Source organism: Coregonus clupeaformis, unplaced genomic scaffold (genome assembly GCF_020615455.1).
Source record: "Coregonus clupeaformis isolate EN_2021a unplaced genomic scaffold, ASM2061545v1 scaf1132, whole genome shotgun sequence".
Taxonomy (NCBI): Eukaryota; Metazoa; Chordata; class Actinopteri; order Salmoniformes; family Salmonidae; genus Coregonus; species Coregonus clupeaformis.
In genome coordinates this window covers 9,412-153,590 of record NW_025534586.1, presented here as the reverse complement: position 1 = coordinate 153,590, position 144,179 = coordinate 9,412, and the positions used below count along the sequence as shown (strand labels likewise).

The following is a 144,179-nucleotide window of genomic DNA, read 5'->3' as shown; positions in this document are numbered from 1 at the left end:
ACCATCCTGATAGCACTAGATGCCACTGTGCCGCTAATTAGCAATGTTGGCCAATACTGGCCCTGCAGAGATAAAATAACTCTCTAGGGCAGTGGTGCAGGGCAGGTCGAACTCTGCAGCTGAGGCAAATGGACACACAAACGGAGCACAAGTTAGTAGAAATAATTATCTTATTACCGTTTTATTCTCAATATTTATTTTCAATATACAGTATTTAAATCCATAGCTTGATTTGTTATGCTATACCATTTCACACAATTCCCAAATATTTGGCACACATTCTACATACACAATCTTTCAATATATCATCTTACAGTTATGCTTTGTCCTGTTCCACTTGGGTTCTTTGGAAATTGAATTATAACCCTGTTACGACACATATTTCAGTGAAGCAAATATGTTGACATTCAATACACATAAATATAGTAAGCTACACGATTCAATTCAAAATTGCTACAATATGCATGCAGTAACAAATCCAGCTGCTGAAGCATTTACTATACATACTATTCTAAGGATATTCATACCTCTAATAAATACATACTGTACAATCAATGAACACAGAATAATGAAACCTTTCTAACAATAACAAGTCTGTCAAATACAAAAATACTTGCTTTTACTGGTTTATCCACTCTATGAAATAGCCAATGTCCTGATAATACATTATCCACACATACAAATTCCCTGAAACAAGAAAAAACAAAGCACAACACTGTTTTGGTTGACAGATTTCATGAGAAGCTGTATGACTGTGGACCATGGAGCTAAGCAGACAGCAACATAGCATTAGACACATCCTGCTCCCTAACACCCACAAAGAGAGACAGGAGAGAGAGACAGAAACAGAGAGACAGAGCGAGAGAAAGAGATATAAAGAGATGAAGCGAGTGATACATCAGGCTCCAGTGACCTCATCAAAGAGGGAGAGAAAGATGGAGGGGGAAAAGAAGAGAGGGATGGAGAGAAAGTGACAAAAGAGGGGTATGTGTGGAGGAGGAGTAATAAAAGATCATTGAAGAGTGTCTCCATCTCATCGCTCTTTAAAGTAGGACCTGATCACATCCTCTTGAAATTCCGCTCTGGATTTGACACACCGATGCACAAACACTCACACAAATGCAAGTATTTCTGTGCACGCTTGTGCGCACACACACACACACACACACACTGTATACATAGCGATACAAAGGAGAGACAAACTAGAGTGCATTCTGGAATCGTCAAGTAAGATAAACCCTTTGGGCTACACTCAATATCCCATCAACATCGACTTGCTTAAAGTGTGCAACAACCTCTTCAACAGTAACGATTATGTACAAAATATGGCATAATGTCTGATATCTTGAAAAGAACACAAACTACTATTTTCTCTTTTTTTATTTCATCCTACTAACGGATGATATTAAGGGGGCACATGTCCCTCAGTTTCAGTGGGTATGATGCCTCTGGAGGGCACTGTTATGTGAATATACTGTGTTGACAGATTCGGATTAGGTGGGAGAGCAATGCAGAAGTATTGAGTTGAGGTTTTGACATGGTCAACCACCTCAGCTGCATTCTATAACCGTGATTCAAGATTTTCTTGACAACTAACACTAGAATCCAGCATTGTTGCTGTGATACAAGGAGAGAGAACCAACTCAGGGGGAGGTATGCTGTCAAAACAAGGGTGGTCATAGCAACCTTGTGATGACAGTTACCCGTCACCCGCGTGTCACTTCCCCTGTGTCCCCCTGCTCGGAGGAAAGCGGTGTGAGGTGCATAGCTAGAGCGTGGGGGTCACCGGATTATGCTCGCTGCTTGTTTGATTGACACAGCCTACTTTTCTGGCAGCTCACCAAGGACACTCGCGACAACAACAACAGGAACTTTGTCTGAGCTCTCGCCTCTCTCTACTACTGATGACTCATACCAGCTTATCCTTCCTCTCCTCCCTCTCTCTTGGTCTGGCTGACACCAGCTTTCGAAGTCCTCCAGACACCAGCTTTCGAAGTCCTCGAAGTGGGTCACAGCTCTTCGATGTGTAGTCATGTGGGTCGTATCAACCAGACTACCCCTCTCCTTGCCTCCCCTCGCTAACACAAAATGACCATACTGTTCTATATGGGAATAAGGGATGAGCATGGAAAATGGTGCATGATGAAATTGTGTTCTATAATTGAGGTGGGGTGACGGTATCAATGCTCAATAGCTTGTCATAGGGGCTGCCTGGAGAAGAAAAGGTTAAGACCCTTGATTTCAGAGGAGACTTCAGAGGAACCTTGATTTCAGAGAAGAAGAAAGAAAACAGCGTGTGTGGAATGCAGCGCTTTTTATCATTGTATCCCATCGGACTGCCTACGCCGTGGTTGCTATGGTGACGGCTCGCCGCGATGAAGAGTCCTTGATCCCTGTGTGTGGAGTGTACACTCACGACTCCAATTCTGGGTGCTTGGCTAACTCGTCCTGGACCCTTGTCATCACCATCACACACTGGAGTGCCCTACTAAGTGCCCTATTAAGTACCAACTGTGTTATACAGGCAAGACACAAGAGGAGTCTCTGGCTGAAAAGTTAACATCTCCATTTCCACTGAGTAGCCATGGAGAGGCTTGACACGGAACTGTGGTTCTGTGTTGACACGGACTGCCTAGTAATTACTGACAATTACTGACACTGGATTTGGCCAGCTTACAGTAGGCCTATACAGTTTAACATGTTGTCAGTAATAACATGCTGTCAGTAATAACATGATGTCAGTAATAACATGGTGTCAGCAATAACATGTTGTCAGTAATAACATGCTGTCAGTAATAACATGCTGTCAGTAATAACATGGTGTCAGCAATAACATGCTGTCAGTAATAACATGCTGTCTATGATAACATGCTGTCAGTAATAACATGCTGTCAGTGATAACATGATGTCAGTGATAACATAATGTCAGTGATAACATAATGTCAGTTATAACATGCTGTCAGTAATAACATGTTGTCAGTAATAACATGCTGTCAGTAATAACATGCTGTCAGTAATAACATGCTGTCAGTAATAACATGTTGTCAGTAATAACATGCTGTCAGTAATAACATGCTGTCAGTGATAACATGATGTCAGTAATAACATGTTGTCAGTAATAACATGCTGTCAGTTATAACATGCTGTCAGTAATAACATGCTGTCAGTAATAACATGTTGTCAGTAATAACATGCTGTCAGTAATAACATGTTGTCAGTAATAACATGCTGTCAGTAATAACATGCTGTCAGTGATAACATGATGTCAGTAATAACATGTTGTCAGTAATAACATGTTATAGTGTAACAATGTTAGCTGCAGTGAGCTGCAGTTCCACTTAAAAGTTGTTAAGGTGGAAACCTTTTCTGCTGATTGGTATACTGTACACTAACCTTTAGTGTGTAAAGTCAGCAATGTGGAAGGGTGAGTCATTTTGTAGATTCCATAACATATATACTTTGAGCGTATGTATTGAACAACATCAACATCGATAACAACAACAACAACAACAAGAAAGGAAGTGAGTGATGACTCATCTGTTGAGCTCTGTTGGTTGGTATGTTGAGTCACTCCTAAAGGCCTCTTAATTGGACAGGGTTGGCAAATCAGTGACTAATGACTTATTTTTAGTGAGTTGCTTAAAGTCTGACGTTAGTGTCATGTTATCATAAAACCATAATCTTATCACGAAACATTAATTAGACCAGCAGTTGCATGTCTGGCTAACATTGACCTGGCAGCATGATTAGGCTGCCATCAATTAGCGCTGACTATGAATTATTGAGCCAGTGGGAAGTCTGTTCAAAGGCATCTACAGTAATTTGAAATGTAAAAGAGTTAGGGAGGCTGAACAGGGCTTAAAGAGATGTATGTATGATGTTCCAATTGGCAAATACTGTACAGTACATCTTCACTGTTGGGTTTAGTCTCATGCATCATAAATAATAATCTACACTGGGGCAGCAATATTTAACATCTGTCACTGGTAGACAAGCATCGCTTTGTATGTCATTTGATAGCAATATCTGACTCATGCAAATTACGTTTACATCCAATCTCAATGAAGGGACAGGTTCTAGGTACAGAGGTACCAAAGCCAGTGAGATAGACCAGAATGAACTGCTCTGAGAGCATTAGTGACACCATTGAGAGGCGGGGAGAGGCAGGGGGAGGGACTCTGACTATGATCAATGAGAATAGTCTGATACTGTCACGACTTCCTCCGAAGTTGCCTCCTCTCCTTGTTCGGGCAGGCTTCGCCGTTCGTCATCACCGGCCTTCCAGCCACTGCCGCTCCTCATCTCATCATTCCATTTGTTTTGTCTTATTTATTACACACATCTGGTTCATATCCCCTCATCAGTACCTGTATAAGTGTTCCCTCTGCCCCCTTGTCTTTGTGTGTGATTGTTTATTGTGGAGGTTAGTTTAGCTCGGTGGAGCTCCTGGTATTTTGTATCGCCGGGATATTTCCCTGTGTGCCTAGTTGTTTCCCAGTGCGCCTGATTTACACACTGGCGTGATTGACACATTGCTGCGTACCACTGTGTTTTCGGAATAAACCCTTTTATTCTGTAATTTACCCTCCTGCGCCTGACTCCTTCAAATCACTCACCACAGAATCACACACCAAGACATGGAGTCAGCAGGAGAAGAGCACATGCCTGGAGTCGTGGCACAGGTCCGGGAGCATTCTACGATGTTAGCCAGCATGGGAGAAGCGATGGATCGGGTTCTCCAGGTCGTCCAACGCCTGGAGAGAAGAGGACCCGACCCGTCGAGACCAGCTGAGCGACCGGATCCAGCCACCCACACCCCAGCACCCAGACGGATTAATCTATCCCGACCGAGGGATTATGACAGGACAGCTGCCCGCTGCCAGGGATTCCTCCTGCAGCTGGACCTCTACTTCTTTACCATCAGCCCGGCTCCATCGGAGCCTCTCGGGGAAAGCCCTGGAGTGGGCCAACGCGGTCTGGAGTGAAGGAGGAGCCGTGTTGGACAACTACGGGGAGTTCGCTCACCTCTTCCGGGCAGTCTTCGATAACCCGCCCGAAGGAAGAGAGGCGGGCGAGCGGCTGGTCCAACTGAGGCAGGGGACGAGGACCGCGCAGGCCTTTGCCCTGGAGTTTCGTACTCTAGCGGCTGGGACCGGGTGGAACGAGCGGGCCCTCATACAGTGAGGGAAAAAAGTATTTGATCCCCTGCTGATTTTGTACGTTTGCCCACTGACAAAGAAATTATCAGTCTATAATTTTAATGGTAGGTTTATTTGAACAGTGAGAGACAGAATAACAACCAAAAAATCCAGAAAAACGCATGTCAAAAATGTTATAAATTGATTAGAATTTTAATGAGGGAAATAAGTATTTGACCCCCTCTCAATCAGAAAGATTTCTGGCTCCCAGGTGTCTTTTATACAGGTAACAAGCTGAGATTAGGAGCACACTCTTGAAGGGAGTGCTCCTAATCTCAGCTTGTTACCTGTATAACAGACACCTGTCCACAGAAGCAATCAATCAATCAGATTCCAAACTCTCCACCATGACCAAGACCAAAGAGCTCTCCAAGGATGTCAGGGACAAGATTGTAGACCTACACAAGGCTGGAATGGGCTACAAGACCATCGCCAAGCAGCTTGGTGAGAAGGTGACAGCAGTTGGTGCGATTATTCGCAAATGGAAGAAACACAAAATAACTGTCAATCTGCCTCGGCCTGGGGCTCCATGCAAGATCTCATCTCGTGGAGTTGTAATGATCATGAGAACGGTGAGGAATCAGCCCAGAACTACACGGGAGGATCTTGTCAATGATCTCAAGGCAGCTGGGACCATAGTCACCAAGATAACAATTGGTAACACACTACGCCGTGAAGGACTGAAATCCTGCAGCGCCCGCAAGGTCCCCCTGCTCAAGAAAGCACATATACAGGCCCGTCTGAAGTTCACCAATGAACATCTGAATGATTCAGAGGAGAACTGGGTGAAAGTGTTGTGTTCAGATGAGACCAAAATGGAGCTCTTTGGCATCAACTCAACTCGCCGTGTTTGGAGGAGGAGGAATGCTGCCTATGACCCCAATAACACCATCCCCACCGTCAAACATGGAGGTGGAAACATTATGCTTTGGGGGTGTTTTTCTGCTAAGGGGACAGGACAACTTCACCGCATCAAAGGGACGATGGACGGGGCCATGTACCGTCAAATCTTGGGTGAGAACCTCCTTCCCTCAGCCAGGGCATTGAAAATGGGTCGTGGATGGGTATTCCAGCATGACAATGACCTAAAACACACGGCCAAGGCAACAAAGGAGTGGCTCAAGAAGAAGCACATTAAGGTCCTGGAGTGGCCTAGCCAGTCTCCAGACCTTGATCCCATAGAAAATCTGTGGAGGGAGCTGAAGGTTTGAGTTGCCAAACGTCAGCCTCGAAACCTTAATGACTTGGAGAAGATCTGCAAAGAGAAGTGGGACAAAATCCCTCCTGAGATGTGTGCAAACCTGGTGGCCAACTACAAGAAACGTCTGACCTCTGTGATTGCCAACAAGGGTTTTGCCACCAAGTACTAAGTCATGTTTTGCAGATGGGTAAAATACTTATTTCCCTCATTAAAATGCAAATAAATTTATAACATTTTTGACATGCGTTCTTCTGGATGTTTTTGTTGTTATTCTGTCTCTCACTGTTCAAATAAACCTACCATTAAAATTATAGACTGATCATGTCTTTGTCAGTGGGCAAACGTACAAAATCAGCAGGGGATCAAATAAATTTTTCCCTCACTGTAGACAGCTTCCGGTGCAGCCTGCGAGAGGACGTCCGAAGGGAGCTAGCCTGCCGGGATACCATGTTGACTTTCGACCAGCTGGTGGACATGGCCATCCGGTTGGACAACCTGCTAGCTGCAAGAGGACATCCTGGAAGTGGCCTGCCCGTTTCACCCCCCCGCAACCCGGATTCAGTTCCGATGGAGCTGGGTGGTGCAGCGATCTGGGAGAATACAGGACGACAGCTCCAGTGTCACTCTTGTGGCAGGAGAGGACATTCGGCTGCATGCTGTCGTCGGGGTTCTTCCGGGTCTGGAGGCGGCAGGCAGGGCACTCTCGCATCACCCCAGGTAGCGCAAACCCACACTCGTTCAGAGCCCTCTGCTGCACACCGCACCATACACGTCACCTTCCCTGATTACACAGTCGTTTCCCAGTGTAAGGCGCTGGTCGATTTTAGGCGCAGCTGGGAACTTTATGGACAGGTCGTTAGCTCATAGTCTAGGTATTACGTTGGTTCCCCTATCCATTCCACTGCCCATCAAAGCACTTGACAGTCGACCATTAGGGTCAGGGTTCGTTAGGGAAGTTACAGCACCAGTCACGATGGTTACGCACGAGACCCATAGAGAGCAAGTCACCTTTTTTATTATTGAGTCTCCTGATTTCCCTGTTGTGTTGGGTCTTACCTGGTTAGCACTACACAACCCCACCTTTTCATGGCCGGAGAGGGTTCTCACAGGGTAGTCACGAGAGTGTCAGGGTAGGTGTCTAGCTGTTTTCATTGGTGCAACCACAGCGGAAAGTCCAGACACTACCTCCACCGTGCGCATTCCCCCCGAATACCTCGTTTTGGCGCCCGCGTTTTCCAAAACGCAGGCGACCAAATTACCACCTCATCGGACGGGGGATTGCGCGATAAACCTCCGGGTAGACGCTGTACCTCCCAGGAGTCATGTGTATCCCCTGTCGCAGGCTGAAACAGAGGCGATGGAGACATATGTCTCAGAGTCCCTGAGCCAGGGGTTCATACGTCCCTCCACTTCACCCGCCTCCTCAAGTTTATTTTTTGTGAAGAAGAAAGACGGAAGTCTGCGCCCTTGCATTGATTACCGAGCACTGAACAAGGGGACAATACGTTATAGTTATCCTCTAGCCCTCATTCCATCTGTAATCGAGTCAATGCACGGGGAGCGCTTCTTCACACAATTAGATCTCCGGAGTGCGTACACAAACCTGGTGTGTGTCCGAGAGGGGGACGAGTGAAAGACAGCATTCAGCACAACCATGGGGCATTACGAATACCTGGTGATGCCGTACGGTTTGATGAATGCTCCATCCGTCTTCCAGTCCTTCCAGTTGAGCTCCTTGTATTTTGTATCGCCGGGATATTTCCCCGTGTGCCTAGTTGTTTCCCAGTGCACCTGATTTACGCATTGGAGTGTGTGACGCATTGCTGCGTACCGCTGTGTTTTCAGAATAAACCCTTTTATTCTATGATTTACCCTCCTGCGCCTGACTCCTTCAAATCACTCACCACAGATACAGACGATGGAAGATCATTGCATGGGGGATGAGCTTGATGGGGAGAGGGGACACTGGGTATAGAACCCAACTAGAAGTGCAGACAGGACTGGATCCCTAATGATGGAGAGAGAAGACAGAGCGGAATAGAAAAATTGAGGGAGGGGGTAGGGGGAGGGGGAGCGAGACACAAAGCGGGAGAGAGAGAGGGAGCGAGAGAGAGAACCAAAGGAGTGAAAGAGAAACAAACATAGACTGGGAGATAAAACACACAACAACACCATCAATCTCATCCTGGCGACATCCCCAACCTATCCTTGAACATTGTCCACTCGCTCGTTGTCTGTCCGTGCTTCAAGTGTTTCTCGGGTTGAAAAGCTGAAACTGTGATGCAAACTGTGATGCAACAGGGCTTTATTTTGGCTCCATGGTAGGGCCCCTGAGGGCCCGGCCTACATGATGGAGCAGGTGAAGCCACAGCACTCCTTCAGCAGGGACAGGCCGGTTTTAGTGAAGGGGGACGAGGTCTGCTGGGCCCTGGATGTTAGCCGTCTGGCTGGAACCTGACCTGGGGAAGAGGAGGTGGAGTCAGTCAGAGGATATGGGGATATACCAGGTGGAGCACTGGTGATGCTGTAGTAGATCAGAAATAATGACATAATGACACACACATTCAGACTCACACACATGCATGCACACACACGCCTTCAGATGATATGATATGAGCAGAATACAAGCTGATGAAAATACATTTTGCTCAGTGGGGAGCCAGTGCAAAATTGCATGCATTTTTGGGGGTGAAATCCATAATTTCAAATATAAATGCTTCAGTAGGGAAGAAAGAATTTAACAAGAAAGAGGCGCCAAACTATCCAAAAAATCGTCATCAAATCAAGGTCACTGACTATTATCAAAGCGAATACTTAAACGTTGAGACATACGATTGAGCATTTGAATGGAAAATAATAACACTCACTATGACGCACTATGACTACACGCACCTTTCTTCTTCAAGTTTTTGGGGAACTTGGACTGGAGGAAATCAGCCATTTCTTTGTCTTCCTCCCTTTCCCTGTAGAGGAGGAGAGAAAGTGGGATGAGTGGAACTTTAAACGTTACATTTCTGTCTGTTCCAGCAAGCGATGACTCAGACTCCATATCCTCAGGCCCTGTCTTCTCCCTGGGTGTCTTCACATGCCTCAAAAACAATCAATTATTCCCTCGTCACTTCCTGCTTCTCAACACCCAGAATGGCTTTAGGCACTTGTATGGCGTTGGCACCCCAAGGTAATGCCTAGACTTTAGCTCAGAGGGCTAACAGTGTTCTGGTGGGCATGAGACCTGGTTTCGAACCTCAGTCGATCACACTTGCCTTAGCCTCTCAAACTCCACGTCGTCAACAAGGAAATCTCTGGTCTCTACCAGCTTGTGGATCTGCTGGAGAAGTTCTTCCTCTTTCTGTCTGTCCTCGTTGGACTTGTCATTGTCTGTAACAGAAAATATGTTATGACGATCAGGGGTTAAAGTGAGATTTTGTCAGTGGTGGATTTCAAACTGCTGCCACATTCAGGGTCTTTTTCATGATGATTTGACCAATAAAATCGGGCATTTATTAGATCTCTAGACCCCTAACGTTAACCCCTAACCCATCTTATGGTGATAGGAGTTTGTTCTCCCACCAATTTAACCAACCACTGTTGACAATGGATATATACATATATACACAGATATATATAGAGTTGAAGTCGGAAGTTAACATAAACTTAGGTTGGAGTCATTAAAACTTGTTTTTCAAACACTCCACAAATGTCTTGTTAACAAATGATAGTTTTGGCAAGTCGGTTAGGACATCTACTTTGTGCATGACACAAGTAATTTCTCCAACAACTGTTTACAGACAGATTATTTCACTTATAATTCACTGTATCACAATTCCAGTTGGTCGGAAGTTTACATACACTAAGTTGACTGTGCCTTTAAACAGCTTGGAAAATTCCAGAAAATGATGTCATGGCTTTAGAAGCTTCTGATAGGCTAATTGACATGATTTGAGTCAATTGGAGGTGTACCTGTGGATGTATTTCAAGGCCTACCTTCAAACTCAGTGCCTCTTTGCTTGACATCATGCGAAAATCAAAAGAAATCAGCCAAGACCTCAGAAAAAAAATTGTAGACCTCCACAAGTCTGGTTCATTGTTGGGAGCAATTTCCAAACGCCTGAAGGTACCACGTTCATCTGTACAAACAATAGTACGCAAGTATAAACACCATGGGACCATGCAGCCGGCATACCGCTCAGGAAGGAGACGCATTCTGTCTCCTAGAGATGAATGTACTTTGGTGCGAAAAGTGCAAATCAATCCCAGAACAACAACAAAGGAACTTGTGAAGATGCTGGAGGAAACAGGTACAAAAGTATCTATATCCACAGTAAAACGAGTCCTATATTGGCATAACCTGAAAGGCCGCTCAGCAAGGAAGAAGCTACTGCTCCAAAACTGCCATAAAAAAGCCAGACTACGGTTTGCAACTGTACATGGGGACAAAGATCGTACTTTTTGGAGAAATGTCCTCTGGTCTGATGAAACAAAAATAGAACTGTTTGGCCATAATGACCATCGTTATGTTTGGAGGAAAAAGGGTAGGCTTGCAAGCCAAAGAACACCATCCAAACCGTGAAGCACGGGTGTGGCAGCATCATGCTTTAGGGGTGCTTTGCTGCAGGAGGGACTGGTGCACTTCACAAAATAGATGGCATCATGAGGAAGGATAATTATGTGGATATATTGATGTAACATCTCAAGACATAAGTCAGGAAGTTAAAGCTTGGTCGCAAATGGGTCTTCCAAATAAACAATGACCCCAAGCATACTTCCAAAGTTGTGGCAAAATGGCTTAAGGACAACAAAGTCAAGGTATTGGAGTGGCCATCACAAAGCCCTGACCTCAATCCTATAGAAAATGTGTGGGCAGAACTGAAAAAACATGTGCGAGCAAGGAGGCCTACAAACCTGACTCAGTTACACCAGCTCTGTCAGGAGGGATGGGCCAAAATTCACCCAACTTATTGTGGGAAGCTTGTGGAAGGCTACCCTGAAACGTTTGACCCAAGTTCAACAATTTAAAGGCAATGCTACCAAATACTAATTGAGTGTATGTAAACATCTGACCCACTGGGAATGTGATGAAATAAATAAAAGCTGAAATAAATCATTCTCTCTACTATTATTCTGACATGTCACATTCTTAAAATAAAGTGGTGATCCTAACTGACCTAAGACAGGGACTTTTTACTAGGATTAAATGTCAGGAATTGTGAAAACTGAGTTTAAATGTATTTGGCTAAGGTGTATGTAAACTTCCGACTTCAACTGTATATATAAAGTGTAGGAAAAAGGTATTTGATCCCCTGCTGATTTTGTACGTTTGCCCACTGACAAAGAAATTATCAGTCTATAATTTTAATGGTAGGTTTATTTGAACAGTGAGAGACAGAATAACAACAAAAAAATCCAGAAAAACTAATGTCAAAAATGTTATAAATTGATTTGCATTTTAATGAGGGAAATAAGTATTTGACCCCTCTGCAAAACATGACTTAGTACTTGGTGGCAAAACCCTTGTTGACAATCACAGAGGTCAGACATTTCTTGTAGTTGGCCACCAGGTTTGCACACATATCAGGAGGGATTTTGTTCCACTCCTCTTTGCAGATCTTCTCCAAGTCATTAAGGTTTCGAGGCTGACGTTTGGCAACTCGAACCTTCAGCTCCCTCCACAGATTTTCTATGGGATTAAGGTCTGGAGACTGGCTTTTTTTTTTTACCCAGGAAATATCACATTTACATTAGTATTCAGATCCTTTACTCAGTACTTTGTTGAAGCACCTTTGGCAGCAATTACAGTCTCAAGTCTTCTTGTGTATGACACTACAAGCTTGGCACACCTGTATTTGGGGAGACTCTCCCATTCTTCTCTGCAGATCCTCTCAAGCTCTGTCAGGTTGGATGGGGAACGTCTCTGCACAGTAATTTTCAGGTCTCTCTAGAGATGTTCGGTTAGGTTCAAGTCTGGGCTCTGGCTGGGCCACTCAAGGACATTCAGAGACTTGTCCCGAAGCCACTCCTGCATTGTCTTGGCTGTGTGCTTAGGATTGTTGTCCTGTTGGAAGGTAAATCTTCACCCCAGTCTGAGGGCCTGAGAGCTCTTGAGCAGGTTTTCAGCAAGGATCTCTCTGTACTTTGCTCCGTTCATCTTTCCCTCAATCCTGACTAGTCTTCCAGTCCCTGCCGCTGAAAAACATCCCCACAGCATGATGCTGCCACCACCATGCTTCACCGTAGGGATGGTGCCAGGTTTCCTCCAGACGTGACAGTTGGCATTCAGGCCAAAGAGTTCAATCTTGGTTTCATAAGACCAGAGAATCTTGTTTCTCATGGTCTGAGAGTCCTTTAGGTGCCTTTTGGCAAACTCCAAGCCAGCTGTCATGTTCCTTTTACTGAAGAGTTGCTTCCATCTGGCCACTCTACCATAAAAGCCTGATTGGTGAAGTGCTGCAGAGATGTTTGTCCTTCTGGAAGGTTCTCCCATCTCCACAGAGGAACTCAGCAGCTCTGTCAGAGTGACCATCGGGTTCTTGGTCACCTCCCTGACCAAGGTCCTTCTCCCCCGATTGCTCAGTTTGGCCGTGCGGCCAGCTCTAGGAAGAGTCTTGGGCGGTTCCAAACTTCTTCCATTTAAGAATGATGGAGGCCACTGTATTCTTGGGGACCTTCAATGCTGCAGAAATGTTTTGGTACCCTTCCCCAGATCTGTGCCTCAACACAATCCTGTCTTGGAGCTCTACGGACAATTCCTTCGACCTCATGGCTTGATTTTTGCTCTGACATGCACTGTCAACTGTGGGACCTTATATAGACAGATGTTTGCCTTATCAAATCATGTCCAATCAATTGAATTTACCACAGGTGGACTCCAATCAAGTTGTAGAAACATCTCAAGGTTGATCAATGGAAACAGGATGTACCTGAGCTCAATTTTGAGTCTCATAGCAAAGGGTCTGAATACTTATGTAAATAAGGTATTTCTAAAAACCTGTTTTTCGCTTTGTCATTATGGGGTATTGTGTGTAGATTGATGAGGGAAAAATTTAGTTTAATCCATTTTAGAATAAGGCTGTAACGTAACAAAATGTGGAAAAGGGGAAGGGGTCTGAATACCTTCTGAATGTACTGTATATAGCTGATGTCTGTGTTACTGTAGCCTGCACATCTTCCTTTTTTTTTTTTTACATCTGTCCCAAATCCTGTTGTGCCTGTGTGGCTCAGCTGGTAGAGCATGGTGCTTGCAATGGCAGGGTTGTGGGTTCGATTCCCATGGGGGACCAGGGCCCAGATTCACAAAACACTTCTTACTCCAAAACTTAAGAAGCCTCTTAAGAAAAAAAATAAGAAGCTCATCCAATAGTTTGTAAGTGCAATTCTTCAACAATATCTTAAGATTGAATGATTTTCTTAAGAACTTCTCCAATTTCTTCTTACTAATTTCATAACTATCTTGTTAAGATGTTTGTTGCTAGTCAACCGATTTAGCTAGCTATCTAGCTAACAATGGTAATCATGTTAGCATATTTCATCTGAGATTACTGTTCTAAAACATATTCTTGGTTTTAAAATAATCAATTCTGAAACTTTCAGATTAAGTTTGTGAGTGAATTAAACATGTTCAATTGCTTTCATGAGCGTATTCTCTCACTGCCCTGAGTTTAAGACAAGGGTTTAGCTACCTTGGTATTAAGAACATTTCCAAGAACAAATCCAATAACTTTATTTTCAATAATCACATTTCTTCTTAACCTTTTGCTTAAGGAGAAACATAAGAAATAATGCAATAACATTTCCAATAACCTTTTTCAGGAATAGCAACTTTGCTTAACTCTCTTCATAAGTCTATAGATAAGGAAGAAATTGCAGTTAAGAAGACATTTCTTCTTATGAAAGTTTTGTGAATCTGGGCCCAGTACGGAGAACAAAATGTATGAAATGAATGCACTCCCTACTGTAAGAGCGCCTGTTAAATTACATAAATGTAGAAATGTAACCCAGAAACATTCATTTTGCTGTAAAATTCTATTTGCTTCCATTTAGTTTCAACATGTTTGTGTTTTCTTGGCAAGTTATTTACATGATGTGTCATTTTTTTATTTAAAAAAATCCTAAGTACATCTGTGCTCCCATTTGCCCATGTTTCTTGGAGATCCTTTGAATGGTAACGTTTTGTGATACTCTCAACTCAGTATGTGGTATAAGCACATTCATAACTTTTACTAAGGTGTCTGTGCACACTCTATTCAGGCATATGGTTATGACAACCATCATTCTATTCAATGTAATAATGTGACACAGAGATTAGTAAATTACATTACACCCTGTTATAACATCTGGTATGTATACTCTTATGTAGCATGTAATAACATATGACATAAGTTGTCATGCAGACTGTATAATAATAGTTGTTTTTAACCGTTGACAGAGCATATGACAACAGGATGAACAGTCATTTTTAAAACCAATTATAACCAGTTTTATAACATCTCATGCTGTGACTCATAACTAATTACAATTACTTTTGACAGCTTATGACAAATGTTATAAAGGCTTTGTGAATGCATGTGTAAGGACACCTACAGTAAAGTGTTACCAAATAATTATTAAGCGAGGTCAGTAGTCCCTTCACCATGCACAAAATGTAATAGCTGTATAATTTGTACACAATTATACATATTATGCTTCAGAAGAGCAGAGTCCTGTGAAGCGATACTGTATACATTATCATAACAGAAGAGATCAAACCACCCTTTAAACAATTGTTCCCTATTAAAATGGAATACTCTACTGAAATATATCCACTGTCAACAGGGCTTAAATCGGTGGTAGAACAAACTCAATATATGACAACAGGATGATCAGTCATTTTTAAAACCAATTAATGCTGATAATGGGCCTCTGTACGCCTATGTAGATATTCCATAGAAAATAAGCCGTTTCCAGCTACAATAGCCATTTACAACATTAACAATGTCTACACTGTATTTCTGATCAATTTGATGTGATTTTAATGGACGAAAAAATTGCTTTTCTTTCGAAAACAAGGATATTTCTAAGTGACCCCAAACTTTTGAACGGTAGTGAACACCTGTTCTGAAAGGCCCGAGAGTCTGCAACACCATTAAGCAAGGGGCACCACCAAGCAAGCGGCACCATGAAGACCAAGGAGCTCTCCAAACAGGTCAGGGACAAAGTTGTGGAGAAGTACAGATCAGGGTTGGGTTATTTAAAAAAATCAGAAACTTTGAACATCCCACGGAGCACCATTAAATCCATTATAATGGAAATGGAAAGAATATGGCACAACAACAAACCTGCCAAGAGAGGGCCGCCCACCAAATCTCACGGCCCAGGCAAGGAGGGCACTAATCAGAGAGGCAACAAAGAGACAAAATATAAACCTGAAGGAGCTGCAAAGCTCCACAGCGGAGATTGGAGTATTTGTCCATAGGACCCTACAAAGTATTGACTTTGGGGGGGTGAATAGCTATGCTCGCTCAAGTTCTGTATTTTTTGTCTTATTTCTTGTTTGTTTCACAAGAAAAAATATTTTGCATCTTCAAAGTGGTAGGCATGTTGTGTAAATCAAATGATACAAACCCCCCAAAAATCTATTTTAATTCCAGGTTGTAAGGCAACAAAATAGTAAAAATGCCAAGGGGGGTGAATACTTTCGCAAGCCACTGTATACCACACCCCCTCTGGCCTTAATACAGCTGTTATAAGGCTTTATGAATGCATGGATAAGGACACCTACAGTAAAATGTTACTAATTATTTTACAGCATTTACAACCCATGAAAAATCTGAAATCAGAAAATCCACAACAATTTACACATATCACAGGATACAAAGACAATGTCTGTTTCATTAAGCACAAATTAATTTACCCTGCGTGAGAAAGGCCCCACATGGCCCCAGCAGCAGAGTATGAAAGATAGGTATCGTTTCTCGAGAAGTGTTTATGCTTATGACATAATGCCACTTCCTGGTTCTGTGTGTACTCTGAACCTGTAGAGGGTGTGGTGTTGGACAGAGGTCAGGAAGAGATTTTCTGTCCAATCAGAGGCAATGTTTATTGCCATTGATGGCAAGTTTTACAGTATGTCTGGAATGTAACCCTCTACAATCCATTGTACCTTAGTCTGCAGTTCAAGACCTCTCAGTAGTGGACCTCTCCATCCAAAACACTATTCTCATACTCATTAACCTAACTAAAGCGAAGAAAACAATATAAAAAAATAAAAATAAAAATAATATATAAATAATAGTTGGGCACACAACGTAAACATGGATTATACCTGGTATGGACACCAGTTTCTGGAGCTCCTTCTTGAGTCGAGTGATTTCCTTACACAGCTGAATGTCATCCATCCTAAAGACATAAACATTTAATTATTTTAAAACCCTGCATTATTCAGAATGATTCAGCAAATGGTCCAATCTAAGTTTACATGTCATTTTTAAAAAATGTTTAGTCATTTAGCAGACACTCTAATCCAGAGCGATTTACAGTAGTGAGTGTATACATTTTTGATACCGGTAACCCAGTATCACAGCATCACAGTTGGGTAGCTGAGCCTACAGACATCCATCACTGTCAGCTAACTGAGAGCCTCACCTCTCTACCTGTCATTGTACTCTACCAATACCATTACTGCCTCAGAGCAGCCAGCCTCACATCTCTCACACACCCTATCTGATGTTATTTAATGTTAATGGTAGAAAGTCCCTAGTCATTAGCTACAGATGTAGAATAACATGATGATGTTTTAGAAAGGCTCTCTGTGTCCAACCCGGTCTCATGTCCCCCTCCCCATCTGACCAACATGCACATGGTTTTTTTTTTTTCTCTCTCTCTCTCTCTCTCTCTCTCTCTCTCTCTCTCTCTCTCTCTCTCTCTCTCTCTCTCTCTCTCTCTCTCTCTCTCTCTCTCTCTCTCTCTCTCTCTCTCTCTCTCTCTCTCTCTCTCTCTCTCTCTCTCTCTCTCTCTCTCTCTCTCTCTCTCTCTCTCTCTCTCTCTCTCCCCACCCCTTAGTGAGTGCATACATTTTCATACTGGCCTCCCTTCTATTCTATTGACCAGATTGCATAGCGGAGAAGGTACGGTGGGATTCGAAATGGTCGGTGATCTGTTTGTTAACTTGGCTTTCAAATACTTTCGAAAGGCAGGGCAGGATGGATATAGGTCTGTAACAGTTTGGATCTAGAGTGTCACCCCCTTTGAAGAGGGGGATGACCGCGGCAGATTTCCAATCTCTGGGTATCTCAGACGATACGAAAGAGAATACAACAATATAACATCTATAGAACAGACAGGAATGCTTATGGGGAGGTGTTGTTATATATATATACAGTTGAAGTCGGAAGTTTACATACACTTAGGTTGGAGTCATTCAAACTCGTTTTTCAACCACTCCACAAATTTCTTGTTAACAAACTATAGTTTTGGCAAGTTGGTTAGGACATCTACTTTGTTTATGACACAAGTAATTTTTCCAACAATTGTTTACAGACAGATTATTTCACTTACAATTCACTGTATCACAATTCCAGTGGGTCAGAAGTTTACATACACTAACTTGACTGTGCCTTTAAACAGCTTGGAAAATTCCAGAAAATGATGTCATGGCTTTAGAAGCTTCTGATAGGCTAATTGACATCATTTGAGTCAGTTGGAGGTGTACCTGTGGATGTATTTCAAGGGAAAATCAAAAGAAATCAGCCAAGACCTCAGAAAAGAAATTGTAGACCTCCACAAGTCTGGTTCATCCTTGGGAGCAATTTCCAAACACCTGAAGGTACCACGTTCATCGGTACAAACAATAATACGCAAGTATAAACACCATGGGACCACGCAGCCATCATACCGCTCAGGAAGGAGACGCATTCTGTCTCCTAGAGATGAACGTTCTTTGGTGCGAAAAGTGCAAATCAATCCCAGAACAAAAGCAAAGGACCTTGTGAAGATGCTGGAGGAAACAGGTACAAAAGTATCTATATCCACAGTAAAACAAGTCCTATATCGACATAACATGAAAGGCCGCTCAGCAAGGAAGAAGCCACTGCTCCAAAACCGCTATAAAAAAGCCAGACTACGGTTTGCAACTGCACATTGGGACTTTTTGGAGAAATGTCCTCTGGTCTGATGAAACAAAAATAGAACTGTTTGGCCATAATGACCATCGTTATGTTTGGAAGAAACAGGGCAAGGCTTGCAAGCCGAAGAACACCATCCCAACCGTGAAGCACGGGGGTGGCAGCATCATGCTGTGAGGGTGCTTTGCTGCAGGAGGGACTGGTGCACTTCACAAAATACAGTGGGGGAAAAAAGTATTTAGTCAGCCACCAATTGTGCAAGTTCTCCCACTTAAATGTTTTTTCATCATAGGTACACGTCAACTATGACAGACAAAATGAGAAAAAAAAATCCAGAAAATCACATTGTAGGATTTTTAATGAATTTATTTGCAAATTATGGTGGAAAATAAGTATTTGGTCAATAACAAAAGTTTCTCAATACTTTGTTGTATACCCTTTGTTGGCAATGACACAGGTCAAACGTTTTCTGTAAGTCTTCACAAGGTTTTCACACACTGTTGCTGGTATTTTGGCCCATTCCTCCATGCAGATCTCCTCTAGATCAGTGATGTTTTGGGGCTGTCGCTGGGCAACACGGACTTTCAACTCCCTCCAAAGATGTTCTATGGGGTTGAGATTTGGAGACTGGCTAGGCCACTCCAGGACCTTGAAATGCTTCTTACGAAGCCACTCCTTCGTTGCCCGGGCGGTGTGTTTGGGATCATTGTCATGCTGAAAGACCCAGCCACGTTTCATCTTCAATGCCCCCACTAAAAATCTCACGATACATGGCCCCATTCATTCTTTCCTTTACACGGATCAGTCGTCCTGGTCCCTTTGCAGAAAAACAGCCCCAAAGCATGATGTTTCCACCCCCATGCTTCACAGTAGGTATGGTGTTCTTTGGATGCAACTCAGCATTCTTTGTCCTCCAAACACGACGAGTTGAGTTTTTACCAAAAAGTTATATTTTGGTTTCATCTGACCATATGACATTCTCCCAATCCTCTTCTGGATCATCCACATGCACTCTAGCAAACTTCAGACGGGCCTGGACATGTACTGGCTTAAGCAGGGATGTGAGTCCCTGGCGGCGTAGTGTGTTACTGATGGTAGGCTTTGTTACTTTGGTCCCAGCTCTCTGCAGGTCATTCACTAGGTCCCCCCTTGTGGTTCTTGGATTTTTGCTCACTGTTCTTGTGATCATTTTGAACCCACGGGGTGAGATCTTGCGTGGAGCCCCAGATCGAGGGAGATTATCAGTGGTCTTGTATGTCTTCCATTTCCTAATAATTGCTCCCACAGTTGATTTCTTCAAACCAAGCTGCTTACCTATTGCAGATTCAGTCTTCCCAGCCTGGTGCAGGTCTACAATTTTGTTTCTGGTGTCCTTTGACAGCTCTTTGGTCTTGGCCATAGTGGAGTTTGGAGTGTGACTGTTTGAAGTTGTGGACAGGTGTCTTTTATACTGATAACAAGTTCAAACAGGTGCCATTAATACAGGTAACGAGTGGAGGACAGAGGAGCCTCTTAAAGAAGAAGTTACAGGTCTGTGAGAGCCAGAAATCTTGCTTGTTTGTAGGTGACCAAATACTTATTTTCCACCATAATTTGCAAATAAATTCATTAAAAATCCTACAATGTGATTTTCTGGAATTTTATTTCTCAGTTTGTCTGTCATAGTTGACGTGTACCTATGATGAAAATTACAGGCCTCTCTCATCTTTTTAAGTGGGAGAACTTGCACAATTGGTGGCTGACTAAATACTTTTTTTCCCCACTGTAGATGGCATCATGAGGAAGGAAAAGTATGTGGATATATTGAAAAAACATCTCAAGACATCAGGCAGGAAGTTAAAGCTTGGTCGCAAATGGGTCTCCCAAATGGACAATGACCCCAAGTATACTTCCAAAGTTGTGGCAAAATGGCTTAAGAACAACAAAGTCTAGGTATTGGAGTGGCCATCACAAAGCCCTGACCTCAATCCTATAGAACATTTGTGGGCAGAACTGAAAAAGCGTGTGCAAGCAAGGAGGCCTACAAACCTGACTCAGTTACACCAGCTCTGTCAGGAGGAATGGGCCAAAATTCACCCAACTTATTGTGGGAAGCTTGTGGAAGGCTACCCGAAACATTTGCCCCAAGTTAAACAATTTAAAGGCAATGCTACCAAATACTAATTGAGTGTATGTAAACTTCTGACCCATTGGGAATGTGATGAAATAAATAAAAGCTGAAATAAATCATTCTCTCTACTTTTATTCTGACATTTCACATTCTTAAAATAAAGTGGTGATCCTAACTGACCTAAGACAGGGAATTTTTACTAGGATTAAATGTCAGGAATTGTGAAAAACTGAGTTTAAATGTATTTGGCTAAGGTGTATGTAAACTTCCGATTTCAACTGTATATACACACACACTATCAGTCAAAAGTTTGGACACACCTACTCATTCAAGGGTTTTTCTTTATTTTCACTATTTTACATTGTAGAATAATAGTGAAGTCATCAAAACTATGAAATAACACATATGGAATCATGTAGTAGCCAAAAAAGTTTTAAACAAATCAAAATATATTTTATATTTGAGATTCTTCAAATAGCCACCCTTTGCCTTGATGACAGCTTTGCACACTCTCAACTAGCTTCAGAAGAAGAGACCTGCTTGGGCCAAGAAACACGAGCAATGGACATTAGACTGGCGGAAATGTGTCCTTTGGTCTGGAGTCCAAATGTGAGATTTTTGGTTCCAACCATCGTGGCTTTGTGAGACGCGGTGTGGGTGAACGGATGATCTCCGCATGTGTATTTCCCACCGTAAAGCATGGAGGAGGAGGTGTTATGGTGTGGGGGTGCTTTGCTGGTGACACTGTCTGTGATTTATTTAGAATTCAAGGCACACTTAACCAGCATGGCTACTACAGCATTCTGCAGCGATACGCCATCCCATCTGGATTGGGTTTAGTGGGATTATCATTTGTTTTTCAACAGGACAATGAACCAACACACCTCCAGGCTGTGTAAGGGCTATTTTACCAAGAAGGAGAGTGATGGATTGCTGCATCAGATGACCTGGCCTCCATAATCCCCCGACCTCAACCCAATTGAGATGGTTTGGGATGAGTCGGATGGCAGAGTGAAGGAAAAGCAGCCAACAAGTGCTAAGCATATGTGGGAACTCCTTCAAGAATGTTGGAAAAACATCCCAGGTGAAGCTGGTTGAGAGAATGCCAAGAGTGTGCAAAGCAGTCATCAAGGCAAAGGGTGTCTATTTGAAGAATAGAAAATAGAAAAAATATTTTGATTTGTTTAACACTTTTTGGGTTACTACATGATTCCATATGTGTTATTTCATAGTTTTGATGTCTTCACTATTATTCTACAATGTAGAAAATAGTGGAAATAATTAAAAACCCTTGAATGAGTAGGTGTGTCCAAACTTTTGACTGGTACTGTATATATATATACATACAGTATGCAGTGCATTCAGAAAGTATTCAGACCCCTTGACTTTTTCCTAATTTTGTTACGTTACAGCCTTATTCTAAAATGTATTACATCTTTTTTTCCCCTCATCAGTCTAGACACAATACCCCATAATGACAAAGCAAAAAATGGGTTTCAGTATTGTTTGCAAATGTATAAAAAAATAATAAACTGAAATATCACATTTACATTAGTTTTCTGACCCTTTACTCAATACTTTGTTAAAGCACATTTGGCAGCGATTACAGCCTTGAGTCTTCTTGGTTATGATGCTACAAGCTTGGCACACCTGTATTTGGGGAGTTTCTCCATTCTTCTCTGCAGATCCTCTCAAGCTCTGTCAGGTTGGATGGGGAGCGTCGCTGCACAGCTATTTTCAGGTCTCTCCAGAGATGTTTGATCGGGTTCAAGTCCGGGCTCTGGCTGGGCCACTCAAGGACATTCAGAGACTTGTCCCGCTGTGTGCTTAGGGTCGCTGTCCTGTTGGAAGGTGAAACTTCGGTCCAGTGCGCTCTGGAGCAGGTTTTCATCAAGGATCTCTCTGTACTTTGCTCTGTTCATCTTTCCTTCATCCCTGCTGCTGAAAAAACATCCCCACAGCATGATGCTGCCACCACCATGTTTCACCGTAGGGATGGTGCCAGGTTTCCTCCAGACGTGACGCTTGGCATTCAGGCCAAAGAGTTCAATCTTGGTTTCATCAGACCAGAGAATCTTGTTTCTCATGGTCTGAGAGTCTTTATGTGCCTTTTGGCAAACTCCAAGCGGGCTGTCATGTGCCTTTTACTGAAGAACTCTGGAGGTCTTTCAGAGTGACCATCGGGTTCTTGGTCACCTCCCTGACCAAGGCCCCTCTCTCGCGATTTCTCAGTTTGGCCGGGTGGCCAGCTCTAGTAAGAGTCTTGGTGGTTCCAAACTTCTTCCATTTAAGAATGATGGAGGCCACTGTGTTCTTAGAGAACGTCAATGCTGCAGAAATTTTTTGGTACTTTTCCTCAAATCTGTGCCTCGACACAATCTTATCTCGGAGCTCTACGAACAATTCCTTTGACCTCATGGCTTGGTTTTTGCTCTGACATGCACTGTCAACTGTGGGACCTTAAATAGACAGGTGTGTGCCTTTCCAAATCATGTCCAATTACCACAGGTGGACTCCAATCAAGTTGTAGAAACAGCTCAAGGATGATCAATGGAAACAGGATGCACCTGAGCTTAATTTTGAGTCTCATAGCAAAGGGTCTGAATACTTATGTAAATAAGGTATTTCTGTTTTTTATTTGTAATACATTTGCAAAAATTTCAGAAACCTGTTTTCGCTTTGTCATTATGGGGTATTGTGTGTAGATTGATGAGGATGTTTTATTTATTTAATCCATTTTAGAATAAGGCTGTAACATAACAAAATGTGGAAAAATTCAAGGGTCTGAATACTTTACGAATGCATTGTATATTCAAAACCATATCCCTGTAATGCTTAGAGAAGATCTCATGTCAAGTGTCATTGAAGTGCTGTGATTGCAGGTTAACCTGCGTCATCTAAAGCCTATTATTTTGGGGTGTTGCTATAGGCCACCAAATGCTAAAACTCAGTTTCTAAATAATGTGTGTGAAATGCTTGATAGTGTATGTGATGTAAACAGAGAGTATTGACTGGTTTTAATCAAGCTGTCCGCTCAAGAGGAAGCATCTCACTGTAACCAGTGCCTGTAATCTGGTTCAGGTTATTAATCAACCTACCAGGGTGTTTACAAACAATACAGGAACAAGATCATCCAACTTTGTTCTAAAGCTGTATCCGTACCCATTGGACGCAGTGATCACAATATAGTTGCTATATCCAGGAAAGCCAAAGTTCCAAAAGCTGGGTCTAAAATAGTGTATAATAGATCATACAAAAGATGAGGATGATGTGATGTGGATGACGTTAAAAATATTTGTTAGTCTGATGTGATTAATAAGAAGCATCCAGACGCTGCACTTAAAGAATTTAGGCGATTGCTTCTTCCAATTATTGATAAACATGCACCTGTTTAGAAACTGACTGTTAGAACTGTTAAGACTCCATGGATTGATGAGGAAATTAACAACTGTATGGTTGAAACAGATGGAGTAAAAGGATTGGCTAATAAGTCTGGCTTCACATCTGACTGGCTGACTTACTGCACATTGAGAAAATATATAACTAAACTCAACAAAAAACTGTATTAAGATCAATGATATAAAGAATGATGGAAAGAAAACTTTGGAGTACTTTAAATGAAATGATGGGCAGAAAGACAAATTAAACTTTCATCGAATCAGATGGCTTATTCATCACAAAACCATTTGATGTTGGCAATTATTTTAATGATTACTTCATTGGCAAAGTGGGCAAACTTAGGCAGGAAATGCCAACAACGAACAGTGAGCCATCGAATTCATGCATTAAAAAACAAATAATGAAAGAAAAGCATTGTTAGAATTTTGTAAAGTTAGTGTGGGAGAGGTGCAAAAATGATTGTTATTGATCAATAATGACAAACCTCCTGGCATTGACAATTTAGATGGTAAGCTACTGAGGATGGTAGCTGACTCTATAGCCACTCCTATCTGTCATATCTGTGGTCCTCTGTAGCTCAGCTGGTAGAGCACGGCGCTTGTAACGCCAGGGTAGTGGGTTCGATCCCCGGGACCACCCATACACAAAAAAAAAATGTATGCACGCATGACTGTAAGTCGCTTTGGATAAAAGCGTCTGCTAAGTGGCATATTAAAATTAAATTAAAATATCTTTAATCTGTCTAGAGGAAGGTGTTTGTCCTCAGGCCTGGAGGGAAGCCAAAGTCATTCCGCTACCCAAAAGTGGTAAAGTGGCCTTTACTGGTTCTAACAGTAGACCTATCAGCTTATTGCCAGCTCTTAGAAAACAGTTGGAAAAAATTGTGTTTGACCAGCCTTTGATATTATTGACCATAACCTGTTGTTGAGAAAACATATGTTTTATGGCTTTTCAACCTCTGCCATATTGTGGATTCAGAGCTATCTATCTAATAGAACTCAGAGGGTTTCCTTTAATGGAAGCCTCTCTAATATCAAACATATAGGGTGTGGTGTACCACAGGGCAGCTCTCTAGGCCCTCTACTCTGTTCTATTTATACCAATGATCTGCCACTGACATTAAACAAAGCCTGTGTGTCCATGTATGCTGATGATTCAACCATATACTGTACGTGTCAGCAACCACAGCTAATGAAGTCGCTGAAACCATTAACAAGGAGTTGCAGTCCGTTTTGGAATGGGTGGCCAGTAATAAACTGGTCCTGAACATCTCTAAAACTAAGAGCATTGTATTTGGTACAAATCATTCCCTAAGCTCTAGACCTCAGCTGAATCTGGTAATGAATGGCGTGGCTGTTGAACAAGTTGACTAAATTACTTGGTGTTACCTTAGATTGTAAACTGTCATGGTCAAAACATATAGATTCAATGGTTGTAAAGATGGGAAGAGGTCTGTCCATAATAAATAGATTCTCTGCTTTTTTGACACCACACTCCAAAAAGCAAGTCCTGCAGGCTCTAGTTTTGTCTTCTCTTGATTATTGTCCAGTCGTGTGGTGTAGTGCCTCAAGGAAAGACCTAGTTAAGCTGCAGCTGGTCCAGAACAGAGCGGCACATCTTGCTCTTCATTGTAATCAGAGGGCTAATATAAATACTATGCATGCCAGTCTCTCTTGGCTAAGAGTTGAGGAGAGACTGACTGCATCACTTATTTTTATAAGAAACATTAATGTGTTGAAAATTCCAAATTGTTTGCATAGTAAACTTACACACAGCTCTGACACACACACTTACCCCCACCAGACATGCCACCAGAGGTCTTTTCACAGTCCCCAAATCCAGAACAAACTCATGAAAGCGTACAGTATTATATAGAGCCATTATTGCATGGAACTCCCTTCCATCTCATATTGCTCAAATGAACAGCAAACCTGGTTTCAGAAAACAGATAAAGCAACACCTCACGGCACACCTCTCCCCTATCTGACCTAGATATTTGTTTGTATGTATTGATATGTAGGCTATGTGTGCCATTTTCATTTTATGTAGTTCTGTCCTTGAGCTGTTCTTGTCTATTAATGTATTATGTTGTTTCATGTTTCGTGTGGACCCCAGGAAGAGTAGCTGCTGCTTTCGCAACAGCTAATGGGTATCCTAATAAATTCAAAAAAATTGCACACACATGCACAAGCACACCACCCTGCTATTCAGAATAATAAATGACAATACAGTAGAGATATCCAGATTAGAGATATCCAGATTAGAGATATCAGACATACAAGACACTCACATGTATCTGAGTTCTGACTCTCTTCTGACCAGCACATCTCGAATTCTGTCGATCTTGAATAGCTCTCCCTCAATGTCATCTATGGTGATGGTGGAGTCTGCCATGGAGACGATGTCCTCTTCTGCTTAGAGAGATGGACAGACATTAATTTCGTTCGACTTCTTTCCAGTTCTGCATTTTGGAATTATATGGATATGGTAGAATAGGAAGGCAAACGTGTCCTCACGAGCAAACATGCACACACACACAATTGCACATGCACACACGCACGCACGCACACACTAAGTAACACTGTGACAAGATAAAGCCGGCATCAGTATAAACATGGCTGTATGACACAGTATGTCCTACTGTAGCATCATGGATTAGGTAGCTTGGGACCAGATCATTTTCTTTGTATACTGCCAAGCAAAGCATTGCTTTTGTCTGGTTCAACGCAGGCTAAGGAATTAAATTAGGGTTTGTTCCAGGCTTAATCAAATAGAGACACAGCGAAAACTGAAAAACAGAGAGATATGCTTCTTTAAAAAATTAATCGCTTTTGCGCTGATGAAAATAATTAATTAAAAGTCACAAAATGGGGGCTTCTTCCTCAGTCATTGTTATGAGAAACATTAGAGGTAAACACTTTTGAGCCTTTGAGTAGAAAGAGTTTTTACCACTTCCCCAGCGTGTGAGAAGTAGAGGTGGAAGAACTATGTTCCTTGTAATTACTGTTGATTGTCTGAACCCACGGAGACTCTGGGGAACCATTTGAGAAAATAGTTGACTATCTGAGTGCTCTGGTGCAGACCTGCTCACATAGTGAGTGAGTTAGTGAGTAAATGAGAGAGTGTGAGTGAGTGAGTGAGTGAGTGAGTGAGTGAGTGAGTGAGTGAGTGAGTGAGTGAGTGAGTGAGAGAGAGAGAGAGAGAGAGAGAGAGAGAGAGAGAGAGAGAGAGAGAAAGTGTGTCTGCCTCTGTGTGTCCTACCTCCCTCACCACCAGTGGACTTTGAGCGGAAGATAAATCACAAAGAAAAATACATTTAAGTATGAACAGCTACTTATGGGGTTTTACAGCGGTGGCCAGACATCGGCACAAGGAAATACCTAGCAGAATTACATTATAATAAATACTAACGTGTATGTCAATGTGCATTTCTTGAATTTATGCAGGACACATCTTGCCAGGCCATTTCTTTAAGTTGCTTTATAACATTTACTTGGCTTTTTACTCCTTTGGTAACCAGAATGTAATTACATAGCAACTGTAGACTACTGTAGTTAGGTATAACAACAATTAACTTGTTCTGAAGGGAAACCACTACAAGTGAGAAATAAATTATTATCTACAGTTATTATACAGTTGCCGTGGTCTTACAAATTGTGACAAAGTTGTTACAACATTTCAGTAACGTAAAAGTGTGTCCATACAATGTTAAAACAATTACTACTGGTAGTATACCATCCTTTACCACTATTCCATGATTCCATCTAACCTGCTGTTACACAATGTGATCATAGATAATGCATTATAAGCTTCGCCATATCTCAGCCGCTATATCTAACCCTTTTGTCTGTCTGCCCCAAGCTGTTAACATCAAGCTTTGTTTTCCCTCAGAGTCCCAATAACTAGTGTGGGACGGAGCAAGTTCAAAGCATTTCAGCTTCAGACCCACCGCAGAATTTCAATCGAGCCAAACACTCTACCATGAAATCAAACATTCAACTGCATCCACCTCCCCAACTCCCGATTGCTTTCACAGATTTACACCTACCAGTTGCACAAAAGAGGATTATACATTTATTTACCATCTGATCCTAGATCAGTATTGATTGATCAAACGTTCAACTGCATCCACCTCCCCAACTACCTATTTCTTTCACAGATTTACACCTACAAGTCACAGAAAAAACAGATTACCAGTGCCTTGCAAAAGTATTCATCCCCTTGGCGTTTTTCCTATTTTGTTGCATTACAACCTGTAATTTAAATTGATTTTTATTTGGATTTCATGTAATGGACATACACAAAATAGTCCAAATTGATGAAGTGAAATGAAAAAAATAACATTTTTCAAAAAATTCTAAAAACGGAAAAGTTTTTCGAATCTGCCAAGAGAGGGCTGCCCACTAAATCTCATGGCCCAGGCAAGGAGGGCATTAATCAGAGAGGCAACTATGAGACAAAAGATAACCCTGAAGGAGCTGCAAAGCTCCACAGCGGAGATTGGAGTATCTGTCCATAGGACCACTTTAAGCCGTACACTCCACAGAGCTGGGCTTTACGGAAGAGTGGCCAGAAAAAAGCCATTGCTTAAAGAAAAAAATAAGCAAACATGTTTGGTGTTCACCAAAATACATGTGGGAGACTCCCCAAACATATGGAAGAAGGTACTCTGGTCAGATGAGACTAAAACCACCACTGACTGAACAGAGAATCTGATAGTCTCCCCTTTGCCTCCTGAGGGATAAGACTGTCTGCTTTGATACCTTTTACAATGGCAAATACATACAAGATGTGTGTTTTGTCTGGAAGTCAATTGAAAATAAAGCAGAGAGAGAAGGGTGAGGGAGAGAGAGAGAGAGAGAGAGCGAGAGCACTAAAGAAAGAGAAAGAGATATATCCTTTTCTCCTCCTCACACATAGGCTAGCCCCAGGGATGGCAGACTGGACTGGGCTTGATGTGCAGAATCAGATATAACATCCTTTGGAGGGAGCTGAAAGGAAGAGAAGAGGTGTATTCTAACCAATGCCATCCTCCTCTCTTTGATGTTGACGAAACAGTCTATCACTCTGTCATACAGTACACGCTTTTATTTTTTGTTGTGCTAAGCTACCTGGCTAAAAGGCTTGCTCACTAACCTCTTCCATTCATCGGCAACGTTAGCTAGTTAACATTAACCTTCTACATCTAGCTACATATTGAACTTCCATCCTCTCAGGTCAGGGGCACAATAATGTATGAATTAAGGGTTGGATCAGAATTGCCATTATAATCATTGGCCAGTACGGAGAATTAAGTAAAACCACAAGTCCAAATCCCTATCTCCATCCATGGCTAATTTAGGAAAGGGACAATTTTAGCTAGCTGACTAGCTAGCCAAAGGAGGATAACAACACAGCGAGATGCAGCAATTCAAGTTTTTCTGTCAATGACGTATGCTCTCAATGGGATTTGACAGGAGTGACGACAAATCCAAACTGGCTTCCCTTGACACTTTTTTTTGGTGCGCCAGGACCATTCACAGTTGAGCTCGCTCAGTTTAGCTCAACGCTGATTGGCAAATGTTTTATACTTTTTTTGTCAAGGGAGGCCAGATGCTTGCTGGCTTCCCTTGAATTCAATGCTACGGGTGGCAACAATATCATACTCGTTTGGACCAGACAGCATCAGATAGATGGCCTACACGTAGAGAGACAGAGGGTGTTTCGCTCGCTCGGATGCTTTCTCCTGTGAGATACATTCAGCCTCTTGCGAATTCAAGTTAAATTATGAAACACAGAGAGACGAAAGATAAATTATTGTATGTTTTTTTATTGGTCAATTTTTTTGGGAAGCCTGGCTTCCCTTGGCATCCATGACTACACAGCACTGCTGACTAGGCTCTGTGACCTTAGGCTTGTACTGAGAGAGTTAAAGAGCTGAAGAAAAGAGACTTAATGACTATCAGCAGTGTATATTCACTCATATCCCTTTTGCATCTGTCAGCATTGTATTGTGTACAAGCATGAGACTCCCAAAGAGCCAAAGCACTCAGCTTTCTCAGCCAGGCACAAAGGATGCATACTTATCTATATGAATCTTCACAGAGCCGCTCAGCTGTGTTACTATGACAAACTTCCTGATGTGACCTGCTACGACAGCGCTTACGTCAAGACAACCATGGCACTTTTACTCCGGAGGGAGGGCTAGTTTCATCATTAAGACTGATTAGTGGACTCTGGATCTTAAAAACTTGCCAATGTTTAAAGTAAACCTGACAACACTCCCAACAAACCTCTCTCTCTATAACTCTACTGTCTTTAGAGTCCATTCCCATCCCTCCTCTCTCCTACACTTCCCCCCTGTTAAGAACATCACCCGTGGCACGTTGGGATTTCCAAATGCCACAACAGGTTTCCCAAAAGCCATCAGTGAGAGGTTCACTGTGTACCCAGCCTCCGGCACCCATTACCTTGACAGCCATCATCACGTCTGGGGTTGAGAGGTTGGTCGGGTCTGGCAGTACTGGGCGGCATGTTCACACGCCTGCACTAAGGGAAAGAGATCGGAGTAGGGCTGGAGGGGGGTCATTCCCGGAGCTAGAGCCAGGGTCAATGTGAGAGTGCACAGCGGAAGTATGTGTATAATAGCGTGTGTGTGTGTGTGTGTGTGTGTGTGTGTGTGTGTGAGTAGAGAGGGAGAAATGGATCATAGAGATATTGGAAGAACAGTCATCCAATTCCTCTGGAGAGCTTCTCATGTTGTGACAATTTTTGTGTTTCAAACTCAATTCAAAAGTACACTCCTACCTGTCTTTCAACCTCACTCTGCGGAATTAACTTTAAAAGTTTGACTGTGGCTCGCTCTAAGTCCATGTCTCTCACCCTCCCTAAGAGAATGTCTAGCACACTGTCACTGCCAATTGGAGGACACTGCTGGATCTGTTAGCCGACCGCTGCATGTTAGCATTCAGAATGCACATAGCATATGTATCATAGCATAGCACCATGTACGTGACTCCTCCTGAAGTCTAATTATTTTACGCCTCGAATAGAGCTGCCACTCACGACACACCAAGGCCTCAATTTGCTGTCTTTTTTCTCCTCCCTCTATCCCTTCTTTTTTTCCCTCCATCAGCCTGGGTGGTTTTCTTCTTAATGAGGTAAATATCACGCAGAGTGACTGACTAACGGACAGGTCAGACTAAATGCAGGGAGGGAGGAAGGGAGGATGGGAGGGAGAGAAGAGGGTGGGAAGGAAGGAGGAAGGGAGAGAGGGAGGAGGAAGAGAGGAGGGAGTGAGGATGGGAAGACCGGAGGGAGAGAGAAAGATAGAAATAGAGAGAGAGAGGTAAAGGGAAAAAGAGAGAGCGAGAGAGAGAGAGAGAGAGAGAGAGAGAGAGAGAGAGAGAGAGAGAGAGAGAGAGAGAGAGAGAGAGAGAGAGAGAGAGAGAGAGAGAGAGAGAGAGAGAGAGAGAGAGAGAGATTCCTAATGTTGAGGAAGTGCAGTAATAGCCTTCAGGTGCTTTGATTGAAGAGAAAGAAGATAATGACTAAAACAAAATATATACATCATTCTCAACAAACAAACACTAAATTATCTTCAACAAACAAACTTTCCTATTCCTCTTGTTGTTGAAACATGAAAGCAAAAGGAGAATGACCGAGATAATTGTTGATGTAATGATATAAAAAGTGTGGGAACAATGTTCTTTTCCATTCTCAATGTCCTGTTAAGTCTCATCAGCGGGCCGTCATCTATAATTCGGGGTGCAATTTACTGACTATAATGGCGTACACCCTGTGACTGTACACATTATTCTAAAATGGACACACACACACGTTATTGAAAAAGCTCACTTGTTATGGCTTTACATCACCTACCATCACATGGTTGGAGAGTTTCTTATCCAATAGAACCCAGAGAGTGTTCTTCAATGGAAGCTTCTAAAACATCAGATATGTACAGTGCGGTGTCCCTCAGGGCAGTTCCCTTGGGCCGTTACTCTTCTCTATTTTTACAAATGATTTGCCACTTGTCTTACAAGAAGCTAAAATGACTATATATGCTGATGATTGCACACTCTACACATCAGCACCTACAGCCAGTGAGCTCACTGAGACTCTTAGCAAGGAGTTACAGTCAGTGTCAGAATGGGTCATTAACAATAAACTGGTCTTAAATACATCTAAAACCAAAAGCATTATATTTGGTTCAAAGCATTCTCCTAGACCTAAACCTTAAATGTAGTCGTGCATAAAGGGTGTGACCATTGAACAAGTGGAAGAAGCTGAACTCCTAGGAGTAACATTGGATGGTCAGTTATCATGGTCAAGCCATATTGACAAAGTTGTTGTAAAGATGGGGAGAGGTATGTCTGTTATAAAAAGATGTTCTGCGTTTTTTACACAAAGATCAACTGCACTAGTTGTTCAGGCGCAGATCTTGATTACTGCCCGGTAATATGGTCAGGTGCAGCAAAGAAAGACCTAGCAAAGCTGCAGCTGGCTCAAAACAAAGCAGCACGCCTTGCCCTCAACGGCACACAAATAACTAACATCAACAACATGCATGATAGCAGTGGCGGCTCCTGAAAAAATTCTCAGGGGGGGCAATTTTTCTGATGATTTAGGTGACCTACACACATTTTAAAAAAGATATGTCCAGCAACAACATGAAGACAGGGGCAGCATATAAGTCAATACCAGAAGCATTTATTGACTGATCTCAAAAGTGTTGGCTTACCAGGGTTGGTGGAGCCCTCAGTTTCATCTTTGCCTCGCAAAGCTAACTCAAACACTCCGCAAAACTTGTCCACCAGTATCTGTCTTTTTATCTCACGTTGTACATCTCTTAAAGCCTGTCTATCACCCCCAGCATAAACTGCCTTCTTCCTATCAAGTAGTGATTTTAGATGTTTTGATACCCAAGGCTTGTTGTTAGGGAAGATTTTACAGGTCTTAGTAGGCACAACTGACTCAACACAGAAGTTTACATAGTCTGAAATAACCTCTGTGAGTTCATCCAGATCAGAGCTGCTGTCCTCAAATACCTCCCACATTGTACAGTCAAAACACCCCAAGTGATACTGTTGTCATTCCAGATCTGGACAGTTTTAACTGTGGGTTTCTCCCTCTCCAGGAGGCGACAGTAAATTGGCCTGAGGTAGACCACATTGTGGTCTGATGTCCCCAGAGGAGGTCTGGTGGTGGCAGAGAACGCCTTTGGTATTGTCCCATAGCACAAATCAAGAGTCCTATTTTTCCTAGTGTGACATTTCACATACTGATGGTATGTGCGCAAGACTTTGTGCAAGGTACAGTTGTTAAAATCCCCTAAAATAAATTTGGGTGCGTCGGGGAGATGGATTCCAGTTTCTGTGACAGATTATAAATAATCTCTGATGCCTTTGTTATATTAGCTTTTGGTTGAATGTACACAACGGTAACAAACAATTGGGGGAACTCACGGGGCAGATAGTAAGGTCGCAGTGACACAGAAAGCAGTTCAATGTCGGGGGTACAGAGTCGCTCTCTTACCAGGATCGATTTACACCACTGGTCCCTGACAGACGCCCCCGCCGTGAAGTTTCCCTGTGACTGTCAGATCGCGGTCCGCTCTGACCAGGCTCTGACCAGCCGGCCGGCTCCACTTCTCTGTCCGGGACTCTGTCATCCAGCCAAGTCTCAGTAAATGCCAGCAAACAGGCCTCCCGATATTCGTGTTGGAAGCGCAGATTCGCTGACAACTCATCCGCTTTCCCCCTCAGTGACTGGGCATTAATCAGCAAGGTGGTGGGTAAGGGAAGTTTGTTCTTAATTTTTTTTAAGTCGTTGTCTGATTCCCCCGCGTTTTCCACGTTTGCATTTGGGTTTGTAATCCACTCGCAGACAATCAGGTATTAGATGGGCCATTGGGATATCCATCGCGTTCGTATTTGAGTTGCATTGTAGTAAAAACTCCCTGCTGTATTGGATTCCGCTGCCAGCAGCGTTTTCATTATTTAGTCCGTTCGTAGCGGGTATGTACACGATCAACAAGATCAGTCCAACACCGTGACCCCACCACTGGAAATCCATGGTTGGCAGAATGTTTGTAAACTAAGTGTACAAATTAAAAACATAAAATAACGCCACTAAGTGTACAAATTAAAAACATAAGATTAAAAACATAAGATAACGTCACACACACTGCAGGTCGCAACAGAGACGCTGCTACCCGCTATTTTCTTAGTTACGTTCATGGTTACGTTACGTATGACGAAAGCGCGTAAGTGCAAGCCCTCAGACACCCATAGAGATTGTATTGAAAGCTCTGAAATTTAAAAAAAATAGATTTTACATGGGAGTCTATGACAGACTTCTGGGCGATTTTCAACCTGACTGAAATCGCCCCAAAAGGGGGGGTGGCCATTTGAAGCACGACTTTAGCCTGATTCGACATTTAGTGGCAGTGTGGCACTGTGGCAGATCAGACGTCTAGATTACAACACTGATAACTACTGTTGCCGTGATATAATTGATTAGAAAAAAAATCCCTTCCTTTTCCCGTTTGGCAGTGCGTCGCCCATATCGCCCTATTGAACAGGCCGCCCCTGCATGATAGTATTTAATGGTAGAGGGTGGAGGAGAAATGTACTACTTCTCTTGTAGTCTTTTTAAGAAACATTTGTGTGTTGAAAATGCCTAACCATATGAATAATATATTTGCATAAACTTCAAACAGCCATACAATATACCTAACCCACCAGACACACCACTATGTGTTTGTTTCTTCACTGTACCCAAACCAAAAACAGATTTAATGCGTCACTCAGTTATGTATAGAGCCATGTCATCATGTAATGCTCTGCCACCAGAGGTTAGTCAGGCAAAAAGCAAGTTTAGCTTTAAAAAAACAGATTAAAAAAACATATTGTATCACAGCATCTCTCCTCTTTCTAAAGATCGAATTTAACTGTACTGTATATAACAATATGAATATGTATATGAATAGTGTGTACATAAAACAAAAAAAATGTGTTTCTTGGTGTCATTCCAATATAGAACTCTTATATTATTTTTTTCTTTTGAATTTCATGTCCTTGTCTATAGCTGTTCTGTACTTTGTCATGTATTTGTACGTTTTATGTGGACCCCAGGAAGAGTTAGCTGCTGCATGTGCAGTAGTTGATGGGGATCCTAATGAACTAAACTAAACAGTAAGCTCTCTAGTTACAGCTGCTGACTGCCACCTGTAGACGTGCATTATGAAACAAACAACATCTGCATGCAACTGCAAGCATTTTACCTGTAATACTGTTGTCTTCACTTTCCCAGGTCAATTATGCACACACAAACAGTTCGACTTATTTACCTGTTTTGGAAGTGTCTGGATTCCATTTAGTGCATTCCAGAGAGCCGTACTGATGTGATGATCCATGTTTATTTTCCTTTTCCATCTCTCCACCGTGAGTTCGATTCCAAACCGGTCAAGGATGCGTTGTCGAACAAATACAATGCTGTCTTGTAAACCGAAGGAAAACTAACAAGAAAAGGCAACTGGAGCAGTCTTTGCGCACAGTCTTTCATGAAGTAACAAGCTGCATGGCACTTGGGTTTAAAAGGCAGATGATTTGGTAAAAACGCATCCACAACGTGCTGGTGTTGTAACGCTCTGACCGTTGTTTGAGTTTGCGGTGTTCGAGCAAAGGCTGATGATGTTTTCAATACCTACACTGGAATATATAATTTTATATTACACCATGGCGCCACCTAACGTTAATAATCGGTGGTACTACATACATTTCCCCCACAGTATCCCTCTCATTCAACAGCACTGTCCTTAAAGGGATAGTTCACCCAAATTACAAAATGATACATTGGTTTCCTTACCCTGTAATGCTGCGTTCAAGGCAACTCAGAACTAGGAAACTCTGAAATGTCCAACATGGAAACTCGTTGTAGAAAGATGAGGTCCGAGTTTCCCAATTGGAAATTATCAGAATCAACCAATTGGAAGCTCTACACAAAAAACATATGCACATTTTAACTCTGAGGTTTCCGAGTTTCCAAGTTGTCTTGAATGCAGCATAAGCGGTCTATGGACAAGGTATGACAGCAATCCATGCTTTGGTTTAATTCCCCTGGCACCTTTTTAGCATTGTGGCACAAATCCCATTCATGTCGTGGTACCGATATTAGCATTTTTCACGCATCAAGTCCAAATCATCTGAAAGTATCTCAAATGTATTTGACTCAACAAAGTCACTTCTAGATGATTTGAACATGATGTGTGAAAAACGCTAATATCAGTATATATACAGTACCAGTTAAACGTTTGGACACACCTACTCATTCAAGGGTTTTTCTTTATTTGTACTATTTTCTACATTGTAGAATAATAGTGAAGACATCAAAACTATGAAATAACACATATGGAATCATGTAGTAACCAAAAAAGTGTTGAACAAATAAAAATATATTTTATATTTGAGATTCTTCAAAGTAGCTAACCTTTGCCTTGATGACAGCTTTGCACACGCTTGGCATTTTCTCAACCAGCTTCATGAGGTAGTCACCTGGAATGCATTTCAATTAACAGGTGTGCCTTGTTAAAAGTTGTGGAATTTCTTTCCTTCTTAATGCGTTTGAGCCAAACAGTTGTGTTGTGACAAGGTAGGGGTGGTATACAGAAGATGGCCCTATTTGGTAAAAGACCAAGTCCATATTATGGCAAGAACAGCTCAAATAAGCAAAGAGAAATGACAGTCCATCATTATTTTAAGACATGAAGGTCAGTCAATCAGGAACATTTCAAGAACTTTGAAAGTGCAATCGCAAAAACCATCAAGCGCTATGATGAAATTGGCTCTCATGAGGACCGCCACAGGAAAGGAAGACCCATTCATTAGAGTTACCAGCCTCAGAAATTGGCAATTAACTGCACCTCAGATTGCAGCCCAAATAAATGCTTCACAGAGTGCAAGTAACAGACACATCTCAACATCAACTGTTCAGAGGAGACTACGTGAATCAGGCCTTCATGGTCGAATTGCTGCAAATAAACCACTACTAAAGGACACTGATAAGAAGAAGAGACTTGCTTGGGCCAAGAAATACGAGCAATAGACATTAGACCGGTGGAAATCTGTCCTTTGGTCTGATGAGTCCAAATGTCCGATTTTTGGTTCCAACTGCCGTATCTTTGTGAGACGCAGAGTAGGTGAACGGATGATCTCCGCATGTGTGGTTCCCACCATGAAGCATGGAGGAGGAGGTGTGATGGTGTGGGGGTGCTTTGCTGGTGACACTGTCTGTGATTTATTTAGAATTAAGGCACACTTAACCAGCATGGCTACCACAGCATTCTGCAGCGATACGCCATCCCATCTGGTTTGCGCTTAGTGGGACTATCATTTGTTTTTCAACAGGACAATGACCCAAAACACACCTTCAGGCTGTGTAAGGGCTATTTGACCAAGGAGAGGGATGGAGTGTTACATCAGATGACCTGGCCTCCACAATCACCCGACCTCAAACCAATTGAGATGGTTTGGGATGAGTTGGACCGTAGAGTGAAGGAAAAGCAGCAAACAAGTGCTCAGCATATGTGGGAACTCCTTCAAGACTGTTGGAAAGGCATGAAGCTGGTTGAGAGAATGCCAAGAGTGTGCAAAGCTGTCATCAAGGCCAAAAGGTGGCTACTTTGAAGAATCTCAAATATAAAATATATTTTGATTTGTTCAACACTTCTTTGGTTTGTACATGATTCCATATGTGTTATTTCATAGTTTTGATGTCTTCACTATTATTCTACAATGTAGAAAATAGTAAAAATAAAGAAAAACCCTTGAATGAGTAGGTGTGTCCAAACTTTTGACTGGTATTGTATATTTTTGTGCCTTAAATGCTAAAACGTCCATAGACTGCTTGCTTACAGTGTAAGGACACCAACATGTCATTTTGTAATTTGGGTGAACTATCCCTTTAAGAATAGAATAATCAGCTCATTCATATCTAATTTAAGAAAAAGTAAACATATTCAAATTCTTTCTTTTTATATAAAATATACAGTAATTATATCAAATACATGTATTTACACCACTATTAAACAAGTAATTGCAATGATACCATACTCCAATGATTTGTCTTACATACATTACATTTAAAAATAGACTAGTGTGCAAAAAGGTCTATTGATGATTGATGATGCATTACAAACATACTGGCTGGTGATCAGACCCCATAATCAAATGAATTAAGTTACCAAATTCTCTTTAAGACCCTCGTTTTTTTCAATGGTATTCTCTTGACATAAGAGAATGGTAATGATGACAGTGGCTTTTATAGATGTGGCCTCAGTCAATCAGTCAGTCAGTGTCTCTCTCTCTTTCTCATCTACATACTTTTTCTGGGTGCATTTATGATAACTAGTCCCCATCACCTCATGATTTATTGTAAACCAGCCAATGTCTTTCAGCGGTGACTGTGTTCTATCACCTTCAAGTTAGGCTCGATAAATTCAGACCTTGAAACAAGCGAAGGGCTCCGAGTTCTACTTTCATTTTAGCATAGACCTCCTAGCATGGTAATATCAACCACGTTGGATATCGCATCACAGGTTATTATAGCATACAAAGTCATAAGCAGAAAGCCACCAGACATTGAAACCCCCCCAGTCAGTTTCCTGTCATGCAACATGTTCTATAGGGATCTTAAAATAGGTGCCTGTTCTTTTGTGTCATGTTTTTACTGAAGGCTTGTGCACAGTGCATTCAAACCTTTATGGCTAACTTATAAGAACTTAGATGAGCTCAGAGAGCAGACTTGGCCTGTAGTAGGCTATATGCACCTTTAAATGGAACCTGTTTTTTAAAGAACTGGTTAATCCAACAAGTGACTGCTTCAAGAGCTTCTGTTGTTAGCGCACCAAGACATCAAACTATCTTTAAGTCGTTCTTCTGCCAAGCTTAGTAATGAAAATGTCCCTCCCAGGGTGATTCAGTGTTGGAACACAAAGAGCAGCAGGTAGTGTGTTTACATGGCAAGCAAGGTTGGATCAATTCCATTTCAATTCAGTCAATTCCTATGGGAATTTCAGTTTACTCCATAACTTTACTGCATTGAAATGGAATTCACCCCAACCCTGACGTCAAGGGATGGATGATTGGGAGGGTGGGCTACTCTTCAGACGGACCAGAATTTGAACCCAGGTTGTCAAGTTTATGTTAGCCCTCTGAGCTAAAGCCTATCTAGGAGCTAATACCACCTCAGCTTCACTCTCATGCCTCATACACTCTCATAAACTTGTCAATTGTAGAGGCAATATTGTTCTTTGACAATGCTGTCAGTCAGAGATATGCCCATGGGTACAGTATATGATAAAACTCTGTCACAAGCAGAAACGAGATCCAATACCCATGGCATATTCATTTGTTTGTTGACACATCTAACACTTGTCAGACTCAATTGGTTTTCTTGTCAAGGTTACACCAGGTAAATAACCCTGGCTTACCCTTAGCTGCCACCCGGGTTCTCTTTCCACATCCCCTCAAGGTACACTGAGGCTCTGTTTTGAGTACTGAGCGCATCCGTGATCGTCATACAATGTGGATGGTCTCAACCCTTCAGTCTCTGTATAGGAGAGTCCATCCAGATGGTTGTGGGATCAGTCAGTTGATGATACCAGCGAAGGTGTTGATTGGAAGAGGAAGTCCTTTGTTCATGTACTTGCTGAGGCCAGCGTCCCTCTCCTCTTCCCCCAAACTGAACTTGGACCGCATGGTCCTCTGGACACAGTACCCAGGATCAAGACAGGGGGTGATCTCTATGCTGGAAATGAATTCATTGATAGAGGACATGTCAAATTATGAGCGTTAGATAAGTATGTTTGCCCGTTTTTTTTGGGCTTTAGTGACATTGAACATTGACTGAGGATTATAATATGACACTTTTTAAAAGCATATATGTGCATTTAGTTATTTACATATAACATATATACTGTAACATGACACAATATATATAATATATACTGTAACATGACACAATATATATAATTTATACTGTAACATGACAAAATATATATAATTTATACTGTAACATGACACAATATATATAATTTATACTGCAACATGACACAATATATATAATATGTGCATATGTAGCTAAAACATATACAGTATGACTAGGGCAAATCAAATGAGGTTAGACCAACATGGTTCAGAAGAAACCTTCTGGTAACAAGATCATCTGTCTATCCACCAAACCACTGTCTGACCTGTTTTCATCTATTTAAAGTTGACATGGTAGGCCTACCGTTGGCAAGAGCTACACCAACAGCTCTCACCTCTGTACGTCTTTGAAGGTCCTCCTAGAGTCTTTGTCCAGGGTCACAGTAAAGGTTTTCATCTCCAGGGTTCTGATCTTAATGTTACAGGTACGGATCTTGGCCTCCTGTGGAATGAAGTTGATGTGTTAGGTTTGGTTTTAGGTTTATGAGTTCATAAGCGATGTGGCCACAAGGCTTAGTAAAGCGAACCAGGCCTTTGGGATCTTAAGAACAATATGGAGACCCAAGAACATCAAGAGGATTAAGTAAATATGTTTATGAATTTTATGACAACCTTCACTAACAGAAGTCTTTGTGTTAAAATTGTGTAAACTTACCATGGTGTTCTTGGGTTTAGTTTCGTTGAAAGCTACTGTAAGACAGTTCAGATCTGAGGACAACAAAGGAACAAGAACATAAGCCAGGCTTCAACAAATATACAGAATAATATGGGAAAAGTAGTAGACATTTCAGAACTTCTTTTTACATTCACACAATTGTATCAATTGCAACAGCATGAACATGCACTACTTTTTTACACTGTGACTTTGCCCACTGGCCACACACTGGTTGAATCAACATTGTTTCCACGTCATTTCAATGAAATGCCGTGGAACCAACTTGGAATAGACGTTGAATTGACGTCTGTGCCCAATGGGTGACAACTCAGCTACCACTGATCATAATACAGTTGAATCTATCAATTAATTATATTAATAGCGGTATTGTGTGTGATATTTAGTGTTGTATACCTTCAGTTTCATTGGAGGGAATGGCACTAATCTGAGCACCTGAGGTCCTCACTGACAAACCCTTATCTACGTCTCTACCACTCAACGACACCTGGAGAGGAGGACAGAGACACAGGTCAGAGGTCATAGAGAGAAACTAACACCTAAACGTCAAATACAGGTTATATGATCTTTCTTCAGGTCAGTTCACTCTCATGATGCAGTTCAAAACTCTAAACGGAGACAAACAGACATTGCATGAACAGTATCAATCACAAACACTATCAAAATAGAGCTAAACGTCAAATACAGGTTATATGATCTCTCTTCAGGTCAGTTAAGTTCACACTCATGAAGCAGTTCAAAACTCTAAACAGAGACAAACAGACGTTGCATCAACAGTATCAATCATTAGCGTTTACATTGATGTACATTGATGAGGTAATGTTAAAAACACGGTTGAACTTCGCTGACCTTTGTGTAGTTTACAGAGACGACAGCACCACATACATCTCCAGTGTTCTTCTTCTGCTTGATGGTCATGGCTGAGAGAGGGAGGACAGACGTAATCAGACCGGACGAGCGACATACACACGTGCACACACCAATGCATGCACACACGTACACACACACTTTAAATCAGTTTAAAAAACATCAGATGCAGAGAATGTTGAGTGCAGCGATCAGCGTACACAGGCTAAATGTTACCTTTCAAAGTAGCTGGGGACTGTTTGAACTCGGGGAAGTCCAGCTCTAAGTGAGAGAGAAACACGTCCTCCACTGGGTCCTTGGTCAGGTTGGAGAAGGAGATCTAGAACATAGTCAAGAGGATGACAAACAAACACCAGTGGATTTTTAATCGGACAATCGTGGCTCAGTTGGTAGAGCATGGCACTTGCAACACCAATGGTTGTGGGTTTGTTTCCCGCTGGGGCCACCCGTATGTAAAAATGTATGCATACATGACTGTAAGTCTCTTTGGATAAAAGCGTTTTCTAAATGGCATATATTTATAATATATTACAATTCAGATAATGTGCACTCTTGCATTTGGTGTTTTTGGTCTATGAGTGAGGACTGATAATCATGAACATGCTAGAGGACTAAACGTAAACTATGCTCAGTCCATTGCTGCAGACTTAACTGTCATTATATCACACAATGAACAACAGACAGTGGTAGAGAGATTCTATAGTATATAGGCGATGACCAGAGCTGTTTGTAAAGCATATGGCTATGTTTGTGTTCCAAATGGCACCCTATTCCCTTTATTGTGTACTGCTTTGGACCAGGACCCACAGGGATCTGAATAGGGTGCCATTTCAGATGCATCCTATGTCTCCTCACCTTGACAGAATAGATGGTGAAGTAAACAGGCTGCAGTCCGGTCCGCACATAGTAGGAAATGACATCAGACAGAAAGGGGTTTGGCTCTGCCTGCTTGCTGCTGTTGGACTGCTGGAGAGAGATAGGCTCATGTTAGTATGGAGCCTGGGGTTGACCAAGACAGATAGGGGTACAAATAAAAGTAGCTTTTTAATACACTGAATGATCATGTTTTGGAAGGAACTATATTTCACTGATGTAGAGACACAGGAGAGGAGCGTTTGTTTTGTTTATTCTGCTCTTTGATCATGGGATGATACTATAGAAGAAATAAGGGGTTAATGCTGGATAGTAAACAATGCCGGAAAAGCCTTGGCGCAAAGAAACTTCCAGAAGTAATCAAGGCACTCTCATGTAGTGGAAAAATTCAAAAGCCTTTATTGTTTTACAGCTTATGCATGACAATAATAAAAAACCCACCGACACGTTGCAATAAAGGCTTTTTCATTTTTCCACTACATGAGTGCCTTGATTACTTCTGGAAGTTTGTTTGCGCCAAGGCTTTTTTACTTTGCAGCGTCAACTTATTTTTGTTCTATTTCCCTCATATTGTAATTCATTATAGGTCATTATTGATTGGAAACTACAGCATCTTTTCCCCCGCAATACTTCCCTGTCTTTCCCGATACTGTGTCATTCAGTTTCTCTTCCCTCTATCCAGCTAAATGCTGATGACCAATAACAGCAAAACTATTTGCATACAGTACTCATAGCTTGTTAGTTTCGATAAGAGCCCACAGATGTGTTTTTCACTTCCTGTAAGCAAGCAACTACTGTAAAGTACTGTGCAATTTCCTTTTGTTTTGCTAATCATTCAAGATGCCTAGCAACATGCAAACAGTAATTTGTGGACATTTATTTTATGGTCCCGACTCCCAGTTGCAGAGCATAAACCACATTCAACATAACCACACATAACTTTATCTACTGTAGATCAGACCTACTTTAGATTAGACTAGTATTTTGTTTACTCATAAAATCCTGAAAGCTACACTTGATTGGTCCAATGAAACCAATGGAATAGTCCTGAAAGTGCAAACCCTATCCATCTAGAATTCCAGGCAGGCGCAATCAAAGTATCAAAAGAGAACAGAAACACTATTTGATGCTGTCATTTCAACATAACGTAGAAACAGTAGGTTACTGTACCATTTTGGCCAGCTTGGGGATCATGGAGCCCAGACTGTTGATGTTGCAGTCGTACCATGGATCCACCATTCCCAAGTAGGAACCCAGGGCACAGGGGTTGTCCCGGGATGGGGAGAGGTTTTCCTGATAGAGAAGTACAACATGGTCTATTATAGATACACTACTGTATTAAACTGTTAGGGTTACTCAACTACAGCCAAGTTAAGTGTAAAACCAGAGAACAACCTTAACCCTTTACACTTGTGGGAATTGGCCTATATGGATAGGGCTAAATTGAAATGCTTCTCACAGAAGAAATATAAACAAAAATATGCATGACCATGGTAGCAATTGAAAGGGAACAGTTTGTAGATTATGGGAAAATTATAATACCAAAGTTGAGGACACAGTTCACCTGACTCAAGATTGAATCCAAACATTACACTGTTGATTTTATGCGCATTTTAAATTTACTGTACTTTTCGCCACATTTATTGATAACAGAATCTCTAAAAAATACTCTGAATACATTCAATAACATGATAAGAATATTACTGGAAAATGTGGGGTAGGTGCAACATAAGACAAAAAAAATTGTCTCCAAGGGGCCACACACCTCTCCAAAGTGTGCTCAGTTTCTAATTAATTTCAATGCATTTTTATGACTCAAAGAAGAGTCTTCAACTATAAGGTGCTTTTTTGAGCTCTCCTAGCTGTGCCGTTGAGGAACTACAGCAAGCAGACTTGTAGTTGTTTTGTTTGGAACACAATACTGCATCACCACCATCACATAATTACTGTTGTTGTTTACGCAATCCAAAGACGGACCATTATAAATCGCAATCTGGGTCAGGTGGGCATCATTTGAAAGCTTGTTCTATTGCCAACATGACTAGCTAAGTTATAAAATACGATCTTACAGTGTTAGGCTTTCACAGGGCAATTCAGAGAACATATCGTAATTTTGGTGCGCATCGAAAGGAGTCATGCGTGCATTCAGGTGCATTCAGCTGCGTGTTCCGTGACGGATTTTCTTCATAATAGACAAACATCCCATTGGGCACAGACGTCATTTCAACGTCTAGTTTTGATTTACATTTGATTGAGTTGTCAACTAATTTGAATTCAACGTGAAATCAACAAAAAATGTCACTACGTCATTAGATTTAGGTTAAAAGGTGGGTGAAAAAAATAAATTTCCTTATGTTGATTACTTTTTTCAAATCCAATCAGTTTTCCACGTTGATTCAACATCATCACATATATTTGTTGTTGTTGAAATGACGTGGAAACAACATTGAACCAGTTTTTGCCAAGTGAGATTCTGTTCAGAACAACCCAGGGTATGACACCATGCTTCTACATCTGCATTGCTTGCTGTTTGGGGTTTTAGGCTGGGTTTCTGTATAGCACTTTGTGACATCTGCTGATGTAAAAAGGGCTTTATAAATACATTTGATTGATTGATGTCATCTTGTAACTGTACATCAAACATAGTGATCATACATTTTGACAGTATATGACATGAGTTTTATGATATGGAAATGTGAAGTGCACATTTTGACATTTTGGTGTTTTGCTTGTATGACATCAAAGTAGTATTTATTATAATTCTCAACATCTTATCTTTCAAAATACATCGAGTCCTCTTAATTGACAGAATTTCCCTCACTCAGACAACAAAACATTTCAAAAGTTGTCCAACTAGCAGGAGGGATGGGGGTAACTTCTTGCTGCGCGTGGTGCTCAAGTTCAGAACGTCTGTTAGTCAAAACCCATACAGCACTGTGAAGCACAGAGCCTGAGCTCTGACGTCATTTACAGCATATTACTGTACAGCCACTATGTTCCAATATAGGCCCTTATTAGTGCCCAAATCTGCCATTTTCAACCTACATTCTTTTGATGTGATCATTTCACATACTGTGTGTGGGTGTGTGTGATCACATACTGAAACACTGAAAATAGTCATATATTTGTCTCTTGACAGGTTGTAAACTGATAGGAGTGAGGTGTTAGTTTGTGGTCTTACTTTGACAGGACAGGTGGGACTGGTATCTTCACAGACTGGGATGTAGTAAAACTGGAAGTTGACTTTCATCGTCAGAAAGAGACGACGCGCTTCCCTTTTCCTGCAGAGTGAAACCAATGATTAATAAACCCTAAAACCATGCTACACAGGAAACCAAAATGGCTGTAATAACCAGTCTTGAGTTAGTCGGAATAATCCCATTGTATATTTCTGACGCATTAACTATTAATGTGTCTTGGTTTCAATTCAACTTTCTTCTTCCTGACTAGACCATGGAAATGCAAATATGGACTGTTAGTTTCCGATTCCATTTTTGGACATTAGGAAATAAAACATTTTCAACAGCATAGTATAAGGCTAACCAAACTGAGAGGTTGTAGGTGGAACTGTCTCCAAAAACTGTACTATGATCATTTCTAACAGAAATCTATCATATCCAGTATCCATTCTAATATATCTAATATCCACTACAAACTACATGCAGTCTCCCAGACTACATTACCCATGATCCTTGTCCCTCACCTGAGAAAGTAGAAGGCCTTAGCCAGCTTCCCCAGCACCCTGTCGTCCCCCATCACCACGATCCTGGCCGTGAAGTGCCTCTGCTGCTTGGAGAATGAGGGGGTCCCGCTGCACCCCGCCTTCCTCTGAAGTTTCCCCCCTCCAATGGCTCCCCCTCCCCCGGCCACGCTCCCACTCTCCTCCAGAGCGTCCTGCATCAGGGCCATATGGTCCGTGACTGACGGCCTCATCTTGATGCCTCCTCGTCGGGTTAACCTGGCCTCCCCCTCCTCCAAACCACCAGAGGGTTCTACCACTGATGGCTCAACCCCAGGGGGAAGATCCCTCTCGATGCCGCTGTCGTTGGACATCACGGAGTGGCGGGGCATGGCGGAGGAGGAAGTGAGGTCGGCGGGGAGGTCGGCGAGGTCAAAGTCGGTCTCCTGGTCGAGGCAGAAGTGTTCCGACGACATGGAGCTGGAGCGCACACACTTGGCCAGCTCGCGCCCTGTTGGAAGACGTGACATCAGAGAAATAGGAATTAGATTACTGTATCGCTGTAAAATGTATGTCAATGCAGGTCAATGAGAACATGAAGCAGTGAGACAAAAAAGAGCTATAGTATTGGAAGTTCGCATTGGGTGAACCCTTTTAACATACAGTGGGGTCCGAAATGATTGACACCCTTGATAAAGATGAGCAATAATGACTGTATAAAATAAATAATTAAAATAATGACAATAATAATCATCATCATCTTTGACCCTCTGTAGCTTTCTCACTCATCATTATTCACGATTCATTTAGGATTATCCATAATCATGGTAGCATCCACATTAATGTAGAAGTGTTCAGAAACATATTATATTCTTATTTACAATAAAAGTGACTCCAAAATAACACAATACATTATTTACCATTCATTTCTATTGGGCACAAAATAATCTGAAACACAACCAAAAACGAACTGCAAATGCATCCAATCGTTTGTAGAGTCGCAAGCTTGATGTAGTCATTGCGTACTAGGAATATGGGATCAAATACTAAACTTTTGACTACTGTATTTCTAAGAATCTTTAGGGGTGTCAATAATTTTGACCCCTACCCTTTTTGAGAAAAACATAACAGAGTTGATGTAACAGAGTTCTCCCATTGGTGTGTACATGAGTTCCCATGGTTGTGTATAAACAACAGATCTCGCCACTCACAGATCTCCTCATCCTCCTGCCACAGGTGGAAGCTCATCTCCGGGTTGGGAAGTGGCGTGTCACACAGGGATCCCCCGCCACCGGACGACAATATGTCTAAACCAGGAAGAGCCCAAACTGTCACAATGACACCAAAAACAACACAACACCCGCTTACTTCCTGGTCCCCCTGCCCTACACTAAGTATATGGCTTCACAGCTGGTCTGTGAGAGAGGTCCATTTGAAGGATAGTTGTTATGATGAGAATAATAAATATGGATGAAAAGGGAAATACACTGTACATCCGCCTTAAAGGGTGGGGGGAGGGGGGGGAGGGGGTCCCTGACTCGACAGATTTAGACATGGAGGAATACAGTGTGAAATATCAGCTGACCTATACAGCAATCTATTAATAACATTCCCAACATCAGTGACTGCTATAGAGCGATCTATTAATAACGTTCCCGAAGTCAGTGACTGCTGCACTGAACGGTATGTGTCAGCTTGAAGACACACCAACACAATTGACAGCATTGGCAGTATTTATCTGAATAAGCCCTATGTGAAAAATGTACAACTACTTATACAGTGGGGTAAAAAAGTATTTAGTCAGCCACCAATTGTGCAAGTTCTCCCATTTAAAAAGATGAGAGAGGCCTGTAATTTTCATCATAGGTACACATCAACTATGACAGACAAAATGAGAAAAAATAATCCAGAAAATCACATTGTAGGATTTTTAATGAATTTATTTGCAAATTATGGTGGAAAATAAGTATTTGGTCAATAACTAAAGTTTCTCAATACTTTGTTATATGCCCTTTGTTGGCAATGACACAGGTCAAACGTTTTCTGTAAGTCTTCACAAGGTTTTCACACACTGTTGCTGGTATTTTGGCCCATTCCTCCATGCAGATCTCCTCTAGAGCAGTGATGTTTTGGGGCTGTTGCTGGGCAACACAGACTTTCAACTCCCTCCAAAGATTTTCTATGGGGTTGAGATCTGGAGACTGGCTAGGCCACTCCAGGACCTTGAAATGGCTAGGACACTCCTTCGTTGCCCGGGCGGTGTGTTTGGGATCATTGTCATGCTGAAAGACCCAGCCACGTTTCATCTTCAATGCCCTTGCTGATGGAAGGAGGTTTTCACTCAAAATCTCACGATACATGGCCCCATTCATTCTTTCCTTTACACGGATCAGTCGTCCTGGTCCCTTTGCAGAAAAACAGCCCCAAAGCATGATGTTTCCACCCCCATGCTTCACAGTAGGTATGGTGTTCTTTGGATGCAACTCAGCATTCTTTGTCATCCAAACACGACGAGTTGAGTTTTTACCAAAAAGTTCTATTTTGGTTTCATCTGACCATATGACATTCTCCCAATCCTCTTCTGGATCATCCAAATGCACTCTAGCAAACTTCAGACGGGCCTAGACAGGGCTTAAGCAGGGGGACACGTCTGGCACTGCAGGATTTGAGTCCCTGGCGGTGTAGTGTGTTACTGCTGGTAGGCATTGTTACTTTGGTCCCAGCTCTCTGCAGGTCATTCACTAGGTCCCCCCGTGTGGTTCTGGGATTTTTGCTCACCGTTCTTGTGATCATTTTGACCCCACGGGGTGAGATCTTGCGTGGAGCCCCAGATCGAGGGAGATTATCAGTGGTCTTGTATGTCTTCCATTTCCTAATAATTGCTCCCACAGTTGATTTCTTCAAACCAAGATGCTTACCTATTGCAGATTCAGTCTTCCCAGCCTGGTGCAGGTCTACAATTTTGTTTCTGGTGTCCTTTGACAGCTCTTTGGTCTTGTAGTTTGGAGTGTGACTGTTTGAGGTTGTGGACAGGTGTCTTTTATACTGATAACAAGTTCAAACAGGTGCCATTAATACAGGTAACGAGTGGAGGACAGAGGAGCCTCTTAAAGAAGAAGTTACAGATCTGTGAGAGCCAGAAATCTTGCTTGTTTGTAGGTGACCAAATACTTATTTTCCACCATAATTTGCAAATAAATTCATTAAAAATCCTACAATGTGATTTTCTGGAGAAAAAAAATCTCAATTTGTCTGTCATAGTTGACGTGTACCTACAGTGAGGGAAAAAAGTATTTGATCCCCTGCGGATTTTGTACGTTTGCCCACTGACAAAGAAATGATCAGTCTATAATTTTAATGGTAGGTTTATTTGAACAGTGAGAGACAGAATAACAACAAAAAAATCCATAAAAACGCATGTAAGTAATGTTATAAATTGATTTCCATTTTAATGAGGGAAATAAGTATTTGACCCCCTCTCAATCAGAAAGATTTCTGGCTCCCAGGTGTCTTTTATACAGGTAACGAGCTGAGATTAGGAGCACACTCTTAAAGGGAGTGCTCCTAATCTCAGTTTGTTACCTGTATAAAAGACACCTGTCCACAGAAGCAATCGATCAATCAGATTCCAAACTCTCCACCATGGCCAAGACCAAAGAGCTCTCCAAGGATGTCAGGGACAGGATTGTAGACCTACACAAGGCTGGAATAGGCTACAAGACCATCGCCAAGCAGCTTGGTGAGAAGGTGACAACAGTTGGTGCGATTATTCGCAAATGGAAGAAACACAAAAGCACTGTCAATCTCCCTCGGCCTGGGGCTCCATGCAAGATCTCACCTTGTGGAGTTGCAATGATCATGAGAACGGTGAGGATTCAGCCCAGAACTACACGGGAGGATCTTGTCAATGATCTCAAGGCAGCTGGGACCATAGTCACCAAGAAAACAATTGGTAACACACTACGCCGTGAAGGACTGAAATCCTGCAGCACCCGCAAGGTCCCCCTGCTCAAGAAAGCACATATACAGGGCCGTCTGAAGTTTGCCAATGAACATCTGAATGATTCAGAGGAGAACTGGGTGAAAGTGTTGTGGTCAGATGAGACCAAAATCGAGCTCTTTGGCATCAACTCAACTCGCCATGTTGGGAGGAGGAGGAATGCTGCCTATGACCACAAGAACACCATCCCCACTGTCAAACATGGAGGTGGAAACATTATGCTTTGGGGGTGTTTTTCTGCTAAGGGGACAGGACAACTTCACCCCATCAAAGAGACGATGGACGGGGCCATGTACCGTCAAATCTTGGGTGAGAACCTCCTTCCCTTAGCCAGGGCATTGAAAATGGGTCGTGGATGGGTATTCCAGCATGACAATGACCCAAAACACATGGCCAAGGCAACAAAGGAGTGGCTCAATTAGAAGCACATTAAGGTCCTGGAGTAGCCAGTCTCCAGACCTTAATCCCATAGAAAATCTGTGGAGGGAGCTGAAGGTTCGAGTTGCCAAATGTCAGCCTCGAAACCTTAATGACTTGGAGAAGATCTGCAAAGAGGAGTGGAACAAAATCCCTCCTGAGATGTGTGCAAACCTGGTGGCCAACTACAAGAAACGTCTGACCTCTGTGATTGTCAACAAGGGTTTTGCCACCAAGTACTAAGTCATGTTTTGCAGAGGGGTCAAATACTTATTTCCCTCATTAAAATGCAAATGAATTTATAACATTTTTGACATGCGTTTTTATGGATTTTTTTGTTGTTATTCTGTCTCTCACTGTTCAAATAAACCTACAATTAAAATTATAGACTGATCATGTCTTTGTCAGTGGGCAAACGTACAAAATCAGCAGGGGATCAAATACTTTTTTCCCTCACTGTATGATGAAAATTACAGGCCTCTCTCATCTTTTTAAGTGGGAGAACTTGCACAATTGGTGGCTGACTAAATACATTTTTTCCCCACTGTATACATGTACCAGCTGTAATCTATAGTACCCCTCCATGTTCACTTGTCAAAAGATGACCCCTCTATGATAAGGATACTGTACCTGATGTGTCAGTATGGGTGAGGATCTCTCTGTAGAGTTGTCCCAGTCTCCCCCTCAGCATCACCCCCTCCCCCTTGCTGCCCTCCTCCACACTCTGCTCCAGACTGGCCACCACTTCCTGGAAGTACGGCTCCACGTCCTGGCCCATTTCCTGCCACACACACACACGCACAAACAGACACACACGTGGAGACACATGGATGCGGACGGACAGACACACACACACACACACACACACACACACACACACACACACACACACACACGTCTATCAATAGAATACAGGTGAAAGGCCACCAGTGTCCAGACAAACACATCTGGAAGTCTGAGTTTGAGACATCCTGTTGAGATGAGTGTTATATTAGGACCAGTGTGTGTAAGTATGTGTGTGTGTGTTTTATTAAGAATGGTGCCAATCTCTGTTAGATCATGGAACAACACAACTAAACAACACATTGTTGAGTCATTATAGATAATCTCTGGTTAAGTGTGTTGCTGAATATGACTGAGATGGCATGTATGAGGCACCAGTAGAGACCTTTTAGCTTACTGAGCTTTGCTACAAAGGGGATTGCGCAATACACTGAAATATAAACTAGTATCAAACACAAAGTGATATTGATTTAGATAACTTTGAACAAACTTTGAACACAGGAACATTTGTGAAATGACACGACAAAACCAAAGTCAAACCGAAGTAAACATCAAAGTGACTATCAAGACCATAAAACAGGTTTCTTTACTCTAGAACAGAAGTCAAACCCAAAAGGTTTTTCTACGGTGTAAAAAGTGCTGTATATGTAAAATGTGTGTACAATGTACATGTAAAAAAAAAAAAAAGATATAAAAACGAAGTTCCTTTTGTTCTCCGAAGAGGGGTGGATGGACAAATAAAGAAATAAAACAAAGTAAAAGAAGGGTTTTAACAATAACTTTTACCCTGAAACCCATCATCACATTCGCATAGCGAAAGAACAAAGACTTGAACAGAAGAAGAAACATCATAGTGAAACTCAATGTTGGGCTGTGTGACATGAATCACATACAAACATAAACCCAACCGCAGCGCAACCGCAAGCACACTGACCTTCAGTACCTGTGCCAGTTTATGACTGTGGCACAGCTCCCCACCTAGAGCAGCCTGGATGGAGTGTTGGACCACGCTCCGCATGTAGTCAAGGGGGTTCAGATACCCCCCTGACCCTGAGGCCTCGATGTCCCACCTCAGCGCCCCACCGAGGGGGCCGGAGAAGACCGCCGGATCGGCGAACACAAACACCCTAGGAGACCATAGGAGAGATTGAGTTATTGCCTTTGGTTATCCTTGATTAACCAGTTCCCTGATTGTTTGGTTGGCAGTTCACATGCAAGCTGCTGTTATTACAAGCTACTTTATCTACAAACAGCATATCATTCTATACCATAAGGAAAAATGGCTTCTCTCTGTGTCACCGTGTGTATACAACATCAAGTTAGGTTGCTCTCTCACCTCTCCTGAAACGGATGGTAGACATTCTTCAAGCTCTGCTCTGCTACAACCATCCTCTGATACAGCACTCCTGTGGGTCAAAAATATTTACTATCCAGATAAAACACAAGACATTCTCGTACTACAGCCATTGAATACATTGAAACAAACATCCCTCTTCATTATAAAGTGTATTACAGTAAAACGATGATCACCTATGAAGACAGTAAATTCTACCAATAAAGTCTTATCTAATACATAATAAAAAATACATCATTCGACATGCTAGACCAAGGATGTATGTTGGTTTCAGTACCTGGTGTGTAGCGTTCTGTCTTCATGCGTCTGGTGTAGCTGAGGCCGACAGTACAGTAGGGCTGGGGGAGGGTAAGTAGCCTCTTACAGAAGTCATACACCCGCTTGTACAGGTCGTCAGGAAGATATGCTGACTGGAACATACACAGATATACGCACAGTTAGCACTGTCAGTCAGTCACAGCTGTCCTAAGACTGAACTAAACCACCAAACACAATTGGTATGGTACACACAACCCTCAAATACAGTATGGTACTATTTCCCTCCATAAATACTTGCACAAACTTCCCAAAACAAGCAATCGTTAATGGTTTGTAATATTCTATTATTTTCTATCCCATTCTATTCTATCCTATTATATTATTTATATCCCATTCTATTATATTCTATTCCATTCTATTATATTATATCCCATTCTATTATATTCTACTGTAATGAACCGATGGCACCGGTAACAACAAGAACTGTCTCTTTAAGACACTAACAGATAAAGAAGAGATAAAGGTCTACTACAGGACAGAGTCCTGACCTAGCCTGACCAGGAAGTATAAGAGACGATTAACAGGAAGTAAGACTTCATCAAATCTGAGATCATCAAAACAGTGATAGGAAATGATCCAATCCCCCAAATTAAAGCTCCTCCCCAGCCAACCCTGAGACAGGTCGGTCTGTAAAGATGGTGTTATCATGTCTGACAGGTGTTTCTTTGTGTAATGTAAGCCCCAGAACCTACCTGTATGACAGCATAGATGAGTGTGTGGAGCAGGGGGATGATGTGTATCCGACAATCTACCCTCTCAGCCTGCAGACAACAAGAGACAAACACACAAACTGTGTCAGTCAGTTACTCACTAATACAAAGTTTGTCTGTAGAAGATAGCGTGTCTGTTACCACCAGGGGCGGACTGGGACCAGAAATCGGCCCTAGCATTTCTAACACATTGGACAATTATTTTCCTTGAGGCCTCCACACAGGCCCATTATTAGCAAGTTAATGATAATTTTGCGTTAAAAAAAAACAAGTTTGACAGACCCACTGGGCTAAAAATAAACCATTCCATCTGGCATTTGCCTGAAATGCCTGATGGCCAATCCGCCCCTGGTTCCACTAGACATAACATTCATGTTTCACATCGTTGCACAATGTCCTTGACAATCTTTGTGTTCTTTTCATCTGTGGCAAACAAGTTTATTTGGGTAGCAATCGTTGATTGTCTTATCATGTTTCTTGACACTACAGTGAAATCTAACGTACCATATGCACTGGATACACTCCAAATGGAATGACTAATAATAAATGCCCCAGAGCCATATATTTCTCCATATAAGGCCACGGAATGGTCTAATGGCACACATTGATGACATACCTTTTCCAGCTCCTTGACGACGACTCTCACCAGAATGAGACTGTTGGCAGGATTGTTCCGAACCTTCTTGTGCAGCGTCCATCTTAGCATCCCTTCAAATGGAAACACACACACTCAGCACAAACATTTCCACAGACATGGCGCTAAACAGCACTCACACTCTCCGTTGTTTCCATAGCTCTACACAAATAGCTGGTGTGACTCAGTGTCAATGCTTTGTTCCATTGCACAACTAATCCAAACTGTGGCTAAAACAAATAGCTGACTAAGTGCAATTTTCCGATTATTGGCAGGCAGCGTTACGTGTCATCCTCATGTGGTTTGGGCAGATTGATAAGGCCTGGTTGGCACATTAAAGAGGATCAACTCCTTCTGCACAGTGGAGCAGAGAGGCAAGTCAGGGACCTTTAGACCATTTTAGACCTAGATGCTTTGTATGTAAGGCACAGGCGGCTGGTGGCACATTAATTGGGGAGGACAGGCTGGAATGTAATGAATGGAACGGGTCTCCCGAGAGGCGCAGCGGTCTAAGGCACTGCATCGCAGTGCTAGAGGCGTCACTACAGACCCGGGTTCGATCCCGGGCTGTATCACAACCGGCCGTGATCGGGAGTCCCATCGGGCGGCGCACAATTGGCCCAGCGTTGTCCGGGTTAGGGCAGGGTTTGGCCGGGGGGGGGCTTTACTTGGCTCATCGCGCTCTAGCGACTCCTTGTGGTGGGCCAGGCGCCTGCAGGCTGACATCGGTCGTCAGTTGAACGGTGTTTCCTCCGACACATTGGTGCAGCTGGCTTCCAGGTTAAGAGGGCGGGTGTTAAGAAGCGCATTTTGGCGGACGCATGACTCGACCTTCGCCTCCCGAGCCCTTGCAGAGACAAGATCAAAATTGGGGAGAAAAAGGGGGTAAAATACAAAAAAATAATAAGAAAAATGAATAAATGGAACGGTAACAAACACATAGTTTCCATACCATTCCATTCACTTCATTCCAGCCATTATTATGAGCCGTCCTCCCCTCACCAGCCTCTTGTGATGTAAGGGTACCCATATGTATCTTTATTGAGCTTAGGGTCAGTAATGTGGGGGTTACTTGATGAAGCTTGCTATGCATCTAGCTAGCACTACCAGTTGAAGCTAGCCCGCTAGCGACACCCCTGACCAAACCAGACTGGAAATAAGCAATGTGCAACAAAAGCAGGCTGACTTTATACGGAGCCATGCTCACACAACAGTGTGTAAACCCTATAAAGAGTCTAGTGGAAACTACTGGTGGGCTTACCTTTATTGAGCACAGAGGAGGGGTGTTGGCTCTCCAGCTCCCTGAGCACGGCCTGGACGCTGCGGTAGATGTCCGACTCTGAGGCCGAGGGGGCACAGCTTCCTGGAGGGTCAGAAGTTAGGAGTTAATGTTAATAAAAGTCCTACATCAAATGTTCCATTTTGGATCAAATGTACATGCATGCCACTGTTGAAATCGTGGCGCGTCAAATGACACCCTATTCCCTATATAGTACCTATAGGCTCCATGTTGTTCGTGGGGCTGCTCAAGCTATCCCAGGCTGCCTTGTTGGTCATGTCTCACATGCATGGTGGGGCCACGGCCTGGTGTCTATAGGGACGGGGAAGGAAGAAAGTAAAAGCTGTTAGCGGCACCCACCGGAGGGATGACATGGGCTTTTAACCAGGAAAAAGGCTATAGACCTAAATGATATACTGAACATTCTTGTGGTACAGAGGTGTTAGGACTTGTGAGTCTCCAAGAGTAGAACCAGTGACCTGACCACGAAAAACACACACACACACACGTACACACAAACACACACAACCCTGAGCTATAACACTAACCATAATGAGTTTCAGCAGCAGGTGCTGCGGTCACAGTCACAGTACTGTTCAAATAGAGCATGGCTGATCGTTCTCATTGCCTCATAAACAACCTCTCTCTCTGCTTCTCTTTCTCACAGTCTAGTTTATCATCGCACAAATAGAATTATACCCCGTCCCACATGTTCGTTTTTTGGCGTTCGGTAGAGATAAGTCATCTACCCACCTGTTTCTCACAATCCCCCATAACAAAGGCTAAAATGACAGGGGGTGTATTGAGGTCTATGGGACAGCTTCACTCATCACATGTAAAATGGCCAATCATGTCAAATGAAAGTTCCCAACAGTGAAAGACGATGACTTCTTGATACTCAGATCTGTGATGAGTACACTGACAGTATACACGCAGGATGCATCATCACAACACAAGACAGATCTAGTGAACTAGTGAAACTGCTGTGGAGTTATAAACATGAGCATAAAAAAGTGTATTACTGTAACTTGCCTTAGAGATAGATACCGGAGTGAAAGAAAATAAAAGTAATTTTCAATTTGAATTAAATTGCCAAATAGAATATGCTGCATTGTTTCTGCAACAACTATACCACCAACTTGACTTTCACCACATGCCTCAGCTAACAGCATACTAAGACATTTACAAAAGTGAAACATACTCAGTATAATTAACTGTATCACTTCCTCAGTTTTGAATAGCCTGACCCAGAATGACACTGCTGAAATGAATGAATGTCACCATACTGATATAAAAACAGTTGGTCTATAAAGTTGCACCAAATGTTCTGTTGAAACATTTCCGATCCAGTCAAAACTTGGAAAGAAAGGACTATCTGACAAACTCTGTAACAGTTCCCTAAGCCAGAGGCAGAGAGCATGCCAAAATGTCTCTCTTGCTCTCTCTCTCTCTCAAAACTCTCTCTCTCAATGTTAGTTCTCATACTGAAAGTTCACAATTAGTTTGCAGCTTCCAGTTCTATCCCAGACACATCCACCATCCAGTACCTACCCACCAAAGCACACAAAACAGGTGAACCGCCAAAAAAACAAATCCCCCTACCTTTTCCCTCCCAGAAAGGTTCCTCTTTTCAGTGATACACAAAAGGTTCCCTGAGGTGTTTAATATCTGACACACTGGCTCAGTGTTCAACGTGCTGCTGCAGGGTCTGACAGAGAGAATAGTGAAGTGAATTTACTGAGTGAACTTCCTCTAACTGGGAGGTAGTGACGAGGTGGTGGTGGTGGTGGTGACAGAGAGAGGAGCAGTGTTCTGAGAGAGGGGGAGAGAGAGAAAGAGGTAGCAGTGTTCTGAGAGAGGGGGGGGAGAGAGAGAGGTAGAGGGGGAGGAGGAAAGTGAGCTGGAGGTTTGGAGGAGGATGTTTGGGGGTGAGGTAACAGCAGCAACCTGTTTGAACTGTGTTTAATGTTGCATTCTCTCTCTCTCTCTTTTTGTCTTTCCGTTTTCTTGTATCTCTCTTTGTGCTGATCTTTTTCTCATCTTTTTCTCCCTCTCTTTCTCCCACTCCCTCAGGCTGTCCTGGGGGTTGTTCCTGAGGCTACAGTAGCAAAATGGAGGTTTAGTTTGAGGGGATTTAGCCTGGATCCCTGCAAGAAAAGCACAACACGGGGAAGAACAGCAACAGGGACAACAGCGCTGCCTCAGCAACTGCCTGGGTGACCACACGTTTCCTGTCGCTGATGCACCCCTCACTCTCTCTCTTTCGCTCTCTTTCTGACTCTTGGTCTGTCTCTCTCTCACTCTTTCTCTCTTTCTACACTCTGTCCTTCACTCCCTCTGCCTTTCTCTCTCTCCATCCTCCCTCACTCTCTCTCCCCCTCATTCTCTCTCTTCAACACTCTCCATCTCTCACACACACACACTAACATATTGTTTTTTTTAACACCTATTTGTGCGGAGGGAGGACAGGACCTGCAACATTTCCTGTCTGTGTGAATGCGTAGGCCTACACCACGCTCAACAGGCTATATTTAGGTTGGAGCCCCAGAGGTGTGTGTGTGTGTGTGTGTGTGTGTATATGTGTGTGTGTGCCCCAGAGGTTTCATTCATGTGTTGCCAAATGAAGAGCCTAAAAATAGTCAGAAATGTCCGTTTCAGCACTAAGTGAGCATGTCCTTGCAAACTGAGGGAGGAAAGTGTACGTGTCGCAACAATGAGTGATCTTTTTAATCTTCAACATAGGAATGCTACCAAAAAGAACTTAATGAAACTGGTTACAATTGACGGAGTCACCCATAATTCACCAAATGATATTTTGAAGGAAGAAACAAAGTACTTTAAGCATATGTTGTTTTCTTTTCAGTCGCCTCCATCTCCTCTAACTGAAGCTAATTGTAGAGATTTTTTTTCTATTGATAATGTCAAATTAACAGCCACACAGAAAGACTCATGTGAAGGTGAAATTACAGAGGAGGAACTTCTGGATGCAATTAAAGACTTTAAGTCTGGGAAAACTCCAGGGTTGGATGTCATACCAGTCGAGGTATACCAAACCTTTTTTGATATAGTAAGAGGACCGTTATTAGCATGTTTTAATCACTCCTATGTAAATGGTAGATTATCTGACACTCAAGAAGAAGGTCTGATCTCATTATTACTGAAACAGAATACAAGTGGAAAATATAAAGATCCAGTCCATTTACAAAATTGGAGGCCCCTTACACTTCAGTGTTGTGATGCAAAAATCAGAGCAAAATGTATAGCGCATAGAATTAAAAAGGTATTGTCGGATATTATTCATTCTAATCAGACAGGTTTTTTACATGGAAGATACATTGGAGATAATATAAGGCACGTATTGGAAACAATAGAACACTATGGAAAATATGGGAAACCAGGCCTGCTATTCATAGCAGACTTCGAAAAGGCATTTGATAAAGTTCGACTGGGGTTTATATATAAATGCCTGGAGCATTTCAATTTTGGAGAATCTCTTATAAAATGGGTCAAAATCATGTATACTAACCCTAGGTGTAAAATAGTAAATAATGGCTATTTCTCAGAAAGTTTTAAACTGTCAAGAGGAGTGAAACAAGGTTGTCCACTATCGGCATATCTATTTATTGTGGCCATCGAGATGTTAGCTATTAAAATCAGATCCAATAATAATATCAGAGGATTAGAAATACAGGGCTTAAAAACAAAGGTGTCATTGTACGCTGATGATTCATGTTTTCTTTTAAATCCACAACTAGAATCCCTCCACAGCCTCATAGAGGATCTAGATACATTTTCTAACCTCTCTGGATTACAACCAAACTATGACAAATGTACTATATTACGTATTGGATCACTAAAAATACAATTTTTACATTACCATGTAGTTTACCAATAAAATGGTCTGATGGTGATGTGGATATACTCGAATACATATCCCAAAGGAAATAAATGATCTCACTTCAATAAATTTTAATAGAAAGTTAGCAAAAATAGATAAGATCTTACTACCATGGAAAGGAAAATACCTGTCAATTTGTGGAAAAATCACCCTGATTAACTCTTTAGTATTATCCCAGTTTACCTATTTGCTTATGGTCTTGCCTACGCCTAGCGAACAGTTTTTTAAATTATATGAGAAACAAATATTCAATTTTATTTGGAACGGCAAGCCAGACAAAATTAAAAGAGCATATTTATATAATGAATATGAATTCAGAGGACATAAATTATTAAATATTAAAGCATTAGACCTATCACTAAAAGCTTCAGTCATACAAAAGTTATACTTAAATCCGAACTGGTTCTCAAGCAAATTAGTAAGATTGTCTCACCCAATGTTCAAGAAAGGCCTTTTTCCCTTTATTCAGATTACAACCTCTCACTTTCAGTTATTTGAAAAGGAAATCATCTCCCAAATGTCACCATTTCTAAAACAAGCCATAGAAAGTTGTTTGCAATTTCAATTTAATCCTCCAGAAACGACAGAACAAATAATGCAACAAATATTGTGGTTAAATTCAAATATACTAATTGACAAAAAACCTTTATTTTTTGACAGAATGTTTAAAAAAGGTATAATCTTCGTAAATGATATCATCGGTAGGACTGGTGGAGTTATGTCGCACATGCAGCTGACAAAAACATATGGAAATGTCTGCTCTACCCAAAATTACAACCAAATAATTGCAGCCTTACCGCAAAAGTGGAAGAGGAAAGTGGAAGGGGGAGAAAGTAAGGAACTTGTCTGTCGGCCTTGCATTAAAGAACATAATTGGTTAAGGAAAACTGTGATAAATAAAAAAGTATATCAGTTTCACTTAAGGACCAAAGGATTGACAGCCGTCCCATATAGATTGCAAAATAGTTGGGAAGAGATCTTTGACGTACCGATCCCATGGCATAGTGTTTATGAACTGACACGCAAAACGACACCGGATTCAAAAATTTGAATCTTTCAATTTAAATTATTATATAAAATTCTTGCTACCAATATAATGTTATTTATATGGGGAATACAATCTTCCCAGCTCTGCAGATTTTGCTGTGAAGAGACAGAATCATTAGATCATTTGTTTTGGTTCTGTCCATTTGTAGCTTGTTTTTGGACACAGGTCCAGGAATGGCTAAAGGATTGCAATATTTACCTGGAACTAACCTTGCAGATAGCATTACTGGGTGATCTGAAAAGTCATAGTCAATCAATCAATAATATAATAATACTTTTAGCAAAAATGTTTATTTTTAATTCACAATCTGTAGAAGCAATGAGAATAGAAAGGTTCAGAACTTTTGTAAAACATCACAGTACGGTTGAAATAGAAATGCAAATAGAAATCCTATATGGATGGTGTTAAGAGATAGATGGGAGGTATTGAATAGTTGAAGGATGGGACTAATAACAAATAACAACAAATAATAACAAAGATAGCTAATAATGTAAGCATACTGTGTCCATAATAAGTATATAGGTTGTATGTTGGGAGCTTTTGGGAAAGAGCACAGTTAGAAAGATATGGCATATAGAAGCAAACCGGATGGACATCATGAAAATGATCGGAGAGGTTGAGAGTAGAAGAAGTTCAGGAGCAATAAAAATTTAAAAAAATATATATATATATAATAGAATTATTGTAAAATTAACTCTGTCCATAAGGTGTAGATAGTAAGTATAGACCGGAAGTAGAGGCCTGGGCATTGTTGTTCACTAATTTACTCCAAGTAGGGAAAGGATGGTGGGGTTGAAAAGTAATAAAGGGGAGTATATATATAAAAAAAAAAACACATGGGGGATTGGAAGTGATGCAGACAATTACATTGATAGAAGATACAATCTATCTGCAATATTAAGCTGATCCATTCCCCCCTAAAAAACAACAAAAACAACAACAAAAAAACAATGAGTGATCTGCAAGACAAGTTCTCTCACGTCACCCCCCTCCTCCGCACACTCCACTGGCTTCCAGTTGAAGCTCGCATCCGTTACAAGACCATGGTGCTTGCCTTTGGAGCAGCGAGGGGAACGGCACCTCTGTACCTTCGGGCTCTGATCAGTCCCTACACCCAAACGAGGGCATTGCGTTCATCCACCTCTGGCCTGCTGGCTCCCCTTCCTCTGCGGAAGCATAGTTCCCGCTCAGCCCAGTCAAAACTGTTCGCTGCTCTGGCACCCCAATGTTGGAACAAGCTCCCTCACGACGCCAGGACAGCGGAGTCACTCACCACCTTCCGGAGACATTTGAAACCCCACCTCTTTAAGGAATACCTGGGATAGGATAAAGTAATCCTTCTACCCCCCCCCAAAAATTGTAAAGTGGTTATCCCACTGGCTATAGGGTGAATGCATCAATTTGTGAGTCGCTCTGGACAAGAGCGTCTGCTAAATGACGTAAATGTGCCCTTGAGCAAGGCACTTAACCCTAATTGCTCCTGTAAGTCGCTCTGGATAAGAGCGTCTGCTAAATGACTAAAATGTAAAATGTAAAATATCGTTTAGATGTGATATGGGTGTGGCAAGTGGCACACAACTAGAGCTCTGCCTGTGGATGACATTTGGAGCTTTTGTAAATTGTGCATGAGATATGGAGCTTTGATAAGAGTAGCCAAAACCAATGGTAAAAGCATGTACTTTAGCAACTTGTACTTCAAGAAAGAAGTACAAGACTGAAGTCCAAGTTTGCAGTGAGTGCTCTACCACCGGGACCACAAAACCCCAAGCCTCAGGTGGACATGAACACTCACAAACAATGTGCTACAATACTTTAGGTGGAGTCAATCAAACATACCCTTATCAGACTGTATAATTGTACATGGTACATGGCTAAAAACAGACTGTGTTTTCCCAGCTAGCCACACCCCTTTCACATGATCACATACCTGTAAACACCCTACAGTACGTGCAGGGCTACTCAAGTGTATGACTAAGGTTTCATACACACGCATGCATGAACGCACGCACACGCACCCTATAAAGACTACTGTGCATGACTATAGAGGTGTAGAGTCCATGGCTGAGATTTCATTTATGACCAGGGCATCTTAAGTCTAGTAGGCCTAGTCATAGTAATCAGTTTATGTGTGAAAGCGTTATCCAAACATGCAGATTGTTGAAGTGTCTTTTCCTGCTCCTTTATTCAAATCAAATCAATCAAATCAAAGGTTCTGTAGCCAATGTAGCCAAGTCTCCCTCTTTTCAGCTTGAGAGATTACCATTCAAATGATACTGTATGACCCATAATATCGGTGCTACGTTTTGTTGGCTGGTATGTTAATGCCGATGACAACAAGGACAGACATACTACAGCCTGGCAGTGTAAAGTAAACTAACTTCTTCCAGCCCTGCCTATTATTTACAGGACAGAGCTGGCTCAGTTCCTGCTCTCAGTTACAAACGCAGGTTGGAGGATTCCAGTTCATATAGAGGCGAAAGAAACGCACACCTATTTAGGCGAGGTGCTGGCTAACGGAGTAGAACACTTGAAAAAGAAAAGGAGAGCTGCACACTCTAAGAGCTCAGATGCAATCATTTAATAACCTAATAACCAATGTTTCGACAGTCTTCATCAGGGTATAATGACAAACACTGCGGGTCACTAGTTTATATAGTGTCAAAGGAGACACACAGGTGTCTGTAATCATGGCCGGGTGTGGCCTGATATCATTGGTTAATTCACAGATAAACAGAACATACAGAAAACATGAATAGATAGCATATGATCATAGATACAACGGCTACATAGGCCCACAAACATTTACAATGAATAGCAAAATCACAATAATCACAAGAATGGCTTCAAATCAAAGTCTACGTTGAGACCGAAGGGAGCAAGGGTCTTTAAATTAAAGATCCAGGCAGCCTCTCGTTTTAACAATAAGTTGTCGAGGTCACCCCCTCTCCTAGGGAGGGTGACATTTTTGATGGCGATATAACGTAGGGACGAAATCGAGTGGTTCGCTTCCAAAAAGTGGGCAGAGACTGGGTATGTCGAGTTTTTGCACCTAATGGTGCTACGATGCTCCGAGATTTGTACTTTTAATTCGCACTTTGTTTTACCCACATCATTTTTACCAGTTAACATCCACCTGTCGAGCCTCAGTCTGTACAACTGGGTCATATTAATGTGTGCCCACCATAGCAAAGCGTTTTGCAATGGTAAAATGAACATGTGCTTTTCTTATTGGACAAGATCAGGTAGTCCCTCCCTGTTTTCGTCCTCATTTCTTCCGTTTGGTGCCTAGTGAAAACAACCTTTCGGTCAGTGAAAAACAGGGGGATTCAATTCCGTTCAGGCCTGCCGCAGATGCCTCTGAAAACAGGAAGAGCCAGCCAGCGAGAGAGAATATAGGAATTGGAGGGAGTGGGGGATGAGGGAGGGTGAGGTGCGCATGCGTGCGTGCGTGCATGTGAGTGTGTAAGTGTGTGAGGCTGGAAATCCCCACGTTAGGACAGTGAGCAGCAAAATAATATATACACTGTAGGCTCACATGTACAGTGCCTTCGGAAAGTATTCAGACCCCTTGACTTTTTCCACATTTTATTACGTTACAGCCTTATTCTAAAATTGATTCAATATTTGTTTTTCCTCAGCAATCTACACACAATACCCCATAATGACAAAGTGAAAACAGAAATACCTTATTTACATAAGTATTCAGACCGTTCGCTATGAGACTCGAAATTGAGCTCAGGTGCATCCTGTTTCCATTGATCATCCTTGAGATGTTTCTACAACTTGACTGGAGTCCACCTGTGGTAAATTCTATTGATTGGACATGATTTGGAAAGGCACACACCTGTCTATATAAGGTCCCACAGTGCATGTCAGAGCAAAAACCAAGCCATGAGGTCGAAGGAATTGTCTGTAGATTGTGTCGAGAGGCACAGATCTGGGGAAGGGTACCAAAACATTTCTGTAGCATTGAAGGTCCCCAAGAAATCAGTGGCCTCCATCATTCTTAAATGGAAGAACTTTGCAACCACCAAGACTTCCTAAAGCTGGCGACCCGATGGTCACTCTGACAGAGCTCTAGAGTTCCTCTGTGGAGATGGGAGAACCTTTTAGAAGGACAACCATCTCTGCAGCACTCCACCAATCAGGCCTTTATGGTATAGTGGCCTGATGGAAGCCAGTCCTCAGTAAAAGGCACATGACAGCCCGCTAAAGACTCTCAGACCATGAGTAACAAGATTCTCTGGTCTGATGAAACCAAGACTGAACTCTTTGGCCTGAATGCCAAGCGTCACGTCTGGAGGAAAACTGGCACCATCCCTACGGTGAAGCATGGTGGTGGCAGTATCATGCTGTGGGGATGTTTTTCAGCGGCAGGGACTGGGAGACTAGTCAGGATCGAGGCAAAGATGAAAGGCGCAAAGTACAGAGAGATCCTTGATGAAAACCTGCTCCAGAGCACTCAGGACCTCAGACTGGGGCGAAGGTTCACCTTCCAACAGGACAACAACCCTAAGCACACAGCCAAGACAGCGCAGGAGTGTCTTTGGGACAAGTCTCTGAATGTCCTTGAGTGGCCCAGCCAGAGCCCGGACTTGAACCCGGTCTAACATTTCTGAAGAGACCTGAAAATAGCTGTGCAGCGACCCTCCCCATCCAAACTGACAGAGCTTGAGAGAATCTGCAGAGAGGAATGGGAGAAACTCCCCAAATACAGGTGTGCCAACTTTGTAGCGTCATACCCAAGAAGACTCGAGACTGTAATCGCTGCCAAAGGTGCTTCAACAAAGTACTGAGTAAAGGGTGTGAATACTAATGTAAATGTGATATTTCCTGGGTAAAAAAAAAAACATTGGCAAAATTTTCAAAAAAACTGTTTTTGCTTTGTCATTATGGTGTATTGTGTGTAGATTGATGAGGGGGGGAAACTATTTTATCTATTTTAGAATAAGGCTGTAATGTAACAAAATGTAGAGTGCTTATTATGTCACAGTTGAAAAACAAGGCAACTACAGTAGAACATTCCTTTCATGACATAGGCAAAGAAATGTCCCAGCTAAAGTAACTCTTAGATTGTGTTGCTACAGTATGTTGTTGAGCAATGCCTCACGTCACAAGCAAGTTGATGTTTATTGTCATGAGTCTTGTCCTGGAGGCAGAACTGAGCGATATCCCCTTAGACAGGCCAGCTGCAAAGTCAAACTTCGCTATATGGTAAAAATTTATGAAAACAAAAATTAGCTTTTTGGTCTTAATTTAAGGTTAGGGTTAGGGTTAGGCATTAGGGTTAGCAGTGCGGTTAAGGTTAAGTTTAAAATCAGATGTTATGACTTTGTGGCTGTGCTAGCTAGTGACCACTCCACATAGCTGCCTCCAGAACAAGATTCATGACGAAAAACGCTAACCCACACGTCGCAAACTAACACTACCAAGTTTTTTTTTGTTAGAAACCAGTCCAGTATCAAGTGGTGCAAATGTTGTTCTTGGATAATTTCCGTAGAAACAAGGCACCCAGTACAGAAAAAAATCTAAAAAGGACACCATTGAAAACCAACAGTATTTCCCTCCACCATCAAACTAAGCAAAAATCTACATACAACGTCTATAACCCATAACACCTAATGTAACCATAACACATACAAGATAAAGCGGTCAATGATTCTCCTCCACCAGTGGCAGAAGTACCTGTAAGAACATAAACATAGGCTATGTCCTAAAGGTAGTGCACTATAGATATACAGGGAATAGGGTGGCATTTCAGATGCAGCATCTATGCTGCTGGTGTGAGGAGGGATATCAATCAAGGATATTTCCTGCATTCACAGCAGGAACAATGTGAGGAAGTGTTTCAAGACCACTGGACTCTCACAACCCTCTGGCTCTCTACCTGGCTAAGCTTCCCTAAGTTCCCCTATCACATTGCGTCAGACCCACGCATGAGCATGCACACACACACACACACACATTCAGGAGGCAGGCACGCACGCTGGCACGCACCCACAATTCTGACAGGACACAATGGGGCTAAGGGGAAGATTTATACCCCATGTGCTAAAACCATCAGGCTGGATGGAGGAAGAGAGAAGGAAGAGGGGTGGGTAAAGAGGGGGTCCCCACGGGGGGCTGTTGGTGTGAATTGGGTCAGCCCCTGTACAGAGGGTCACCTGAGGATGTCGCTCCTGGGCTGGTTCTTGTTTGGGCCCCAGCACTCAGGGGCCAACTGTACTGTGCAGTACTGTACACACACATGCATGCATGCACAAATGTGCACCTGCACGCATGGATGCACGCATGTTTACACAAGCACGCACAAAAACTACTTTAAACCTAACCAAAATAAATATGACATTTACTTTATAGCCATGGCATGAACTATTGGCATGAACTATTGGCATGAACTATCGGCATGAACTATCGGCATGAACAATTGAACTTCCACAAAGACCTACTGTACAGAACTTACTTCTGATCCTGGTTTATCATGACTATGTTTTTACAACCATCAGATACTGTTCAAGGTTTTAAAATGATACAATTTGCACGATGTCAAAAGTGTATGGCCTCCCTCTTATCGATGTGATAAGAACGTTGCACTTAACGGTTTCTCATTCATTCCTTAACGGGAAATATAATGCTTAATCTGTTCTTATCAAGCAAAAATCCAGGCTTGAACACAATATTGTTACCATAGCTACAACTAGGGCCCTGTGACAACTCAGTAACAAGAGTGCTTGTGGATTTCAGGCTAGTAGTGTGGTACATTGGCTAAGCATACAATAAATGGCATTTTTCCATTGAATGTCTAAGGAATGGTTTTGTAGATTCTAGTAGGGCTGGTTTTGACATACACTGCTGCTGTACGTGGTCATTATAAGCCATGTTAACATTAGAGTAAACATATCGAGGGAGGTTGTTTGGTGTAATGCAATCTATCCGCCACTGGGACAGGATGTACCCAGGGCGTCAGACTAGACGTGGTCGCAACACACACACACGCACACGTGCACACACACTTGGCAGGGAGCATGTCCAGCCATTGTGGAGACAACCTCCCAGGAGCCTTTACACACGACGATGCCAAAAGTGTGGCCATTTGTTTATATATTCTTCTTTAGGAAAGTGAGCTGAAGTGCGTCTGCGGTTTGCCTGCCACCTCAATGTGCTCATAGCGTCAGGCTTAGACTGTGAGTAAGGTATCATTTCAATTGACATTTCTTCAGTTAAACAAGGAAGCTTCATGGCTCACGCAAAATCTTCATTTCTAATGCCAGACTCTTAGCTTGGGTGCCAGTCTGTTTCTGCTCTCCATAAGGAGGCAAGAAACCAGGCACAGCGGAACAGGCTGGCACCCAGGCTACCATATTCCCACAAGGGAATATGTTTACATCAACATAGGCATGCCATAAACCTAGAGTGTTTGGACCCAGTGACCCCTGGCTTGCTACTTTATAACCCCATTGAGACAGAGAGCTTTCCCTATAATGACACTGCCTAAGCTCTCCTCTCCTCAGCTGTGTACACTACCAGTATCCCATACAGAAGACCCAAGCCAATGGGTCATATCGTTGAGGGTCCATATTCAGGGGTGGCCAGGGGTTATGGACACTCCCATAACAAATCAGAGCACCGCTATAAAGCATTTAAAATATACAATTTGGGAACCCACATAAGTGTTCATAATAAGAACATTGATCCAGCAATTACTACTTTACCCATACATTAAAGCTGCAATATGTAACTTTTTGAGCGACCTGACAAAATGCACATAGAAATGTGAGTTATAGATCTGTCATTCTCATTGAAAGTAAGTCTAAGAAGCGGTAGATATGTTCTATGTGTGCTATTTCTATGCTTCCTCTTCTTAAGTTTCATTTTTGTGTCTTTTACTTTTGGTTTTGTATCCCAGCTTCAAACAGCTGAAAATCCAATATTTTTGGTTATGGAAAATATATTTCACAGTGGTTTAGATGGTATAATGATTCTCTACACTATACTTGCTTGTTTTGTCACATAAACTGAAATTAGGCGAACTATTAGAATTTTAGCAACCAGGAAATGGCGGAGCGGTTTTTTAAGTTGTTCTTATACCGGTGTAGTAACACTGTAATTAAATTAGCTGGAAATGGGCACCAACCCTTTCCAACACTCAATGAGTTATTCAAACCCTGCCCAAACATCACCAACAACCAACCACGCATCTAGCCTGGTTCCAGATCTGTTTGTTATGTCTTGTTGACTGTTGACCATATGAGTTGGCAAGACAGCGTAAACAGATCTGGGACCAGGCCACAATGCATCCCAGAACTACCAGGAAACCTGAATCTAAAACAAGGAAACTTGAGGACAGCTGTGCTTTAGACTCACCAAGACAAAACACACATCGCCCACAGAGCCAGAGCTTCAATCAAGCATTGTGTTATCATACTGTTGTTATTATCTCAGGAGAGAAAAAAAAACGGTTGTTGTCCTTTGTGTCTTCCAGTTAAGGCGTAGTGTGTTTGAACAGGCATGATGGCAAGGGAAAAAAATGTATAAAGGAAAAACTAAACTAAAAATAGAACAACTTCTTCTCATGTCTACTCTGTTTATCCCCTCTATGTATCCATATTCCTTTCATTCAGTGGGATATCTGTATGAGTCACTTTCGGCCTGGTAAGGTTACAGTGTGGCAGATTCTGAACTCTCAGTTCTCTAGATGAAGTGTAGTACCACACTGATAAAGAATGCACCTGATTCTCATTCAATGGAAAACATCAACAGCAACAGTAAAAGAGTGGAACCAAACAAAATACTCAGTAATCTTGTCATGAGTTTTTGTAACTCTCAACCCCAAAATACAAAGGCACACTGAGAATAATCCACTGCTGGTATTAGAAAATGGCTCTGTCATGCATTGATGACTACTGTTTTGAAATATGCATCAAAGCTCTGTTGGCACCATATCAGAAAAAGAGTTAAACTTCATCTCAGTAGTGAGTTTAACAGTGCAACATTATTGCAGTATTTAGGTTACAAAACTGTGCAACTTGAACATAAAACATGAATCATGCAATGGTCCAAGAGCAATTATCTTACTGTAAAACCATTCAAAATGAACAAACTCACAAAACAAAAAGGCCACACATTTAAGAGAGCTTATTTCTGTTAACAACATCACTATTTACCTGCGGTTCCGTTCAGCAAAGAAATCCATTAGCTTTCTATGAAGGTGATCGAACTCTGCTCGGCAAAAGCAACTTCACAAGTTGCTTCAGTGCAGCTGTGACAACAGCACGCGTGGTAGTACAGTATGACAACGCCCACCGAGGATTTATTTAACCAATAGGATGTCTCAAATGTTTCCCTGGCGATCTAGGTAGGAGGAGTTAGCTAATCAAATAGGCCTACAATATATACCTGTATTTTGTGCTGGTTGTGGTTTCTCATCTTTGAATAGATTTCAAACACAGTTGATATGCTGTTTGAAATTCAGCCTACTGTATGTTTTAGAGATACCCAGAGAAACAAGTTTTAAAAATGTAGCCTACCATTTTATCTTGTTTCATCATCATTATTTATTTCTTATAGGATTTCTCAGATTATACAAACACACAATTATAGGACATTGATAAAACACAAAATGAAGACTAACATCAAAATTGGTACCATATGGAGAGAACAGAAGTGCAAGACAACACAATTTTGTTATATCTTGTAACATGTACAGTACCTTTCATTTCTGTTTATTTTACACCTGTCTATTGAAGTTAACTATATAGCAATATACATTGAGTGTACAAAACATTAGGAACACCTGCTCTTCCCATGACATAGACTGACCTGGTGAAAGCTATGATCCCTTATTGATGTCACTTGTTAAATCCACTTCAATCAGTGTAGATGAAGGGGAGGAGACAGGTTAAAGAATGATTTTTAAGCCTTGATACATGGATTGTGTGTGTGCCGTTCAGGTGATGGGCAAGACAAAATATTTAAGTGTCGTTGAACAGGGTAGGATAGAAGGTGCCAGGCGCACAGGTTTGCATGTGTCAAGAACTGCAATGCTGATGGGTTTTTCACACTCAACAGTTTCCCGTGTGTATCAAGAATGGTCCACCACCCAAAACACATCCAGCCAACTTGACACAACTGTGGGAAGCATTGGAGTCAACATAGGCCAGCATCCCTGTGGAACGCTTTTGACACCTTTTAGAGTACATGCCCTGACGAACTGAGGCTGTTCTGAGGGCAAAAGAGGGTGCAACTCAATATTAGCAAGGTGTTCTTAATGTTTTTATTTTTATTTTTATTTATTTTTTATACTGGCCCCCCGTGGGAATCGAACCCACAACCCTGGCGTTGCAAACGCCATGCTCTATCAACTGAGCTACATCCCTGTAATGTATTAACCTGTGGTGTTTTCCTGACATCATAGGAAAACTGGTTAGGTCACAGTCAGGATAAACCCAGAGCCCTACCCATGTTCAACACTAAGATTTCTAACATACCAACCTCACCCTTTTTTAAGCAATTTTACTGGCTATTTTACTGTGCATTCTATTCTGCTTTATGATTGATTACTGTGACCATATTCATTTTTCTGCAGTGCAAAGCTGTAGACAGCAATAAATTAGATCAGTGATTAACAAAAGGACAAGGTCTGGATGAGTCTATTCTGTAGCACCATAGACTGGTCTATGACACCAGGTCAATATACCCTGGAATATCTATATCCTTTCTGCGTCCCTGCGGTCATCAGTATCAGCTAAATAAAAACATATATCTTATATTATGTCAAATACAGTGTCAAATAAAGATTACAGTGTGCTACTTAGTATGATACACCTTATATTATGTACAATGGAATGTCAAAATGGGATTATTTAATACAATGTGAAATATATACATTCAAATGTAAAAACACAACATTTAACGTAATTGCTATAGGATCAGTCTGTGGAGTCCTGAGAAAGGCTGCTTTTCCTACCACAATAACCTGCCATACATTACTCTAGTGTGGGAAAGTGAACACAATAGCCTCCCCTGCTGGTCTAAAGAAGTTACTGTGATATTTCAGAAATGTCCCATTTCAGGAAACCGTTGCTCATTGCAGTGCTTGCACCAATGCCGGTGTAGCTACAGTGTAATGTTGAAGTTATTTTCAGGGAAGAAATATATAGTATACAAATGTACATCATTTACATAATCCATAGTGTCCATTTTAGAAACTGGGTATCGAACCGGGTCTCCTGAATGTCACAAGACTGTGTGAGCCCAACATTAGTCATCACAGGAGGGTGGTTCGCTGAACCATCAAGCAGCCATAATGTCCCTTGGCTCCAAAAAGAGTCTCATCCATTCATTTTAGTCTGGTCCACAGACTCAAGGCTTCTCACCTCCACTTGCCAGTCTCCCCCTATGTTGTGGTCCTCTGTAGCTCAGCTGGTAGAGCACGGCGCTTGTAACGCCAAGGTAGTGGGTTCGATCCCCGGGACCACCCATACACAAAACAATGTATGCACGCATGACTGTAAGTCGCTTTGGATAAAAGCGTCTGCTAAATGGCATATTATTATTATGTTACCAGCTGTCTAAAAAAAAGTATCAGAAATACATTAAAGTATATATATTTTTAAGGCTGGTCTCCCCCTTCAGGGGAGAGGCCCACTGCTCTCAGGGCTGTGCTCCACTGAAGGTGGCTATGGGCAGGCAGAGGAGGGAGCAGAAGGTGGGGTGGAGAGGCTGGATCTGGGCGGACAGGCCCTGGCCTAACCTCCAGTCTGTAGAGCTGTCAGGCTTGTAGCATACAGATACCTCACACCTGGGAGAGAAGGACGGAGGGAAGGAGACGCTGCGGTCAGTGTGTGTGTGTGTCCGTGTGTGTGTGGTTGTGTTTAACTATATTGTGGGGACTAGAAGTCCCCATAAGAATAGTAAACAAACAAAAATTGGACCAACTGGGACATTTCATTGGTCCCCAAAAGGCCAAATGTTATTCCTAGGGGGTTTGGGTTAAGGTTAGAATTAGTGTTAGGGTTAGAATTAGGTTTAGGGTTAGGAGCTATGGTTAGTTTTAGGGTTAGGTTTAAGGTTAGGTTTTGGGTTACGGTAAGTGTTAGGTTTAGGGGTTAGGGAAAATAGGATTTTGAATGGGACTGAATTGTGTGTCTCCACAAGGTTAGTTGTATAAGACTGTGTGTGTGTGTGTGTGTGTGTGTGTGTGTGTGTGTGTGTGTGTGTGTGTATGCCTGTACCTGGTGACACCCTGGAAGATCTTCTTCTCATCCTGGTCCAGACACACAGCGAAGGTAGTGTTACCAGCCCCACTAACCTGCACCTTGTCCACCTTCACCTCAGTAATGCTCAGTTGCTGTCAAGTAGAAACGGACCATTAGAAGGAATACAAGTATATTTTAGGACTCTAAGGGTCGTTTTCCCAGAAACAGATTAAACATAGTCCTGGATTTAAAAAGCATGACCAAAGGAGAATCTCCAGTGAAAGTGTTAAGGACTAGGCTTAATCTGTGTCTGGGAAACCAGCCCTAAGGACATATAGAAAAGCCTTATTAGTGGCATTAATGCTATATTTGTCGGAGCTACAGGATGCAGTGTCTCACATTAATGTAAGATCAAGTGAACAGGAAAAGGGTTGGACAATTAAAAAAAAACTCAAGTGAAAGTCGTGCTCTGTTAAGGTAGAAACTGAGATGTGTTTGTGAAAGTGTGCATTGGGTTTCTTATCAGGTCGATCTAGAAATAAGTTCATTCTCAGGGTATGAGAGATGAGAGATGTTGCTACAGACCTCTTTATGGAGTCCTTATAGAGCACAGTGGTTTATGTAAAGTTGTTGATGAACATTGTCTAACCGCAAGTCACACAAACTCGATCTGACAACATCCTGCTCACCTGATTGTAGCCCTTCTTAGATTTGTTTGAGTTTTGCCTTTTCAGTACTTCTGTCATTGTCAACTGCAAGCACTCCATCTTCGCATCTAAACCGTGGGGGGAGGAAAGGATCAAAACACTATTTCTGCATTTTTGAAACAAACGTTCAAACCTAACTGATGTCGCTGCTCTCTAACATGTGTGAGCCAAGAAATGTCCAATTCATTAATGAACCGCAGAACATTGTATTACTGTAGTTTATTTTATTGCTGTAGTTATATTACCTAGTTCCTCTGGATTCTTGCAGGCTTTGGTCAGGTTGATGGAGGTGCAAACTTTGTCTTTTGTCGTCCATTGACTTCTCCCACTGATAACCACCTGAAAGAGAAAAGGAAGAAGGAGAGAGAGAAATACATCAGAAATGCATCAGGCAAAGATGTTGATGATTAATTATGCAGTTGACAAGTCAGTATGTTTGTAGAAGGATGAAGAGCTACTGAACACCACCTTACCCTGTTATAAACCACCTCTAACATCAGAGGGACTGCCTCCCGGTCGCCATCAATCCCAAACCTCTTGCTTGCGGCACCTACAAAGGATAAACACAGAGCTTCATATTAGGGTACAGCCATAGAGCTGAACATGATGATGATGAAGAATAATCAATCATTGATGATGATGATGATGATGAATACGAAGAATTATGATTTATACAATTAGTATTATTTTGTTTTTTTAATAAGCAAAAAGCGGTGGAAGAGATTCAGTCATGTATCATAAAATAAATGACATGGAGGAACAAATTAAACAAATGTAGTCTCTGAATCATAGATTGAAACAGCAGATTTTCCCATAACCATAATCCATCCAGACCTTGGACTCCCGGCTGAAGTCAAGATGCATATTTTTTATTTGGAAAATCTTAACTGCCTGTTGTTTATTATGGGCTGGTTGCTAGGAGACTGGGCTGAGGAAGATGTAAGTACCCATGGCCTTGATGGCTCGTGTTCCCGCGGTGTGGCCCAGCTCTAGGGAGTGGATGAACACCTCTGTCCTCCTCTCGCCTCCAGCTAACGTCATCTACAACACCAAGGACATCAAACACTCAATACACACATTTATAACATGGAGGATGAGTATAGGAGATGTGCAGTGTGTGTGTGAGTGAGAGAGAGAGAGAGAGAGACAGACAGACTCCAGGCCTCACCTCAGCTTGGTAGAGCTGCATCAGTGCAGGCCGGGTGGCATGGCGACAGTAGTATAACACCAGGTCAGCCAGGATGGGCAGACGATCCTCATAGGAACTATCATACAGCTCAGACTCTATCTTAGAGGTTTGCTGCAAGACACAGTAAATACCATTGACTATGTGCGAGACAAAAAAAAATTCAGCATTTGAAATGTCACACACACACACACACACACACACAAAATGCGGTCTTACCTGACACACCACGTTGGCTGGTAGACTGAGCAGGCTCAAGGTGTTGCGTTCGTACCAGGGGTCCAGCATACCAATGAAACGGGCTATGTCGTTAGTGCTGTCTTCTGTGCCCAGATTGTTGAGCTCCTAAAAGAACAATACAACACAATACGTCAGTCTCTCTTCATTTTAGCTGCAGTAGTAATAGTATTGTATGGCCACAGAAACATTGCCTGACGACTCATCCTGAATTGAATTCCGTTGCTCTATCAATCTCTCCATACATTCATTGTGGAGAAGAAACGCTAGTGGGCGTGGCGTTTGGCCGGTGCGATGTGGATGGGTCGCCAGGCAAACAGAAACAGTCACGTATCCTAAAAAGCACTCAACCCATAATCTAGAATTATAAGCTTTAGAGCTGATGTCTCTTATGGTGCACCATAAACTGTACCAGGGTTTGGGTCAACCTCATCAATTCAGGAAGGGAATTGAAGTTAAAAGTATGAATTGAAAAAACTTAAATAGTAGCACTTTTCAATATTACAAATAAAATTTCAATTATCTCCCCAATTGACTGAATTGAAATATAATTGACCCCAACCCTGATAGGGCCACTATACTATAAGAGTTGGACTCACTGTACAGGATGTACTTCCTCTCCGTGGGCTTGCCGACTGGCCTCCAGGGCTAGGGCACCTGGGACTGGGGCACCTCACAACACCGTCCCTCTTCACGGGCACAAAGTAGAATTGCAGCCGGAAGGCTCTGCTGAGGCGCGGGCAAACGTTCTCTCTCTGTCGTAGGTTACTATAGGCCCTCGCCACCTTGCCCGCAACGTGGTCGGCCCCAAACACTACCACCCTCAGGGTGGTGGCATTACTGTTGCCCTCCTCGTCACTGCTCAGGATGGGCCTCCGGCGGAAGCACACGTGCTTGAGGGCCTGGGGGGTACAGGGGGTCTGGAACAGGGAGTCTGGGCTGCGTAGATGCACCTGCTGCGGGAGGGAGTTGGAGCGCTTGGAACGAACCACGACCAAGTCCTTAGCATCTGGGCTGCCGAGGCTCTTGGCTCTGGTCAGGGACTGAGTCTTTGTCTTGAAGAGACGGGAGAGGTGCTGGCTCAGACGGGCCGAAGCTTTGGCTGACTTGCCGGACGATGGGCTCCGTTCCGAAGGGGAGGGGCTGGAGGTGGAGGTGGCGGTGGCGTCCTCGGGGTCTTCGTAGAAGTCGCTGTCGATGCCGGAAGTGACTGAGAGGACGGAGGGGGCGTGGGATCCGGAGGCCAAGGACAAGGTGGAGTACATGGAGTCTTTAGAGGCAGTGGAGAGGGAGGAGACGGTGGAGAAGGTAGAGGCTCGGTGGTCCACTCTGTAGCAGTTGTACATAGACATGGCGGAGACAAGCTCCTCCTCTCCCTCTTCCGTCTCTCCCTCTTCCTCCTCCAGGTCGAACTCTGCCCCTTCCTCCTCCTCCTCCTCATCTTCGCCGTCACCCTGACCACTGGAGGTCTGGAAGCCGGTTAGGTCATGCTCGTTCTCCAGGATGGTGTTGAGGATGTCTGAAAATCACAAGGACACAGTCTATCAGTTACATGTACTGTAAAGCACCGTCTACAAATTCATTCGTCACAATCCAAGTCGAAATCCCCAAAGAGAAAGGAAAGTCAACCTAGGTAGGGAGAAACCTTGAGAGGAACCAGACTCAAGGGGGGCGGGGGGGGGGATCCCATGACAAGCCATTTCATGAGAGAGTGAAGACAAAAGTCCTTTACCAAAGTTGTCCTTGTCCCAGTGAAACATGTAGCACTTGGCTGTGGGCAGTGGTAGAGTTTGCAGCATTCCTAAAAACAGAATAAATACAACAAAACAACATTTACACATATTGTATGGACATTTTTCTCATAAGCCTCTATCATTTTGACAAACCAATGCACCGATTAGGCTCCGCCCTCTCACCGTCAGACTTCCTGCCATTGGATGCTGGGACGCCAATCCTCTCCCTCAGCCCCTCCAGGCCCTGGGTCACATGATCACGGCCTTTCACCGGGTCGCCCATGGCAGCGGCCGTCTCCAGGACGTCGGTTACCATGGAGAAGATCTCCGCCAGCTCCTCTAGACTCTTGACCTGTGGAGAGATAGTTATGTTTTGTTACTGTACAGAAGATAGGTGGTCCATTTCAGAGGCACTAACAAACTATCAAACTACTAAACATTCATTTTGACCATGATGAAAAACTAACAGATTACACAGCCATCGAGACTAACAAAATCTTTGCTAAAATCACTTTATTTCTATCGGTATCTCTATAGCTCTCTAGTGGTATATTGTGTTGCCCAGTACCTGCAGGGCTTTGTGGATGTTGGCCAGGAGGTACTTGGTGCCCAGAGTAGCCTGGTAGGCATGTTTGACCAGTGTGATGTATGTCTCTCTCTGGGACCGTTGGATACTACTCAGCTGCTCTGCTACAGACAAGAACTCAGGAGGCACCTCACCAGGGTTCATCAACAGAACCGTCCTATAGGGATGAGATGGCATAGGGTTGACGTGGTGGAAACACAGGGGTGATAGAGGTCTGCACTCTAAAAGCGAGTCAATATTATTATTCCTTGTTACACTAATTGTATAACAGCAAGATACAAATGCCTTTGTTACACACATAAATACACACCCAGTAACACAGAAACAGAACAAGGGGAACGCTAACAGAAGAAAAACCCACGAGAGTGAAAAGGAAGTAGTGATATATTGGGCTGGGAGTGGGTGGGGAGAACCAATAACTGAAGGGGATTTCCAGACCTGTGCAAGACAAAAATGCACAATACTTTCTAATAAACTGTAGTAAAATATAGCAGTTGAGCTGTTGACAACCTACATTGTTTTTGAGTGATGTTTTGAGGTGGCCAGGCCTTGCTCTTCTCTCACCAGTCTGTGATAGGAAATCCCTGTGAAATGAACACACACGCTGAATAAGTTGATTGTTCCTTGCACACTAAAGTATTGTATTGCACACAATTACATAATAATTTGATCTCACAACATCACAAAATAGTGAGGCCCATTCACAACACTGCAAGTTAATTCATTCATTGGCCTGTACCTGATGTGACTTTCTCAGATTTCAGTGGTATTCTTTATTTGATCTGTCACTATCCTCTTCCAGGTAGTTGAGAGGTTGTCATAGTTCTGCTTTTCTTTCTTTTGTGAATTGAAATATCGCACATCCGCTTTCAAAGAACAGGCTACCACAGAGCCCTAAATCACTTCTCCATTATCAATGGCACATGTTTGAGCAGACACATTTACCTAACTTGACTCGACTCTTAACTTACCTAACTTGATCACTTTGAGGTGATCAAGTTCATCCGATTAGGTTATATCTACAGTGCCTTCAGAAAGTATTCATACCCCTTGACTTATTCCACATATAGTTGTGTTACAGCCGAATTCAAAATGGATTACATTTTTTTAAAATTCTCTCCCATCTACACACAATCCCTCATAATGAAAGTTAAAACATGTTTTTAGATTTTTTTGCAAATGTATTGAAAATTAAATACAGAATTATCTCATTTACATAAGTATTCACACCCCTGAGTCAATACTTTGTAGAAGCACCTTTGGCAGCAATTACAGCTGTGTGTCTTTCTGGGTAAGTCTCTAAGAGCTTTCCACACCTTGATTGTGCAACATTTGCCCATTATTCTTTTCAAAATTCTTCAAGCTCTGTCAAATTGGTTGTTCATCATTGCTGGACAAGAATTTTCAGGTCTTGCCATAGATTTTCAAGTAGATTTAAGTCAGAACTGTAAAACTCGGCCACTCAGGTACATTCACTGTCTTCTTGGTAAGCAACTCCAGTGTAGATTGGGCCTTGTGTTTTAGGTTATTGTCCTGCTGAAAGGTGAATTAATCTCCTAGTGTCTGGTGGAAAGCAGACTGAATCAGGTTTTCCTCTAGGATTTTGCCTGTTCTTAGCTCCATTCCATTTCTTTTTTATCCTGAAAAACTCCCCAGTCCTTAACGATGACAAGCATGTGGTCCTCTGTAGCTCAGCTGGTAGAGCACGGCGCTTGTAACGCCATGGTAGTGGGTTCGATCCCCGGGACCACCCATACACAAAAAAATAAATAAATAATGTATGCACGCATGACTGTAAGTCGCTTTGGATAAAAGCGTCAGCTAAATGGCATATTATTATTATTATTATTATTATACCCATAACATGATGCAGCCACCACTATGCTTGAAAATATGGAGACTGGTACTCAGTAATGTGTTGTATTGGATTTGCCCCAAACATTTCACTTTGTATTCAGGACAAAAAGTTAATTGCTTTGCCACATTTTTGCAGTATTACTTTAGTGCCTTGTTGAAAACAGGATGCATGATTTGGAATATTTTTATTCTGTACAGGCTTCCTTCTTTTCACTCTGTCAATTAGGTTAGTATTGTGGAGTAACTACAATGTTGTTGATCCATCCTCGGTTTTCCTCCTATCACAGCCATTAAACTCTAACTGTTTTAAAGTCACCATTGGCATGGTGAAATCCCTGAGCGGCTTCCTTGCTCTCCGGCAACTGAGTTAGGAAGGATGCCTGTATCTTTGTAGTGACTGTGTGTATTGATACACCATCCAAAGTGTAATTAATAACTTCACCATGCTCAAAGAGATATGAGTGTCTGCTTTTTTTTACCAATAGGTGCCCTTCTTTGTGAGGCATTGGAAAACCTCCCTGGTCTTTGTGGTTGCATCTGTGTTTGAAATGCACTGCTCAACTGAGGGTCCTTACAGATAATTGTATGTGTGGGGTACAGCGATGAGGTAGTCATCTAAAAATCCTGTTAAACACTTATTGCACACAGAGTGAGTCCATGCAACTTATTATGTGACTTGTTAAGCACATTTTTACTCCTGAACTTATTTAGGTTTGCCATAACAAACGGGTTGAATACTTATTGACTAAAGACATTTCAGCTTTTCAATTTTTATTAATTTCTAAAATTTCTAAAAACATAATTACACTTTGACATTATGGGGTATTGTGTGTAGGCCAGTGATAAAAAAAATCTCAATTTAATCAATTTTAAATTCAGGCTGTAACACAACTAAATGTGGAAAAAGTCAAAGGGTGTGAATACTTTCTGAAGGCACTGTATTTGTGCGTTTCATCTTCCTGTGTTATCTGTTTGAGTCACTAGGTGGCAGTCACTCATCATGGTTGACAGAGACACAGTACATGACATGGGGTGTATTCATACGGAAACCATTTACCGTTGAAGAATCAAATGAATCAAACAGAGCAAACTGAACGAAACGGGGAGGGACCTACCTGAATTTGTTCAATAGAAACTCTTGTTTGCGTTTTCAGTGTTTGGAGTAAACAGTTTATTGCAAAACGTTTCGGCGTAATGATTACACTCCTGAGTAACTATGGCTCGGACCATTGAGATAGAAGTCAACCTAGGCACTTGGTGTTTCACAAAAAAGAAAGGCCGTCTTACACATCTTTCATATGTCTGTTTTTGACCTCATATTGATCCAAAGTCCACGTTGCTCATCAATGAAGTAAATGAATAGTTCAAAAACCCCACAGAAACATAGATAGATGTATAAAACCTAGAGTAGTTCACATGTCTTTCAATGTTTACCTGGGGCCTTGATTTCCTGGTGTAAAGTGGAGAGCAGTCCTTTACACACACTGCAGTAAGGCTCTGGCCACGTCAGGAAACAGCCAAACACCTCACAGGCCTCCTCCAGCAGCTCCATGTCAGGGGGACAGAAGGGGGTCTGCAACCAGAAAAACACATAGTTAGAGGTGACTAAGGTTGGGGTTCTCGTGTTTGATTTCTTCAATTGATTGATTGATTGATTTATTGATTACCATTACCTGTAGCAGAGTGGAGGAGAACATGATAGCGAGGGGAGCCACCAGCTCATACTGACACTGCTCCTGAACCTGCACACACATACAGAGACCCAAAAGTTCATTCACATAAACACTTTACAGTTTCAGTTCTCAATTCCCACCACAAGGTGGCTAATCACATACTGTCGATCAGACTGTGTGTCTAAAATCCCACCTACATTCTGTAGAGACTTGGGGTCATCATGACATGTGACCATAAGAATCTAGGTCATAGCAGCATCCTGAGTAGAGGAGTTATGATGGCCTCTGACCTTTCAGTAATGACCTGTGACCCCTCACCTCTCGGGTCTTCCTGAGGATCTGCTGCAGGAGGATGAGGAAGTTCTCTGGGTCTCTCTTCACCAGTTCCTCCAGACTCCAGCGGTTCATAGACTGGCCCACCGAGCACATCAGGACTGAAACAAACACGTCACATCAGATGGAGCATGCCACATTGTGTAACATGTTTATGAAACTAGAACATGCAGCTTCCCTGAAGGGTGCACAGCGTACTTGGAACAAATTAATAACTTCCTTTCAACACCCTATGTGGCAACAAGGTACCATCTGAAAACGTGACATATAAAACCACAGTGTGTAGGTGTATCATATCTGACACAGTTGGTGCTGCTACACTCTACTACACTAACCGATCCTACCCTCTCACACTACCTCATCATACTTCAGGCACACTGCGGTGGTCTGTGCCACCACGGTCTCTCTCTGTGTGTGTGTGCACCACTTCCTCCACAGCCATAGTGTCGACGTTGATACTTCCTCTAGCACATAATAACACTTCTCTGACAGTTTAACAACAACAGACTCACTAGGCCTACTGGGCTTCAAATATCCCTGTCAAAATGAACAGTTCTGGTGTTCAAAAGTTGAGAAAAAACGATTTACTGTCAGTGTGGTCTGACTGACAGGTAATGAAGATGACCTTGTGGAGGGGTTACATGTTGCTGGACACTTGAAATGTGAAACATCTCATGCTATTTGATACCATGTAGACTTTCAGTAACACCACACTTAGAAAATGTTCCTACAGTTTGGATCAATACTCTAACATGAACTACATGCAACAGTGACACGTGAACAGGCCTGCTTTCCATATCATGTGAACAACCATATTATGCCTTTCTTACGAAATAATTTCCCTTAGAATGAAAACTAAGTCACCAATGAAGAGATGAAATACACCCCCCCATGTCCGACCCTGCTCAGCCCAGATGAGGCTTACCGTTCCAGGGTTGTGGTGTCGTGGGGCTGGGTCTGAGCCCATCCAGACATCGGTCCAGAGCATGCTGGATCCGGTCCTCAGTACACGACGTGTGCTGCATGTCTTCTCACAACCTGGAGTAGAAGAGAGGGATTGTGAGATAAACATTCATTACACACACACACACTTCTCTCCATTCATCCTTCTCTTTCCGTGAAAACATATTAGACTTATCAGATCAAGGAAGTAAACACAGGTCCAGTTTTGCATGTTGGTATACATCACAATGCCCTCATGAGTTTCGTGGAAAAGCCACAGGACAGGAGGGATTAATTGTGGGTTAGTGGGTAATTGTGGGTTAGTATCGAGGCACGAGGCTAGCTAGCTAGCGGGTAGCTACAGGTAACGATTAGCAACGCTGGAGAGCTGGTTCCAATGGTAATGTAGTCCTAGCCAACGTTTAACTTTTGCTTAACCATGTATTAGATCGTAGGTAGGTAGTTAGCTGTAGTTAGGTATTATATTTATTGTAGGTTGGTGCTGTTGTTATTGTAGGTTTCCGTGGGTAGCTGTAGGTTAGTATCGAGGCACGAGGCTAGCTAGCTAGCGGGTAGCTACTGGTAACGATTAGCAACGCTGGAGAGCTGGTTCCAACGTTTAATTTTATTTTTATTTTTTATTTTTATTTTTTTTCTTGCTGAGTTGTGAAGGGAACTCGACACGGACTTGAATTGTCTGTTTGGTGTGCTGACACACTCTTGGCAGTTTGTTGTGGCCAGGTGTTGATGCTATGTTGTGTGCTAATGGATGCTAGCTTGCAGGTTGGCTACGGCGTCATAGCTAGGCTTCGTGGGTTGTTGTGGGTAGTTACTGTGTCTTGGCAGTGTCCTCGGCCGTGCCGGCTGTAGCACGAAGCTAGCTAGCTAGCCGTTCTTCAAACAGAGTCAACACAGTGGCCATTGCTAGCTACCCAACATGACCAGCTGGCTGTACTGTAGTAGCTAACCACAATATACTTGTCCTAGCTAGCCAACGTCTAATCATTGCTGCGTCATGAAAGGAACTTGACACAGACACGAATGATCTGTTTAGTGTGTTATCACATTATTGGTGGTTTGTTGTGACCAAGTGTTGGTGCTAAACGGTGTGTTATTGTTATTAGATGCTAGTCTGCTAGTTGGCTATGGTGTCATAGTTGGCTAGCTGAACAAAGTGGGTTGAGTCTATTCCTTTAAACATTGAACCGCTGTGGTTCACAACAATTCTGATTTCCAAAGGCGGAAGTTGGGAGAGTTTTTTGTTCGGGTGGTTCAGTGAAACAATTTTAGTTTCTGAGGTAGAGGTTTTTGGTGAGGGAGGCCCTGCTCTCTCCGCTTCCAGATGCTTAGTCCATTTCATTCCGATCTCCTCTGCATTTTTGTAGCCATTTGCTACAGCCTGTCAACTATGCCTCTGCCTATCCCTGTTCTCTCCTCTCTGCACAGGCTACACAAACGCACCACACCGCGTGGCTGCTGCCTCTCCAACCTGGTGGTCCCTGCACGCACCACCCACGTGGAGTTCCAGGTCGCAGGCAGCCTCTGGAACTGCCGTTCTGCTGCCAACAAAGCTGACTTCATCCCAGCCTATGCCAACCTCCAGTCCCTCGACTTCCTGGCGCTGACGGAAACATGGATCACCACTGAAAACACCGCTACTCCTACTGCTCTCTCCTCGTCTGACCATGTGTTCTCGCATACCCCGAGAGCATCTGGTCAGAGGGGTGGTGGTACAGGAATCCTCATCTCTCCCAAGTGGACATTCTCAATTTTTCCCCTAACCCATCTGTCTATCTCCTCATTTGAATTCCATGCTGTCACAGTCACTAGCCCATTTAAGCTTAATATCCTTGTCATCTATCGCCCTCCAGGTTCCCTTGGAGAGTTCATCAATGAGCTCGACGCCTTGATAAGTTCCTTCCCTGAGGATGGCTCACCCCTCACAGTTTTGGGGGATTTCAACCTCCCTATGTCCACATTTGACTCATTTCTCTCTGCCTCCTTCTTTCCACTCCTCTCCTCTTTTGACCTCACCCTCTCACCGTCCCCCCTACTCACAAGGCAGGCAATACGCTTGACCTCATCTTCACTAGATGCTGCTCCTCTACTAATCTCACTGCAACTCCCCTCCATTTCTCCGACCACTACTTTGTTTCCTTTTCTCTCTCGCTCTCCTCCCACACTACTCACTCTGCCCCTACACAGATGGTAATGCGCCGCCGCAACCTTCGCTCTCTCTCTCCCACTACTCTCTCCTCTTCCATCCTATCATCTCTCCCCTCTGCTCAATCCTTCTCCCTCCAATCTCCTGATTCTGCCTCCTCAACCCTCCTCTCCTCCCTTTCTGCATCCTTTGACTCTCTGTGTCCCCTATCCTCCCGGCCGGCTCGGTCCTCCCCTCCAGCTCCGTGGCTTGATGACTCATTGCGAGCTCACAGAACAGAGCTCCGGGCAGCGGAGCGGAAATGGAAGAAAACTAAACTCCCTGCCGACCTGGCATCTTTTCACTCCCTCCTCTCTACATTTTCTTCATCTGTTTCTGCTGCTAAGGCCACCTTCTACCACTCTAAATTCCAAGCATCTGCCTCTAACCCTAGGAAGCTCTTTGCCACATTTTCCTCCCTCCTGAATCCTCCTCCCCCCCTCCTCTCTCTCTGTGGATGACTTCGTCAACCACTTTGAAAAGAAGGTTGACGACATCCGATCCTCGTTTGTTAAGTCTAATAACACTGCTGGTCCTGCTCACACTGCCCTACCCTATGCTTTGACTTCTTTCTCCCCTCTCTCTCCAGATAAAATCCTGCGACTTGTGACTGCAGGCCGCCCAACAACCTGCCCGCTTGACCCCATCCCCTCCTCCCTTCTCCAGACCATCTCCGGTGACCTTCTCCCCTACCTCACCTCGCTGATCAACTCATCCTTGACCGCTGGCCATGTCCCTTCCGTCTTCAAGAGAGCGAGAGTTGCTCCCCTTCTCAAAAAACCAACACTCGACCCCACTGATGTCAACAACTACAGACCAGTATCCCTTCTTTCTTTTCTTTCCAAAACTATTGAGCGTGCCGTCTTTAGCCAACTCTCTTGCTATCTCTCTCAGAATGACCTTCTTGATCCAAACCAATCAGGTTTCAGGACTGGTCATTCAACTGAGACTGCTCTTCTCTGTGTCACGGAGACTCTCCGCACTGCTAAAGCTAACTCTCTCTCCTCTGCTCTTGTCCTTCTAGACCTGTCTGCTGCCTTTGATACTGTGAACCATCAGATCCTCCTCTCCACCCTCTCCGAGATGGGCATCTCCGGCGCGGCTCACTCCTGGATTGCGTCCTACCTGACCGGTCGCTCCTACCAAGTGGCGTGGCGGGAAGCTGTCTCCGCACCACGTGCTCTCACCACTGGTGTCCCCCAGGGATCGGTTCTGGGCCCTCTCCTTTTCTCCCTATACACCAAGTCACTTGGCTCTGTCATATCCTCACATGGTCTCTCCTATCATTGCTACGCTGACGATACACAACTAATCTTCTCCTTTCCCCCCTTCTGATAACCAGGTGGCGAATCGCATCTCTGCATGTCTGGCAGACATATCAGTATGGATGACGGATCACCACCTCAAGCTGAACCCCTGGCAAGACGGAGCTGCTCTTCCTCCCGGGGAAGGACTGCCCGTTCCATGATCTCGCCATCACGGTTGACAACTCCGCTGTGTCCTCCTCCCAGAGTGCGAAGAGCCTAGGCGTGACCCTGGACAACACCCTGTCGTTCTCCGCCAACATCAAGGCGGTGACCCGCTCCTGCAGGTTCATGCTCTACAACATTCGGAGAGTGCGACCCTGCCTTACACAGGAAGCGGCGCAGGTCCTGGTCCAGGCACTTGTCATCTCCCGTCTGGACTACTGCAACTCGCTGTTGGCTGGGCTCCCTGCCTGTGCCATTAAACCCCTACAACTCATCCAGAATGCCGCAGCCCGTCTGGTGTTCAACCTTCCCAAGTTCTCTCACGTCACCCCCCTCCTCCGCACACTCCACTGGCTTCCAGTTGAAGCTCGCATCCGCTACAAGACCATGGTGCTTGCCTATGGAGCAGTGAGGGGAACGGCACCTCTGTACCTTCAGGCTCTGATCAGTCCCTACACCCAAACGAGGACATTGCGTTCATCCACCTCTGGCCTGCTGGCTCCCTTCCTCTGCGGAAGCATAGCTCCCGCTCAGCCCAGTCAAAACTGTTCGCTGCTCTGGCACCCCAATGGTGGAACAAGCTCCCCTCACGACGCCAGGACAGCGGAGTCACTCACCACCTTCCGGAGACATTTGAAACCCCACCTCTTTAAGGAATACCTGGGATAGGATAAAGTATTCCTTCTAACCCCCCCCAAATTGTAAAGTGGTTATCCCACTGGCTATAGGGTGAACGCACCAATTTGTGAGTCGCTCTGGCTAAGAGCGTCTGCTAAATGACGTTAATGTGCCCCTGAGCAAGGCACTTAACCCTAATTGCTCCTGTAAGTCGCTCTGGTTAAGAGCGTCTGCTAAATGACTAAAATGTAAATGTAAAATGGATTTTCAGGGGGATGGAGAAAGAGAATATCAGTTTGTTTATCTTCCTTCCTGCCCTTCTTAGAGTTTATTATATTTATATGGCCCTTCATAGGCATCACCCTCATCTGTGTTCCTGGGAATCATATAGAGACCATAGCATATGGGATTTCCTGGCATTAGGACGCACAACAGGCATGTTCAGTAGAAACCAAACGATTTGAACATGGTTTGAAACAGAGAACATTAACTGGTATATTATCAAAAATCATTTTTCAGCTTCAAAATGTTCCTGTTTCACGCCTGTTTCGACCCAGGTGTTAGGCTCTATGGTTGGACTTTGTTTCAGTCGTGTTATAAGTGTGTTGAATCTCCTCTGTTATGCATGATGGTGTTGTATCATAACAGGCAATCTCACTCTCAATCACAGGAGTTTCATGTTTCTATAATCCAGTCTCGGCAACAACATAATAAGATGCAATAACAGTCACATGAATAAATGTACATTATATCCTCAAAACTACTGGAGGCTGATGAATTTGCTGTCTATTACTGTAATAACTGGTAATAATTTGTTAATAATTGTGTTATTTAACAAAAATGTCTAATAGTTTTTCACAACAATCTTCAAGTAGTCGGTGACACTACAGTAATTCATGTGACTAGCTCACCAATTGATAATGTACAGTGACAAGTACAGTAGCCTACTGTATGAATGTGTTGACTGCAGATTGATCAACAGCCGGACGTTCTTTGGTTATAACTTCATGATACAATCTGCAGATGTCTCAAGAAAGGCCTGTGAAAATGCTTGTCAAAGTCATTGATGTGTTTTTGACCAGCTACAGTAATGTAGGATACTGTACATTCACAGAGAAACATCTTTGTATTAGCCTGAGTGCCAGTCTATTTGTGCTATCATGCCAACTCTGTATCACTCATTGCCATGCCTTTGTCCTGACAATGAGAGCAGTAGGAGTTGGCAAGAGCACAAACAGATCTGGGACCAGGCTACTAGTGTTTGAATCGACTCTACACATTCTAAGATTCCAATATAGGGACATAACCAATGGTACTGTCTAAGGCTGCTACTGTACTATTGTCCTTTCTTGCCCCACTGGGGAACTTTACCATGGGTTAAAGCCCAGGTTTGGAGTTTCCAAAGTGGACAGTGCAGCTTCCTTTGTTGAGTGAAAACAAATGTTTTTCATGAGACAATACACTTAAATCCCTCCCACCAACTACAAGTGTTAGTATCCAATAACAGGCTCAAAAACTCCCCATCGAGACAGAGAAATCCCCTATATCCCACATGTGAGTGATGATGTGTGCCAGATAGCACCGTGCTGCATATGAATCTGTGCCTATAAATGACTCACACAAATGCACAAAAGGTCAGAGGAGTGATTGCCATGCTGATTAGTGGTAATATCTCACCATTAAAAATCCACCAGACACCTGCTCTGAGTGGACTTATGCTGATTCTGACCAACCAATCCTTATCTATGAGTGTTCCTCACTGGCCTTATGTTGATACAGAGATAGGGTCTGTGTTTATGTTTTAGCTCCAGGTCAAAACAAGTACTAGTTCATTTGAAGCATTTTAACACCAGGAGCAGGCTTCATTTGGGTCCTGGAAACCGCCTCTTAAGTAATGTTACAGGGGCCAGGGGTTAGACAAAGCCAAGCTTTCTCAACTGGGTCATTCAACTGCTGTTGAGAAAGGCAATATTAGAAATTCTCATGATGAGAAGTCTCCCTATTTCTAGGACTTGTGTTGGACTTTTCACAGTGTTGACCACATGACAGGAAACTGTCATTGTGTACAGATGGGTCTGGGGGGCCAGACACACACACACACAAAGAAGCACACAAACACCACAGGAGGTTGGTGGGACCTTAATTGGGGAGGACAGGCTCGTGGTAATGGCTGGAGCGGAATCAGTGGCATGTTATCAAATACATCAAACACGTGGTTTCCATGGTTTCCATGTGTTTGATGCCATTCCATTCGCTCCGTTCTGGCCATTAATATGAGCCGTCCTTCCCTCAGCAGCCTCCTGTGACACACACAAACACAACAGGGCCAGAGAGCGGATAGTCAGACGGATGGGGAAATAGAGGGTTAGCCCCGGCTTCAGAAGCTAACCGGCGGGGCGCCCCCGCCATTAAGGCCCCTAAGGAACCATGAGAGGAAGAGCATGTGACCAAAGGCCAGGGGGTCAGAGTAATTAACCATTATTTCCCAGCACTACTACTGTTAATAACAACAATATGGTAAACCCCGACAATAATAATAGAAGTTACATAAACAACACGTCCATACAGCCTAATTCTCAGCCCCCTTCGCTAAAGGTGTATTGTGTTCCGTGTAGCTCAGTTGGTAGAGCATGGCGCTTGCAACGCCAGGGTTGTGGGTTCGATTCCCACGGGGGGCAAGTATGAAAAATGTATGCACTCACTAACTGTAAGTCGCTCTGGATAAGAGCGTCTGCTAAATGACTAAAATGTAAAAATGTAAATGTGTCCCCAAAAGTGTTATATCCTGGTCTGAGATCTGTTTGGGCTGTCTTGCCAAATCTGTCATTGTTTGGGTTGACAATGGCCATAGGAGTTTGCAGGACAACACAAACAGGTCTGGGACCAGGCAAGATGTGTGGCACGGTCAGTAGGTGTAGGAAAGTTACTGTTTGATACTAACCGGTAATGACCCACTGGTCATTGTTGGACACAGGTCAGGTGGAATGGGAAGGAACTAATAAGTCATAGAAGTTCTGATGGCTGTATCCAGCCTAGGGTCAGATGTTAACTCTGGGTATAATAAAGCAACTCTTATGATCTCATATACAGTAGGATATTCAGAGTGAGTCATCCACTGCCATATAATGGCTGACTGTAGGTTATTAACTTATTTAAATTATTATGTAGTGGTATGAATGCATTTAGTATGTGTCACGATCGTCGTATACAGAGGAGGACCAAGGCGCAGCGTGGAAGGTGAACATGCTTTTTATTATGTAACACCACAGCGAACAAAACAACAAACGATACGTGACGTCCAAAGGTGCAAACCACAAACCTACATAGGAACAAGATCCCACACCATACTGTGGGAAACAGGCTGACTAAGTATGGTTCCCAATCAGAGACAACAAGCAACAGCTGATTCACGTTGCCTCTGATTGAGAACCACACTGGCCAACATAGAAACACAATACTAGAACGAACACAAATGAAAACTCACACCCTGGCTCAACATACTAGAGTCCCCAGAGCCAGGGCATGACAGTATGGATTATGAATATGTAATGAAGTCCTTCAAACAAAGTGTTACCAACATTTTCTAAACATCAGTGACTGTTGGATATATTTCACATAGTCAATGTAACAATAGCATAGAGTAACAGGCTGTTCTGGAAAATTCTATTCAGTAATTGAATCATTCTGTTTGCATGGCAACTATTGAAAATATATGAAACTGTGGGCTTTCATAAGAGGATGTATGAATGTCCTCTCAAACGTCAACAAGGTCACTTCCACATTTTCAGCTGTTGCGAAAGCTGACTAAAATGTCACGTCTGTCTCTAGGTGCCATGTCTCCGGTCTCTCCTTTGTCCTTCACATCACATATCATTTTGGAGTATCCTACACTCTTAGAAAAAAAGGTGCTATCTAGAACCTAAAAATGGATCTTCGGCTGTCCCCATGGGAGAGCCCTTTGAAGAACCCTTTTTGGTTCCTGGTAGAACCCTTTTGGGTTCCATCTAGAACCCTTTCCACAGATGGTTCTACATGGAACCAAAAAGGTTTCTACTTGGATTTTTTGTTAAAGGGTTCTCCTATGGGGACAGCCGGAGAACCCTTTGGGAACCCTTTTTTCCTAAGAGTGTAGCATCTGCAGGTTTTCCACTAATCCCTGATTTTAACCCAAGGTACTAGCATGACACATCCGATCTCATCCAATTAATCAATTAGGATCAGATACATCAACGGATCAATACAAACAACTGACTGCCACGATCAAGCCAACAACTGAGTCATATTGAGCCTGACCGAACATAACCTGACTATTTAGTCTTATTGTCAGCAGATTTATAGGTCAAGCCTGAATGTGACTCAATCCTGATGGAGCACTCTTGCACACAGCTGTGGCATGATGAAGGCCCTCAAGTAATGTCAAGTCAACAGTAACAAGATCTTCAGTTTGCCGCTAGCCGGGTTGCCAGATCTGTGTATACTTTAGCCAACTCTCCAATCAAATTAACAACAGAAGAGTTAGCACAAGCAGATCTGGCAACCAGGTTAGCTTCCCACTCAGCCTGTACCCTCCACAGAGATCCTATTAAATGGCTATATGTAATTCTATGGTACCCTACCCTCAAAAAACAGTGTTATAGCCATGACAACGAGCAACAGATCTGGCAACCAGCTTAGCTCTACACTTTCTTCTTTGCCTCTACAATGCTCTTCCCTCAGACACAGTGTGAGACTCTTCCTTCTTCCCAAGTCTTTTCTTTCCTCTTTCTCTTCCTCTTGCCTAGCCTGATCACAACAGCTTCCAAACAGGAAGATAGCTCCCCAGCTCTGGAAGGGAAACAGGTGCCTCTCCATTGTTGTGGTGTGATCAGCCTCTCAGATAGACTCCCACAGACCAGGGAGGAGGTGGTGGAGGGGGGTCGTCTCATTGTACTTTAATTGATAGAGTCCCATATCCCCATCCAATCTTCCACTGTTGGGTTTAAAACACTGAAGGCCCCCTCCCCCTATCACCTTCCTCTCCTCTCTTTCCCTCCACTGGACTACTGCATGAGAACCAGCCTCTTATGGTTTTAGGAAATAACAAAAGTTAAACAATAATACAATAATGCTCTGCTGTTAATTGCTTCCTCTTTTGTTCAATGCAACTACCGGCGAGGGGGTGTCTTTCACACGTACAGGCCCAACCAGGTACAGTGGGATGCAGCGGCAGGGTATCGATGATGGTAAAGTTCATTACACTCTATGGTGGAAGTAAAGAAGTGGCCACATCTGCAGTTACTATTATGTACTGAACACTTTTATCTGATGAAAATAGTTTTTTACGGATGACTGTCTGCGGTGTGGTCCTTACTGTACACCCTACACATATGTTATGATCAGATTCAGGACACATTAAGACAAGTGACAATAGATCCACAAGGTGGATGGGAGTTAGAACAACAGTGTCATTATACAGACTTTGATCCTCACGTCCCCAGTAAAGATATTATAAGAGGGAGTGGCCAATTATGCAAATATGGTCTGAATTGCATGATGTTGGTCTTGCACTGGATGTTATGGACTACGAGCCAGGTTTGATATAAGACAGACATGACTACCAAACCTCCACACTGTGTTATATATATATATATATATATATATATATATATATATAAATATATATAGCTAGACTGTCAGTTAGAATATCATGAGCACATGATATGTAAATAAGGAAAATCAGTCAGGTGTATAATGTTTGACTGCTCTAATCCTAGCATTAGTGCATAACGTGCAATGTAGATATAGTGTACGCAATGTGAAAGACCTGGGGCGTGTTCAGGTTACCTTCAGATAGAAATATGTTTAACAAAATACTTAGAACAAACATGCCTCTCTGACATGTAGAATAAGGAACCATGTCAGCTCTATTTATTACATTTCTATCTGCAACGTTCCACATTTGCCTACTGAACGTTCCCCTGGGTGAGTGAGGTGTAATGTGGGAGAGTTATGAGTGTGTGTAGAAAAGTGAAATTGTAGATTTTGTAGATAGATAAGACTTGTAAAGAGGTAAACAGGAAGAGAGGTAGTGTGAATCATACTGCAGGGCGTTTTGATGTGCATGCTAACCAAACGATCTTGTCTACTAAAAATGGGTGTTGCTGCTTTCACTAGTGCTTGGAGATAGAAATAGGGAGGTGGGTGACATCCAATCTTATGCTGTAGAGCAGCAGGTAGCCTAGCAGTTAAGAGTATTGAGCCAGTAACTGAAAGGTTTCTGGTTCGAATCCCCGAGCTGACTAGGTGAAAAATCTGTTGATGTGCCCTATTGCTCCTGTAAGTCGCTCTAGATAATAGTGTCTGCTAAATTTTGGTTAACACCTTACTAGTGTTATAAATATTTTCAGTGCTCACAATAGACTGATACCTAAAACGGAAACATACTTGCACATCAATAGCAGGTTGCTAGAAGGAGCATTTGGAGATATGAAAAAGTATTCCGTTTCATTCTGCCTTCGCCAAATAATTGTGTTGACAAAATATCACATTCTGATAAAAGTGACATACATTTTCAATTAAAAGCTAGATTAAAAAGCCGAAACAGTAAATCCACACTCATGATTGGGATATGGATTAAGTAGTTCCTTATGTAACATTACTGTAATTCTTAGAAAAACTGCAACACCCAACTGCAGAGGCCATTTCCCAATCTTTGACCAATCTTTGAGCAAAACACCGAGTAGAAAAATACATGACTGTGAAGGACTTCCAGGTACCTATAGCTTCAGATTACTGTAAGTGGTGCATCAGTCAACACATAGGCCTACTGTAAGTGTTGCATCAGTCAACACATAGGCCTACACTAAGGGGTTCATCAGTCAACAAATAGGTCTACTGTAAGTCGTGCATCAGTCAACAAATAGGCTTATTGTAAGTGACAGCTGAGGTATTAGAGTATTATAACTGTGGTCCTCCGTGGCTTGGTTGGTAGATCACGGCGCTTGCAACGCCAGGATCAAAGGTTTGGTTCCTGGGAACACCCATATGAAGAATGTATGCATGCTTGACTAATTCGCTTTAGATAAAAGCATCTGCTAAATGGCATATATAATCATTGTTTGCATGCATACTGTGTCCATGCAACCAACACATGCTTATTCATCTACTTCCTCATTGTGTATTAGAAGCATGACAGTACAATCACAGGGTGTCTAAAAATAAGTTCCAAAAATGCTGCTTGGTGGGGGTCTGCAAGTTTAATTCCTTGTGTGTCAGTGACATCATTTTGACAGCTCCTTTCCTACCACTGTAACAGAATCTACCATGAACCGTGTAATAAGCCCAGTTGGGTTTATAGGTGTGGTTTCTGATAGTCACCACAGTTTTATTGATGGAGTGCAAGTCCATTTGTGGAATTTGCAAGTAAAATAATTTGATATCAGTTTAATGGATGACGACCTCATCTAACCAGAATAGCCCATCACCAGTACTCTAACTATCCTTATTATAATAATATAATAATAATAATATAACTATAATACTGTCTCAGTACCCTTTTCTTACACCCCTGGACCAACAGCCAGCCACAAATTCAGAAACACAAGCATTGAGGCAATGATATGACAATTGGGCATTGGTTAGGTTTATTCAATTGGCTGGTCTAGTCCAAGGATTAGTACAAAATAAAATGTTCCCTTCTCAGATGTATGGCACCAGTATTTTCTCTGTTTGCAGTTGTGTGCACAATGGCCAGTAGAAATGTTCAGTGATAAGGCATCATCCACAGATGAAGACAACTGACAATTCTAAGGCCATAGTAACTCATATCCAAGGTCAAATGTCTAAATTTGAAGAAAATATAATTGTGAATATCTGAGTCTGGAGTCATAGACACTTGCTGAGTACTTTACAGATTGTCCAGATGTTATATTTTCTAAACTTTTCTATTGCCTATTATTCTGGATCTTTAGGCTCCAGTAATTTAGTTGGCATGAGTCACTGGACCCGGGTTCGAGTCCCAGTCGGGGCTACTCCCCTCCACCAAATTCGCCCTTAACCCTCAACCTTCTGGCCCGAAGCCCAGTGCACCATCGACTGTGCCACAAAAGCATGCTCATACATTGTGAAAAGACAATATCCTTGTAGGGTTACAACCACAGATAAAGCACCAGATCCCCTTCAGGAGATAGTCCACTAGACCTCCACACTGCTTACCTGCTGTTATCGTCCAGTAACATCCATAGCCTTTTGGCGTCAGTTTGTGCGAAAGCCCCTCAGGTCCAATGACTCCAATCCCACTGCCATTCATTCACAAGAGAGAAGAGGGGGAGAGCAGATGAGCCACATCCTTTACTAGTGCTGTGTATGGCCCCAGAGAAACAACAGCTATAGACCACCACCAGTCACAGTAGCCGCAGTAGTAGTAGTGGAGATATAGTCCCTCCACACGCAGAAGGCTTGTGTCAAACAGGAAGTGAATGAGAGAGGTGCATGTAAGCACAATGAGGAAGGCAGAGTGTGGGTGTCTGTGTCTGTTGGCCTCCCTAAAGGAAGTAATTTCTCTCATTTGTTTGTTTCCCTGCTATTTTCATGGATAAACACGTGTTTCATTGTTTTGAATGTTGGGCTTTGACTATATTTATTACTAATCCAAATAGTATTTTGCCTCGTCTTTGCAAAGGTAGTTTTCACATATCACTACCCGATTCACTTGAGAGAAAATACACTTGAGAGTTTTTCCAAGTTCAAGTTAGTTCACATGACAGAGGACAATTGAACTCTGAATTGTGATGAATAATAAAAGGAAACTAATAGAAAAAACTAATACTTTTAGTTTTAAACTGACTTCCTAAAGTTCACTATCTAAATAACAACGAACCTCTTTTGAAAAATGAAAAATGCATCTGGGCTCATTGGGACAGCCATTGTTCCAGGTCCAATTCAGCAGTTCTGTCATTTTCTCTACCCACTCAGCTGTTTTCTTCTCACTCAGAGCAGCACTTAGTCTCCCTACTTCCCCTGAAGCCACTTTGACTGTGATTTGCATTTCATGTGTTACGGTAAATCCACCCTCTCTCTCCCCCTCTCTCTGAGAGGGAACAGGACCCAGTAAATAAACAGTAAATTCATGAGGTTCACGATGAAGGGGAACGTGAGCATGAGTATTTCATTAGTATTTCATTAGTATTTCCAGTATTGCTCTGGGCTTGGGATGGATTACTTTATTCTTATCATATTTTTTTATATAGGCCATACTCTGGAAGTCTGAAGTCTATGATTACTATAATAGCTCTAGAAAGGTCAAAGGTGAAAATGATATCATTTAAACTGGCTTTAAATGTACATTTGAGATATTGGGAGAAGAGGCCCAGTCTAATAATAAAGATGGCTCTCCACTTGCGGTTCAACCAATGAAGGCCACTATTGCACAGATGCCATCATGCCAATGAGATTGAATAGACCCCACTAAGTACAGTAGCCAGTCAGAGTAGCCAACCTACAACAACAGTGGTGAAACACTGCCACCTCCTGTTCTGAAGTCATTAGACTACAGCAGTGGTGAGGACATTGATGTGGGTTATCATGAAACTTCCTTCGATTTTTGACTTCTCCACAGAATATCAAAAGGTGCCAGATTAATATTGGTCAATGTTGGATAAACAGTACTACATTGTCTCAACGTTTTAAGTCAGACTGGTTTTACAGGTCATGGTGGGTGCATTTTTGTTGTTGACGATGATTTGGAACAAACTTACCAAGTTCCATCCTGTTCCCACAAGATGACGCTCTTTCCACAGCCTCAGGATATCAACGTGCTACAGGTGCTTGACAAACAATGCAGAACATCAACTTCCCACTCCACAGCCATCTGAAGAGATAAATGCTGCTGATGTTATTGTACTGGCAACTTAGTTAAACATTCCTGACAGCCACTCTAGCATAGGTGTTTGCAAATGTCCATCAACGCATGCCAAACAAAGCACTTTCCAGATGTAATCTTTGCTAACATGCTAAGTCTTTTGCCCATTTATTAGCAGCAAAGATAAATACACTGAAAGCATTACATACAGGCCTATTAGCGTAGGCGAAATCACAGTTCCAAGGTGTAAACGGTGAAATGTATGCTCTCCATACCTGTGCATTCCCACTTCCTGGTCACCTGTGTGCCTACACACATGACCCATGACCCAAGATATAGAGCCCAACAGTGAAGGTGTCATAATACCCATAAAACCTAGCGGTCAAACAGGGAAATGGTTCCAATCATTTTTCCACCATTCATTTTTCCCATAGGGAATTTTAGAAGCACTTCAAATAAGGGCTGTGTTTTGTATAGGCTTACCCTGGCATGACGTTTTGATAACCATGTAAATGTCTCTCGGACAAGGTAACTTTTATCAATATATTCGGCTCTATTTACTCTCAGATTTGAAAATGTTTTTTTAGCATCAAAGTAGACATCATGCAAGACTACAAATCCCTGCAAGCTCCTGCACATCATTTTTAGCTGCAAACTGGTCTCAGAGCATTTGTTTTATTCTGTATGTAAATCCGAGACACTCCATTTAGTATGATTTGTTACATTTCGTATGGTATGTATTAATTTGTGGATGTCCATCACCCATTTCGTATGATATGTTACAAATTACAATTTGTATTATATGTCAGGAATTTGCAAAACGTACAATATGTTACGAATTTGCTAAACGTTTGATATATTATGAATTTGCAAACGTACAATATGTTACGCAGTTGCAAAACGTACAGTATGTTACAAATTTGCTAAATGTATGATACAGTATGTTACAAATTCTAGCTAGGTGGCTAGGTGGCTAACGTAAGCTAGCTTGCTAACGTTAGCTAGGATAGGATTTATGGTTAGGTGTTAGGGTTAAATTTAGGAGTTAGGTTAAAGGGTTAAGGTTAGGGTTAGGGGAAGGGTTAGCTAAAAGGTTTAAGGTTAGGGTTGGGGGAAGGGTTAGCTAACATGCTAAGTAGTTGCAAAGTAGCTAAAAAGTAGTAAGTATTTGAAAAGTTTCTAATTAGCTAAAATGCTAAAGTTGTCAATGATGAGGCAACTTTGGGTTGCTAGACGTTTGCGTTATACACCCAACCATCTAGAACTTTGTCGATTTTAACACACTATTCTGGCAATAGAGCAGGCCTACACTGCAGGGCCTATTTCTAGTTCTCGAGCACCCCGTGGGTAATGCGCGTGCGAAAGCCAGGTAAGTGACACATCGAAGAAGGTCAAGCTGCAATGGAATGTGAAGGATGGTTTGTATTGCATGTTCAGAGTGCCAGTCAATCATACACTACATGACTAAAAGTATGAGAACATCTCATTCCAAAATCATGGACAGTAACATGGAGTTGGTCCCCCATTTGCTGCTATTACAGCCTCCACTCTCCTGGGAAGGCTTTCCACTAGATGTTGGAACATTGCTGTGTGGACTTGCTTCCATTCAGCCACAAGTGCATTAGTGAGGTCGGGCACTGATGTTGGGCGATTAGGCCTGGCTCACAGTCAGCGTTCCAATTCATCCCAAAGGTGTTCGATGTGGTTGAGGTCAAGGCTTTGTGCAGGCCAGTCAAGTTCTTCCACACCAATCTAGAACAAACCATTTCTGTATGGACCTCACTTTGTGCACTGGGCATTGTCATGCTGAAACAGGAAAGGGCCTTCCCCAAACTGTTGCCACAAAGTTGGAAGCACAGAATCGTCTAGAATGTAATTGTATGCTGTAGCCTTAAGATTTCCCTTCATTGTAACTAAGGGGCCTAGCCCAAACCATGGAAAAAAAGCCCCAGACCATTATTCCTCCACCAAATTTTACAGTTGGCACTATGCATTCGAGCAGGTAGCATTCTCCTGGCATCTGCCAAACCCAGTTTCATCCATCAGACTTCCAGATGGTGAAGCTGGATTCATCACTCCAGAGAACGCGTTTCCACTGCTCCAGAGTCCAATGACGGCAAGCTTTACACCACTCCAGCCGACACTTGGCATTGCGCATGGTGATCTTTGGCTTGTGTGCAGCTGCTTGGCCATGGAAACCCATTTCATGAAGCAGCCAATGAACAGTTATTGTGCTGATGTTGCTTCCAGAGGCAGTTTGGAACTCGGTAGTGAGTGTTGCAACCCAGGACAGACTATTTTTACGTGCTACGTGCTTCAGCACTCGGCGGTCCCGAACTGTGAGCTTGTGCAGCCTACCACTTTGTGGCTGAGCCGTTGTTGCACCTAGAGGTTTCCACTTCACAATAACAGCACTTACAGTTGACCAGGGCAGCTCTAACAGGGCAGAAATGTGAGGAACTGACTTGTTGGAAAGGTTGCATCCTATGACGGTGCCACGTTGAAAGTCACTGAGCTCTTCTGTAAGGCCATTCTACTGCCAATGTTTGTAAATGGAGATTGCATGGCTGTGTGCTCGATTGTATACACCTGTCAGCAACGGGTATGGCTGAAATAGCCGAATCCACTCATTAGGATTTGAAAAAAATAAAAGATGTATGCTCTCACTAACTGTAAGTCGCTCTGGATAAGAGCGTCTGCTAAATGACTAAAATGTCAAATGTAAAAATGTGAAGGGGTATCCACATACTTTTGTATATATAGTGTATTATAGCCATTTTGCGCTCCATGTAATCCCCAATGAATAGGCTGTGGAAGCATTACACCAGATAGAATATGTATGGTCTCCACTGCATTTTCTCTTCAAAAATGGTCAAGTCAGAAATATCGAAATAGGCATATTTTATAGTGGTCTTGAGCAGTTCATAAAATATGCACAGAAGCCTTGTAATATTATAGAATAGGACAGACTTGTTTGTACTTTGCACTTCGTTTCTATGAAGGTTTGATAATTTAAACTTTTTGGAAAACTGATAGGCCTACTGAATGGGGAAAAAACCCATCAAGGATGCGTAAAATGTGCTTAATAACTCTTAATTAACAAGTGAATCTGGGTCACAGTCTAAATTATGAAGTACAAATGCACCATAATTCCCCAGAAAGAATAATAGCAGTAGTAATAATAATAAATAGATTAAAAAACATATAAATTAATTTAATAAAAGGCTAATGTGACAAAGTCAATATTCATGATGAAAATAAAAGCTGCCATTTCGATAAGAAATATGAAAACAGCTTCAATATGGAAGCCTTGGTTTATATAATCTACGTGATAATCAGATAACGTTGATCACTTTGTTGTTCTTGTTATCGATAAACTACCAGTGGATGTCGTTGTTCACTCCTTTTATGCGCGAGTGTCACTCCTCAAGATGACCTCAAGCTCTGCAGACGCTCCAATCGTCCTTCACTTTCTATACAGTCAGTGCGGCAGACAGAGATAGAAGGTTAGAGGGAGGGAGTGAGAGAGTGAGTGAGTGAATGAGAAAGACCGGCACACAGGGAGTGAAACAGACACAGGGAGAGTAGCGGTTCTTACATCTAGACGCGTGTAGATATTTTGCTCCCGGAGATTCCAAATAAAACAAACAAGAACAGCTCGCGCTTGTGACAGGACAGGCACCCGACAGAGAGAGCGAGCCTGCTGATATTTGAATGACTTTTCTGTCTAGTTGAATTATTATTCCGAGGAATAGTGTCATATGTGGAGATTTCTTAACCTCGTAAGCCGATTTATTTCACTTAATAGTGCATTATGATAGGCTAATGTTATAAATCGATACATTTCTCCTGACAGTGTGTTCATATTAATAACGGTTCAAATTATGTTTTATGTAGGCTATTCATGTGATGGTAATCTATATGAAAATGATATTCGATCTATGTGCATGGTAAATTCAAATATCTATTGAGGTGTTGCTTTTCTATTCTAATTCATAGCTTTACATCTGCAGTGCTCTTTTGGACATCATGCAAAAGTGTCATTTCTTATCTGTCTTTTCAGGGAACGGCTGGCGTTTTTCAGCGCACGAGACACTGAAGAACAAGGAATACAATGCTAAGGATTTTGGATACCGTGGTCACTGTCTTGACGGTTTCCTTTGTGGTCGAGGGTGTGCTCGGTGGCTACGGGATGAGCATGTTCGCCGCGCAAACATCTCCCCCGGACCCTTGCTACGACGAGAACGGTAACCCAAGGAGATGCATCCCCGATTTTGTGAACTCCGCTTTCGGGAAGGAAGTCCGCACTTCCAGCACCTGTGGTAAGACCCCGGGTAGGTACTGCTTGGTAACTGAGAAGGGCGACGAGAGAAATAGGAACTGCCATACTTGCGATGCCTCGGACCCTAAAAAGTATCACCCACCGGCATATCTAACGGATCTCAACAACCCCCATAACCTCACATGTTGGCAATCGGAAAACTACATCCAATACCCCCAAAACGTCACCATAACACTGTCACTGGGCAAGAAATTCGAAGTCACCTACGTAAGCCTGCAGTTCTGCACACCTCGACCCGAATCTATGGCTATCTTCAAGTCTATGGACTACGGCAAATCTTGGGTACCTTTCCAATTCTATTCCGCCCAGTGCAGGAAGATGTACTCCAAACCGAGCAAGGCCACCATTACCAAACAGAACGAACAAGAGGCGATATGCACGGACTCCCACACGGACATGCACCCTCTATCCGGCGGTCTCATTGCCTTCAGCACTCTGGACGGCAGACCGTCGGCGCACGACTTCGACAACTCGCCGGTGCTCCAGGACTGGGTCACCGCCACGGATATCAAGGTGACGTTCAGCCGATTGCACACTTTCGGTGATGAGAACGAGGATGACTCGGAGCTATCCCGGGACTCTTACTTCTATGCGGTGTCCGATCTGCAAGTTGGCGGTCGATGCAAATGCAATGGCCACGCTTCGCGGTGCGTAAAAGACAGGGATGGAAACCTTGTTTGTGAGTGCAAACATAATACGGCGGGACCGGAGTGCGACAGGTGCAAGCCTTTCCATTATGATCGGCCGTGGCAACGCGCAACAGCTAGAGAAGCCAACGAATGTGTCGGTAAGTCAAAACATTATATTTGTCTCCAAAAATCATCCAAATTATCTTTAAGCACTGCAGCAGTTTCCTCTCCACACAATGTCTGTATCACAAGCAAAAATACCTTTGGCATAAATTGAATTATTTGGTGACTCTTGTTTGGACAGTCATGAGTGATTTGGCTGTTTTTAAATTTGGTAATCTTTGTCAATTCTGGTGAAAAACAAAGATTCAGATAGGCCTATTATTTTCTCTGGATGAAAGTTGTCGAAATACCATAAGAGTTATTTGTATTGTCATGAATTAGAAATGGGATTATAGCACATCATTTTACGCCCCATCAAGTTCACACAATTTTACAAAACCTTCTGTGTAATTTAGGTTTCCAACTCCAAGGCTCGAGGAAAAATTGCCTATCCTTTGTTGTAGTTTATATAGTTATGGAAAACAATTTAAAATCCTTATTAGTATTAAAATGTTATTATAATTATCATTATTATTGTTATTATAATTTAGTCTCGAAATTAATTTTTATAGTTGTAAGCATTTTATTAGGCTATGTCAATTTTTGTCTGATCAGCCCACGCTGTATTAATAGTCCATGCTTTCATTAAAACATGATACTGATGTGATTTGAAAATGTAGGCTATCCAAAACAAGGCTGTACGGTTGTTATAAATCAAAACCACTGTTAGGCCCAACACAAAATGCACTATTTTAATGAAATTATGTCGCGCGTCCTGCACATAAAAAGTCACATGCAATGAGTTCTCAATTTGAAAACCTTAAAGGCCGTTACCGCCATAGCTCAAATGGAGGTTTATAACAACCACCCACTTCAGAAAGACCGCCACATCACAATGTCTAATCATGCACCGCATTGAAATGTTTCTCATGGGGCAAATGTACAGTTCCAACTTCATCACTGCAATAAAGCGACGCACTGTAATTTATTTAAAGAGCATTTAAACTGCCCCACCACAGTAATTGAACACAGACTTCTCTGCCCATTTAATTATCGTTTGAATCAAAGTTAATTATAGGTCTAAATTACGTTAATTGATGTATCATAAAACGATTTTTAAAAAGTATATTGAAAAAAATCCTTATTATTATTATTATTTAAAAAAGCCTTGTTATTTAAACCCGAAACCATTATGATTATTATTATTATTATTATTGTTATTATATCAAATGTATTGCCATTTTTGAAAACAATAAAATAGGAATTTGCCTTCCTTGGAAACAATTTGCAAAATGTCAATCCACCTATTAAGCCTTAATACTCAAATAAATGTGATATTATTAGGCAATCATTATTAATTACAACCATAACACGTTATCATTATTATTGTAATCATTCTAAATATTATTAATAGGCTATTATTAGTATTAATATTATTAGCTTTTTATTATGTGCTGGTCTTCAACGATATCATCGGACATAGTTTATGAATGTGAACACTTTAGGCCTACAAGAAGAAAAGTAATCGTAGTAGATATGGATTCCTATCTTCAATGAACCGGCCCTTTTAGATGTATGCTTTCCCATCTGTCCCCATGAAGGCAAATAAAGCACATGGAGGAAGTTATCACATCGGACAAAATGCGGCCACTTGGCTGTGTTTTGTGGCTTTCATTGAATTCATTCAGTACACTGTTTCCAACAGCGAGGCTACATCAGCTGCTATAGAGATAGGGACAATGCAGCAGCAGGATCAAAGATATGGTAGTACTTTTTATTGCCAGATATGCCTATGAACCACTTAAAGATAATATATATTAATGTGTAGATGAGGAGAGAGAGAGCATGCAGGAGCTTGGTGAGAATGTGAGTGCTCCTACTTTAGATAAAGGAGAATTAATAATTGGAAAATTGTAGTCTGATATTGACTCGGCTGTGTTTTGACTATCTAGCAAATATTGTATACGATTTTATCATGATGATGGTGGTTAAAAGTTGTGATTATGTATTGTTGATGTAGGCGAAGAGAATTGATTCCTTGTTAAATATCTCACCCCTTATAAGCCAAGTAACTGCCCTATACATGCATGCTTTCAAGGTTAACATGAAAGGTAGGCCTAGTGGAGGATGGTTCCCCGGACCATAGTACCCGAATGACTTCATCAACTGCATTGCTGCATAATGTATGTGTCAGTACTTTATATAAACTCTGCAAATGTGCACTATTTCATTGACATTGTATACCCAACATTTATAATAATAGTTCAAGACTCAGAGCATGCAAGGGCATCTCTTAGGGCATGCAATGTGGATGCAAATAGGCCTGTGAGTCTCAAGAGACAATGCTGATGGAAAAGATGAGGATGATGATGAAGGTGGATAAAACTCGACTTCTCTCTGTAACCCACTCTAGATTGGATTTGCGATTGCATGGCACACATGAATTATCATGGTGTGAGGAGGCTCCTCATTCAACCCCATATTGTTTGCATCAGAGAGCCCTACAGTCGACCTGTAGTAACATGAACTGAGTCAAACTCCCCTTTTGTCTTTATGTCTATTTGACTGTTGTCGGGGGAAAGTGGAGCTGGATTGTTTGACAGTCATCCATGGCACATGTTGACTGTTTTGACACATAGCAGGTGTTTAAAAGGGTTTTGTTTGCTGTTTGTTTCCATTCCCACAGCTCAGAGTGGTTCTCTACGGCAGATAAACAGGCTTGAGCCTTGTGGAAATATCTACGCTCTTACTATAGTGACTGGCTACGAATACACTTTGGAGACAGTCACCCCAGTTGTGTATAAAACTGTGATGTGTTACCACAATTAAGAGGGCTCTGAATCTGATAATATATCACTCTCAATATATCCCGATCGCAGCCCTCCATATTACAGGCTACATTTCTAAGCCCTGCTGTCAAATCCAAGATGTATGCTAGTTGGCCAACTATGAGAAACACAGAGTGACAATGATTAAATGAAGTTGACCAAATAGGTGAAACACAAAGTGACAAATGAATACAAATGAATAAGTGATTGTCAGTGGCGGTTTCTGTGAGGAGGAAAGGAAGGCTGTGCCTTCCTCTTTGGTTCGCCAGGGCTCCCATCCTGGAAAAGCAAACAGACTTGTTTAGACACAACCCCGCCGCTATAGGAATGAAGAATGAATTGTTCCCCCCCTATCCCCAGTATCCTTGACACTTTCTTTTTACTGGACCAGCATGTGTGTGTGTCGTGTGTGTGTCATGTGTGTGTCTCGCACGGATCCACAAAGGAGCATCACTCACTGTATCCATCATTCTGTCAGCAAGCACACACACACACACACACACACACACACACACACACACACACACACCCCTGTAGCAACACATTCCTCTGGGCTGTTTGTGCTGCGGGCCGCCTGCACCGTCAGACAAGGCGTGGAAATGAAGAGCGAGGTGCGGAGGGGTGCTGGGGTCACACACCTTCTGCTGAAGCAAACACCGCCTCATCTCTCAAACAGGGAGAAGAATGGTCTGCCTGACACCTCTGTGTGAAGGCAGGCTCCTAGGGTTTTTGAGAGGGTGAAGTGGTTGTGGATGAGGTGGAGTTGGAGCAGTGTGTGTGTGTGTGTGTGTGTGTGTGGTATAGTGCTGTTGTCTGTTACCACCTGTAATAGCAATTAGTCACAGGAGGTTGGTGGAACCTTAATTGGGGAGGACGGGCTCGTGGTAATGGCTGGAGCGGAATAAATGGAATGGTATTAAACACATGGTTTCCATGGTTTCCATGTGTTTGATACCACTCCATTAACTCCATTCCAGCCATTATTATGAGGCGTCCTCCACCCAGCAGCCTCCACTGCAATTAGTAATTAATTGTAGCATAAAGATATGACTAGAACAGAACACAGCTTCAGTAGCAGAGGAGTGATGTCAAAGCGAGATGTACTGTACTGTACGATAAGCTTTGCTATGAGCTGCTTGTCTGGATGTGCTGAAATATTGAACGGTTCCAGCACTATTTGACAGTCAGTAAATTGAAAGATTCCAACTCTCTCTGAATCCTCTGCAGTCATAACATGTTCTCAGTTACAGAGTTTATCTAGTGTAGAATTCAAAAGTGATACCAGGTGGGGAAAGGAAACGTCATCAAGACCAGCATCTTCTTCTATGGTGTGTGAAACACAACATAGGGATAGGTACTTACATTTTATTATAGAGATAATGATAGGCACTTGTTTTTTATCATGGTCCAAAGAGCCAATGGCTGAGAAAAAGAAATACGTACAGCCTAAGCCCATGCAGTTAGTCTGTCAGGATCTCTCTCTGGATGATTATCTTTGTCCAAGTCCTTGAATCTTGCTACTTGCTCTGTCTTTGACTGAACCTTGATATTGGTTATCATATCTATATAAAGGTCTAGGCATTCCACTACAAATAGCTTTGCATTTGTGGAGTGATTATAATGCAATTGGTCTTACAAAAACAAAACACATTGAAACAGGTTGCATGTCGTCTTCCCTCCTTGATGTGCACTTTGCTGATTAGTCCGTCTGAGTCTTAAAGGACTTTCATGCACTTCTGAGTGCACTTCCAGGTCCATTTGGGATATTGATTCTCACAGGCCACAGGGGAGACCGTCTTTGTAATCTAATGCAATGAGTTTCAGAATGGAGGCATGGAGGAGGAAGAATCGTGGGTTCAATATCAATTCAGGTGTGACCAGTCTCGGCCTGACAGACATGGCCGGATGGATAGACTGTCTCATCACGACTGTCTCATCGTGTCGAATTCGGTCGGGGTCAGCAAGGATGCTCAACTACCCAATTGTCCCAATTTCATCACATAGATTCCCTTCCTCTTACTTAAGAACTCTATCAACTCAGAGTGAAACTACAGCATCTGAAGGAGAATGAAGGAGACGCCAATTCCGCTCATGGTAATGAGGAAAATGTGTTAGACCCCTAAGACGATCACTTTAGGAGGAAGGTCTTTCAGATACAGAAAATGAAATGCAAGACTGTTCCACTGCTTTTTCTGCCTGAGTTTGTCCTGTTTATTAGCTTCTGGTTCCATAGCTTGAAAGTGTTGAGAAAAGGGGTCTTGAATAATTCAGAGAGATTAAGAAGAATGCTTGGAGGCATGCAGAATGAAGGGACGGATACTGCTGCAGCACAGAGAAAAGTAAAGAGATTGAGGGAGACTACAATAGAGACTATAAATGAGAGAGAGAGAGAGGGAAGATATAGAGAAAGAGAGATGGAAACAGAAAGACAAAGGGACAGGAGAGAGTGACATATCCAGGGGCTTTTGGGGACAGGATAGACTTTTTTGATAAAACAGGCTTTATCTTTTCTTGAGAACCACTTCACGGTAGTTTTTCTACTTGTTCATAGAGTGGGTGGAGGGGGCGGGGAGGGGGAGGGCCCTTCCCTCAGTTCTAGAATTTTGTTGGCACAGAGATAGCATATCAGTGACTTGGCACAGACATCGCCTCAAGCCCCGTCCAAATCTCCATGGATTTCCCCCCCACCCCCCCCGATAATTTTTTTTTCACCCCGTAGATAACTTCACTTATCCAGCCTCAAACCGCAACATCATCTGGCCGATTTGAGCAGACCTGCCGGTTGTCTCGCCTGATTACGTCAAATAAATACGCTCCCAGGTGTTATTCTGAACAGTTTGATTGACAGGCGAAGATGACTGTGGTGGTGGATTGAAATTGAGATTTGACGCCCCTTCAGGTAATTGGGCTTAAATGCTCTAACCACTTGCTTAGAGGAAACAGTGTTTTGCTGAGATGTCATTTTGATAGAATCTTCCCTTGTTCCATTGACGGAAGAAAGATCAACAATGGCATGATGATATGTCAGTAATTAAAACATTCTCACCTGAAATAACTCATTCCTGTTTTTGGAAATGGAAAATGGTTAACTACAATAAAGTTAAGCATTTTGAGAATGTCGGTTAGATTGTCAAAATGTAATAGACTAGTATTTACGTTCATATGGGATCCTGCAGATAAGATTTAATGGAAAAACAAAGCAACACTACAAAAGAGAGTATACTGTATTGTGTTGGCTTTTCAGACCTTTCATTTCATGTAGGGGTTTCTACAACTGAGTAAAACAGCAATAGTTATTAACAATGACACCATGATGAGGCATGATGACCGAGCTGTGATCTGGTTAATGTTTGAGCTGCCACCAAAGGACCTCCATCCTTTATGAACCGCCAAGCTTAATCTTCAAAGGGCAACCGCCGACCGTCAAACGCATTGACCATCCCGACACTCACCACCCGACAACGCCAGGCAGACTAAAGGAGTGAGAAACAGAGGTGCGAAAAGAGTGTCAAAGTAGTTTGCACTTTGCACCGTGGCGTATTCCCCTCCCTTCCCCCCTGAAGAATCCCGACCCCCGTGCCGGTAGTTCAAACAGGTGAATGGCCTCCCTCACGCAATGAGGACCTCCTTCCTACAAAGTGTTATCACTGTTTTACGACTTGTTTTTTAAACCACTTCATAACACGTTATTCAGAGTCTGGAGTAGGACGCACTCTGATGACTCCTACTTTTGGTTAACTGTGCTGTACACAGCCTTGCACCTTGCTCGGCCATTGTTTAAGTTTAGCATATGCATGCAGTTACATATGGTATGCATGCCTGCAACGTCACACACACACAAAATCCATCAAACTCAATTGTGACCACAACTTTGATTCTTGAAACCAGCCACAGAAGCAGACAGCCAAAACAGTCAGCCAAAACAGACAGCCAAAACAGACAGCCAAAACAGACAGCCAAAACAGACAGCCAAACAGATAACTGTAAATCGTAAAACCTCCTCCACAGTGAGAAACCACAGGTTAGGTTTCTGAGGAGGCCCAGACCTCCCGCCTGCGTCTGTGCTGGCCAGGGGCCACAAAGGATTCTGTTGCATTGGGGCCAGGGCTGTTTCCAGCAGGGTGTCCAGGACCATTGCAGCGGGGCCACAGCAAATTCAACCTGATGGCTGGCAGGACAAGCTGGGGCAGGCTAGGCTGCAGTATAGGCCCATCTGTATCTTGTTTAAACCTAGTAGTGTGTTACCATCCACTACTACTCTGCTGGGCGCCGCGTGGAACTAATGGGAGAATGTGTTGAAATATGAGGTTACTGGCTCTGTGCACAAATGCTGCTGCAGTGGTGGCCTGAGTAAATGTGTATGCCAGAGAGAGAGAGAGGGAGGGACTAAATGAAGGGTGCTCTTTGGTTAGTTTTTGAATTCTCCTGTAAAGGGGGTTGATATCGATTGTAAAGGGGGTTGATAAAGATTGTAAAGGGGGTTGATACAGATTGTAAAGGGGGTGTATATAGATTGTAAAGGGGGTTGATATAGATTGTAAAGGGGGTTGATATAGATTGTAAAGGGGGTTGATATAGATTGTAAAGGGGGTTGATATAGATTGTAAAGGGGGTTGATATAGATTGTAAAGGGGGTTGATATAGATTGTAAAGGGGGTTGATATAGATTGTAAAGGGGGTTGATATAGATTGCTTTGAGTTTGAGGCATCTCTTTTGATCATCGTAGTCTTTAGACAAAATGAATTCAGTGGTCTGTGACAGTTTCAGTATCAGTACCAGATGAGTTACAGTAATCCATCAAATCTGTTTGACAATTAACTCATTATAACATTCTACCGGGAGAGTGCTCGCACGGAAAGATGCTGTGAGAGACAGCACTTTTATGGTTTTCTTAGCCTGTAAGGGATTCCATACAGTAGCTAACTGTACGGCGTCAATCACTTTGACAATAAGATCATGATGACATTTTACATTGGTAGCAAAGAAAGACACATTGAAACCTGATGGCTTGATGATTTCTTGGACCTTTAGAGGATCCATACTTCACTGTACTGTAAGGGCCACATTCACATCTGTCCAGGACGGTCATACTGTAGGTCCTTGAATGCATAGACTGTACATACTAGGGAAAAATACATAGTCAAAATACCCCCAAAGACAGGGACCCCCTGGGTCTTCTTCCCCCAGCAAGGTCAACACGCGAGCGGGTCAATCTGTGCTAGTCAGAGCCCCCTTGTTGGATCTCTCTGTCTCTTTCTCGCTCTCTCTATGACAACAAGATGAGGAACTATCTGTTTTTGACGATTCACACAGAGACCATTCTGGTTAATTTCCCAAAGACTGAGTTCATATGAACTGCAATAACTCACTCAAGAAACCTTGTGAAATGTATGCATATTAAGAGTTATATTCTATTGTAATCTTGACGAACTGAAGATCTTGAAGCCATTAAAGTCTACTTTGGCCAGACGTCTTTTTAAAGGGGAATTTGGAGCAGGTTGATGCAAAGTGAAAGGGCTGTTCAAGACGCAATTTCACTTTGACGGAATTCCAGCTTTATCCAGATAACAGATTTTGACAGGATATTTTGAATGGAAACACTTTATATATGGAGGAGAATGTCAGATGAGGAGAATAGATGCTGGGGCTGTTAACACAGAAAACAATGATTAGAGAGGGAGGGTGTGTGTGTGTATGTGTGTGAAAACACAATTTTATGATTGTGCAACAAAATGATACTGCAACAAAATAATTTCCCCCACGGGGACAATAAAGTCAGTAAATGAAAGAGAGAGATGGGGAGAAAGAAAGAAAGAAAAAAAGAAGAGTATTGGCTACTGATACCATGTGCAACAGACTACAGGCTCCTGGCACTACAATCTATAACATCTCTTGTGGAAAGACATTGTTGCTACAATACATTCCACAACCTTTGGCAATGCTCACGCCATAACGCTGAGGGCTTGTGGGATGTGTTTGATTGACAGAGTAGCAAAAATGCATTCAGAAATCTTACAGTTGAAGATTTTTGAGGAATTTCAGGCTTCTTTGGGCAAAGCCTGCATTTTGGGGCTTTTTGTTTTGTTTTTGCTGGTTAGGGTTAAATGCATAATGCAACACAGATACTGCTGATGGTATGTGTGTGTGTGTGTGTGTGTGTGTGTGTAGCTTGCTTGAGTACATGTTCCTGCTTTGACTCTCCTAGAGACTAAACCTTGACCCTGTTTAGAGAGGCGGTTTGGTGGGAAGCCATATTGTTGTGTAGAAGGAGAATATTGCATTTCCGCCTTGGCTCTGTGTTTGCTTCCACTCATCGGTTGAAGTCCGTCCACTGTCACTGGTTTATCGCATGGTCCGCCATCACCGTGTGTGAAGTCATCACATCACAGCCTCCAGAACGGGTTGGCGGTTGGCGGCATGGAACACGTGTTCCGCTTTGATCATTTTGGTGCGTTAAAACGTCACTGTCTTAATGTAAAGCAGACTCCCACGCTTTCTCATTCAGCACTCTCACAGCAGCTGGAGCTAATTGGGTCGGAGGATGACGGGACTTTGCGTTAACCAGCAAGGCCTTCTCTTTTCTTCTGTTTCTTCTGTTTCTTCTCTTCTGTTCCCTTCTCTCTCCATATTGGCCCAACTGAGAGTGTTGAGTGACTCAACACTAAGTGAGTCTAAGAGAGTATGGCCTACCAAAACGCTGCAGGCGTAGACGCGGGAGACGAGGTGGAGTCCTGGTGAAATTGAGGCGGAGAGAAAACCGAACGGCGCTCCCCTCAGTTCTATTGGCAACTGTCCAGTCAATCGATAATAAGGTGGATGAGCTTCGTTCTAGAGTCTCTTATCAGAGAGACTTGAAAAACTGCAATATTATATGTTTTACTGAAACGTGGCTGGATGATGATGCTATGCACGTAGTACTCGGTGGATTCTCCATGCAGTGGCAGGATTGTACAGCGGCTTCGGGGAAGTCGAAAGGAGGCGGAGTGTGTTTTTTCATGAATAACAACTGGTGTGCTGCTTCAAGTGTGAAGGAAATCTCAAGCTTTTGTTGACCTGATATAGAATACCTCATGGTAAGCTGCAGACCCTTTTATCTACCAAGAGAGTTCTCATCCATAGTTATGATGGCTGTCTACATCCCTCCACAAGCCATCACTACTCTGGCACTCAACGAAATGTATGGGCCCATAAGCAAACAAGAAAACGCTCACCCAGATGCAGCGTTTTTCGTGGGCTGAGATTTTACCGCGTGGAGACTTAAAACCGTCCTACCTCACTTCTACCAACACGTCTCCTGAGTCACTAGGGGCGTTTACTTTCTAGACCACTTTTATTCTACCCACAGAAATGCATATAAGGCCCTCCCTCATCCTCCCTTGGGCAAATCTGACCATGACTCCATTCTCCTGCTTTTTGTTTACAAACAAAAGCTCAAACAGGAAGTAACAGTGATGTACTCAATGTGGAAGTGGTCAGATGAAGCAGACGCGAGGCTACAAGACTGTTTTGCTAGTACAGACTGGGATATGTTCTGGGATTCATCAAATAGCATTGAGAAGTTTACCACAACAGTCACGGGCTTCATCAATAAGTGCATAGACGATGTTGTCCCCACAGTGACTATAAGAACGTATACAAACCAAAAACCATGGATTACAGGCAACATCTGTGCTGGGCTAAAGGCTGGCAAGTGTCTTCACAGACATTTTCAATCTACCCAGTCTGTAATCCCAACATGTTTCAAGCTGACCACCATTGTCATTGTTCCCAAGAGCTCCAAGGTAACCTGCCTAAATGACTACCGCCCTGTAGCACTCACATCTGTAATTATGAAGTGCTTTGAAAGGCTGGTCATGACACACATCAACACCACCATCCCAGACACCCTAGACCCACTCCAATTTGCATACCGCCCCAGCAGATCCACAGATGACGAAATCTCAATTGCACGTCACAATGCCCTCTCCCACCTGGACAAGAGGAGAATAACTATGTGAGAATGCTGTTCATAGACTACAGCACAACGTTCAACTCCATAGTGCCCTCAAAGCTCATCACGAAGCTAGGGATCCTGGGACTGAACCCCTCCGTCTGCAACTGGATCCTGGACTTCCTGACAGGCCGGCATCAGGTGGTGAGGGTAGGCAACAACACCTCCGCCACGCTGACCCTCAACACGAGGGCACCTCAGTGGTGTGTCCCTGTTCAAACACGACTGCGTGGCCACACACGACTCCAACACCATCAGCAAGTTTGCTGACGACACTACGGTGGTAGGCCTGATCACCGATGGCAATGAGTCAGCCTACAGGGAGGAAGTCAGAGTGCTTAGCAGTGTGGTGCCAGGGCAACAACCTCTCCCTCAACGTCAGTAAGACCAAGGAGATGATCGTGGACTATAGGAGAAAGAGGGGAGAGCACGCCACCATCCATATCAACGGGGCTGTTGTGGAGCGGGTCGAGAGCTTCAATTTCCTTACCGTTCCTTGGCGTTAACATGGTCCACACACACCTTATCATTATCTATCCTGATGCCTAGTCACTTTACCCTGCCTTCATGTACATATCTACCTCAAATACCTTATTATTATCTATCCTGATGCCTAGTCACTTTACCCTGCCTTCATGTACATATCTACCTCAAATACCTTATTATTATCTATCCTGATGCCTAGTCACTTTACCCTGCCTTCATGTACATATCTACCTCAAATACCGTATTATTATCTATCCTGATGCCTAGTCACTTTACCCTGCCTTCATGTACATATCTACCTCAAATACCGTATTATTATCTATCCTGATGCCTAGTCACTTTACCCTGCCTTCATGTACATATCTACCTCAAATATCTTATTATTATCTATCCTGATGCCTAGTCAGTTTACCCTGCCTTCATGTACATATCTACCTCAAATACCTTATTATTATATATCCTGATGCCTAGTCATTTTATCCTGCCTTCATGTACATATCTACCTCAAATACCTCGTACCTCTGCACATTGATCTGGTACTGGTACTCCCTGTATATAGCTCCATTCTTGTGTATTTTATTTTATTCCTCATGTGTTACTATTTTATTTCTAAACTCTACATTGTTGGGAAGGGCCTGTAAGCAAGTATTTCACGGTAAAGTCTACACCAGTTGTATTTGGTGCATTTGAATTTGAGTCTCAGTGCTCAGCGCTCCTCAGGCTGCCTGTCTATCTGACTCAGATTGTCCATTGACATCCAACATCTCTTAACTCAACACCTCCCGCCTTTGGCACTGAACACACAACCCACTCCAGACAGCCGCGTTTAGCTGTTTGGATGTGTCCTTGTTGATACCTGTCTCACTCATCTCGTCTGCCAACAGCTGTTTACAATACAGAGATGTATTGTAGGAGGGTTGTTTCTAGCAATTCCCAGCCCCTCGGGCCGAGTTCAGCTAATTAATTAATTGAGGGCTGTTGATGTCGTAGTGAAAGCTATGTGTCTGGGTGTAGGGCGGTGTTTCAGAGAGGTGGTTTTGGAGCAAGATGGAAGGTTGAGAGAGGGATGGATGAGAGAGGGAGGGATGAGACAGAGAGTGAGAAGGTGTGGAGTGATGAGAGAGAGAGAGAGAGAGAGAGAGAGAGAGAGAGAGAGAGAGAGCTTGTCCTGATGGAGGGCGGTGTTTCAGAGATGTGGTTTTGGAGCAAGATGGTGGGATGAGAGGAAGAGGGATGGATGAGACGGAGGGAGAGACGGAGGGAGAGAGGTTTAATGGAACGTTTGGGTGGTTTGGTAGACTGGGCAGCCAACAGACGATTAGGAGCAATTAAAGCCAACGCCAGACAACATCAATGTGTTATTCACACATAAGACACATTAAACAATATAATGTTTCAGTACCAAGTCCCATGAGTCAGAATCACTCTGTTTATTAATGACACTCTCACCACAGAATGAACACTCATTATGCATGATCAAACAGCAATGAAATAGTACATTACATGCTTTTTGGTTTGATATGATGTTTTTGCGCTATACCCCAAAGAATGGCAACAATTTACGGACTATTCCAAAAGAGCTGTATCTTAACTACCAATTAATTGGCTATAAATCACGATAGCCTACTTTCCATGTCCCAGGGTGTTGAAACAGTGGCATTGCTGTACTACAGAGCCCATGTGAGCTGTATGGCAGAGCCCCAGCTCCAGTGCCAGATACCCTGCACCTCCAGGAAGTAGACAGACAAAACCCACAGACATCACAGAACCTAGAGTAAACAGTACCCAGACATTTTCCTTGAATTGCTCCAGAAAGAAGTATGTGGAATGGAGAGACCTGCTGCAGTTGTTCTACGGTAGTCCTATCCACGATGAGCTTCCCCCTACAGCACCACCCCTGTTCCCATCCCCATTCCATTACTTAGCAGTGTATAACTGGATGTCTTTCTTTAACCCTCAACCTGTTTGGAAACCCCCCTCATAATTGTGTACTTTACCCGACATTAGAGTGCTTACTACGGGCATTTCTGTGAACTGTGAAGTCATCAGGTCTTCTCCCTGTGTGGCAACAGGCCCTTGTTGAACTGTTTCTGATTCATTACAGTAATAGACAGGGCTGAGTTGTCTTGCTTGTTAAAGTGTCACTGGATTTTTAACAGAGGTCGTAAAGAGAGCAGTAAACAGGGTAGACAAATACATGGGGAGGAGTGTGTGTGTGTGTGTGTGTGTGTGTGTGTGTGTGTGTGTGTGTGTGTGTGTGTGTGTGTGTGTGTGTGTGGTGTAGTAGCGCCAGTCAACAGTGTGTGAGGCCAGGGCCAGGGGCACTGTGGAGGATCACAGATGATGACCTCAGCACCTCTGTGTGGCGCTTACCAGGTGGTTAACGGGCTGTGGGCAAGTGTTAGGAGCCAAGGCAAATATACAACAATGAGAGAGAGGGGGGGAGAGGACTAGAGAGAGGGGAGAGAGGACTAGAGGTAGATAAAGAGAGAGAGATGGGGAGAGAGAGAGGACTAGAGATAGATAAAGAGAGAGAGATGGGGAGAGAGAGAGGACTAGAGATAGATAAAGAGAGAGAGATGGGGAGAGAGAGAGGACTAGAGATAGATAAAGAGAGAGAGATGGGAGAGAGAGAGAGAGAGAGAGAGAGAGAGAGAGAGAGAGAGAGAGAGACAGAGAGAGAGAGAGAGAGAGAGAGAGAGAGAGAGAGAGAGAGAGAGAGAGAGAGAGAGAGAGAGAGAGAGAGAGAGAGAGAGACCCTTGGTGTAGCAACGCTTGAGTCCCCCTCCGCTGGCCAACAGGACCACCTAGGGTGAGAATGAGCACATTGGACCCAAAGCGGGGTCCAGTCTATAGTCTATAGGCGCAGCGTTATGTATGATTAATGTGTGTATTAAGTTACTACACATACCCAATGCCCCCTGCAGTGTAGGATGTGTTGGACAGAGCGCCCCCCTCTGTCTTCCCTCCGGTACTGCTGCTGACGTCTGAGGGGGTTGCAAATCTTGGAGTAGTTAAATGTTGTCCCTAACTGATATATTTTTCATCCTTCTAATGGTTAAAGTTAGGATTTGAGCCGGAGTAATCTGAGGTTAGGGGACATTTCTGGACACAGGCTGAGTCAAGCAGAACACCTGTGGCAGATCAAACAAGAGACAGTCAAACACTGACAGTTAGTCAAACATGCGATGGACAAAAATAATGTATCCCTGGAGTTGGTGTAGGACGAGTAAAGTGGGTGAAGGTGATTTATCTTTGTCTTTCCCATATATGTCAGGAACAGGGGGGTTGGACGGTGGGTGGCCACAAGCATTGCAGCCTAGGATTGTATCACTGTGTCACCATGGACGCAGGTCACAAAGAGCGTTCTGTGTGTGTGTGTGTTGTGTGTGTGTATGTGTGTATGTGTGTGTGTATTTAGGCAGCAGAGGTCTCAGGGTCAGGTTGTGATAGGACTAAAAATAATAAATGCACATGATTGTCAGACTTCCAATTTCTATCCTTGTTTTCTAGAGACATTACTTGTCTATTTGTCCTAGTTCTATGGGAAATAAAGATGGTATGGCACTGGTGAACATGGAGCGAGATTGACACCAATCATTGGAGTTCAGGCCAAATGTGACTATTTTATATAATAACATAGCTGCAGACTTGGTTTCACCTTGGCCGTACTGTGCAACTGTACCATACTATTCAAGGGAGTGTACAAGGTGTGTGTGTACGTATGTGTGTGTGTGTTTGTGTGTGTGTGTGTGTGTGTGAGAGAGAAAGAGAAAGACCGAGAGGGAGAGACAGAGTATGAGAGATGAGAGATGAACGTGTGTGTGTGTGTGTGTGTTTGCAGGAGTGTGTGTTTGCGGGAGTGTGTCCGAGTGTGTGTTTGTATTTGCGGGAGTGGGGGTGTGTGTGTGTTTGCGTGTTTGTGGGTGTGTTTGCGAGGAGTGTGTGTGGGATGTGTGAAGTGGAATGCGTACTGCTGGGAAGGCACTTAGGGGAAAGTTTGTGAGGTCATCTCAATTTGCCATGTGTGATCCATGGGTTAATCCATCACCCATTAGGTCTCACAAGACCGATAGGAGGTGGGGGAGAGGAGCCCATACCTCTCTCATCTCATCCCCCACAAACACACACACACGTTATTAAGAAACAGAGGGAGAGCAAGTCAAGAGAGAGAAATAGAGAAAGAACCAGCCAGTAAGAACAAGCTCCACATCCCTGTGAGCCTGACACTCCCCTTCCCCATTAACCCCTTCCCTCTCTTTGTTACCTCCAGGACAATGGAGGTGATTCATTAGGCTTGGTTTCCAGCCTTGAAGGGAAGGGTAGAGCAGTGAGCCCCTGCTTATTCAGCCCTGATGGTCCATTATGGGCCCTTTATAGAGAGAGCTGCTGGGCTCTTGACTCAGCAAGCTACTGGTAAGAGCTTTAAATAGCCTCCTCTTCTCACATCGCTACTGCTGTCTGGGGGTCTGACAGAAATGTGTATGTGAGAAAGAGAGAGAGAGAGAGAGAGAGAGAGAGAGAGAGAGAGAGAGAGAGAGAGAGAGAGAGAGAGAGAGAGAGAGAGAGAGAGAGAGAGAGAGAGAGAGAGAGAGAGAGAGAGAGAGAGAGAGAGAGAGAGAGAGAGAGAGAGAGAGAGAGAGAGACGGTGTGTGTGTGTGCAGCTGTGTGAGTCGTTCGTAGGGGTCCCCACATCCCCATCTGAAAAAGCCATTAGGTTCCTGCATTGGTCCCTTCCTGCTTCTAATAACAAAAGCTCTATCTAGCACTGGAACATGACAAAGCAAACAAGTGGGCCGTTATTATGAGGGTGATAAGGAAATGGCGTCATTACTGCTAATATTAGTTTTATGAGAGGATACTGCGTCAGGGGCCCCGAGAGAGAAGGGTCTCAGGGTCTCTAGTGGAAATACATTTCTAATAGGGGCCCCTGTTCCCTTGAGGAGGATTGGTTATTTTCATAGAACTATGAACCACTTGACCTGGGGATGAAAAAATATGAAAAAGACAAAAATGATGGACAGAGATGGAGAGAGACAGTTGGGCCAGGATTCAAACTGACGCAGATTAACAACCTACGCACTGTGATTGACTTTTAAAAGCAATTTCCCAGACGTTCCCGGAGATCCCGTAAACGCTGAAGATGTCACATTTAAAAGTCAATCGGAGTGCACAGGTCTTTAATCTCTGTTTGTTTGAATCTTGGCCTTGGTCTCAATCATAGTCCTCCCCCTCTCTATGAAATGTACAATCCAGAATCTCAATCATTCCCTCCTTCCACTACATATCCAGTAGATATCCAGAGGTAGGCTACATCTAAAGCAGCAGGAACAGGAGGAATAACCTCCCTTCTTTCCACCTTTAAGATCCTTGGGATTCGGGAATGTTTCCCTCTCTTCCTTTTTCCAAGTACTCCTCATATTTTCTCCTGGAGGCTGCTAGGAGGACAGGGCGCTGGCCGGAGATGAAAGCCGGAGGTCGGGATGAGGGATGATCGATAAGAGCCTGTGTTCCTGTCTCCCATCGTCTCTGAGGAGAGAGAGGGATGGAGAGAGGGATGGAGCTGGGCCTGTCGTATAGCAGTGGGTGGGCGGCTGGGCGGCTCGCTCCCAACCCAGCACTCCTTTTTTTTACTCATGTGGTAGAGTACTGTGGTTGTGGCATATAGGAGCTGCAACAATAACCATTCTGACCTTGACTGTGACCCTGACAGTACAGGGGCCTTAACTCCCTCCTGTCTTGCCCTGCCCCCTTGGGGTGTTGTGAGATATTGAGATCCTGGGATATGTGGTCAATGTTAGATGCCAGAGAGAGAGAGGGAGGGTGCTCAATAAGGATCGTGACACCATCCCTTGATATCGCGGCCCTGTGGCGTCCGGGGCTCCTCGTCAACGACCGTTTATTTATCTGGGGATGAAGCGAGACGCGTTTCCACGAGATACAGTATCTGGTTTCTGCGAAAAGGAGGTGTTGTCATGGCGATGGGCGGGAAATTGAAGTGAGTTCGGAGCCTCAATAACAAACAGTGACAGAAACAGAATAGAGTTCGATTAAGAAATAGAATAACAGTGGCGGGAAGTGTTTGGCCTGCACCGTGGCTCTTTTACCTCTTTTTTTCCTGGCCTGTTTAGATTGGTCACTCCCCCTGGATTACAATAGACAGGAGACGGATACTGCAACAGTGAAAATTATGAAATAGGTTGATGACACGCGCACAATAATGACCAAGCAAAAAGACAACAGCATGCTTGATTTGTTTGATTGACACGTATATACCAAATAGCCTAGATTGGTTAATGTAGGCCTAGTTTTCAGCTGCAATGTTTTGAGACAAAAACATACTACCTTTCTACCCCAGGATGTCAGAGTATTAATTCAAAGTAATTTTCAATAGATTACGTTTAAGTGGTCCATTGACAATACTTATGGTTAATTTTCCTGGCCCACCGAACACAATCGGTTTCAAACCGCAAGTCCCCTGCCAGAGCAAATAAAACCGCATATCTACAGAATCAATAGAACATTTAAGGTAATATTATTCTTGACATAAATTAAACAACCACTTTCATTTTGTTGGATGGCTTTGAACTAGCGCTCAGCAGCCAAACAGGCCACAGGAGTGGTAGCAGGGAGCCAATAGAAATCGTACAGGTAAAATCTGGGGCATGTCATAGGCTATCTGACAGGAACAGGACGTTTTTGGAGTTCTGTTGTGTTTCCTGAAACTGTTCATCTTTTAACCTTTGAGAGATTCTATCCACTTTCACTTCCTTGTTCTGTTCTGGTCAAACAAGCACATTTCACTTCCGATAATTTCCTTTAGAAAGGACAGAAACACACTGTATGATCCCAAAGTTACCCAATGAAGACCTAAGGGTTGAATCACACCTGGGATCACAGTGTGTGTACTGCAGACTTCCTTTGATGAACCATTACTCAGTCGCCATGCATCACCATCCAACTTTCTACCAGATTCAATACAGTACATTTGATCCCAATGTAGCCTCTCTGTTGCCTCAGTAGCCTACGTCGTTCATCAGCTCTCTTCTCCAGGAAAAACCTTCCTCCCCAAAGGTTGTCCTCAGAGATGAACTTTTACCCCAGCCTCATCTTTCATCGGAATAAATCAGACTTTTAAATGAGACATTAAAAATAACGAGCTGTTTCCCCCACTCTTCTGTTCTGGGGGACTTCAATAAATCCTCAAATCATCATCTGTTCTGACTCCTGACTCCTCAGCGTTTCCACTCAAACAATGCAGCAATTGCTTCTCGACCCATTGGCTTTTCTTTCCACAAAGTTGGACGTTTTTTGGAACCTTGGGCCTTTTTTCTGTGTGCCCAAGGCCACCCCAGGTTCCAAACTGTTCTGTTTCAGCAATTAGAGAGGCTTGCTGAGCATGTAATCATTATTTAGTGGTAATGTAGGACTTCCTCCATTGTCACGTGACCATTTGTGAATCTAGACATTGTTGCGCAACGTTTCAAAACAAACTCTCAACGTTTGTCAGCCTCCGCAAACTCTGCTCTGCAAATCCCAGCCCAGGTTCCCTAATTGGCCCACTCCTGATTAGTTAATTACAACAAGGTTCGGGGTTTCTGGGTTTCAGGATCTGAGGGGCTATTTACCCCCTCTTTATGCCCCCCTGTATCCTCAACGCCCCCCTGTATCCTGAAGCTGTAATTTCGTTCAAAATAATGTTCTGGGTGAAAAAAAACTCTAAGAACTACTGTTCCAAAGCTGCAATTAGAGCTAGAGTGATCCAATGGTTGGTGTGTGCTGTGGGTTTCCCAGAATTCCAGTGGGGCGAGGGGTAGGGGGTGGGTACTGGGCAAGAGGCATTATGACATGGCAGTGTTCTGTGGTAACTGCGGTTCTGGGAGCCGGTTCAGAAACAACAGCTCAATTCCATCAGTGTCAGAAACAATCTGTGTGGACAGAACCAGCTGGTGTAGTTACACTTTAACACAGTATATAACCATCTATTGTTGTCATTGGATATGGATATCTGCTGGTTTCCATTTTTAGCATAATAATAAGCAACCCCTCGGAAATATGTCAAAGTTATTGGTCTTCTCTTTTTATCATTCGGAGTGCTTGTGTAATACTTGTAGAATAACGAGGCATTGTGTCACGCCATTGTGTTTCTCCTCCAGTGTTGCTGTAAGTGACTTGTTTTTCTATAGCTTGAGTGTTAGGTTACACAGGCCCTGGAAAGACCTGGTCATAGAATGCTAACAGATGTTTTTTTATCTGTTTTGGCAGATGTATTGATTGATGTACCATGATTTATTATAAGAATCATCCAGCAGACATATTCATGAAATATGTACCGTAGACTTTGTAAATAGCCCAAATATACTACTGTAATATAGTTTGTGTATGCCCATTTGTGGAGGGGTCCTGGCTCATCACAAAATCATTATGAGCATCCCTTCTCCCTCTCACTTAAACCGTGGAACAGTATCATCATTTCATCACTGTATTTGACTCTAGAACATTACCGTTCCGTATTAGTGTTCTGATGTGAGCTTCTCTGGCTAACTGGCCTAGACCTGGCAGAGTGTCTCAGTGTGAGCTCATCTTCCACACTGTGCTCTCTCTCTCCGCTGCCCCGTCCAAGAACAACGCCTGAGCCGGGGCAGAAGCGCCGGCTTCACACCCCATTAGCCGCCCTAAGCATCCACGCTGAGGCTTTGAAGGCTTCAAACAGGGGTGGGGAAAGACGGGCCATGGCGAGAAGTTAATTACTCCACACTCAGTCATACTGTGCAGAGACACACACTCTCGCAGATACGCCCGCAACAACATATACACACACAGCCAAACACAAAATGAAAAAATGTAAGACTTTGTGGAATTCGGGCGAGAGTGGCGTCATTCTACAAACGAGAGAGAGGTGGAGAGAATAATAACAATAAACGTGTCCGAGGGAAGGCCGAGGAGCGCCGCATGCTCCTAATTTACGGTTTCGCCGCTTCCTGCTTGGTCCCACTTCTCAATAGGAGAAACAGCACTAGGCATGTGGCAGGGAGTCAAATACGCTCCCCTCCTCCTCCACCCTTCTCCCTCATCCCTCATTTGAATGAGCAAAGAAGTCTGCATGTGTGTGAAGAAGGCTTCCCCGGAGGCCCAGGAGAACAGGCTCACAGAACAGGCACAATGTTTAGTAGCTACAGCAGGGGTGTCAAACGTACGGCCCGCGGGCCGGATCAGGCCCGCAAACGGGTTTAATCCGGCCCGCGAGATGATTTTAGAAATTATTATTATTATTTTTATTTTTTTAAGTATAAAAATGAGATTTTTTTCAATAAAATAAACTGCTGTTCCAATTGCGTCCACTGGATGGCGCAATAGCAATTGTGTTAAGCAAGCAAACTGTTTATACCGGGGCAGAGCAAGTAGGTCAAGCACGTGCAGCCAATGAGCTACATTGTTTTGCCCGCGATATTTATTACGGCTTCTACTTTTAACATTATGTGCTTTGGCACCCTCATTGCCCCAATATGTCTCTGTCAAAAAAGAGAAAAGTGGACGCAGAGTGCAGAGTGTTCCAAGAAAAATGGTCATCCTATTTAATCACGGAATTGAATGGGAAAGCTGTATGTTTGGTGTGTTCAGAGCATGTTGCAGTGCTGAAAGAATATAACCTTCGTCGCCACTATGTGAGTCTTCATGCCGACAATTTGACAACTTTCAAGGACAGCGGAGATGAGAGAAGGTGAATGAACTGTTGGCGGGTCTGAAGAAACAGCAGTCTGTGTTTACTCACAGCCGAGACATCAGTGACGCTGCAGTGAAAGCTAGCTACCTCATTGCTAATGAAATCGCAGTGGCTTCAAAACCATTTAGTGAGGGTGAATTTGTAAAAACATGCATGATGAAGGCAGCGGAGATTGTGTGCCCTGAAAAGCGGCAGGCTTTTTGCAAATATCAGCCTGACAAGAAACACAGTTGCAGACAGGATTTCCGATCTTTCAGTGGATTTGGACAGCCAGTTGAAGCAAAAAGTAAAGTCATTTATTGCGTTTTCGGTTGCAATTGATGAAAGCGCGGACATTACAGATGTTGCACAACTGGCCATTTTTTCATCCGCGGAGTTGATGACACATTGACCGTCACCGAGGAGTTCGTGGAGTTGGTGCCGATGACAGATACAACGACAGCAGCTGATATTTTTACCGCACTCGTCGGCGCGCTGGACAGGGTCGGAGTGGACTGGTCCCGCGCTGTCAGCCTGGCAACAGATGGTGCGCCCTCAATGATCGGGAAAAAAGCAGGCGTTGTGACAAAGTTCAGAGAGAAAGTGCAATCTGCAAATGGAGGATGTGATTTTTTGACTTTTTACTGTATTTTGCACCAGGAGGCTTTGTGTTGCAAGTCATTAAAGATGGATAATGTCATGAAGGTGGTCATCCAAACTGTTAATTTCATCTGATCCAGAAGCCTGAATCACTGTCAGTTTGACAGCCTTCTCAGAGAGAAAGACCACATCTATGGCCTGCCATACCACACTGAGGTAAGATGGTTAAGCCGAGGTGCTGTGCTGAGGCGTTTCTTTGATTTACGAGAAGAAATTGAACAGTTCATGGAAGAAAAGGGCAAACCCGTGTTAGAATTTCATTCCGCAGAATGGATGCTGGACCTTGCATTTATGGTGGATGTTACAGAGCACCTGAATAACTTGAACAAACAGCTGCAAGGGCGCAACAAAGTTGTCACGCAGTATTATGACAGCATACGTTCTTTCAAGTTGAAGCTGTCATTGTGGGAGACGCAACTTGCCGGTGGTGATGCAGCTCACTTCCCCTGTCTGAAAAATGTGTGCGCGACCCAACATGTGGCAGACATGAAGCGGTTCAAAGATAAAATAACTGGACTGTTACGGGAGTTTGAGCAACGCTTTCAGATTTATGTTTATATGTTTTTATATTGATGTGCTATTGTTTTTAATTGATTTTATTTTATTTGTATATTTAACCTATTCTTGACTCTGTGGTTCTTGCACTTGTTTGGGGAACAGGATTTCATAATTTTTATCTACATTTCTGCCTGAGAAATGACACCCTGATATAGTTCTGTGATCTGTGATATACTTCTGTGAATCACTGAGGCATTGTGTGTTTGTGTGTTCTTTGTCCTCAGAACTTTCAAATAACTTGAGGTGTTTTATGATTAATAGTGATGTTGTGCTTTTGGACACTGTCCTCAGGCTCCAGCTTTATGTTTATATGTTTTTATGTTGATGTGCCATTGTTTTTAATTGATTTTATTTTATTTGTATATTTAACCTATTCTTGACTCTGTGGTTCTTGCACTTGTTTGGGGAACAGGATTTCATTATTTGTATCTACATTTCTGCCTGAGAAATGACACCCTGATATAGTTCTGTGATCTGTGAAACAGTTCTGTTAATCACTGAGGCATTGTGTGTTTGTGTGTTCTTTTTCTTTAGAATTTTCAAATAAACTTGACGTGTTTTATGATTAATATGATGTTGTGCTTGTACTATTTTGGACACACTGTCCTCAGGCTCCAGCTTTATGTTGTATGTTGATCGTATTAAAACAAAGAAAACAATCTGAAGTTGTTGTTTTTAAGTTATATATACCATGATTTTTCCGGTCCGGCCCACTTGGGAATAGATTTTCCTCCATGTGGCCCCTGAGCTAAAATGAGTTTGACACCCCTGAGCTACAGGTTGAGTTTTTATCTTACAAAGTGTCTGAGCTGAGACAGTGCAAATGCCTCAACGACCGCAGCACCCTGACAGCCCCAGTGTCTCTCTATTTACACTGAGTCTGAGTCTGAGGCTGAGTCTGAGCCCCGACGCTCCGAACACAGTTCTACACACACGGGACCTGTAACTCATGATCTGTGTGTGTGTGTGTGTGTGTGTGTGTGTGTGTGTGTGTGTGTGTGTGTGTGTGTGAGAGAGAGAGAGAGAGAGAGATGGAGATGGATCATTTGACAAATCTCATGTAGGGCAGTTTACAGAGGGACGTTGACGTAAAATCAATATATTGTTGTTATGAAAGTAGTTGTTCCTAACTCAATTGTCCAAATGCATTGGAATATGCCGTTTTTGTTAGGGCATTAGTGTGATTCAAGGCATAGTTTAACGGCTGTATCAGGGGGTTGAGAACTTTGGCACAACTCATTTCAATTCAATCGAATTTCCTCCTAAACACATTTATATTAATTGAATGCTTCCCAAGTTAGGTTACCATCGAGAGCCAACCACTAATAAAGACCTTAACTAAGTACCAAGCTGCAACTCTTCTATTCACAGCCACCATCCAGAGTCATTGAGTCGGTTTAACCATGTTTTTTATTGCATCCTGTGCTGCGACCAAATCAGCCCCCCAAGACTCTTTGCACTAATTGACAGATTGTTAAAAGAGCTAGAAAAAATCAGGGAGGTTAAATAGCCAGACCTGAATGCCCTGTGAAAGGAGAGGTAACTTAACACACACTCAGTGGGATAGTGAAAGGACAAGTGTTTAGTTTGCAGGGAAAGAGAAAGCAGTCAGCCTGCAGAGCAGAGCATAGCCTAGAATCTAGATTCTACACCCCTTCCCTCCTCCTTTCCTCCCCCTCTTTATCTTCTTCTTCTTCTTCTTCTTCTTCTTCTTCTTCTTCTTCTTCTTCTTCTTCTTCTTCTTCTTCTTCTTCTTCTGCTTCTTCTGCTTCTTCTTCTTCTTCTTCTGATTCTTCTTCTTCTTCTCCACCACACCACCACCTCTCCTCTCCTCCCCTTTAGCTCAAACTGAAGTCATTTTCATGCTTTATACATTTTATTGAAAAATCCGTTGCGGTGGACTTGCGTTCCAATAAAGCAGCGTGAAGGCTTGTTAAGGCCAGAGCGTGGACGGCGGTAAATCGGCGAGGAGGTGACACATGCTAACGACATCTGCAGGAGGCAGCGAGGCAGGGAAGGAAAGCCCCCGGTTCTCCTCGGTCCCCCGAGAAGCGTCACGCCACATTTCTGCGGTGGTAGAAGACCCAGAGGGTCGCGGTTGGGGGTAGCACGAAAAGGTTAAAGTTCACGCACCTGGTGACAATGGGCCCTAGTGCTATAATCACTAATGATGCTAGCAGAGAAGTGGAGCTGGTTTATTGAATAGAGCGGAGAGATTAGACTAGAGAGGGTTTTACCATATTACTTTACTCCTACACTCATAGAAAAAAGGGTTCCAAAAGGGTTCTTCGGCTGTCCCCATAGGATAACCCTTTTTGGTTCCAGGTAGAACCCTTTTTGGTTCCAGGTAGAACTCTTTTGGGTTCCATGTAGAACCCTCTGGGGAAAGGATTGAACATGGAACCCAATAGGGTTCTACCTGGAACCAAAAAGGGCTTTTCAAAAGGTTCCCCTATGGGGACAGCCGATTAAGCCTTTTAGGTTCTAAATAGCATATTTTTTCTAAGAGTGTACACATTCATTCATTCATTCATTTATTCATCACCCATTCACTTCCTCTTGGCTGTGATGATAATGATATTATCATGCGTGCTTATTCTAGGTCCCTGATCACTAAAGAAGTCCCTCGTCGTCAGTTAACTGTTCAGAAAAGTAAGGATTTATGATATACATGACATCACTCTGGGCCAGATAGCGAGAAATAAGGCAATTCATTAACATGCTATGTGTTATGATTTATGGATCGGAAAAATCCCAAGGAGGCCATTGGAAGTGGTTGCTTTACTTGAACTGAACAGTCCTATAGTTATACATGCACTGTCTCAAAAGAGGTGATTTGTAGACTAAATACTTTGGGGACATTCTGTTACTAACCTTTTTGCATCACTTGTTAGTGATTTAGCATAACACTCCAAACCAGAGTGACTCACAACGAGTGCATTTTATATAGGAAATGAACAACACCATGAAAACCAAGCATAACCCAATTAGCCAACCAAAAATACATTACTAGCCGTCTCTCATCCATGGTTCGTCTGCTCACTGGGATTTTTTCCCCCATAGTCCAATACGTGAAGAGCCAGCCTTAGCGAACGCCAAACCCCTCTCGACCGTCTCTCATGTGAACAGAAAACTAAAGGACCCACCAAAAAATTGGTGGGAAACTATGCAATGTTCAGGCCGTGTTCATTACATAACGTGTCACTGAGATGATGTTAGAGGGGATATCCCCACGTCTGGCTCTTCTAGTCAGAATCCAGTTGATCTTTTCCCTCCAAATCCGGCCAGTCATCTCTGTAACAGAAACTGCCTGTCACCTCCGTTTTGTGACTAATATGACAGGTTAATATCTTCATTAGGAGGCGCAGGCGATATCTGTGTGTGTGCGTGTGTGTGTGTGTGTGTGTGTGTATGCCCGCCTTAATTGCAGACTCTGCTGGATTAGTGTAAACCACAGTTATGATAAGTGTTGGTTTAGTTAGCATTGTGCCGTATGCCGCCGTCTCAGTGTCTTAGTTGACAACTTGGCCTTCTCAGCCAGGCCCTCAGGCAAGGGGAAAAGAGCCTGCCAAAATATGTGAGATCAGAAAATCCCTTTGAATCGGTCTCATAGAGACCAAAGCAATGCAGCCCAAATACACTGGAGGTGATATTTGACAAGAGAAGAGAGATGGGAGGTAGCTGTTGTTTAGAGAGATCCGTCTCGCCTCTTTCCGATCTACGTCGGTTCTGTGTAGCCCAAGAGCTGTTTGTGGATGTCCGCTGTGTGAGGCTAGATGGAGGAGACACACTATTAAGTAATACGGCTGGTTGTTAAACTGTGGAAAACAGAGTGGAATAGTATTACCATTGGTTTTTAAGGTTGTGTTGACGCCGGGCTTGCACCGGGGTTGCGAAGGGTTGAGCAATTGTTTTACACAGTTTGGTTCCCAACTTCCCGTCGATGTGGTGAGGTCTTGGTTCAGTTTGTTCAGGATCAGATAGAGGGCAGAATTTATCCGAAGATTTACCACAGTACCTATAGTTCACATTGAGGTTATTAGATAACTTTGGTCTGGCAAAAGGAAGCACGAATCTCAGCACAGCGATTCTCTGTCTGGAATTGACTGTGAAAAAGGAAACACTGCTCCAATGCTTCAACAGTTAAATACAATCCATTTCTAGTCCCCACTGCTTACCGTTCAATAAAATAAAACCCAACCGCTTCATAAGTGAAAGCAGAGATTTTGGTTTGCCCTCACTGAAAGCTATAAATCCAGTTATTTTCTATCTGTATCGTGTTCAACACACTTCCCTTTGCCATTGACCAATCAGATTCATTTATTTGTGGAGCTCTCGGCTACAGTAACCGACCACTAGCCTGGTTACTCGTGAAGTTCTCGGCTACAATATCCTGGTTTAACTCATGGTGAATACAGCGCCCAGTCTGGTTAAACCAAGCTTTGCGGATCCCACCGCTAACACCAGTGGGAGAGTTGTCGGAGGGCGATAGTGACAGTGTCAGTGGATGCTCCAGCGCAGTGGATGCTCCAGCTCCTCAAGCTGTCTACCAATCAAATTCACTTATGGGAGTTCTTAGCTACAGGAACCTAATCGGATCCCACCGCTGACACAGTTGTCGGAGTTGTGACTGACAGTGCAAGTGGATGGATGCTCCTCCAGTCCAGCACTGCATCCCCAATGGGTATCAGTCCCTCATGCTATTAAGACGGCTGGGTCTTTGTGGGTATTGTTTAGTGGGGGTCTATGGGAGCCCTGACAGCCCTTATTATATTCTTTATTCACCCCTAAAGGGCTTTCACTGCCACGGCCTGAATGGAGCCTGTCCACATCAGATTGCCCCCATGGCATTTTTATGGCTTAGTTCACACACACAACACACCCTCAGTATCAACAGCCTCAATACTTTAGCATTCTCTGCTCTCTGTGTGTTGGTATGTCGTTGTTTTACTAAAGAAGTGGAGGGAAGATCTTTTCCAGGCAACGGTGTATTTATTTAGCAATTACTCATCCAAACACTCATATAGAATAGACACAGTAACACTAACACTCACAGAGGCTTAGATACTGTACACACACACACATACACACAAACAAACAAACAAACACACAAAATCTCTTTCCACACACAACCAGACAATAGAAGCCTTGCTTACTCAGCAAATTGATGCACCTCAGATCAGAGGCCGTCCCCTTTATAAACTAGCCCTATTATAGGCTCCCAGCGTGGGGTGGAAGTGCCAGAGTGGCCCCGGGGGCCTGGAGGGTGTGTAGGGGCCCGGGGCTACACCAGGGCTCCCTAATGAGAGGGCAGGCCGGACATTAAATGGGCACTAATGCGGGAAATAGGAGGCCATTAGGGCCCCTTTGTTGTTGGCCCCTCAGTGTGGCGAGAGCAGAGAGCAGGCTCTTGACAGAGCAACAGGCCTGATTAGTCCCCATGCGGTGGGACTATCTGCCCCCATGGAGACTTCCTTATCTGGGCTGCTTAGGGTTAGTGAGTGCTGCTACTGCAGGTTGATGATGACGAAATGGTGGTGGAAGTGTGACCCAATGTCCTGAGGAACATATAGGGATTGATAAGAGTCGTAAAGGGTGGAGAGGACACATATGGGAATAGTAGTTTACATCCTGGAGCATACTGTACACCAGTGGGATAAAGTTACCCCTGAACACTGACTGAAGGAAGATCAGGGTTTTTCTTCTTTAATGTTTGCCCCAAAGTTACAATTTGATGTTCTTAGATCTGTAACTTCTACCCAGAGCTACAGTACAGTATACAGTATAGTATCATAAAATATTTCAGCTGTACTCTACGGTCACCATGGGCCCTCATTCTTCAGAAAGAACATTGTTTGCACTAAGCCCATGTACAGTACAACTGTCAAATAGAAAGTCGGATTATCTTCATTTTGGACCCATAGGCAATCCACTAGACTAGGCATTCCACTGGATGAAACAGAGGGAATGTTGAGATGGAGAATTCTGCTCTGCAGCTAATGTTTATTCTCCTCCAGTCCCAAATCCCCTCTGCTTAGCATTAACCTTAGCCTTAGAACCCCGGCTTCATTAGGATTCCCCCAGCAGCAGAGCACCCCACTTTCTCACAGCTCTTAATTGCGGCGGAATATGTTTCATTAGCCAACTGACAGAACAGAACAGAACAGAACAGAAATACATCTGTCTGCGAGGGGAATTGACTAATTTGAAGGAGGAAAATAGACGATATGAGAATGCAAATGTGTATGAAACATCCAAAGCCAGCGGCTGCGGTGTTAAATTATGAAATTAGATACAAACCCATAACAGCTTGACTGATATAAAAAAGGTTACACGGTTGGGGAAAGCCTGTTTGGTTCGTAAAAATCCTGTCCATTTCAAATCAGTTCAATTCAGATTTCAGTCCCACGTCCAGACCAGTACATATTTCATCACAACCACAGCAGCCTTAAAACACTGATGAATATATAGCCCAGAACTCAGTTGCACAAGGCTATGTCCCAAATGGCACCCTGTTCCCTATATACTGCATTACTTTTGACCAGAGCCCTATGGGCCTTGGTAAAAAGTAGTGCACTAAATAGGAAAAAAGGGGGCCATTTGGACACAACCCACGTCTCTTTAATTAAGTGGAGCCTATGATTTAACAAGCAACAGACTGATAAAAATCATATTTTATGTGCCAGAGACGAGTCATTAAAATGTGTGCATGTGAAACATGAAATTCCTGTGACAGAGTTCTGAGATCCAGAGTTGGTCATTAGAAATTGAGAGAGAGAGAGAGAGAGAGAGAGAGAGAGAGAGAGAGAGAGAGAGAGAGAGAGAGAGAGAGAGAGAGAGAGAGAGAGAGAGAGAGAGAGAGAGAGAGAGAGAGAGAGAGAAGGGGCGAGAGCCCTCTGGGAGCAGAAGTGCTACTGCTAATTGGCAGCGATAAAGGAATTAAATCAGCCTGATAGAATCTCAGCAGGCAGTAGGGGCCCCTCCCCCCTTCCCCGCCCCCCTTTCCCTTCCCCCCTTTCCCTCCCCCCTCTCCCCATCTGTCCTCTCCATCCCAGGAAAGCTTCAGGGAGGTCCTGCACTGCCTCACTGGCAGAGTGACCCCTCACACCCACAAACTGACCCCCTCTTCCTCTGCCTCACACCTCCAGAAATCAGGTCCATGCCTCTCCCTTTTCTCCTCCGTGGTCCCCTTTTATGCTTCAGGTTTAAATTGGTGGGCTTAAGTAGTTTCCTTGAGGTTGATATAAGGTATGGAAGTCAGACAGAACTCTAGAAAGATCTAGAATTCTAGAAAGATCTACAACTCTAGAAAGATCTACAACTCTAGAAAGATCTACAACTCTAGAAAGATCTACAATTCTTGAAAGATCTACAATTCTAGAAAGATCTACAACTCTTGAATAGAAAATACACTTGGAGGATGGACCTGAAACAGGTCTGAAGGGGAAACTGTCATCTTGTGCTGATGATTGCCAATTAAAGGAACAACAGGTACAAATTTTTCAATCAAATAAATGTCTGTAATGTCCTTTAATTTCTTTTAGGGGCAGTGTTTCATAACAATTTTACTAAATGCTTTCATGGAAACGCATGTTACATTTCATGAACATATGGAATCACATTGTGGGTATATGATTTCACATTGTGGGGATATGATTTCACATTGTGGGGATATGATTTCACATTGTGGGGATATGATTTCACATTGTGTCACACATTCAAAGTGCAAGAATGGAACAACTTGTGGAAAGCCCATTTGTTTGTTTTGACTGAGTGTCCACTGAAGTCTCTGTAGAGAGAGTGATCATGGAATCAACAGGGTCCTGTTTGACAATACAAACAGTTGTCTTCAATTAAATATGGAGCGTTTACGTCCTTATACATCGATGCAGATACAGGTGTTTGTCTGAACGGGCATGACATAAATCCTTCTCTTCCGGCCATGCATTCAGACAAACGAAGGCCGCCGCTATGTTAAATGTGTGTTTCATTAGAAGCGTATCGCTGACTCCATTCCCTTTATTCCCCACCTGGAAACTGATCTGAAATCAGAGTTTGTTATTGTGGGGCCTTGTCCACTCTGGTTAAGGTGATCAAAGAACCTTCATCTTAATACGTTTCTTCCTGGTACACTTTTTCTCTCTAATCTTTTATTTGTTTATGTCACGCCAAGGTGATACTGTAGTTTCAAATCAGACCTTTTTTATTTTTCCAATTAAAAAAGTTTAGATTTCCGTCAAACCAACAAAGCATTCCGGAACATTGCGGTAACTTGTAAAATAAATCATCATCATCTCCGTGGCTCCAACCCAAGTTGTTGTGTTCTTTTCCCTTCCCATCCAAAATAACAGCTGGCTTCGTGCAAAATATTACAAATGTTTGACGCATGCCGGATGATATTGAAACAGTCTGGACTGGAGAGGAGAACAATAGAAAGAAAGGAGAATAGCTGTAGCTTTATTTAATTAGAAAGACATTCATTGAATGAACGACTTAAAAGGAATATGCTTCCCTAACTGTTCCAGTAGTATATGTAAGGGGTATACAGCTTTTAAATACAGAGGCAAGGTTTGACACTTGACTTGTGATTTAATATTTATATTTTACACATGTTGATGCTGTTCACTAAGAGCCCGATTCTGACTTAGGAAATGTACGCCTTTCCTACGCACACCTTTCCTACGCATGCCTTTCCTACGCCAAGGGCGAAATTGTGGTGTAGATATTTGGGGGGACGAACAGTAGACGGGGACCAGATTTTTTTTTTAAATTTTAAAACGCATTTCCTGCAATTCTACAAAGTTTGACATGACTTATGATGCCTCTCTTGAGGGATATTTGGAGGGGAATTTTGAAAACACAGTATAAGTGGAAGGATAAGTAGAATGCCCCCCAACCCTCCAAATGTGTTTTGTTGTTGACTCATCTTACACTCGTATTTGTGGCAAAAGCAGAAATTGGAGAAACCCCCCCCCCCCACCTCAAACTTGTATCTCAAACAGACATTTTCAAAAATGCTTACTATTTCCTCATAGAGGATGATGTCATTCACACCATTATGTCGTTGGGGTAAACCCATACCATGCCAACACAGAAAAGCTGCTTTTTAGCATACTTAATAACAATTTTTTGGAAGGAAAACTATTCAACTCATATTGTAATTAATTACAGGTAATATTGAATAGAATTCTGGAAACACTGGACAATTATTTTAAAGATCGACTTTGGGCAAAAACGCTAAAATAATGGCTTTAAACTGTATAACTGATCAATGCACCATCATACCAGGTCATTTAATGCATAAAAACAAAAACAATTATGAATAAGATATTTGGCCACAGAAGTGCCATTTCTTACCGATCTCTACAGCTTCCGTCCAAAAACAAATCCTGTGAAATGAAGTCAACACATACTGGAGGAGTTACTGGCTAGCTACAAGTGGCTTGCTTAACTTACTACCTACTTCAGTCACAGTGCGCATGACCAGAATGACACATCGATGAACCACCAAAAGCACATCCCATTTCTGTTTGAAAATTGAGATTGTGGAGGAGTTGGAAAAAAAATGTGTGCCCATTAAATCTAATTTCCTGCAATTCTGCACATTTCGCCATTGCTTATGACGTGTTCATATGCTATCTGGGGCCCCCCAATCTCCAGGGAGCCCCCAAATCATTTTTATTTGTATTTTGTATTTTTGTTCTGAATATTGGGGGGGACATGTACCCCCATTCCCAGTGGCAATTTTGCCTATGTCCTACTTACTTCTCAGTAGTTGGTATTCAGACATGGTCTTTGCAGGTGTGGTTAAAACTAATCTAAAACTATTTCTATGTGTATTTACAATCCCATTTTCCAAGCTGATTACTTGGAGAATGCTGTTATTTATATCGGTAAAAATAAAGTAGATGCTTTTTCCACTTGGAACCTGCATAGCTGATGTTTTGGCAGTGTCAGAGGTGTAACTACATTGGAGCTGTCAAAACGGTGAGCAGCTGCTCTTGATCATTGTCACGAAGCAACAAAACCGTCCCACTCGGGTAGAAGTTCAGAACAACAAAGTGTAGGCTATATAGAAATAATGAAGCTCAAATTGAAAATTATTCAACAAAATAATGAGGATTTCTATCAGCCTAATCGAGGTGTAGATTACATCTCACATTCCAGTGTTCGAACTTGTAAACAAGGCTGCATGGGATTTCTCTTAATGCCAATGGCAATGTCCGCTTTAGGTATAATGCCAGGAGCCGCTTGTGGATTTGACAGCACTAACGCAGTTCCACCTCCAACACCGCCAAAACAACCGTTATGCGGATGCCGGCTATAAAGCGGATCTGATTGAATAGAGCCCTTAGTCTGATTCAATAAAGCTCCCTCATTTGATCGAAAGTAAACACACATAATGTCAGCTGTTATATTTTGTTGTTGTTTTTTGGTTTAATTGACTGGCAGCTATTAGATGTCTACTAAACGTCACCAGAGTGCTCTTTCATCTGTATATGATGCACCATTTGAAGTTGTCAGGCCCGTTTAATCACATTGATTTGATGCTATAATTGGATCCAAAGGGAACGTCTCAAAACATGCATTGTTAGGCCTATAAGTATGATGTCATCCATTAAACTCTCTGAATACATTTAATTTATTTGGGAATTCCCAGCTCTGGAATGACATAATGCCCAGCTTTTACCATGGCAGTGTCTGAATCAACAAATAAACCAGACAAAAAAAAAATTGTTCCAATGTAAAAGGAAAAATAACACACAACGAATAAATTACTGTGGTAACATGAAGCAATTTAAGTAATTGTTGTCATGAAGTTTAATGGGTCAGATATATTAGTTGATATCTGAGCAAGTATGATACATATGGCATAGCTACAGCGTTAGCGTAAATATTTCCCCTCTCTCTCTCTCTCTCTCTCGCTCAGATCACTTGATGCTTTGTGTGTGTGTGTGTGTGTGTGTGTTTGAGTGTGTGTGTTTGAGTGTGTGTCTGCTGTTATTATGGGATTTGACATAGTGAGATGTTGTTGGGTTGTTTTGCAAAAAACTGTAATTTTGTTCTCAAGAAACTATTATTTATTTATAAGAGAGAGTAGAATTCCAGGGCATGTGAATTCTACACATACTAGAGCATCGGTGTGGTCCTCAGTCCTGATATGTACAATATTGTCCTGGCTACAAGAGCTGCGGGAAGTAGGCCTAGCTAACTGTCATGAACACCAAGGCTTTTTAATCATAGCCAAGGAAAGTGTCAACATTGAGTGAATCTGTCTGTCTGCCAATAGCCTAAGAGGCTGCTGCCAGTTGTGGATGTGTGAATCAAAATGATTGTTTGCAACTGGTGCACTTTAACTATAATGCAAGGCATTACGGCTGGAGTATGAAAAGATGGAAAAGATTTTAAATCACAGACGATATCATTATACCCCCTATGTAAGGCTTTAAGTTGTGCAAGGAATCTATAGCAGTAGTGTGTGTGTACATTCGTGTGTGTGCGTATGTACTGTACATTTGAGTGTGTGTGTGCACGTGCATGCGTGTGTGTTGGTCTGGCATAGCTGAAGGTGTACCATAGCATGCAGTCATATGTGTACGTTTATCCTATCAGACTTTTTGACCCACTTGTGGAGTGGATTAAAGTGGATTAGATCTGTAGAATGGATCTTGTCTGAGGAGGGATCTCCTGGCTGTATGTCAATTATGTGATCCTCCTACTTTTAGCTGTATGAAGCACAACTCCCTCGCAACTACTGCTGGTGTGTGGCTAATGTAATGTTTCCTTAGGTCTCCAACATTGACCAGTCCTAAGCATGTGTAACCGGTTTGAAATGGCTCGCTAGTTAGCGGTGCACGCTAGTAGCATTTCAATTGGTGACGCCACTCGCTCTGAGACCTTGAAGTATTTTTTTCCCTTGCTCTGCCAGGGCTGTGGCTTTTGTGGAGCAATGGGTAACGGTGCTTCGAGGGTGACTGTTGTCGATGTGTGCAGAGGGTCCCTGGTTCAAGCCCAGGTAGGGGCGAGGAGAGGGACGGAAGCAACACTGTTGCACATGCTGTCTATAGGTTAGCGGGGTAGAGGGAATTGAAGTACCAACTGTTGACCCTAATAGTGCACTACGTTGTGACCAGAGGGGCTCTGGTTAAAAGTCATAGGATGACATTTGAGACACATTTGGTGCTCAGTGTTGCATCATGCCTTGCATTCTAAAAATGTATGTAATGTGCTGTAATACTGGGAAGTCCTGCTGCTGATGTAACAAACAGAATTCATCAACCCATCCACACATGGACAACATACACTCACACACACACACACACACACCTCCCTTCTCCGCCAAAACCCCTCGAAAACCAAAACAATCGCCAAAGCAGGGACACCCAATATTTTTTCATTTTGTCTTCAGGGGCTTTCTGGGCCTAATCTGATTACTTTCAGGGGCGCCCGTAGGATTAAAAGTAAACTGTGCGTGTAGGGGCTCCCCCGCCTGTTTGTTTTAAACCTAGAGACAGAATAGCGAGAGCCTCCTGCTCCCTACCCCTGCTCCCCTGCTCTGACGCTCTGGTGTTGGGTGTTGCTATTCCGTCTGGTTTGGGGGATAGTGAAGGTTTGAGGCAGCAGGGAGATGGAATTTGTGGGGTTTGTGGAATATCAATGACGGGACTCAGGTCAGTCTGTGACCCCTGAATGTTACAACAGACGGATGGACGGGTGGGTGGACGGATGGACGGGTGGGTGGACAGTTTTTGAGATGAACATTGTTGAAGACGTCTTGCAGAGTGGGTGATCAGGTTCTAATGAAGGTTTTATATGGTGCCAATTAAGTTTGGACTTGTATCAATTTATTCAGTAACAAGCGTTCTTCATAGCAGTGAATTTTCTGAACAAATCTGTCACTATATGAAACTAGACCAACAGTTGTCGACTGGAACTTATTGCAACTTGAGCTTGACTCCCAGGGTCAAACTTTCTCGTTAATTAGGAAAACAAGGAAGCAGGGCTGTGTGTTAGTGATAGCAATGGGGTCAGTCCAAGAGCCTGGGGACCGTTCGGAGCGAACATCTGCCAATTCTGCAACACACACAAACACACTCTCTTTAGATCCAACTCTCTCTGGTGGTCTAATGTGTGCTGTTTCTCAGTAACAACTGATAGGCCTAGGCCTCATTTTATATTTCCCGCAAAATACCACAGTATCTTCTTTCTAATATTTCTTCTTCGGCTTTTAATTCAAATTACTTTTTTCAAAACTTATTTGGGGAGGTAAAGGTCCCGTTTTCAGTAGGTGTGAGTGTCATTAGGAGGGCTAAGCTTATCTTGATCTGGCTAACTCAATTATATGTGCTTATATGTGCTTAAATGGATCAGTTAACACATTTTACTACATACCTGTGGGTCATTAACTAGCGGTGGGTTGCCACGGTAACCCAACCTGAAGGGTTATAGTTGATAGCCCCATGGGGTTAGAAAATTGCCACACTTTTGCTTCCTGGTCTCATTTTTAACTTCCAGATTCAATCTTACATTAAATGTACAATATGCTTAATTTATATGAAACAAAACAAGTAGTAATTACACTACAAATAATTGTGTCATGTCTCCTCATTTAATATTTTCAGTTATCACCTCGCTTTCGTAATAGTAAAACATGTCTTCTCATGCCCTGAAGACAAAATGTGTATTTTATGTATTTATTTAACCTTTATTTAACTAGGCAAGTTAGTTAAGAACAAATTCTTATTTACAATGACGGCCTGTACAATTGGTAAATGGGGAGAGAGAACGCACTTCAAAGCACACAGTACGTTCCAGGCATTCCCATGTGTGTGTGTGTGTGTGTGTGTGTGTGTGTGTGTGTGTGTGTGTGTGTGTGTGTGTGTGTGTGTGTGTGTGTGTGTGTGTGTGTGTTGAGGTGCATTGGAGTCTCATGGTCTTATAAGTATGTACGCTGAAAGGTCTGGCAGGAGTGTGGCGCTTGCAGCTTTTGTGTTTCTCTATTGAGGGGCAGCCACCCTGAATCCTGCCTGGCCCAAGGAGCAGGTGTGAGTAGCTTATTTCTGTTTGTGTGCATTTGTGTGTGTGTGTGTGTGTGTGTGTGTGTTGGAAGTAGTGGAAGACAATTGTTCTCTTTCTCTCATTTGGCTGGGGTCTCATCACAGGAATCCCACGGTAGAAGTGTGTGTTGCATATGTTTGCGCGGCATGTGTGTGTGCTTGACAGCAACAGTGGGGACTGCTCTTCAGCCTCTTCTAGACCTCTGTGACTGTGGAGGTGTCTCAACTTCAGATGAGGCCTGTCAGGAAGAGCTGCTGCTGTGAACCCTCAGCACAGAGAATGTCCCAGGTCAATGCAGGTGTTAAAACAACATGGGCCTCATCTTCAGAGCGCTGACATATAGAAAAAAACACAAGTATAACAGGTATTCAATGACGAGGGGGTGTATCCCATAGTTACCACCAAGACAAAACAAGATGAGTATTTGGTTAAACTCAATTTGAAAGGGGGAACTCCACATGAATGAATGGATAAGGGTTGAATGAAGCCTGAATGACAAACGTACCTTTCACAACATTGCAGGAAACGTGATAAGCCAATGCCAGACAAGCAAGCGGAACATCAGCTTTTATCTTCAATTGTTTTTAATTAAATCTAGCAGAAAAGAAAACTACCAGGGTTATGTAATTGTTAAAAAAGTTTGTACTCATAATAACTCATAAAACACCTTGTTATTCATATGTTGCTCGGTTTCATGTCATGTAGCATTATATTTTTTTTGGAGCCACTCTAAACCCCGGGAGGATTTAATTGAAGAGAAGAAGTCTGACTCTGTATGGGCTATTGTGATGCAGGTCTATCACTTTCTAAGGTTCTAAGAACCAGAAGTTTAGATAAAGGGTGTTTTGCTCTTTCCCATTGGTCGCGCAATGTATCTTTTGGAACCAATTACTGTAGCTTGAAGCGTATTACACCTTTCCATCACAGTTGCATACTGTATAATAGCCAACATGCCCTGTAGCATATCTCTGTTATTGTAAAGATGGAGAGAATGAAAAAAGAGAGAGAAAAGAGAGAATTAATGCATATTGCCCAGTTGTTGTAATCCCTGCTCCCATCATTAGGCAGGGTGCGAAGGAGTCTGGGTAGTGTAACTATAGAGCTGCCTGGAGCAGTCTGAGCAGTGATCCTGTCACGATCGTCGGAGGAAGTGGACCAATGCGCAGCGTGATAAGTGAACATACTTATTTATTGAACGAACAAAACAACAAACGATACGAAACGTGAAGTCCTTGGTTACAATACACACCATACGGAACAAGATCCCACAAATGACAATGCCCAAACAGTATGGTTCCCAATCAGAGACAACAAGCAACAGCTGATTCACGTTGCCTCTGATTGAGAACCACCCCGGCCAACATAGAAACACAAGCACTAGAACTTAACCACAGAACACAAACACATAGAAACTACACACCCTGGCTCAACATATAAGAGTCCCAGAGCCAGGGCGTGACAGTACCCCCCCCAAAGGCGCGGACTGCGACCACGCCAAACATAAACCGAACAGGGGAGGGCCGGGTGGGCATTCCTCCTCGGAGGCGGTTCCGGCTCCGGGCTTGACCCCCACCCTCCAACAAACCCCCCAAAGCGCCCCTGGTCCGGTCCTGCTGGCCAGAGCTGGACTGAACACTGGTGGAGCGGATTGCTCTAGCTCCGGAGTGGAGCAGCTGACCGGTGCCGGACCAGGCACCGGTGGAACAAGCCGGACCGTACTGGGGACACACACCACTGGCCCTACGCGGGGATCAGGAACGGGCCGGACCGGACTGGCAACACACCCCAGTACCTCTCGCCGTGCCTCTACATTCTCCTTCCCACTGGTGACCAGTGACTCCCGTAACCTGGCGGCCTCCTTTGCCAACCCGCTGAACCACTCTATCCCGGCCTCCTGCTGCCCCGTCGTCCACGGCGTGAGCCCCCCCCCTAAAAATGTTCTGGCCGTCTCTCCTCCCCGTGGGCCAGGCCTCCATGGCTCTCGCCAGACTCTCGCTCCTCTGCTCCCAAGTCCAGCCTCTCTCCTCCTCCCGCGGCTTGACCCAGTCGAGGTTGATATCCTTTAGAGCCCTCTCTGGCGTTGGCTCCTGGACACGCTGCTTGGTCCAGTTATGGTGGGATCTTCTGTCACGATCGTCGGAGGAAGTGGACCAATGCGCAGCGTGATAAGTGAACATACTTATTTATTGAACAAACAAAACAACAAACGATACGAAACGTGAAGTCCTTGGTTACAATACACACCATACGGAACAAGATCCCACAAATGACAATGCCCAAACGGCTGCCTAAGTATGGTTCCCAATCAGAGACAACAAGCAACAGCTGATTCACGTTGCCTCTGATTGAGAACCACCCCGGCCAACATAGAAACACAAGCACTAGAACTTAACCACAGAACACAAACACATAGAAACTACACACCCTGGCTCAACATATAAGAGTCCCAGAGCCAGGGCATGACAGATCCGGCAGCCTGAGGGAGCGGACACGCTGCACTGAATGTCCATCTGCCGTTCGTTCGCCATTCGTTCGGCCAGTGTTTAGGGACCACCCCTAAAACACACTGTGGGTGTGTGACTGCCGACATGTTCGCACGATTCTACATGTAGAATTGGCTTGCAAATTACGGCTGGCACTGTTCAGAGGTGATAAGTACTCGCCACCGGTAAATGCTACCGGTGTGTCCGTGCCTTAACTCTCTCTGCCGGTAATCCCTAAACCTCCTGGCCTCCAGGCAGAGGGTTAAGGGATGGATAGGTTTCCTATGCGATGCCCCCAAAGCAGATGGATAGTTTTCCACCGTGATGCCCCTAAGGCAGTGAGGGGTGAGGGGTGAGGGGGCTAAAGCCCAGGGTGAGCCCAGGCAACAAACACAGAAAATCGACAGTCCCAGAGCAGGAGGAAAACAAGCAAAGAGGACAGCCCTAATTAACGACCCCTGGTGTCCGGTAGAGAGCTGGGAAACCAGACCCTACAGATAAGGGACTGAGCTATGTGTGAACCCCCTGACACTCCTTCTCTCCAGTCTCTAACATCATTTGTATGAATGAGCTAATTATAGTGTCTGGACTAAAACACTACAGCCCTTCAATGGATCTTTGTTTTAACTGGTGCAAGCTGAGGAGCGACTCTGTTCCCTAGATTGTGATGGGCACATGATAACAGGAAGTAGCCTACTTGAGTGTGTGTACAGTACGTGTGTTTCGGGAGGGAGTGAGCTGAAAAACATGGGCAGATGTGTCAGGGTGGAGCCCTATCCAGATGTTCCCTCCCTCACCCCTCCTGTGGCATTGGCATTGTGATGCAGTATTTGGTACAGTACACTGTAGTGGGACTATTGTGTCCCGCAGTAAATCATTGATGAGGAAGGGAGACCTGGACGGACTGGTAGATGTGTGTGTGTGTGTGTTGTCGGATGGGGGGTTTAATGAAGTCAAGCCAAGCGACGAGTCATGAATAAACATCAGCTGGCTAATTAAACTCGGCTGTAGCAACTTTATTCATTAGTAAACAAGCAGCAAACACGACCGGGGATTTGGTGTGGATTGATAATACTGTACTGAGACCTTGTCTGGTAGAGTCTGCTAGGAGGAGAGAAGAACCTTGAGAGAAAGAGAGAGAGAGAGGGGGAGAGAGAGTGAACGAGAGAGAGAGCGAGGGGGGAGAGGGGGTAGAGAAAGTGAAAGAGAGAGAGAGAGAAGAAAGAGAGAGGGGGATGGAGGGCAGAGTGAGAGAGGCAGAGGAAGCAAGAAAGAGAGAGAGAGAGAGAGAGAGAGAGAGAGAGAGAGAGAGAGAGAGAGAGAGAGAGAGAGAGAGAGAGAGAGAGAGAGAGAGAGAGAAAACGACTGGACTCAGCTCAGTGCCTGACCTCATTATCAGGGAAGTTAAAACTCTCACGGTCTTTTACCTTGGGGGGCTGATCTGCTGAGGCCCGGGTGTCAAGTAGGATTTGTATATCTTGTAAACAAACACGTACAGAATACTGCAATTATTCACAACGCTTTATCGGTTGTCAGGCACCATACTGATAATTGGGGTGTGGGCATCAAGCGGTGGTGTAGATAGAGTGCAGTAATCTGTAGAGTTTGTAATTCAATGGAAGAATATATTTTCTTCTCTTTCTTTTCTTCTTCCCTTTATTATTTTCTCTTCTCTTCTGTTTATTCTATTCTCTCTCTTTCTCACTCTCTCCCTCTGTGCAGTGTTTTTGTTGTTGTTGATTTGGCATTGAATTCGCAATTCAAATAAGTTGAAATGTGCCTATAAAGGCTGCTTAAAAATGCAATACCTCCCTTCTTTTCTGTCTCTGCAGCCTGTAACTGTAACCTGCATGCCAGGCGATGCCGTTTCAACATGGAGCTGTACAAGCTGTCTGGGAGGAAGAGCGGAGGAGTCTGTCTCAACTGTCGTCACAACACGGCCGGACGCCACTGTCACTACTGCAAGGAGGGTTACTACAGAGACCTGTCCAAAACCATCTCCCACAGGAAAGCCTGCAAAGGTATGAGGGGTCTGGGGAGGGCTTCTGTCCTGGTCTGAGTGTTAACTCTGGGGCTCTCTTGAAGCTCTAGTGACATGATACACATCTTTTATCCAAAGTTACACTTCATGTCATAAATAGAGTACATTTAGAAATTCTCCTCATCTGAAAACAGCATATTGTGCACATTTTTTAAATGTAATAACCCAGCTAGTCATGTTGACTGGTGAATAAGTAACTGCAAAATCAGAGGAGAACCTAGAGATAACCACTACGTTATGTGGGTCCCTCATCTCCTATCTAAAAGTTAAGAGCAGAATCAGAAGAATTTGAAAAACACAGTGATCCATACATTCCTGGCCTGTCTTACCCCCGTCTAGCTCTGTCAGTGGAGATGGGTCAGCAGGAGTCTGTGATGAGGTAGGGGTTTGGGGGGTCTCCTCACTGACACAGAGTTATTTGGCTTCATTTGGGGTGAGGGATGGGGGATGACAGGGCAAGCAAAACAAACAGAGGAGAGGTGTGAAGTGATCCCCGGCGAGGCGCAGGTCAGATGAGTGAGAGGAATTCTGGGATGGGCAGGGGGCGACAGGAGAAGGGGGGGCAGGGCAAGAACGCACTTCTACACAGGTGTGCTCATCAGGGTTCATCAGGCAGTGGGGGGGTGTAAAGGACGCCACAATTTCCTGACATTTTTGGCCCCCACCTCAGGAGAGAAGAGGGAAAAACTGAGAGAGAGAGAGAGAGAGAGAGAGAGAGAGAGAGAGAGAGAGAGAGAGAGAGAGAGGGGGTAGAGGGGAGAGAGAGAGAGAGAGAGAGAGAGAGAGAGAGAGAGAGAGAGAGAGAGAGAGAGAGAGAGAGAGAGAGAGAGAGAGAGAGAGAGAGAGAGAGAGAGAGAGAGAGAGAGAGAGAGAGAGAGAGAGAGAGAGAAAGAGAAGAAAGATTATGTTTTCAAACCTCCTATAGCTGAAGGGAAAGAAAACATGGAGCTAAAGGTCTGTTCAAACAAGGTGACACCTTAAACATGCCCCGCATACACACACACACATACACACACACACAAACACAAACACACTCTTTAGAGCGCTTCCTTCCAAGGTCGTATAAAAGGGAAAAATTAGACAAATAGAGCTCAATTTTTTCCCACATTATTCACGGAGGAGGTAAATAAACAAACTAATCAATCAGTTTGACAGAGAGGCTTTCTTGTCTATCTGAGAAAAAGTACATCTGTGCTGCTCAACCCATAGACAACCCATAGACACTATTCACAGGAGGAGGGATGCCTAAGTCAATGTATTTCAGCTATTATAATGTTGTTTTCTTTATTTATCCACACCTGACATCAATACTACAGTATGAATGTGGAATAAGTGTCTATTTCCTGTATTGTTTGTGATTATTTGCTTGTGTCTGTTCAATGTCATATTTTCACATAACTGCAAAACATGAATTTGCTATGAAGTTACGTTTCTAAAAGATCTGTCAGTTTGACAGAAAGAGAGAAATTGAGAGTAAACAGTCCGATTTATCCAAACACCACACCCAATATGATTCATTCTCTGCATCTCACTCTCATGGTGTGTTCTCTGTGATACCTTTAAGTCTGCTGATGCATTTTATTACAGTGTTGATTTAAATAATAATATTTAATGCAATTAACATTTTAATTCAATTACATGTATTCATCAATTATATTTATTCATTCATTTATATTTATGCCGCAGTGCTCCCCATATGTGTAGGAAGCTCCACCATGCTAGTCTTTTACCCCTACTTTCAGATTTTAATAAGGACCGAAATGAATAATCCATTTTACTCCCAGGTGAATCTGAACCCTTTTACTCTGGCTTTTTATTAAAAATGATTTGCTTTACTTGGAGAGCTAATGAAGACCTCTGGTTCTGAGTCAGAGGCCACAGAGGATTTCTGAGGCAGTGTGTGTGTGTGTGTGTGTGTGTGTGTGTGTGTGTGTGTGTGTGTGTGTGTGTGTGTGTGTGTGTGTGTGTGTGTGTGTGTGTGTGTGTGTGTGTGTGTGTCAGAGGCCACAGAGGATTTCTCAGGCGTAGCTGAATTAGGGTCAACAAACTAGCAGGAATTTGCTAATGGATTCACTGCAGCTTTGAGTAGTTAGTTAAGCCAAAGTTGAAATGCCACTCAAAACCCTCAATATGCACAATTAGTATTTGGTTCTATAGCTACTGCAGAGCCTAGAGTAACCAACTTTATTTCTGTTGAGATTTTGCTAGTAGTTCT

The 144,179-nt window shown here is 43.1% G+C and overlaps 4 protein-coding genes across 6 annotated transcripts; 1 reads left to right on the top strand and 3 right to left on the bottom strand.

Moving 5' to 3' along the window:
* Positions 1–8,120: 8,120 nt before the first annotated feature.
* LOC121553975 (bMERB domain-containing protein 1-like) lies at positions 8,121–35,642 on the bottom strand. The gene is made up of 6 exons (XM_041867391.2): positions 35,336–35,642; positions 26,294–26,414; positions 16,697–16,770; positions 9,663–9,777; positions 9,292–9,362; positions 8,121–8,858 (listed from the first exon to the last, which is right to left on the bottom strand). Exons 1-6 carry the CDS (start codon positions 35,418–35,420, stop codon positions 8,743–8,745), a joined length of 582 nt encoding a protein of 193 aa, XP_041723325.2. The 5' UTR covers positions 35,421–35,642; the 3' UTR covers positions 8,121–8,742.
* A 2,359-nt stretch (positions 35,643–38,001) lies between these two features.
* LOC121553991 (phosphoinositide 3-kinase regulatory subunit 6) lies at positions 38,002–69,747 on the bottom strand. Of its 3 annotated transcripts, none has more exons than XM_041867410.2 (20): positions 69,669–69,747; positions 55,776–55,870; positions 55,541–55,642; positions 54,262–54,353; positions 53,628–53,696; positions 52,895–53,027; positions 52,600–52,669; positions 52,198–52,390; positions 51,111–51,261; positions 47,275–47,370; positions 46,088–46,574; positions 45,566–45,665; positions 43,555–43,677; positions 42,367–42,477; positions 41,728–41,830; positions 41,494–41,564; positions 41,041–41,131; positions 40,627–40,679; positions 40,307–40,413; positions 38,002–39,792 (listed from the first exon to the last, which is right to left on the bottom strand). In XM_041867410.2, the coding sequence occupies exons 2-20, from the start codon at positions 55,834–55,836 to the stop codon at positions 39,633–39,635; spliced, it is 2,373 nt and encodes a 790-aa protein (XP_041723344.2). In that variant the 5' UTR covers positions 55,837–55,870; positions 69,669–69,747; the 3' UTR covers positions 38,002–39,632. The 3 variants fall into 3 exon arrangements, with proteins under 3 accessions (XP_041723344.2, XP_041723343.2, XP_041723346.2); XM_041867409.2 differs by lacking the exon at positions 69,669–69,747 and adding an exon at positions 57,161–57,286; XM_041867412.2 differs by lacking the exon at positions 69,669–69,747 and adding an exon at positions 57,161–57,286 and having other exon boundaries at positions 42,367–42,474.
* A 2,317-nt stretch (positions 69,748–72,064) lies between these two features.
* Positions 72,065–96,059, bottom strand: LOC123486315 (phosphoinositide 3-kinase regulatory subunit 5-like). Its single transcript, XM_045217579.1, has 19 exons — positions 95,980–96,059; positions 94,439–94,521; positions 81,939–82,051; positions 80,999–81,114; positions 80,681–80,749; positions 80,442–80,580; positions 77,665–77,734; positions 77,133–77,307; positions 76,748–76,916; positions 76,564–76,632; positions 75,431–76,350; positions 74,814–74,939; positions 74,577–74,708; positions 74,356–74,449; positions 73,882–73,958; positions 73,654–73,747; positions 73,391–73,476; positions 72,738–72,853; positions 72,065–72,304 (listed from the first exon to the last, which is right to left on the bottom strand). Exons 3-19 carry the CDS (start codon positions 82,036–82,038, stop codon positions 72,157–72,159), a joined length of 2,700 nt encoding a protein of 899 aa, XP_045073514.1. The 5' UTR covers positions 82,039–82,051; positions 94,439–94,521; positions 95,980–96,059; the 3' UTR covers positions 72,065–72,156.
* A 3,524-nt stretch (positions 96,060–99,583) lies between these two features.
* On the top strand, positions 99,584–141,991 carry LOC121553913 (netrin-1). Its single transcript, XM_045217580.1, has 3 exons — positions 99,584–99,865; positions 100,147–101,212; positions 141,756–141,991. Exons 2-3 carry the CDS (start codon positions 100,198–100,200, stop codon positions 141,980–141,982), a joined length of 1,242 nt encoding a protein of 413 aa, XP_045073515.1. The 5' UTR covers positions 99,584–99,865; positions 100,147–100,197; the 3' UTR covers positions 141,983–141,991.
* Positions 141,992–144,179: the final 2,188 nt, after the last annotated feature.

Bases quoted from the DNA above. Each gene is read 5' to 3' on its own strand.
- LOC121553913 (XM_045217580.1), top strand. From the start codon at position 100,198: ATGCTAAGGATTTTGGATACCGTGGTCACTGTCTTGACGGTTTCCTTT. The intron at 101,213-141,755 runs GTAAGTCAAAAC...CTGTCTCTGCAG, and splicing joins AGAAGCCAACGAATGTGTCG to CCTGTAACTGTAACCTGCAT.
- LOC121553991 (XM_041867410.2), bottom strand. From the start codon at position 55,836: ATGACCAACAAGGCAGCCTGGGATAGCTTGAGCAGCCCCACGAACAAC. The intron at 54,354-55,540 runs GTAAGCCCACCA...TTCCATTTGAAG, and splicing joins CTCCTCTGTGCTCAATAAAG to GGATGCTAAGATGGACGCTG. The intron at 41,132-41,493 runs GTCAGCGAAGTT...CCTCCTCTCCAG, and splicing joins TCTCTGTAAACTACACAAAG to GTGTCGTTGAGTGGTAGAGA.
- LOC123486315 (XM_045217579.1), bottom strand. From the start codon at position 82,038: ATGCAGCACACGTCGTGTACTGAGGACCGGATCCAGCATGCTCTGGAC. The intron at 76,917-77,132 runs GTACTGGGCAAC...ATCTCTCCACAG, and splicing joins ACATCCACAAAGCCCTGCAG to GTCAAGAGTCTAGAGGAGCT. The intron at 72,305-72,737 runs GTACAGGCATAC...CTTCTCTCCCAG, and splicing joins ATCTTCCAGGGTGTCACCAG to GTGTGAGGTATCTGTATGCT.
- LOC121553975 (XM_041867391.2), bottom strand. From the start codon at position 35,420: ATGGAAAAGGAAAATAAACATGGATCATCACATCAGTACGGCTCTCTG. The intron at 16,771-26,293 runs GTGAGTGTCTTG...TTATGTCTTTAG, and splicing joins GAGTCAGAACTCAGATACAT to GATGGATGACATTCAGCTGT. The intron at 9,778-16,696 runs GTATAATCCATG...TTTCTGTTACAG, and splicing joins GAAACTGGTGTCCATACCAG to ACAATGACAAGTCCAACGAG.